General features: G+C 37.4%; 8 protein-coding genes and 1 long non-coding RNA gene across 22 annotated transcripts; 4 read left to right on the forward strand and 5 right to left on the reverse strand.

Moving 5' to 3' along the window:
• Positions 1–3,031: 3,031 nt before the first annotated feature.
• On the reverse strand, positions 3,032–23,236 carry scn3b (sodium channel, voltage-gated, type III, beta). 4 transcript variants are annotated; one of them, XM_046862790.1, is made up of 7 exons: positions 23,049–23,236; positions 14,324–14,403; positions 12,896–13,062; positions 10,658–10,883; positions 7,649–7,787; positions 5,060–5,151; positions 3,032–4,291 (listed from the first exon to the last, which is right to left on the reverse strand). In XM_046862790.1, exons 2-6 carry the CDS (start codon positions 14,379–14,381, stop codon positions 5,085–5,087), a joined length of 657 nt encoding a protein of 218 aa, XP_046718746.1. In that variant the 5' UTR covers positions 14,382–14,403; positions 23,049–23,236; the 3' UTR covers positions 3,032–4,291; positions 5,060–5,084. The 4 variants fall into 4 exon arrangements, with proteins under 4 accessions (XP_046718746.1, XP_046718745.1, XP_046718744.1 ...); XM_046862789.1 differs by lacking the exon at positions 23,049–23,236 and adding an exon at positions 14,811–15,161 and having other exon boundaries at positions 14,324–14,441; XM_046862788.1 differs by lacking the exon at positions 23,049–23,236 and adding an exon at positions 14,811–15,157.
• Positions 23,237–25,327: 2,091 nt separating this feature from the next.
• On the reverse strand, positions 25,328–51,468 carry si:ch211-286b4.4 (zonadhesin). 4 transcript variants are annotated; one of them, XM_046862741.1, is made up of 57 exons: positions 51,401–51,468; positions 50,846–50,966; positions 50,619–50,769; positions 50,388–50,527; positions 50,108–50,251; positions 48,880–49,005; positions 47,409–47,564; positions 46,346–46,462; positions 46,105–46,266; positions 45,801–46,019; positions 45,271–45,438; positions 45,054–45,143; positions 44,614–44,829; positions 44,283–44,461; positions 44,100–44,202; positions 43,498–43,656; positions 43,246–43,408; positions 42,016–42,119; positions 41,753–41,932; positions 41,394–41,600; positions 40,661–40,840; positions 40,339–40,530; positions 40,064–40,213; positions 39,851–39,954; positions 39,418–39,620; positions 38,737–38,957; positions 38,397–38,543; positions 38,087–38,251; positions 37,149–37,300; positions 36,899–37,067; positions 36,125–36,233; positions 35,903–36,042; positions 35,697–35,822; positions 35,400–35,579; positions 34,268–34,492; positions 34,055–34,181; positions 33,764–33,963; positions 33,447–33,677; positions 33,212–33,357; positions 32,536–32,663; positions 32,186–32,333; positions 31,910–32,042; positions 31,593–31,748; positions 31,375–31,501; positions 30,812–31,023; positions 30,089–30,251; positions 29,928–30,001; positions 29,659–29,819; positions 29,459–29,549; positions 29,240–29,376; positions 28,923–29,154; positions 28,229–28,564; positions 27,688–27,785; positions 27,507–27,613; positions 27,339–27,418; positions 27,210–27,244; positions 25,328–26,580 (listed from the first exon to the last, which is right to left on the reverse strand). In XM_046862741.1, exons 2-57 carry the CDS (start codon positions 50,898–50,900, stop codon positions 26,275–26,277), a joined length of 8,730 nt encoding a protein of 2,909 aa, XP_046718697.1. In that variant the 5' UTR covers positions 50,901–50,966; positions 51,401–51,468; the 3' UTR covers positions 25,328–26,274. The 4 variants fall into 4 exon arrangements, with proteins under 4 accessions (XP_046718697.1, XP_046718698.1, XP_046718696.1 ...); XM_046862742.1 differs by having other exon boundaries at positions 33,465–33,677; positions 50,102–50,251; XM_046862740.1 differs by having other exon boundaries at positions 50,102–50,251.
• Positions 51,385–63,453, reverse strand: LOC124394859 (multiple epidermal growth factor-like domains protein 6). Its single transcript, XM_046863341.1, has 19 exons — positions 63,330–63,453; positions 63,046–63,249; positions 62,805–62,954; positions 61,922–62,101; positions 61,500–61,616; positions 61,269–61,418; positions 60,684–60,836; positions 60,360–60,575; positions 58,760–58,864; positions 57,539–57,683; positions 57,198–57,409; positions 56,613–56,831; positions 55,919–56,025; positions 55,588–55,741; positions 55,386–55,485; positions 52,827–52,993; positions 51,739–51,972; positions 51,517–51,588; positions 51,385–51,422 (listed from the first exon to the last, which is right to left on the reverse strand). The coding sequence occupies exons 2-19, from the start codon at positions 63,188–63,190 to the stop codon at positions 51,385–51,387; spliced, it is 2,664 nt and encodes an 887-aa protein (XP_046719297.1). The 5' UTR covers positions 63,191–63,249; positions 63,330–63,453.
• Positions 63,454–63,483: 30 nt separating this feature from the next.
• LOC124394860 (multiple epidermal growth factor-like domains protein 6) lies at positions 63,484–78,360 on the reverse strand. The gene is made up of 26 exons (XM_046863343.1): positions 78,353–78,360; positions 77,899–77,986; positions 77,129–77,317; positions 76,899–77,004; positions 76,481–76,708; positions 76,261–76,362; positions 75,093–75,284; positions 74,446–74,556; positions 74,165–74,357; positions 73,948–74,084; positions 73,623–73,847; positions 73,142–73,242; positions 72,838–73,029; positions 72,574–72,711; positions 69,853–70,035; positions 69,570–69,764; positions 69,334–69,482; positions 68,182–68,350; positions 67,968–68,102; positions 67,716–67,868; positions 65,061–65,262; positions 64,420–64,560; positions 63,955–64,140; positions 63,790–63,861; positions 63,537–63,661; positions 63,484–63,492 (listed from the first exon to the last, which is right to left on the reverse strand). Exons 1-26 carry the CDS (start codon positions 78,358–78,360, stop codon positions 63,484–63,486), a joined length of 3,729 nt encoding a protein of 1,242 aa, XP_046719299.1.
• On the reverse strand, positions 73,165–73,684 carry LOC124394523. The gene is made up of 3 exons (XR_006927513.1): positions 73,623–73,684; positions 73,352–73,493; positions 73,165–73,265 (listed from the first exon to the last, which is right to left on the reverse strand). It is a non-coding gene; the product is annotated as an uncharacterized LOC124394523 (long non-coding RNA).
• A 1,501-nt stretch (positions 78,361–79,861) lies between the features above and the next one.
• Positions 79,862–84,032, forward strand: LOC124394985. 2 transcript variants are annotated; one of them, XM_046863514.1, is made up of 8 exons: positions 79,862–80,010; positions 80,113–80,421; positions 80,501–80,542; positions 80,630–80,941; positions 81,420–81,576; positions 83,294–83,340; positions 83,433–83,545; positions 83,655–84,032. In XM_046863514.1, the coding sequence occupies exons 1-8, from the start codon at positions 79,959–79,961 to the stop codon at positions 83,802–83,804; spliced, it is 1,182 nt and encodes a 393-aa protein (XP_046719470.1). In that variant the 5' UTR covers positions 79,862–79,958; the 3' UTR covers positions 83,805–84,032. The 2 variants fall into 2 exon arrangements, with proteins under 2 accessions (XP_046719470.1, XP_046719471.1); XM_046863515.1 differs by having other exon boundaries at positions 81,432–81,576.
• Positions 84,033–85,350: 1,318 nt separating this feature from the next.
• Positions 85,351–99,355, forward strand: spa17 (sperm autoantigenic protein 17). Of its 7 annotated transcripts, none has more exons than XM_046863507.1 (7): positions 85,351–85,418; positions 85,842–86,010; positions 87,014–87,084; positions 87,177–87,235; positions 87,677–89,159; positions 94,560–94,758; positions 98,465–99,355. In XM_046863507.1, the coding sequence occupies exons 2-7, from the start codon at positions 85,857–85,859 to the stop codon at positions 98,515–98,517; spliced, it is 2,019 nt and encodes a 672-aa protein (XP_046719463.1). In that variant the 5' UTR covers positions 85,351–85,418; positions 85,842–85,856; the 3' UTR covers positions 98,518–99,355. The 7 variants fall into 7 exon arrangements, with proteins under 7 accessions (XP_046719463.1, XP_046719462.1, XP_046719467.1 ...); XM_046863506.1 differs by lacking the exon at positions 85,351–85,418 and adding an exon at positions 85,437–85,530; XM_046863511.1 differs by lacking the exon at positions 85,351–85,418 and adding an exon at positions 85,437–85,530 and having other exon boundaries at positions 98,468–99,355.
• A 7,096-nt stretch (positions 99,356–106,451) lies between these two features.
• Positions 106,452–120,317, forward strand: hepacama (hepatic and glial cell adhesion molecule a). Its single transcript, XM_046863705.1, has 7 exons — positions 106,452–106,691; positions 111,202–111,540; positions 111,680–111,961; positions 113,242–113,335; positions 117,807–117,871; positions 118,472–118,548; positions 118,633–120,317. Exons 1-7 carry the CDS (start codon positions 106,604–106,606, stop codon positions 118,933–118,935), a joined length of 1,248 nt encoding a protein of 415 aa, XP_046719661.1. The 5' UTR covers positions 106,452–106,603; the 3' UTR covers positions 118,936–120,317.
• Positions 120,318–127,596: 7,279 nt separating this feature from the next.
• Positions 127,597–137,121, forward strand: pde9ac (phosphodiesterase 9ac). The gene is made up of 18 exons (XM_046863029.1): positions 127,597–127,753; positions 130,308–130,378; positions 130,923–131,000; positions 131,101–131,144; positions 131,305–131,359; positions 131,475–131,545; positions 131,651–131,738; positions 131,830–131,911; positions 131,990–132,064; positions 132,164–132,250; positions 132,378–132,482; positions 132,585–132,670; positions 132,766–132,922; positions 133,047–133,160; positions 134,098–134,202; positions 134,321–134,449; positions 134,576–134,671; positions 136,325–137,121. The coding sequence occupies exons 1-18, from the start codon at positions 127,685–127,687 to the stop codon at positions 136,364–136,366; spliced, it is 1,554 nt and encodes a 517-aa protein (XP_046718985.1). The 5' UTR covers positions 127,597–127,684; the 3' UTR covers positions 136,367–137,121.
• Positions 137,122–143,692: the final 6,571 nt, after the last annotated feature.

The raw sequence follows: 143,692 nt of genomic DNA on the forward strand, positions 1-143,692 counted from the left end.
CTGTAATAAATAGTACCTTGGGTAGTTTTGTACTTTTACTTAAGTAAAATTTTAAAAGGAGCATTTTTACTTTTACTGTAGTAATTTTATCTATTCTTCCTCAACTGCCAACGGCAATCAAAACAAGTTCAAAACCGAGCATGAGCTCGACCCTGATTGGTGACCAGTTACGTTTTTATTCACTCATAAATAAATAGCAACGACTGATTTCGCATATGTAAAGTTAAACGTAAGATATTAGATTTTAAAATGTAGGGAAGTTAAAGTAAAAGCCTCTCCGAACAGAAATATTTCAGTGAAGTATAGATATGCGAAAAAGCTACGTAACTACAGTACATTTAGTTTGTTAATGTTCACTGGCAATTAAAATAAAGTAGAGTAAAAAAAGAACATGTATTAATTAATTAAATGTAGTTGTGTAAAAGTTGTTTATATCTTTGACAATCAAGACAATATCCCGAAAATTACTTAAGTAAAGTAACAAAGTACATTTCCTTTACACCAAATACTTTACACCATTGGTACCATTTAGAAACCAGCTTTGGGCTGCAATTTTCTTATGAACAGTTCTACACACAAGTCTCTCACATCAATGAATAATGAATTTCCTAATCTTACAATTGTAATGTTTGACCATAAAGTGCACAGTTATAGAACAAAATTATTTGTAATTTGTGTAAAAATCATCTGGTCCTTAATAGTAAAAACCTTCAAAGAAACAAAATAATATTTCTTACATTTTTCATTTACATTTGTGGCATTTATCAGACGCCCTTGTCCTTGACGTACAATCGACGTACAAATGTGCTTTGAATCTCTATCAATGAATTAATCTACACTGGTACGCTAGATTACAACTTAAGATAAATCAGCCTACAACTCTTTAGAGGGTTTTTTATTTAATTAAATTTTTTTAACAAAGCAAACTTGGAAAAAGCTGGTTTAAGTGTTTAAGGAAGAGGTGGGGCTTTACCCTTCGCTTGAAGATCGCCTATGACTCCGCTGTTCATACATCTAGGGGAAGTTCATCCCACCACCCTGGTGCCAGAACAGAGAAGAGCATTGGAGTATACTTTCCTCTTACCCTGAGAGAAGGTGGTACCAGTCGTGCAGTGCTGGGGGATCTCAGGCAGCGTGTTGCAGTGCGAGGTGTGATGATGTCTCTAAAGTAAGAGGGTGCTGGTCCATTTTTGGCCAGTGGAAGGAGTGCAGCAGTGGGGTGGTGTGGGAGAACTTGGGCAGGTTGAACACAAGTGGTGCAGCTGCGTTTTGGATCATTTGCATTGGATGGATAGGAGAGTTAAACCTGCCAGCAGAGAGTTGCAGTAGTCCAGTTTGAAGATGACGAGACTGACAAGCACCTGAGCAGCCTGTGTGGACAGAAATTGTCGAATCCTTCTGAAGTAGAGAAAGAATCATCAAGAACAAGCCACATTAGCAACATGTGAGGAGAAGTACAGTTGTTTGTCCATCATTACTCCAAGGTTGCAAACAGTGACTAAAAGGGGAGAGCAGAGAGTTATGAAGAGTTATTCTGAGATCCTGAAATGGAGATAAATCACTAGGGGTGACCAGCAGTTCTGTTTTGCTGGGGTTGAGTTTTAGTTGATAAGCACTCATCCACGAAGATATGTCCACCGAGTTCTGAGCGTAAGATTTGGTATTTGAGAGAGAAAAAGAAAAGATAAGTTGAGTATCATCGACATGGTAAGAAAACCGATGGGAGGATATGAAAAGGAAAGTAGGGGACCAAGTACTGAGCCTTGAGGGACACCAGTGGAGAGTTTGCATGGGGCAGATGTGGACCCCCTCCATGTTACCTGGTATGAGTGACCTTCCAGGCAGAAAGCAAAATGTTCTTAAACTGCTCCGTGGATACCAAGGCTCCTAAAGGTAGACAAGAGAGTCTTGTGGTTGACTGTGTCGAATGCTGCTGAAAGGTCAAGGAGGATGAGTACAGATGACAGCTTGGCTGATAAAGCAGCATGTAGTTTCTCAGAGACAGCCTAAACTGCCGTCTCTGTGGAATGTGCCGCTCTGAAGCAAGACTGATTTGGATCATGGGGGTTTTTCTGTTTTATTATTTATTAATACTATAATCTAGTCATAATGAGGAATCCATGTGTGAAAAATTACATCTTATGATATATATATATAGCTTGTAAATCCATTACTTTTGCAGCAATATGAAGAGCAACATGAAGAGGATCCTTGTGGAGGATTATGGCTCACTCTTCTTTACAATGTTGCTTCAGTTCATTCTTAAGGTCCTGGTACAACATTTCTGTCAAGTTGAGGGCTGGACTTTGATAAGGGCAAAACGACACCTTGGTTCTTTTTCAGCCATTCTGCTAAGTAAATAAATATATAACTATAAAACCTCAACAACAAATAACCTTCCAGAGACAACAAAGTGATATAGTTGGAAATACATTTATCTTTTATTATACATTTATTTTTTAGCAGGTTTTACTTTTGTTATATAAAAATAAGTGTATGTGAGTGTAAAAAAATAAAAGTGGAATTAGAATTTTGCTAAATATATTTTTATTATTATTAACTGTAGTTTTTCAGGCTTTTTCATATACTTTTGTGACATAAACATGCATTTCAGGGTGGAGCCAGAGGAGGTGAGCAGTAAGGATCAAACACCTGTGAGCAAATTTACATTAAGTAGCGTTGAATAAGCTGGTTCTTTTTTTCTTTTCTTTTTGTGGAACCTTTAGCCTTTCTTTCAATTTAGGTCTGTGTTTTATGAGCAGGAAGGGGGAGACGCTATGCATTATGAACACAAGTGAATGTGTTGATTCTGTTTACAAACTGAGAATGTGGACCGATTAATCAAATCTACCTCACTGGATTCTAACTGGGCTCAATTTCAAAACGAAATATACTAAGTGTAATATAGCTGGTTAGATTACACACCGGATGATCAGGTGTGAGAAACAAAGTCATTTGGTGGGTGTGTCAGCCATTTGTGGTACTGTTCTGAACTTCTGTGATGAAAAAAAAAGACAAAAGGGCCGAGATCTGTCAGAATACACAGCTTTGCTTTAATTATAGATGGCAAGCTTTCACAAGAGAAATACAGATCCTTCTGGACAGGTCAAGAAAACGTGTCATGGTGTGTCCTCTTATCCTGACAGTGTATTAATATATATATTAAACAACGTCTAAAGGCATTATCAGCAGTTTCTGAAGGGTTAAAGTGCAGATACACAGTCATTTTTTTACATCGCCATAATTTCCAGAAGTAGTCTATAGGAACCAATGATGCATTCGCTAGCTAATTATGTCCACACAGTCATACTGATTGGCATTCATATATGGAGAGTTTGTTAATAGTTTACTTGGAATCCTCTTGTAAACATATGAGTGGAATTTCTTTTCCTTTATAATCTAAAAACACAGAACAATAAACAACTTGTCCACAGTAAGTGTAAGGTTAGTAGTGATTACAGAATAAAGGTTCCCAGAGTCAATACATTATGTTACTGAGCAATAATTAGCCAACGTGACTTTTAAACATTACCAGTAAACATGACCTCTGTTGATATAAAGGCTCTAAAGGGACATATGCATTTTTGTCACATACTTTATATTACATTTACACAGTCTCATCTTTAAAATCTCATGTCCTGAAAAGCCATGATCGGCGTGTAGGGTGTAAACACAGGTAACTTGTTATCACACACATGAGCATTATGTTACGTCTAAGCTATTGTATAAACTAAGCTGACTACACTGATTATCTCATACACTCTCAGAGGCTCAGATATGAACAGCAAAAAGAGCCTGCTCTAAAGCAACCCTGCAAGCTGGTATGAAATGCAATCATTTTTGTTATTTATTTCTTTTTTTTTTTTAAAGAATGGTTTAAACATTGATGCACATTTTTGAAAAAATCTATTTTGTTCTATCAAAATCAGTAAGAACAAGATTGTGACATTATAAATTTGCTGAGTATGCTGAACATCAAGCAAATACGATTTTTGTGATTAGGCAGTGTGCTAGCTTTATATTTTCTGATTGCTGTTCAGAATATTGAATCTTCTCTAAGGCAAAAAAAAAAAACATTTTTTTTGCTCTTTTGTTTTGCTCTCTAGTGTAATTGTCACCTTCGCTGTGAGAAAGACAATTAAGCAGTGAAGAATTTCATTTCTCGTTATGTGAGCAAAATGGCAGGGATTGTGTTTGGTCAGGTTCCTAGGTTGGGTCAGTGCTTATCGCACGCTGGCGGTGTCTCTGCAAAAGATCAGCCTCTTTTTAAGCCAGGAGGAATCGTCAGAACCTGAAAGAGAAAATGACATTATAATTAATATGCCTTAATAATTCATTTGGAATAATGCACATCCAGAACTGAACATTATATTATCTATTTAACACGATCCTGTAACTTCTATATACCCCAAAGAGGAAAGGGTAACTTCAGAGATATAATCGATAATAATAAAGCTCCACTGGGATAAATAAATTCTCCACAGAGCAATTTGGGTTCTGCAGAGACACAATCCGAGTTTCTAGACTGTTCCAGCGAAGGTATGTCTAATCACTTGGCTACAAATCTGATTAACAAATTTCTAAGCACTTCAAGTATCACTGATGAGACTCTTGATTTAAAAAGGTCTGATATTCTTCGCAAGTTTCTCCAAAGTCTAAGAGATGGAAACAACTCAATGTAGCTGTTCTGTACATCAGAAGAGGAGTAAGATCAGGTCCAGCTTCACCACCTGGACCTTTGGTTCAGCAGCAAGGATCTCATTTAAACAGACACAAACATTTGGCATCCTATCGTCTTTGCAATCACGACTGCTGTTATTGGACAGTGTTTCCTCTCACATTTACTACCTAATAGGAATGATTAGCATAAAGTTTCAGAAAGTAGATATCATTTGAGCGAACAGATATGAGAGGATATGAATGGTTTTTAGGACATAGACTTGTCAGAAAAGATCAGCCCTTAAGAAGACATGAGATAGAGGTAGAAAGGGTTAGCCACACACCATGAGTAGATGAGGGTTAGGTGATATGACTTGAGCGAGAGGTAAATTAAAAATACCGTATTGTGTGTGAGACAACCACTTTTATTCCGTTACTGCAGGACCCGGCGGGTTCTCTTTATTTTCAGAAGGAATGGCTAGGTAGTCTGTCCTGTAGACAAATGGGTACAAAAAAGAGGCAAAATCTAAGAGGGTGCAGCTTCACTGCACCAGAAATTGTAGGTTTTTATTGAGCAAAAGCCTACATCATCAGTGTAAATATTCAATGCAAAAATAAAATGGATGTTTTAGGTTCCCTAGTTTCCTTTGTTTTTCCTCCAGGATCCATGGATATAAAAGTAAAATAGAAAACAGTTATAGAAACACAAACATCAGGCAATGGCAGATGAAGCCTCTCAATAATGGAAAGAAAAGTGCTAGATGTGAATAAAGGTTTACAATGGTCTTGGATTGTGTCAAAAGGCAGCGGAAAGGGATAAATATTACAATCTGAATGTAACAGATAAGCCCAGTGAGGATCCAGCAATGATTCCTGTCTCAAATAAAGAGCTGATTTGATTAAGGTTCACTAATGCACATAGACCACTGTGGATCGATGCATTAGTGTTGGGAGTGTGGGCTGGTTTATGTGTGTTTTGTCCATAACGCAGTTTTTCACATTGAAACAGCTCATTACAAAGAATACACTGGAAAACTATCACCAATGACTGAATATACAAATTATTATTTGATTATTAATGTCATTTGCATAGGTATTTACTGCTAACTGTATATTTTATGCAACTGCAATAAACTAACAATTAAACCTTATTGAGAAAGTGTCCACTTTAGGGGTACACAACTATTACATTTACAGCATTTACATTTTGCAGCATTTGACAAACACTCTTATCCATTGCAACTTGTATTTATCTTATTTATACAATTGAGCAGGTTAGGGTTTAGGGCTTTGCTCAAGAGACCAGCAGTGGCAGCTTGGTGGAACTGGGATTTGAAATCATGACCTTCTGCTTAGAAGTCCAACATTTTACCCACTGAGGTACCACTTCGGAGTATTAATTAGAAAAATAATTACTAGTTAACTAGTTGTTTTTTTCTTGGTTAAAGCAAAAAATTTAATTATACTACACTATATAAAGATGTGCACAATTCTTTAAAAAAAAACCTGGTGGCTGAGCTTAATTTGCTGAGTCTGGAACTAAGACTGTACATATTAAAAACTCAACAAGACTCTGTTTAAAGCTCAATGACAGGTCTTTCCTGGAATTATTTTTTTTTTTAAATCATGTCCAAAGCCAACCTTAGTAGCATCTAAAAACATGTCCGAATTGACTTTTAGCAAGCATACATGGCTCTACAAATAGCTGAATGGATGGTGTAATGCAATCTGCAGAGCTCTTACACAGGTAAATCTGGTAAAGACAAAATTTATTCTGTAACCAAGGATTTTATTCAAATTATATTGAGCTTTAAAGCACAATGTAAATTAGTGGGAAATTCCAACTGGAATGTGTAAGGGCGAGTAAAAAAAAAAAAATGTCCTGTACAATCCTCTATACAAACTACACAACTAATTTCGAGACTAACCAAGCATAACACATCTGTCTGGTTTTCATTACAGTCTGTCTGTATTTCTTTTTCATCTACCCCCACCTCACTAATCAACAGCTCCCAACAGCAGCAACTACTGAAACAAAGATCAACTAATCTATTCAATCCTTTATTTACACTGTCATATTAGTGAACCACTCATCCTCATCCAATAGGTGACTGATTGTAGCAGTATTGGTATGTTCCATGTTGTGATTGGTACTGGCAGTATTTATGATACATGTATTTCAAATATAAAATAGTTTTTTGTCATTTGTATTTGATAGGGTTGATAAAAATGGTTCCATATTTTGTATTAAAATACTTAAATGTTTTGTATTTTTGTAGGTTGAAAATACTGTAAAATGTCTTTGTAAGAAGTGATGATGACATCATAAAAATGTGGCCTCTGATTGGTGCCTTTGCAGTAGTTTGCCCAGACTTGTTGAGATCAGAACAGAAAATGGATCCATATGGAAGAAGGTGGTGAAGGTAAGAAACGTGCAGGCTGCCAGTTTTTTAATAGGTGTCATATATAGCAATATTTGATTGCCTAAAATTATATCCTAATAGAAGTAGCTGTTTAGTAGGATCATGATTTTGCATAACATTGCATGAATGACTGCCTGACACCTAATATATTATTAATTTTATGATTAACAATCAAATGATACATTTGTTGGAAAGCTGTTGCTATAAATCCAAGTGCTAATCCAGGTGCCATCAGTCCTCTTCTTATGCATGACTTGTCATTGAGTCAGTGTTGCTGATGCAAAGCAGCACTTGGTCTTACCAAACACCAAGTAACTAAATTAGGATACAATTATAAGTCATTTGCAAGCTGGAAAACATGAAACTGTTGGTTTGTTTTAATACCTGGTGTGGCTGCTGCATTTTGTAGTTTATTTTTAAAACACTTAAATATTATTTAAGCTTATTTTATTTTAAAGTACATTTTGATGTATGTTTGTCCAACAATGGTCCTGATTTAAAAATTAGAATTAAGATCTGAATCTACTCCCAAACATGTAAAGAAATCCTCTTCTTTGGATACTCACGCACTGTCCTGTGCTTGCTCATCTGATTTGGAGATCTTTCTGTAGCAGTAGATCATCTCAACCAGCAGCCATAAGGTGAGGAACACCAGCAAAACGTACATCATAATCTCTGAATACAGTGCAGTGGGATCTTCACTTGCTAACACACACACACACAACATAAATTAACGCCAGATTAGTGGCTTTATATTACAGTAAACAGAACGAATGTTGAATGCATTTGAAATAATTAGATATATAGCTTAAAGTGTGGAATGTTTGCCATAAATTCTTTCAGGAAGTGTGTTGCATTAATTTTAAAGAAAGAGGAGAAAAGGAAAAAAAGTAGGTGAGTAAGCAACTATTTAAATAATAACATTAATAACAAAATACAGTGCCTGTCAAAAGTTTGGATACAGTTCATCTTTTTTATAATTTTAGACACACGTATGTTCCTTTTGTTTATATGCAACATACTGGATAAAAGGCAAAAACACACAAGATTTGAACAGTGAAACACTGGACAGAATAATCCGGATTTGACATTGTTTGGTCTAACAGAAAAACTTATGTAAGATGACGAACAGGAAAGAAGATGTTAAGCAGACTGCCTCCCACTCTGTGTTAAATGGAGGTGGAGTCTTAATGGTTTGGGGTTATTTTAGAGCAACGAAGGTTGGGGACTTATTCTGGTTGAAAGCAGAACCAACGTGGACTGTTCCATATTTCACCACCATGCAATCCAATCTGGACTTCAGCTAATTGGAACCAACTTCACCTTACACAAAACAATGACTGAAGCATAAGTCCAAGCATTATTTAGTGAGCAAACAGTTGGCTAGAATGGTATCTAACATGGAATATCCTGCCCAGTCACCGCATCAAAATCCTATTGAACTGCTCCCGGTAATGAAATGGATTGAAGTGAGAAAGAATAAACAACTAGTGAAGAACATCTCTGGCAAGTTTTACAAGAGGCAGGGCAAAGTATTTCAGATGAATGTTTGGAGAAATAAACTGTCTGGATGCCAAGAGTGTGTAAAGCTCATATTCATGCTAAAGGAAGGATCTAAAAATTAGATTAATACTCGTACTGTCTATATTGCCTCACATTGTCTGTATTGTCTCGTATAGTCTGTTTTATCTGGTTTTGTTTGTTTTGTCTTGTATAGTCCAAGCTAAATGTTTAGTGTTATGTCTGTATTTTTGAGAGTCACTAACAGCTGGAACCAAATTCCTTGTGTGTGTCAACACATTGGGCCAATAAACCTGATTCTGATTCTGATACCGTTGCATTACCTAGTTTGTTGCATATAAACTCAAGGAACATGCACATGTCCCTCAAAAATGATAAAAGACTAGGCGTTTCCAAATTTTTATCAGGCACGTTGCATAAAGTACATTTGAGAAAATGACTGATTTCACTGAAATTAAAAAGTATATTATTAGCTATGATGTTTGTCACATCTCAACAGGAATTAAAATTAATAGCATTCTTTTTGGTGCTAAAAATGTTAAATCGTTTAAAGGTTTCAGTCTAATTCCTGTTATATGCTGAATTATTTTACATTTCATTTTAATTTCATTTGAATATAATTTGAATAATAATTAATAATGCAGTTTAAGTATATTATTAGCTGTAATTGGAAAACCCCTTCAATGATCAATGTTGCAAAATAAAAAAGTAAAATTATGTATCATTTATTTGGACGAAATAAAATTTACTAAAATTTCACCGATCTGACTTGAATTTAAAAACAAGATGAATTACTTGAACATTACAAATTTTAATATTTTATATAATTCTATATGTCTAAACCAATTGGGGGAAAAAAAATCAAATGGCATGTGAGATATCAGCAAATATTTTCAAAGTAATATATAATTATATTTCTGTTTGCATTAGCTGTTGTCAGGATGCGATCATAAGCAACATTAGCTTGTTTTCTATATTGGGTTGATTTACACTGATACACGTTGTGATTCACATGCACACATTCCATGCTTAAATATGCTGTAGAAAATATCTTTGCAGGATACTGTAACACATGGAAATCAATGATATGGCAAATTCATCTTGGTTAAAATGAGCAAGAATTAGGTGCAGAGAGTGAATTAACATGACACCAGATTTCTCAGCTTTATCGTCTTCAGCAGAACTGACTAAACACACAATTTATATATGGAATTACATTGATCAGATGTTAAACGTTTAGCTGCTAGACAGAAAAAGTTGAGAACTGTTGGTTTGATGATGCATCACAAGCAGTGCAGTGCATGTAGAAAATCAAACTCTGGCTATATTCACCAAGAACTAATCAATTTTTAGGCCATTTGTTATTTTATATACTGTCATCCTCCTTTTTTATTCATCCATCCTTCATTTTAGATTGAAATGTGACAGCCATGTTGGCTTGTGCACTGCACTTAATGACACTGCATGCATGAAATGTGAAAGCTTTGTAGTCTTGTACAGTAAGTTCACAGTAGGTTTTTATTAACTTGTGTATGAAATACAAAACACCTAAATAAAAAGTTGTGAATTTCTATCTGTGTTCAAAAATCTGTGATCGAGGCACAGATAGAGATAATGCAGTCGTGGTCACATGAGCCAATAGAAACAAATATACATTGTGTAAAGTATATTCGACGTGTCAGATGCTGTGCATTCAGCAGTCTCAAGGCAGGCACCCACAGAACAGTATACAGTACAAGCCAGACTCTGTACATTACCCCTTAAAATAGAACCGGTAGTAACACCTTGGTTAGATAAAACTCATCTCCTGAAAACAACTGCCTTCCAATAAGCAGTAGGCATTCAGTAGTAAAAAACAGAAAAAAAAGCATACTATTATTTGAACAAACACAAAGACACAAAAGGGCAACTATATTTAATGAAATACTATTAAAGTAGTGACATTTTAGCGGGGACAAAATTACATGATAAATAATCAGCTTGTCATCATCAGATGATCAACACCACAGTGGTCAAAAATGGTCGTTCTACTGTAAAGCTGTAAACTTCCTTACCTTGCTCCCGTACCACCAGCTCAATTTCAATAGTTTTCTCAAACGAAGGCGTGTATGAGTTGAAGGAAAACTGGCGATGCACCACACACTCATACAAGCCGGTATCATTTAGCGTGACATTGGTAATGCTGATGGAGACATCCTGAAGGTCTTTGCTACCGTTCCATGCCAGACGACCCTTCCATGGCCCCTCCTGTTCCTGTGGCGCACCATCATATAGGTAGATCTAATGGATTAAGAGATGTCAATCTATACTATCTCACATGCATAGGGAGTATTTGTAGAATTACAAACCTTATAGAGTTGCAATAAGATTTGTTAAGACCCAGTTATATTACAAATGCACCAACTAACTGGCTGAAGGTTGGCAGATAAGTTTGAGTAATGAAAGGATTTAATCATCTTCACTGTGCAATGGTTTTGACTGATGTTTACTCTGATTATTTTATATTTCCAGACCTGTCAAGATTTATATTATTTGTGTTATTAATCCAAAATATGTTTAATGAGCAAAGTGAGCCTATAACACAGCATGAAGCTGGAATAGTTTGATTATCCACACACAAACACACAAATCGGCCATAACATTAAAACCACTGACAGGTGAAATGAATAATATCTTGCCACAATAGTACCTGTCAAGGGATTGAATTTATTAAGCAACAAAGTGTTGAATACCAGGTCTATATGAGGTCTGCTCAGTATGGAGGGGTTAGTATCTACCAAAAATGGTACAGTATAAAGGACCCAGTGAACAGGCGTAAGGGTAATAGACAACCAATGCTCAGTGATGTCTGTGTCAAGCAAAAGCTAGCTCAAATGTTTCAGGACTGACAGAAAGCTTGCGCTGTATGGGGCTATGTAGTTTCAGATGGGTCAGAGAGCACTACTTGACCCCTGTTTACCACTAAAAGCACCTGCAATGGGCTTGTAAGTGTCAGAACTGCACCAAGAAGCATAATCAGATTTTAATCCAATTGAGCATCTGTGGGATATACTGGACAAACAAGTCTGATCAATGAAAGCCCCACCTTATAGAGTCACTGCACAGTAGCATGTTTTTTTTTCACATTCTGACTGTATTTGCTACAGTATATTTAGGCTGCTAGGGAACTTAGCAACTTAGTCTTCATTTACCACTTAAAAAAATCACTGTATATTTCTTTCCAACTGAATGTCTATGGAACAATTAATTAAAAATAGAATTTTATGGAAATGTTCATGTAGCTGGAAATGTTTCGGGAAGTGAGTGGTAATGATCACATACTCCTTGCTGACTTGTACTTTTTAGTGAGCGGCAATCAAGACAAAAGTGGAAAGAGAAGAGAGACACAAAGATGACAGAGATAAGAGTGAAAAGAGAAGCGAGAGCACGAGAGAGAGAGAGAGAGAGAGAGAGAGAGACTGTGTGTGTGCCTAAAATTAAAAATGTACCTAAAAGTGTTACATAATAAAAAATACCTTTTTTATTTTAGTTGTTTTAAAGACCTGAAATGAACAGTGATCAATTCTGGCACAACAGCAATCTCTATTACTTTACTAACCAAACGTGAAATTCTAGACTTAAACAATGAGCTACATAGCCTATATTAGCGCTGCTTGTTTATCCGTCCTTGTCTCACAATGGCTTAGCAAGGCCAAATGTAGATATGTATATTTTGTGTAAAAAAATGAGACAAAAAGGAATGGAACAGATAGCATTATAAAATGAGTAAAATATATTAAAGGAAAATGTTTGAAGGAAAATAAGTTGATAACACAAAATCAAACAAGATTGAAACACAGTTGATGACACAAATTACATGATTTAATTAGTCTTTTTTTATATGACTGTAATATATTTATAGTTTCATTTGTATGAAAACTCATTTCTGCCATGTATAAGAAGAACTCAAACAGAATTATGTTCTTTGTTAACCTGCCTGACAGGCCGTTTGTGTTCCATGTTGTGATTCTCTGGTTGGTGATCTCGCTCTGCTGCCTGGTTTTGGATTTTGGATTAACCTTAATATATCGCTGTTTGCCAATTGTCTGACCTCTGCCTGTTTACTGTTGTCCTTAAATCACTTATCTGCACTTGTGTCAGTCAGACCACTCATAACGTGACATGAAATGACATCGCTCATACTCAGATAAGGCTAGTGGGAGCACTGGTAGACATGAGTAGCATTCAAATAGATGTTGTACAGTATACTTGTGACAGAGTTTTTTCTTCTTTTTGACACATGATGATCTTACCTCCTGGCGGACTGCATCCCGGTCAGGTTTGTAATACCAGTACACCTTAGTCAGAGCAGCGATCTCCTCTCTCTTCATACAAGAGATGCAAGTGAGCTTAATGCGTTTCCCCAACACTGCCTCTGTGTCTGAGGTTGCGTCCACGCACACCGATCTGCATTCCCGCACTGAATCCAGCAACAGAGAGTATTAGGAATGCCTCGAATGTATGATCAGACTTTCTTTTCATATTCTTAGAGTTCAGACTCAGGTGGGAAATCCCAGGATCCCATTTAAAGTCTGCTAAATATATTATGACATGTTTATTACATTTCATCTCAGTCAGTTTAACATTACACCCCAAATACAACGTATAGCCATAATAAAATGTAGCCTCTCCAGTTTCAAATCAGATTTCACCGAATGAGACTTTATTTTATTCTTTCCTTTGTCAAACATCCAGCTTTTTTTGAAAAGCAGGTCAATTAGTTTAGATTTAGACAGCTGCTAAGGGAGAACAGGAGCATTCATTATTATTTCAAATCTGTATCCCCAGAAATAGTGAAACTTAATTGAGTTCATCAGCTTTCACAGTGTCTGACCCAAGTCAGACATGAAAGTGTTCTCTTGGTTTCTTGTTTGAGATAGCAGCCATCTTACATAACCTACAGCCCCAAGCACATGCTGTTAACACGCATGACATTTTCTTGTTTCAAAGGTTTCGACAGACAAATAAAAACCAGAGTGATCCCAGAGCCAATGCATTTAAATTTTGCCACTTTTTACTTTTTAAAGCTTTAGTGAATTTATTTTATCCAAGATTTCAGGGCGTACATTATGTTCAAGTATTGGTTCATATTTTACACATTTTCTAATCCATTTATTTGAATGTAATGTAGGGATGTAATGGATAGACATTTTCAAGTAGTTTAGCTGCAGTAATTTTCATCTTTAGAACATTTCACATATTATTTATCTCCTTGATCTTCCAGGAGCGTTAAGATCTAGGTTTACATTTTTTACCCTCTGAATATTGTGTTTTAAAGATGCATTACAGAATAATATGAGCGTTTGAAGTGTTAAATACCTTAGCAATGATTTTAAGTGTAAAAAATAAGTCAGTACCAAAAATCAGGTAATATTCAGTTCTGATAGGGATACATTAAAGGTGGAGTTGAAGCAAATGTCTGGCAATGTGAAAATAGTTTAAACCTTTAAACAATATTGATCAATTTATCACAATATACTTAAATGCAGCTGCTTTTTAAACAAATCTACCTTTTTTTTTATTAAAGCGGACTCTGAAGTAGAAGCAATTTGATAATTAGAAACAAAAGAATCTACAAAATATTTCATGACATGTTTGATACTGACGTTTTTCCTGATCACAACTCACATTTATTACAACGTACGAGTAGTTTAGATCGCACATGGTCGCAGATAGCTTACCAGCAAATACGAGCAGCACAAGAAAACGCCAAAGAAGCGTCTTTTGAGTTGTCATCATGCTAATGGCAGGGCGGCGTCCCCTGTTCACCAGCAAACACACCAAGAAACAAACATCAAACTAATACAACGGGGGGAAAGACAAATGGCAAATTAGATTTGAATCAAACCTAGTCGACAGAATACCTGAAATCATAAATAAGGAGCGTGTCAGGACCATGGACAGCGAATTTGTAACTCTGGTTGCTAATAATAATAATAATAATAATAATAATAATAATAATAATAATAATAGCGCATGCGTCAAACCACCCCTCTGGATAACAAATGTTATTATTATTTTATTATAGTTTTCGACGCTTCTTTTGTTATTCATTGATCTAACAGGTGCTGTTTGAGCGCTAAGTAACGCTCAGCCTACATTTTTTTAAGTTTTGTATATCTATTTATTTGTTTATTTGTGGATTCAAAAGGAAAGTTTCAATCATACCGCGGGAGATAAACATTACATCCACAGCCCCGAAGACAGGACCCTCCACTCGTTACAACTGACGCTCCGATTGACGGCCGACGTTGCTCATCGCAGATGTTTAGAAGCACAGGACCAGAACCCTACGACTCGTTATGATCCTAAATAATTATTATTGTTTAAAAAGCATCCCTCGTCCTCGAAAAAAAGAGAAAGAGAGCTTTAAGGTTTCAGGCAGACAGAAGAAGAACCTCCCTTTCCATCCATTTGAGTATCAGTAATGATCCGCTGCCAGACAGACGCGCTACACTACACACACACACTCTCTCTCTCTCTCTCTCTCTCTCTCTCTCTCGTTCCCTCTGTCTTCATCTCTCTCTCTCTCTCTCTCTCTCTCTCTCTCTCTCTCTCTCTCTCTCTCTCTCTCTCTCTCTCTCTCTCTCTCTCTCTCTCTCCCTCTCTCTCTCTTTCTCTCTCTTCCCCGTTTTCCCCGTTTTCCCCGCTAAGTAGCCTGTTCATGAGTCTCTTTCATCTCCACTGCGCATGCGCGACAGTCTCACAATCAAACCTCTGACTCTGTTCCCAGACAGAGGAGGAAGTAGAGAAAGGAGCGAAACACGTTAGTCAGTCGCTACAAGTGGATCAGAATCCATTTTGCCCCAATGGCACACCTTCATTTATTTTTATTTCAAACATGAAAATGTTCCCTGATATGACCTGTGGACTGGAAGCTGGAAAGCTGCTCAGTACCATTTTGAGTAGATTTTATTTTCCTTTTTTACCACTTGAAAAAAAATCTTATTGTTGAATTAACTGCACACTCTGGTCAGCTATCAAAAGAATGCTTGGCACACAACGGCATGCTCCTCCTTCTAAGTAGAAGGTCAGGTCATTGCTGGTCAACAAATCAGTAATTTTATGAAAGACACCGTTATCTATATTTGTCTATATAATTTTATTTATACAACTGAGGAGTTGAGGGGTAAATCCTGCCTAAGGGTCCTGCCCTGGCAGCTTGGAATTGAAATTCAAAACCAAGTATTATCCACTGACCCACACAAAGTGTCACATGAGTATGCAGTCAGATATGAAGCTTGTGCACGAGTTGATGCATTTCTAATTGCTAGTTTGATTATAGTTTGATAAACAGCACAAACTGTCTACTAGTAAATTACTAAATTCACTGTAAGTATAGAGGAACAAAACCTGACAACTGTATGCTGCTATAAGACAATAATCCTCCACAAAAAAAAAACTTTAGTAATAACAATTGTGTTACAATTAGTGAATTAAGAGTTGCGGCTGATCAAAGTAATCATTGTGTTTCATCAAATAAAACTAAAACCTCAGCAGTTTTGTGCAAAAATACAGGAGTGTGTTTTAAAAAGTGGTGCCTCTGACACAAGGGAGTAACCTATATTGTGTTAGCAATCATGGGCATTTTACAACACTAGTAATGCACTGACCAATAACTGGATACTTAGAAAGCAACATGTAAATTACAATAGTTGATTCTTGTCTAAAATATCCGAGGAATTATGCAACAGCGTAAATGGAGTATGTGGTGTCAGAGCACATGTGTTAACTACATATTAGTGAAGCACTCATGGGCATCATTGGCTTTGCATGACAGTTTGCATGCACTCGTATACAGATCAGTGAAGCATTCATGGTCATCTTTGGCTTTGCATATCAGTTTGCATATTCAACATCCACATTATCCATGCTCTGATAAACAATATCCAGTCCCAGAACAGAGCAACAGTGGTGCAGCTACAGCATTTCATAGCCAGGCTTTAGCCAGTTTGTTCTGGAACAGAGGTTCATTTTTCCAGTGCTCAAACCCACACACACCTCTTAACCCAGGAGAGGCTTCACTGCAATTACAGCAATTACTTCATGAGTCACACTCAGTGCAAACACTAGGTGCCTTGAAATAGTACCCAGACTGAGATTGGAGGATAGTGGCAGCTGGAAAAAAGATGTGTGATCTACTACTTATCTTTATGCTGGATCTTTTCAATCATTTTATACCTTCCTGTACTGAATTTCCGAATCAGATTGGGTACAAGGTGTTTTTTTATTTTCTATAACAGCACCAATGACTATACTGCCTGCTGTATATTATATTATTTAAGGTTCAAGCTTATTTATGTTACACATACATAATACATATGTGATGTAATATAGTGAAATGGCTTATTTAAAAATACGCATATTGTGATTACTTAACACAATCTAAATGTAATAAAAATTCATAAAAAATGTTATTTTAAGAAACACCCTATAACCTGTCATCTTAAAAATGATGACTATGGTAAATTGGCCATCTTTAAATATTTTCTGCAACATTTTGCTGCACTTTTATTAATTGTAATTATAATTCATTAAAATTGATGTTTAAAAAATAAATAAATAACAAATGTTCAATTACAAATGTAGTATCAATGAATTCAAGAATTCAGGCAATCCTGTAAAAGTAAACCAAAAATATCTTATGGTTGTACCAGAATATCACAGAATATGTCAGGCCATATCAAAACACCTCATCATCGATTACTCTTCTATTACTCCACTCGCTGTCACATTTTATTTACACGTCTCTCTTTGTATTGTAATCTGAGATTGAGGATTGAAAAAATACACCATTATTCAAATGTTAGCGATCAACTACTAATCTTTTATAAGACAGTATCCTTTAGATTGCTTTTTTTTGGTGGGGATGAGAAAGATTGCTCTTTAGTCATGATTTGACAGACCAGAGACTTATCTCATACGATAGATAGATAGATAGATAGATAGATAGATAGATAGATAGATAGATAGATAGATAGATAGATAGATAGATAGATAGATAGATAGATAGACAGACAGACAGACAGACAGACAGACAGACAGACAAAGTTTGATTTATGTACTTTTTTAAAAACCTCACTATTCCATATTTAATCCATATTTGCTATTATATAATATTTTTACCTCCACTCTTCTGGGAAGATGTTCCACTAGATTTTGGAGTGTTCTTTCGGAGATTTGTGCTTATTCAGTCACTAGGGCCTGACTTTAGTAAAGTCAGGTACTGATTTAGGGTGAGGAGGCCTGAGGTGCAGTCAGTGTTTAATTTATCACAAATCTTCCACTCAAAATCTTCCAATCCAACCAATGCAAACCACATGTTTGTGGAGCTTGTTTTGCACATGGGGCATTGTCATGCTGAAGCAGGTTTGAGTCTCTAGTTTATGTGAAGGAAAACATGTAATGCTGTCACATCCCAAGACATCCTTTACAATTGGGTGCCTTCATTGTTGTAGTAACAGTTTAGGGACTAACCACATACACCAATCAGGCATAACATTATAGCCACCATTCAGGCATAACATTATGACCACCTGCCCAATATTGTGTTTGGCCCATTTTTCCTGCTTCTAACATGAACTTTGAGGACGAAATGCTGCCTAATATATCCCACACATTAACAGGTGCCATGATGAAGAGGCAATCAGCGCTATTTAATCACCGGTCATTATGTCATGCCTGGTGGGCATATGGCTGGGAAAAGCGGTGTTCGAATACTTTCGTCTATTTAGTTTAAATAGATTCTGGGCTTCAACAAAGGTTTGTTGTTCATTTTACAACCAGTGCTCACTCCAGTGTATTATATGGTTTATTGCAGAATACAATTGTTTTACTGAGAAATTGTATGTATCTAATAAAGAGTTTCCTGGTATAGACATGGTTAATGTAGTGCAATTGCATTAGCTATTTTGTGCTGCTGTGGGAGCAAATTGCTGGCAGTCGCCTGAGACTTGGCTCAGGCTAAAAATGGCAGTCCTGGTGGTTGCCATATCCACAAGATAGAGAAACCATGGTAACAGTGATGCAAAATGACAGCATGCTCCCAGCAGTCTAGAGTAGTGCACTCACACAGGAGCAAGGCATAAAACCTTGCTATTCTGTTAATCCCAAATGCTCCCTTTATATACTTAATATACCATGGGAGACGAAAAAAAATATTAGCAAAAAAAGCACTTTGATTAATGAAATGAGATGCAATTTCCTATTATTATTACTTTATCATTTATTTTAGCATCATAATATGAAAACGTATGATATATCGTATAAATAATGTGTTGTCTTTACAGTGCAATTACAAATAAATCACAGAAATATCAATAAAATGTCCACATTCACTAATAAAATACAACACGCTCATATGACCTATTCTCTAAGTGAGTAATCATGCATGCTGTTTGTTCCCTTAAGATTGTTACTCAACACACAAGAGCCGAGCTCAGCTGTCTGGCTTTTCCTTTCAGTTAATGCACACTGCACATTTCTTTTATTAGCTTCTCCAAATTTCAAGTTCTAATATTCAAGTTATATAAAATTACAACTATGCTGATTCAAACTTGACTTCCCATTGGATAGCGGTCATGTGACAGTATTAAACAATCGCCCTTGCTCTCCGTGCTTCTTCGTCTAGCCTGCACTTTGGTCTTTTATTCATTAAATAGGTTGGCAAGGCATCTTCAGGGAGGCTGAGATGTTTATTACAGTGCTTCATGGTGGTAAGTGCTCTTGCATATTCTCTAGGAAAAACATTTCATTTTAGGCTTATGGCATTATATAAATAATTTATTATTTTTTGTGCAATTTACAGCCAAACAAAGGAGTCTGTTCAACATCAATTGTAAAACTGTAGTCCTTCTAGACTGGATCAAAGTGAAGTGTGGATGTGAAAATGAAGGTAGGTGTCGGGGGCATGGCAAAGTTTTCTTAAGGGTGCCATATTTAACCTCTGTTTTTCTCGTATCGACTTTGTATGACATATAAGTTGTATGTTTTAAAACTGCATTTTATTGGCTCTGTACTTATACTCTGTACACTAATGATAAAGTTGAATCTCATCTAATCTCACATTCTTGTTATCTTTACCAGCTAAGATAGATTTGGCAAATTTGAATGGTCAAGTGATGAATTTGCCTCATCACCCATCTGCAGTTGCTTCCGATCTTCTAGGCCAGAGGGAGGAATACATTCTCATCAGCATAAAACGTAAGGAAATGGAAAATCTTTATAAAGACACATTAAATATGTACTTCATCCATGCTCACGTGTGGTCTTGTGAGGCCAGACGTAATCTATACTGCGAATGCATGTCTGGAGACTCAATGCCTCATGAAGTTGGAGGTCGGATTCGGGCTATGCAATAAATAAAAAAAAACACACACTTGTCTAATCAACAGTGAGTGGCCTATATGAATATTAAACAAGATGTCTGAAGCTAATACATCATTGTGTAGACATTCAAATCAAATAATTTATGACACAAAAAATTATTTGTCATAAATTAGTCCCTATAAGTTTATACCTAACAAGAGTGGCAGTGGCTTTCCTTGAAATATCAAGGAAAAAACTCTGAGATGCTATGAAGAAGAACCTTTGAGAGGAACCAGACTCAAAAGGGAACCCATCAACATCCTGAACATGCATTATTGTGCTTTGTGTGTAAAGAAGAAAACACATGTAGTACAACAGAGTTAGATATGCAACTTTGTAAGCATACAAGGTACTTATGCTCTATATATAATTAACCAAACTACAGCCAGACTGCTAATAGTTACACTACAAGCAACTCCTTCTTGTTAAACAAGCAATCAAAAATCGGCTGACATTTTCATGTTGTTGTGAATTTTATTGAATGTATTGAATATACACTGTGTTACATATATTTTGTATATTAAAATATATGTTTAGTTTTAATAGGATCCTTCATTATAAAATGTATTAAATTATTAATAATTTTAAAAATAGAATTAAATAAATAGATTAAAATTGAAACAGCTCTAGTACATGGAGATATTTTAGAAAATATCTAGTTAGCTAGTTTTTGTCCTGCCATGCTGCTACATAGAAAGCAAGTAGAAAGTAGTGGAAAAGTACCATTATTTAAAAAAACAGCTAATTTAATGACCCACAGCTAAAATGTTCAGTTATGCTAGGAGCATTAATGCTTGTAGCTATCCGTTTTCAAAAACAGAAAGTTCAAAACCTTCACTCAAACATAAAATATTGAGAACTTCAAAATACAGTACACTCGAATAAAATAGCTTGACTTGCATGAAAAGTGTTGGTGTAGCTTTGTTTTCACATCACTGCTTTAGAAAGACTATGCTTGTTAGACATCACATCTACCCCCATAAGACATGGCATATTGTTAATAAGGTGGTGTGGTTAATAAATTATATTTTCTCTCTCAAGGGACCAGTGATCCATCAAAGCTAGTACACACTTCATTGCTTAACAACTATGACCTGTGTGATCCTCAGTGCTTAGGTAAGTTACCTATACACTTGATTTAATGATTCACCATTGATTCACAGCATTGATTCTTGTATTTTGAAAGTGTTTTGTGCCCTTAGCTAAATTCCGCGAGGAAATAACTGAAAAAAAACCTTGCGAATCTGCTGAAGAAAATGGGCTGAGCAAAAAAAAGCTGATATCGTCACTGTCCACTGAAGGTAAGCTCTTCACTCTAATGCTTATAGTTCTTACAAACTCCTTACGCTTCTCTAATTATTGCCTAAAAAAATTTTTACTTAAAAATATTATGCTATATTTTCTCTGTTTCAGGCCAATCAAGACCACACAAACAAATACGCTTCTCAAGTGCTTCAACTATTCAGACGTATCCTGTGTAGAATTTTTGCTAGAATTATTTCTCTTAGGCCAGTATATGAGAAGCAGAATATTTATAATATAAACATATTTACAAATAAAAATATGACCAATATTAATAGCTGATAAAAAGCCAGTAAAAAGGTTGCTGTTCATGTGGTTCATATAAACTGGAGCAATAAAGATTCTTGATCTCAAAATTGTTTTTAAAGAGTAACCAGTATATACTTACTTGGGGAAAAAATGTGATTGTGGTTATTTTTAGCTAGGGCATGATTGATGGAATCAGGAATTTGAGTGTTTTAGAAACTGCTGATCTTCTGGGATTTTTTACATATAATAAACTCGAGTTTGCAAAGAATGGTGCAAAAAATAAAGCAACAAACATCCTATTAGTGAATGTATGTGGGCTGAAACAACTTGATATGAGACATCACAAGAGAATGACCAGACAGGTCTGAGCTATAAGCAGTCTTTACAATGGTCAAACTGTAGGTTTAAATGTGTTGATGGGCTCCACTCCTGAACAGTTAAGGACTGGAAAAAGTAATTATTTTTTTTGTTTCTTTTCAGTTGTCTGATTTCTGCCCATTGTAGCCTCAGCTTCATGATTTGTCTTAACAGGAGTGGAACCCAAATTGGTCTTCTGCTGTTATACACCACCCAGATCAAGATTTGATTCTTTGTACATGCTGAGATGCTTTTCTTTTTACCACTGTTGTAAAGAGCGAATATATGAGTTACTATCTCATTTATGGACGCTCAAGCCAATTTGGCTATTATCCTCGGACCGCTCATTCACAAAGCATTCTGATTAACAAATATAATTCTGTGTAACCTCTAAAATGTTGTATGTGAAATTCCCAGAAGATCAGCCGTTTCTGAAATCCTCGATCCTGCTCATCTGATACAAACATCCATGCCATGATCAAAATTTAATCAGAGCTCTTGACCATATCCGCACCACTTATTTGCATTCTGCTGCTGCCACATGATTAGATAACTGCATGAATATAGAAGTGGTTCTATTCAAATGGTTGGTGAGTGTTGTTTATTGCAATCGTTTGGCACAGGAATGAAGTTGTGTTTCAATTCAAACAGTGAAAGCAAGCATGTTGAGCAAAGGAAGAGATCAAAAAAAAAAATTTGGTAGGATTTCATGATGACTACATGATTTAAAAATAAGAAATTTGATCTAACTTGGTTTAAAGCAAAGGTCCACAATCTTTGCACAGCCAGTAACACTTACAAAAAGATGCTATATTAAAAGATTTGTCTTTTTATTTAAATATGATGAACAGTAATATGCTGGCTATTTAGAAAAACCAGGAAGCTTGTTATTCTTAAAATGATACACTCATGAAAACCATTTAAATTAAATTGCCATTGGTTTTAATTTAATATCCAATTCAGTTTGGCCTTACTTTAAAATGAATGGAACTATAACAGGTGCATAAAACCTACAGTTGTAAGATTTCACAATCACTGTGTCTGAGATTTTCAACTCTTAATTTGACCTCGTAATGCTTTAAAATCAATTTTAATGTATGTACATTTTGAATAATTAATGATCACACTTACTTCACGAGTGCTCCTCTTAACTGAGATATTACGCGTCCACCTAGTGTACTACTTCAAAATTCATGCAGCATAACGCTAGACTCTAATAAACCATTAACCTCCATGGCAAACACAGTCCCCTCGCAGAACTGAATCAGTGTGTTTAAGGTTATTCAAGCCCACGCTGTCAGGTTTTGCAGCTGTCTGTGTGTACTAGAGAGAGCCAGGACAGAAATAGGTATAATGACAAGCGGCCCTCCACCCCTGCTCTAGAAATACAGCCTGACAACGTGTTGACAAAAATGTAAGCAACTCCATCTCATAACAGGGAGAACAAAGGCACAACACCAGGCTTGACATTCACCACTGCAGCAGTAAGAGCAACTGAAAGGTATGCCGAGTGTCACAGGGACACTTCTCTGAATTAATCTAAGCGATAGAAATGAGGCAAAATGCTGCCAAGACAACTTAGCAGTGTACCAGCACTCATAAGGAATGAAAAAATACTCCAACTGGCCCTTTCCAATCTGTTCACACTCTGTCCTGGAGGAATACTCGCCTTACTCTGCCAGGCTCTGGGGATGAGTGCATTGATGACATGACACAGATAAGGCAGCAATCTGCAACCTGTGTGCTGTCAATCCAGGACTTTATAAAGATTATTCTGCAACTATATTCTTGGTTGAACGTAGGTTTTAATGCTTTTAATGCTAGGGTGTTAAAAGTATGACAATTTGAAGCAAGCATTAACTGTTCTATTATTTCATGTGAACGTGTTGATTAAATGCAACACAAGAACCACATGGGATTGGAACCACAAACAAAAGCACAGAAGCATGTTTTGATTTGTCAGGTGCTGTATTTCCTCAAGAGACAGGTTTATTATTAATGATGAGACCTAATAAAATAAATAAGAAAATTTGATTGTGGACAATTTTAGATCAGCAGTGAAATGCAGGATTGAAATTAAGTGCAGTGCAGGTTACAGTTTTTTATCATAAAAATCTTTAATGTGGATAAATCAGGACTGATTTGTGTCAGTCTACATAGTGACACACACACACACATATATATATATATATATATATATATATATATATATATATATATATATATATATATATATATATATATATATATATATATGTATACAGTGAGGAAAATAAGTATTTAAACACCCTGCTATTTTGCAAGTTCTTCCACTTAGAAATCATAGAGGGGTCTGAAATTGTCATCGTAGGTGCATGTCCACTGTGAGAGACATAATCTAAAAAAAAAATCCAGAAATCACAATGTATGATTTTGTATGGTACAGCTGCAAATAAGTATTTGAACACCTGAGAAAGTCAATGTTAATATTTGGTACAGTAGCCTTTGTTTGCAATTACAGAGGTCAAACGTTTCCTGTAGTTTGAAGAATTCTGCACAAAGGGACATGTTTACAAACACCTATTTAAATAATAACCATTATGTGTACAAATTCTTTAAATCTGACACTGTTGCACTTTGACACATCACACAATCTTTCTGTACTACTGTCATAACGCTGCTGTGTGTCTCGCACCTTTCAAATGCCTTTATACTCAGAACTTCAGTATGTTCACATATACTAGGATGTTAATTGTACCTTACACATTCAGATACAAAAGAATCCATAGCACTAGCATTAGCCGCTAGCCACTTCCTGGTTAGCGGATTCTTTAGTATTTTTATGCATGCGCAAAACAAATCGTATTTCCGGTACAGGGTGAGTAGCCACAGTGACACTGCTACTAACTCTATTTATTTTTATTAACCTGGCATTGTTGTGTAGGTTTTCAAGTTTAATAATAATTATTAAAATAAATAATAATAATAATAATAATAATAATAATAATAATAATAATAATGCTGCACTCAAAGTGCGAGGTGGAGACTAAACAAACTTACGGTCCACTACTTAATATGTTCCTGACGGGTACGAATAAAAAAATAATATTTATATATACATTTTAGTATCTATTTAGAGTATCTTTTCAAGGAAAAATACTAAAGAAATAAAAATTGGATATATTTTAGTCAATGTGCAGTCAATGTGTAGCGCAGTATAGATTTACTGTCCTCTAAATAATAACTTGCCATACAGCCGTTATTGTCAAAAAAGCTAACAAAAACAAAGTGATAACAGCTGTACGTCATTTACCCATGCAAAGCCACATGTCCTATTCATGTTCATGTTTTTGTCTGTTAGACAGGACCATACAAATTTGTGTATCTTGTATTAGATTTGTATTAAAATTAAATTAAATAAATTAATGCATTAATACATAAAAAAAAAAAAACCATAATATAACATTCTCCAATATAACAGAAACACATCCGCAAATGTTACAGGGAAAGACTAAAATACACACATTTTTATTTAAGTTCCTAATATGAAAGGTAAAAGCTTGCGATCCTACTACTGTACACATCTGTTCTTATTTATTAGATTTTCTGTCTTTCAGCAACATATATTCACCAGCATGCTGTGTAAATGTTATTTATTTATAATCACGCTTTGGCTTTTTGTCTGTGAAGATCACGGCGGGTAAATGCTGTTAGTCCACTTAAAGCTCTTGCTAGCAAAACACAATCTAATAAATGTCACACTTTGAACACTTTGTTGAGCAGTTGATAATCTAGAATGATTCTTCTAGAATAAAAAGTACACAAGAAACAATAAAGTGCTAATATTGAATTGCATATGACAAATTTATATCTGCAACAAACATGAACACAACTTAGGGAAAAGTCCACAGAGGTGGTAGAAAAGGAAAAAAATCAGCATGTAGTCAGACTCCAAGTGTGAAAAAGTTCTTTATATTCTTGAATGTCGGCACCATCCAAATCTTCAAAATGTTTTTGAAAATAACCAGACTACAAAACAGATGTCTGTTTTAAATATGTGTGAAAGAGAAACATTTAGGAAAGACATTTAGAAGTTTACAAACTGACAGTATATCAAAAAGTCTAAAAACGTATAATGCTTCCATTTAAAAATGGAAATAAAAGGAAATGTTCATTTTCTAAGTCACAGTATAAATTTTAGTCAATGTTTTAAACTGAACATTTCTTTGTGCAACGTTTTTCTGGTTTTACACAAACAAAGGATGGTGGTATAACTGTCATACAGTGTAATTGTAATTGCTTTGACATTTCAGGACAGAGGTAGAAAGTAAGATAGAAAATTAAATCGTCATCGCAGAATGTGTTATATCATAGTTCTCTAGGTCTTCTCTATGAAACCACCTGAAGCCACTGTGTCCCTTTCTTCAGCAGCTTGATCCATGTGTTTGCTGTGTTGTTTATTACTGGAGAAAGGCTCGATGAGCAGTCCCTGAATGTCAGCTGGTTTAATTGTGTGTTTGTTCATGGACTGGTCATCTGGACTTGTTAGTTCTGTATTTTGAGATGGGCTTTCTTCCTGACACACATTTCTCCTTGCAGCACTAGAGATAGACTGCCTGTCTCTCATTTCCTTCAGTCTCTGCATCACTGTGTCCTGCTGACACGTTAGCATTGATGCTTGCTCCTGCAATTAAAGTCAAGTAAACATTCACTAAACATGACAAAGTGAGCAGAGGGCAGACTTTAGACAGAGGCAAGTGAAGGGAAAGTAAAAGAAAGAACAAAAAGCTATGAGATACAGTATCTTGCCAATCATCAAAGCCAACTAGATGGTAGAGCCAAAAATAGCAAAGCACAACTGTAAGACTGAATGCTAACAGGGTGACTCAGCATAAAGGCACATGCACTACACATGAACAACATGAAGTGGAAGAGGCAGACTGTAGATTTTTTTTTTAATGAGTTTATGGAAGTAGTTTCTGGATCATTTTAAAACAAATTGTATTTGCAGTTAAAATGTATTTTTGAGAAGGCTGATGATGCCAGTAAATATAAATACACTTCCCCAGCACAGACTTACAGGCACAAATACAAATGATAATATACAATATGAATTTTCATTTGAACGGTGTCACAATTTGTACATCCATAAACAGAAATCCACCCGACTTGTTTTAAAAATAGTCGCGACTTCATTAAGCTGTCCTACTGTATATAACCAGCAAATCAGCCATATGTGGAAGAAGGAGCTTTATGAATGAAATATATCAATATAAAAGGTGCCAGTATGTACAGTACTAGTAAAAACCTCACCAGATCAACATCATAAGGGCTCTTTACATCAGGATCTGGAACAACAACAAAAAATGGATATCAAACCTGAGTTTGTTTTTAATTGGTTATCATGACACAATGCTTAATGTAGTGTTAATCAAATCCTACCTTCTGCAGATCTGTTTGCTGGAGTTAGGGTTTGTTCATGAAGCAAATGCTCAAGTTTGAAGTATTTATACTTCTGCAATCTATGTTCGGATCCAAAACATTAACATATAAATATTTGTTCATGATAATGCAATATATATTAGATAAGTAAGAATTAATAGAACAAACCTTTCAGCTAATAAAATTGGTGAGAATTGAGTTGCTGGTGGAATTTTAACACTGAGGAAATCCTCCACGATTGTTCCGAAGGAGACATGTGAGTTCTCCTCCTTAATCTGTAAGCATGCCGAGAATCATTACAAAGGTCTAGAGGTGTCTGGAGAATGTTGACAATGTTGAGTGATGTTACCATGAATTCTTGCTGAGTTAAAGAGAGCTGGAATAACTGCATACTCAGGGCAGATATAGCTGAGTGTAAAGCACCCAGGAAGTTTTGAGGAGCAGCAACTGGAATTACAAGCAGGATTTGTAAGTGTTTAAGCTGACAGTCAAGTTATTTATTATATATTATTTGCTGAAATGTTTGAATTATAAAGGTATTCATTTTAAAACAGTAAAAAGAAGGAAATTAAGATAAATTCAGTTTTTTAAGGTAATTTTAAGGTAAGATTGTAATTTTGAATATTTTGTAAATGTTTTGTTTTCGTCCCATAAATTATAATTACATTGTGAAAAACTGGGATCTTAAAATAATTTGTGTACTTGAAATAGTTTGGAAATTCACTGAAATTCTGGAGAAATTATGAATTATTTTAACCCGATTGTGAAATGAATGTAAAATTCCCAAACTCAAAATACTTCTATACTCTAGGCTTCAGTATCAGTATTGCTATTTGAAAGTGAACACACATATGCGATATCTGGTCATTTTGTGATCTCTTTGTACACACCTGTGCTAATGTAGGCCATAGAGTGTAAAAGAACCGAGATAAATTCGCCAGCATTTTGAAGCTTGTGCTTGAGGATATACAAGATCTGGTTAGATGTGTCGTAGTAAAATTCCTTGTTGAAGTAATCCAGCTGAGAATTGGTGCATGTGATTGGAAGAGCCTTAGCCAGTAACAGCATAACATTTGGGAATGAGCAGTCTCGGCTAAGCAACCGTACAACATGGCAGCCAAACAGGAACACTGCAAAGTGCCCTGGAGAGAGGTTGTCAAGGGCAAAAGGGATCAACTGCTCTGGTGCCAATTCTGCTTGGTCATCAGGAATTGGTGAAGGAGAACCTGGAAGATACGAAACAAAAAGTTTTACATTCTCCAGAACTTGTGAAATTAAAAAAAAAGAAAGTACACTATTTACAGGTGTCAACATTTCACATTGTGGTTCCCATGGCAACAGTGCTATTTTGTTTGTTTTAGCCCCAGTATTGTTATTGCATAAGTGGCTAATTAAAGAGTTTTTCTCACTTTTTCTAGCCCATATACACTGATTGTTATTGTACATTTAAAATAGCAGGGGAAAAAATTATAAAAAATGAGAAGATGTGGCCAAACATATAAGTATCTTACAAAATGATAAGATAGTTTGTAGTTTTGGAGTTAGCAAATACAATATTTTATTAAGTGATCACTTTAATCATACTTGTATCTTTCTGTGCTGTGGAACTTTGGCTGAGTTCCTGCAGAGACTGCTGTATGTCCTGCAAAGTTCTGGTGAGAGGTGTGAGCACCACCAGCTTGGCCAGATCCTCTTCACTCACACATGCTGCTGTGCTCAAAGGGAGCGCTGAAACACACTTTCTCCCACCGGGGCCTGAAAAATCTGCTTCTGTATCTGGCCGCGCTTTAAGTTCACTCATTTCAGTTGACGAGTTCTATGGGTCGCAGACAGACTGGTCAGAATCTAAAGCCTAATGCAAATCATAATGAATGGAAAATATTTTCCGCACTGTAGCTAACCTGGGTGTTACAGGTGTGGACTTGACTCTCTCTGCTTTCTCTGTGCTGCTGCCGCTGCCACGCCTCTCCATTCAGTCTAATCAACACAACCTCTAAAGACTTCAGCAAAGCCTCCATCAAGCCCAACGATGATTCCACTGTGACACGCACATGCACACAAATACTGACTCCTGACCTCTTACCAGTTCGCACATCAGTCATAAATCTTCAAAGACATACCAGGAATTGATTCCCTCTTGGTTTCTGCGTTACTGTCTATCAATTTCTTCCACTGGATCAGTTTTGATGGCTCCATGTTCTCCAAAATATCCTAAAACAAATCACAATGAAATTAAATTGCCATTGCACTGACATAACAACAACAAAAAAAAAACATTTTGATTGCATTCATATTGTGTAACTGAACGAATTGCTCTCACCCGCAGTGTGTCAGTCTGCTGACAGATATTCCTGTAAAACTCCTGTGTATCTTTGCGGTGCTTAGCCAGCTGTGATGCAAGATGCAAATTCTGGTCCTCTAATTTGTCATACAGTGTCTTCACATTGAACCCTTCCAGCTCCGTTAATATATTGCTGAATCCTTGAGGTGCCGTTTTAATACAGTTTGAAAAAAAGTCATAAGTATAAATCTTATTTGGATAATAGATTAGGGTTAATTAAATGAGTGGTGTACAGTAAGTCACGTCACCTTTGCAGACAGCAGGTTCTTCTTCTTCTGCACCCTCACCCACTCCCCTGAGACCCAGGAAAGTACTATCCATACTATTGGACAGGAACAACAAGAAAAATGCATTATTTAGTGTTCACAAATCAGTCGAGGCCATACAGTTACCTTGACAGAAGACTCACCACTCTCCATTATAAACGTACGCTACAGGAACAGTAGGTTCTCCCAAGCTGCGCCATTTAGGCTTAGGTGTGCCCTTCGCAATAAGGTTGGCATGATTAGGTCTCAGAAGCAGGGCAGACAGAGTCAAGATAACTATGAGTAGTACCATCAGTGCCAATACTCCTGTAGATAAAAATACCCGACAAATTCCACTGAGGATTACATCACTCTGTAGACAACACATACAGTACATTAAAAGGTTTTGATCCACTCTTGATAAATTTTTCATGTTAATGGTGAGGGTATTGTTTTTTAAAATATTTTTGTTTGGGCCAAAATATGTTATACACAAAGCCATAAACTCTGCTCAATTGTATTGTATCTATGAAAAGTGGTCCAAGGAAGGAACAGTGGTGAACCGGCGACAGGGTCATGAACGAAAACGGCGGCAAAGTTTTTTTTTTAACCTTCCAGCCAGCTGGTTGCGCTCTAGGTGACTGCCTAGTTTACATATGCATAGAAACGGTGCAGTAAGGACTTTCCATTACTTAAATACGCATATGTCATTGTTTTTCTAGAAACTTCTGTCACAAATTTCTTGTGTATGAAAAAAAAAGGTTTGACTCTGATTCTAAATTTAGAGTCTATATGTACCAAGGCTAAGGCTTTAAATGTAATTTTAATAAACCATGCACACACACACACACACACACACACACACACACACACACACACACACACACCTCCAATGGTACCCCAGTCAGGCAGCAGGTTAAGGCGCTGTTGTTTGACTATCCCGTGTCGCACCAACTGTGCTGGAGAGGTTGGTTGGAAGGCAGCTGTAGTTGGATCACACTCTGTGCCCTCCTTTTTTACCACAACAATCAGGCTCCAGTCTGGGACTGCATTGTCCAGGAACACATATTTTCCCGGCTCCATGAATACATGTGCAAATCTAAATAAAAATAAATAAATAATTGCAAGTAATTTAAACTGTTGAAGTCTACAAGACCAGTTTTAAAGTTAGACAGATGTCCAGTATGAGCATATTGGAAATTGAAGTCTTTATTAATACAGCAGCAGTTTTTAGAAGATGAAGAATTAAAAGGATTAAAGGCATAAACATAAAAAAAAAGCATCAGGATAAATAAGGCAGGTCTGGGGAAAACCCACAACATAGATATAAAGTTTGAAAATATGTATATGACCATAATCCTCATACTCAATAATTGACATGTTATAAAATAAAAAGAGATGCTCTTGACTTGAAAAGCAACATGAATAAAACAGGACAGTTTGATCATACCTGGTGGAATTAAATCGGGATTGTTTGACAAGGCGTTCTAGTTGTCTAAATGCACCAAAGTCCCAGGTTGGGTTACTGCTGAACAAATGGTTCTTTTGATAGACTGGAAAATGGCTGAAGAGGCGGTCTGGATTCATAATCAATAGAGTGACTTAACACAATATATACACAGTCCTTCATAAATACTTAAGAAGAACCTGTTTGTAAAAATACCCTACCTGTGTAATTGATGGTGATCTGAAAGATGAGCATGTCATTGGGTGAAAGACAGGCTATGGGGTTAGGAATGCGAGGTAAAGGTCCTGAGATTAGTAATTCCAGCTCATGGGTGTGTCGTCGTATCCTTGGCTTTCCTTCCACAATTTCAATTGGCTCTGTTAAGAGATATGATTGAGATATGAACTATCAGATAATGTATATTACTTATACCTACAAACAGATGAATGTGTTATTAGTGGTTGATAATACCATATTTACATTCAACGCAGATTTGGGAAGTAAGAAATACCAAAGTTAATTTTCTATTTGTGTGTACCAGATAAAAAGATGTCCATAAGCACAGGATCCTTTAAAATCCAACCAAACACACCATCTGGAGAAAACTGAACAAAATGGATCTTTCCAAAGTTGCTGATATGACTGTCAGGCCCCAGTACATTCATCATTTTCTAAAAAGAGAAATGACTTGAACCATACATCTGACAACGGCAGAAATGAATTTGGCCTCCAATATGTATTTGTAACTTGGCACTTTTAGGGAAAGATAAAAAGAATCTACACAACTATACACACATATACACACAGTACTCACTCTGCTCCAGATCCTACTTTCATCCATCGCTTTGATCCTGAGCACCAGCTGTCCATTTGGAGCCAGTCTGGCAGCAAGCACAGGCAGTTCAGACAAGCATGAGGAGTTACACAGCTCCTCCGCAGAGACGTACATCTCACAATGACATCTGCCAAGAAACAGACAAATCTCTTTTTGAATCTGCATACACACTGAAATATACTGTAAAGGCATATCATAAACCCATTCACCCCTGAAAACTCAATCAATTGTCTTGTAATTATGTTGATGATCATGCAATACATTGGTGTATTGTATTGTGCTATATTTAATCTAACCACATTCGTCTACAACTACTTTAGTGCACTCACATGCCCAGGCTTGCATCCAGACTCCCACCATGAGGTCCACAAGTAATGTTGCATGAGTGTTTAGAGGGACTAACACAGTCTTGTGTTGAAGCCAGTCTCACTTGCCCGGTTCCACAGCGTTTACTCACCTTTACAGACCACAAACTTTCATCATGACTTTTGATATTGATTTATAAAATAAGGCACTCATTCAGATGTTTTATAGCTTCTGGCTTACTATTCATCATATGTATCTAAAGCATACAGTATATTGCTTTAAGACACATCACATATACACTCATAGTCACTTATAAAGGATATATCTTATTATACAGTATGTTAACATGGGACACTATATTTTGCTCATATAAGTAAACCATAAAAACCCTGAAGATTAGTTTAAATCTAAAATTTATACACTGTGACCTATTTTACAAAAATCATAATCTTCAACAGTGCCATGATTGTGTAACAACAATCTGGTTATTTGCTGTCTTTCTGTGTCATGTCCCATTCATTTGGGTCAATTCTATCTGCCTCATGTTAAACTGACACTGTTGCATTTATAGGCGTTTGTTTCCTGGAAAAATTAAATTGTGTTGGTAGATCACATACACACAAAGCAAATCCTGTGTAAACTAAATGGACAGTGGCTGAACAATGATTACTAAACCTATCTAAGTGAGTAATTTTCTACCTCAGGTTGACAGTCTAGATCACTGTCAGCACTGGAACCTTTCAAGTCAAGTTCATCGTAGAAGACATATCCAGCTATACACACGCAGGAGCCATCAGAATTCTGGAATGCCCGATTTTTGCCTATGCACATGCATGAGGATGCCCCTAGACAAAAAAGAAACATATCCATAATTGTATATACGTACAATGGTGCTATTACAGAATTTGTCGTATGCTGTAGTGTCACACTTCACTAGTATTAATGAGGGGACCTTGTGATGAGATGGAAGAGCTGCCACAGGGGAAACAGGCTTTTTGAGCATAAAGGTGATTGTATGTGCCTGAAGGGCAAGGGAGGCATTCCTCAAGCAGCTCAGCCTTGGTGCTGTTGCCATAGCTGCCTGGTGGGCATGCAACAGGATTGTCTGATCCCCTTGGACAATAATAGCCAACTGGACATGGCTGACTACTGGGGTCGTCAGTACCTGAGGGGCAGGTCATTATAAGATGTTTGCTTTCATTATAGTTTAACTTTTACCTACATCTTATATACATGTTTACTAAAACTGACCTGGAGGACAGTGATAGCCTGAGGGGCATGCAAGGCACCGGAGGTGATGGGAACCACTAGGCCGGTATGTTCCTGCCTCACACATTATGCAGCTGATCTCCTGAGAAACTCTTAGACCGCTGGCATTATGGGGCATAAAACCACCACCACAAGACAGCATGGTTGAGGAGTTAGCTGGGCAGTAATAAGGGTATGTACACCTGATAACAAAATGAATTCAAAATGTGAATACAAAACGTTTTGTTTTTAACTCTTAGATGTTTCACTTTCTTACAGCATATTTTTGCATACATTCGCTGTGGTGTGTTGTAGGTGTGTGAGCCTTCAGGGCAGTGATATCCTGCAGGGCATGGAGTGGGCTCTCCAGTTTGTGGCCTGCAATATGAGCCTGCTCTGCACAAAACTTCCACCACTGATCCTGTTAGAAGACAAGTTTAATACACATATAGTGCCTCGAGATGTTATACTTTATATAAATTCAAAACAAAGAACATCGGTACACACCTATAGGGCACTGGTAAGAGGCTCTGCAAGGAATTCCTACAGTGTTTGGCTGACCTGTAAGGCGAGGGTCAGGGCAATATTTACCAGCTGCACAGAGTTGGCACTGGCTGGAAGCATTTGCCCCAGGTTGTGTTCTGAAGGTGCCTGCAGGGCAGAGAACTGGCAAGCCTGTGCCACTGCACCAATAGCCAGGGGGGCACGGAAAGTTGGTGAAATCAGTCAGACCTAAAAACAATGGACAGGTGAGTTCTGAGAAAGAAATTAGATTAGACTGACCTAACACAAGAGTTGTGCACTTAGGGAAAAGTTGGATTAAAAATATGCCATAGGTATGTGCACGTCTGACCTTATGCACATTGTTTTTGTGATATTGGTTTGAGAGCAGAACCTCAAAAAAATATCACTAATTGCTAAAGGCAGACCTAAGCATACATTTTGGGCTGCACTTTTTGCAAATAGCAATGAGACACTGCCTTATTTCCTAATAAAATTACTTACATCACATGCACACATTCTGATTTCATGACCTTTACTCCATGGCTTCATTAGGTTTTAGAGCTCAGTTATAAAAAAAAACAAAAAACAGAATGTGCTGTATTATATAAACCAAATAAATAAATAAATACCAAAAACAGAAACCTTATTGTTAAATCGAATAAAAACATCAAAAATGATAATAATTGCAATATATAATATGATATATGATATGATCATTACAACGTGCAATAACAGCATTTCATTTAATTGTGTTTCAATTTTGGATAAATCAGATTTAAATCTTTTATATAGTTATATACACCGATCAGACATAACATTATGATCTTATATCATTATGACCAGTGAAGTTAATAACATCTCTTCATCATGGCACCTGTTAGTGAGTGGGATTTATTAGGCAGCAAGTGCACATTTTGTCCTCAAATTTAAAATGTTCCTGGTCTGCAGTGGTCAGTATCTATCAAAAGTGGTCTAGGGAAGAAACAGTGGTGAACCGGCGACAGGGTCATGGGTGGCCAAGGTTTATCGATGCAGGTGGGGAGTGAAAGCTGAAGGTTGTTATGCCTGATTGGTGGTCATAAAGTTATGCCTGATCAGTGTATAGTAATAATACTGAGGAAATTGTATATCTGACCTGTAGCATTGCAGAAGGTTCCGGCAGGACACTGAAGACAGTCTCCTTTGCTTCCAGCACCAGAAGTAGGCCTGTAGGTAAACTGAGGACACTTTCTTGGCCCAGGTCTACCCTCAGACTCGTAATCAATTATACCATCACAGTAATGGCCCTCAGGACACATATACAGCTCAGGATCACCTAATATGGGAGTGATAGATTTTGAAAATTTATTCATATACATTTTAGTTGAATCCTTCTAGAAGGTAAGCTTCCAATACGTAATTAGCCATTAAACATTCTGAGATGTTTTTTTACCCTCTTTGCACCAGTGCCTGGGTGGGCAAGGGAGACAATCATGTATGCTGCCTCCTCCTGGGGTTTTCTTTATGGTATTAGCAGGGCAGGCTTGAGGTTTCTCTGTGCCCTTTGGGCAGTAGAATCCTGTCAGTACAAATATGTTTACATGGTTGATCATATTGAGTTCTCTTAGTTTAAGTTGCACTGTGTCTGGAATGACCTACCAGCAGGACAGGGTCCGGCGCACTGCACCCCCCATTTACACTGGCTTGTGTAAGACATGACTGTGCCCTGTGGGGTAAAATCTGAGCTGCCTGAGATACACAAAAACCCCACTGCACACAGTCCTCTTATCTGACCACCCCTATAAAAACAAAAGGCCTTTCTATTACATTTCTCTTCAAATGCTGCATAAAAGGATGCATTTTAATCTGTAAACACAGAACCTGCAAAATCTTCCTGGTGGGCAGGCCAAGCACTCTCTCTCATTCTGTAGACCTCCAACATCAGGGGGAGTGTAGGTGCCACTGGGGCATGGCTGAGGAACCATAGTGCCTGCATATATACATTTAAACCATTACAATACCACATGCATATAATCGGAATATTTAATCTGGTCCAGTATACATTTAAGAAGCTTTTAATTTTAAATCATTCATCTAAGATTTAAAGCAACTTAAAAGTTTTTACTTCCTGAAGACTCTGACTGAGAGAGATAAAGACTGGTAAAGAAAAATTAAATATAAAAGAATACTTTAATTGGATGGATCCTAAAGTTTTTCAGTGGATAACCTACAATTATTGAAGCCGTTATGGTGGATATGCAAGTTATTAAAAATGATTTAATCACATTTAGAATTTTTATGCAAAAAACTGACATATAAGATTTTTATCATTTACTATTTGACTATTTCTTTACATAATAATAATATTAATAATAATAATAGTAGTATAATAATAATAATACCCGTTGTTAGTGTTCTCTAATTAGTGTTGTTCATTTACAATCTTTTGTCTAGTCAAGCTTCTAAACTTTGCTTCAAATTTCCATTTATTTTTTTGTTTTTGTATTTTACATTTATATTCATGCCTGGACCTGCACTATTTGCTTTTACTATATTTATATTACATATAGAGTTAATCTATGTAGGAATCAGTTTGAGCTGAACAGTATAAAAGGTTATATTATTTACTTTATATTGTGTGTCTTTGACGTATACCTGCTGGGCAATAGGAGTGAGAGGGACAAGGTGAGGGGTCTCCTTCAATGGCTTCTTCACAGTAGTAGCCTGGGCGACATGGAAAGCAGGCCTCTGAGCCGGGGTTGGGCTGATATTGTCCTGTGGGACAAGGCAAGGCCACAGGAGAGCCCAGGGGACAGTAGTGACCCTGAAAGGATCCAGCTTGTCAGTGTATTTATTAAGCTCTGATTATTATGAGACAGGGACTAGATGAATTAACAGGTTTAACCTTGGGGCAGATGAAAGCATTGGGAGTAGTAGAGGAGAAATCCTCAGGGCAGTAGAAGCCAGCAGAACAGGGGCCACTGGGAGCACTAAGACCCCCACTGGAACAGTAGTGTCCTGCTGGACAGGGTAAACAGCTGTCTATGGAATAGCCTCCTATTGAAAGAAATATTTGCTTTAATTAATTTGTTTTTGGCTATTTGCTCAAATGATCCAGTTATTTGTTAAATCTATTTCTTTTATACTTGACTTCTAAAAAATTTTTCTGTCACACACATTTATAATATAGATTCAATAAAAACTTGGCATGCTTTAAAATAAAGCTACTCTTACATAAGTACACTAAATTAATTTACCGATTTTGGTTTCTAGGAGCATTTTTGAAGTTCTGCTTGTTCGTCTAAAAATTATTTAAATTATGCAAATGGACATCAAGAGTCTGACGATTTACACCTGCCTCCTGTTGACTTAGTTATCTTCACCAAATTACTGGTGAGTTTACAAAGAGATGTTTTTGCTGCTATTAGCCAGGTTTGTCCTGAGCAGTCAATTTTAATCTTTGTGTTGGGGTCCATTAAAAGATTCATAAAAAGATCTTCGTCTGCTGACATATTACATGAGATAAATGACAGTTACACAAAGAAACCTAAATAAAACACTCTAGTATGATCTAAAGTAGTAAAGGGTGTGTTCAATGACACTGCGCTATTTAAATATGTGCTTTGTTTTTACACTTTGGGAAACTCATCCTGATCATTGCTACCTGTAAATATATCAAAATAGCTGATCTTAATCCAGAAAATGCTCTATGTCCTTTATTGTTTTGATTTCATAAATGTTCAGGTTGCTAATAAGTAAGAAAACTCTAAAGAAATTGTACAACTGCTTTATCAAATCTCTAAAATTCCACTGAGGATACACTAGTGATGAGCTTTTACACACCAGTGAGATTGCGAATGGTGCCTGCAGGGCAGGGCAAAGGTCTGAGGGTTCCTGAAGGGCAGAAGTGTCCTTGTGGGCAGGGACCGTTTCTCGTCAGGCTGGAGGTGTTAAAGGGGGCTGGGTATGGAGAACCACTTTGGCAAAAATATCCTTCCTGGCACTGGCCTAAGGCATATAATAAAAACAAATTTCTAAAATAACATTTGGGAAATATTGTTTATATACAGTACAAATATTATCGAAGTAATGGATTTTAAAATATTTGAGGCAACAAGGTGTGAGAAATGTGGTGGTATGAGTGCAAGCAGACCTTGTGGCTCAGAGGATCCAGGTGTGCTGCAGTAGAGTCCAGGTGGACAGGGCACACAGGCAGATGCTGACTGAGCCCTGGTAACCTTGCCCAGAGTGCCTATAGGGCATGGCAGTGCCAAAGCAGTGCCAGTAGGACAGAAATGACCTAATGTAAAAAATAAAATAAAAACAATAAACATAAAACTGTATGAGCATAAACATTAGCCTATGAAACGCTCAAATAACCAAATCAAGTATTTGGCAATTCAATGGTTGGGTCATTTTATCCCTATTAGCAAAGAAAACGGTATGATAAGAATAATAGTCAAATGCACTATACCATAGAGTGCTCTAGATACCTTTAGGGCACAGGGTGGGTTCTTGAGTAGCTGAGTAAGGGCACATGGTACCAGATGGACAGGGAAGACAATTAGAAGCTCCAGAGGCACTACTGTAGGTGCCAGGCTCACATGGAATTTCCACTGGTGTACCGATGGGACAACTGTAGCCACTGGGGCAAATATAACCCTCCTGTTTATCAACTGGACGGGCACTCCGACTGCCCTTAAGGCATACATACCTGAGCATGAAAAAACATCTCTAACAAAATGTTTCTTACAAAATGGAAGATGAATTGTTAATCATTAATGAAAACAAAAGTCTATAAAACACATTAAAAAGTGCAAGTTGCTTTTCTCTACAAAAAGGTCATGTTATTTCACACATTCTATCATCAAACAAAAAAGCAGAGCCTGTACTGGTGAAGAATGCACTGCATTATAAAAGCAAATGCATTTTCATTTGGCATATGCATTGTATGTCTCGTGGTTATGCAAGCAATACATTTAAACTATACATGCTGCTTCCATTTCACATTGTAGAAGAGCAAAATAATGGCTGGAGAACTAAAGTGTAACACACCAACTCCCCCCCACATCCATTAGTATCAGAAAAGTGCATAGAGAATGTCAGACTTTAATGGATGTGGGTGTATTTTGGTCAGGTTTCCATTCACAGCTCATAGAATATTGGAATATTACCCAGCATCACAAAGCAAAGCATTAGAGGCATTGGCCATTGCAAGCTGTTCACAAAAGTAGCCTGGTGGGCAAGATTGGCAATCCTCCACTGTGCTTAAACCTGGCGAGCTTGAGTATGTGCCAGGTGGGCATGGAAGAGGGTAGCCAGTACCAGCAGGGCAGTAGTAACCAGTAGGGCACATGTTATTACCAGTGGAGTTCATCTGATAATGAAAGAAGCATGGAGTGAGCAAAAATGCTAATTAAAACTAGCTATATTATATATATTGTATACTATATATATTGCATACTACTATATAGTATACTACTACTAACGCTATACTAAAACTAGCCATATTAATATACTGTATATATATTGTTTACATTATTTTCTGAAATGAAAACATAACACATTATTACACAAACATAATATTTAATCTTGATTTGCCTCTACCTTGTATCCAGTAGCATTAGGAGTGATGGCTCCTGAAGAACAATAATAACCCTCCTGGCAGTGCCCTGTAGGCTCAGAAAGCCCAGGCAGGCTACAAAACATACCTATATAAAGATAAGGAGAGAGACTTATCTCTAAATACTAATCAAGGCAAATCTCTAAAATACTTATTATAAAGATACTAGAATAGAATATGAGTGGTGGATATGTAACCTGAAGGGCATAGTAAGCAATCCCCTTCATTTGAGGCTCCAATCTGAGGTTGCACTGTCCCTTGAGGACAGGGAAATTCTGTATCCATTGCAGTTCCAAGGGGACAATAAAATCCACGGGGACAAGGAATCGGCACCACTACTCCATTCCCTACATTATAAATACATATTTAATGTTGCTATAAGGATGCTGTATTATTAATTATTATTATTATTATTATTATTATTATTATTATTATTATTATTAAGGAACTAATAGAAATATGAACATCCCACCCTGACAGAAGTAGCCTGCTGGGCATGGTTCACAGTTATCTCTTTCACTGTTCCCCATGATTGAGCTAAATGTTCCTGGATCACAGGCTATGGGTTTGTCTGTGCCAGCTGGGCAATAAAAGCCTGCTGGGCAGAGTCTCTGCTCTGGGTTACTAGATCCCCAGTCACAGTAGTAGCCTGGAGAACAGTCACCTGGAAGGCACGGCAAAAAAATGTGTTCAATTTCTATTCATTCTGTCTTCACACATTCTCTTCAGAATATTCAATTCAGTACAATGCTATTATTGTTATGTGAAATGTGTTTGGAAGTTCTGAACAGTACCCTCCCTGACTCCTAGCTGGCAGTACACCCCCGGTGGACAAAGAGCTCCTGTGTTGTTGTCAGTGGGGTTGGGAACTGTGGCACCCAGAAAGCAGAGAAATCCAGGGACACAGGGGCCAGAGGGCTGAACAAGTGCATGTGCACCACAGAAATAGCCCACTGGACAGACTATGCACTCATCTAACCACAAAAACAGAATTCCAATGTCATAGCCAAGCCTAAATATCATCTAAATATCAATACCAGTCAACATAAAGGATCCATTTTTCTTTCATTACAAGCATAATCTGTTCGTACAGAAGTGGCATTTTGCTGATTTACTTAGACATTAGACATTTTTAGTTAGAAATAATAGTCACATAAATTTGTAATAAAAAAGCCGCTCAGTATTTTTAACCAGAGTGTAGACCTGAATTGTCATATTGTATAAAGAAATGAAAATCTTTCCACAGGCTTGTGCTGTGGACGTATGGTGAATAAAATATGAAGTCAACTTTACTGCAGTAACATCAAGTCATCTCTGATTATTTTATAAAGCATAATTTTTTAGGTAGAAATGGTTTAAAGTTAAAACCTTATTTATACAATTTAAATAAATCATTGTCTGAGGTACAACCTTATTCAAAAACCAAAACGATATTTCTTGAATTCAAATGCAGATTTAAAGTCCTAACCCAACCCATGTTTTTATGCTGAACCACTTCACCTTTATGCATCATCACCTTCTCTTTACCTGCTGATGTAAGGCCTTGAGTATTACTGTATGTGCCTCTGGGGCAAGGGACAGGCCTGCCCAGCTGTGATCCATTAGGACAGTAATAGCCCTCTGGACAGATCAATGGATTGCTGCTGACATTAGATTTGTGTGTGGAAGAGGGGCAGTGGAATCCAGGAAGACAGGGTTTACACACTCTCTGGCCTTTCTGATCCTGGTACATCCCTGTGGATGAATCATATACAGGAAAGTTTACACAAAAAATAAATCCCTAGAAGTTCAAGAATGATTAATGTCCTGCTTTTCAGCTCCAGTGGATGATTTCTTATAGCAGTGAAGTCTTAAGCTCAACCTGCAAAGTTATAATAAAGCATTACCTTCAGGGCAAGGCACACAGTCCTCTGCACCCTTTCCACCACTTTCGGAAAGATAAGTGCCCACTGGGCAAGGAGTGGGCACAGCGCTGCCAGTCTCACAGTAGAAACCTGGAGGACAAATATCTCCAAACACCGCAAACACAGGGGCTGCGGTAGGCGATCCGTCACTGCAGTAAAAACCTGCCAAAATCAACAAGGTCTTAGTATATTTAACGTCTGCAGCATAATTTAGGCAAGAAAAACAAACATTTCACAAATCAAACCTGGCAGGCAAGGCCCGCTAACTGCAGTCAGGCCTGCTTTTGAACAGAAGAACCCTGGAGAGCAACTCTGGCACTGCCCTAGTTCTGTCAAGCCACTCTGCACACTGCACACAAGCAAAATCAGATCATTATGGTTACAAAATTAGATTTGCTTCTGTTCTGCACTTTACATACATCGAGTATAATGCCAGAGGTTTTTACTTTCATGTAGACAATAGAAAATGGTCAGAAGCTCATGGGACAAAGAAAAATGACAGTGTGGCATAGCACAATGCATTCATTGATTCAGTCTTTACTCATCAGGGTCAGGTTTGTATCAGTTATGGGGAAAAAATGTTTAATAAAAATTTTATTCATTTTTGAGTGATAGAATGTAGTAATGTGAGCCATTCATCCCAAAACAAACAAAATAGTGGACAATCCAATTTGATAGCACTGGTAAAAAAAAAAAAAATATATATATATATATATATATATATATATATATATATATATATATATATATATATATATATATATATATATATATATATATATATGTTAATTGTACAAACCACACATTGTAAATAAATGGCGGATAGGATGCAGACCGAAATATTGTATGCGTGCACAATTAAGAGATACAAGTATTTTCTAAGTGTTATATTTAAGTGTGACCAAGCAATTTTTTGAAAAATTTGAAAATGTCGGTGAAGAAAGAGAGCATTTTAAAACATGAATGCATTTTCAGAACCATCCGGATTAATGTAGACGTACCTGATTATAGATACATTTAGACACTACAGTTAAGCGCAATAGTTTAAAACAATTTAGACACAATGAAGTAAAAAAAATTTTGCATTTGTTCCAAAATAAATTTCTTATTGAAATATCTGAATTTACCCTTATAACTTATTTAAAACTATTTGCATATCCTCTATAACTTTATGAAATTTAAGTTTGTTATTTTCCTTCCAAAGATTATTTGAACCCTTACATTTGCATAATCTTAGTCCATTTTTCTTGATATATTTGTTATGGCTGCCAAATTCAGACAGTGACTTCTTTAAATCTCCTTCAAGTCAACTTCTGTTGATTTTAGCTTCAGTATGAAACTGCTGTCCAGTTGCATTTAGGATACATAGAATACACATTTGCATTTTATTCGTGTTGTCGAGGTAATCCCCAAAGTATGAAAACTTTTACAAACAACTGTGTCTACATTTTCTGTCATTTTATACAAGCATGTACCTGAATGTGCCTTTGGGGCAGGGTGTTGCAGTTAAGCTTCCAGTAAGACAGTAGAATCCAGGTGGACATTGCATTCCTGTCACATTGTCTACAGGAGATGGCAGAGATGCTCCTCCAAAACACAAAAAGCCAGCCACACATAGACCAGTGGGTGAAATGTTACCTACGAAGACACAAATGCATAAAACCTTTTAACAGATGACTCGGATGACCTTAACATGCTGGATAAATAGAACATACATTATTTTCTACCTGCTCCTAAACAGTATGCGCCTGGATCACAGAAAGTACACTCAGATGATTCAGTTAAGCCAGACTGGTTTCCATACGTCCCTGCTGGGCATGGTTGCTCAATAGTAGACCACAGAGGACAATAAAACCCAGGCTTGCATGGGACTGGGTATGTCATACCTATACATACAATCACACACAGTCATAATCTCTTCACAAACTGTTACATGTGTAACAATGCTCCTCCACACATACATTCTATGGACAAAAATACCCGTAAAATCTACATCATACAAAGTCTGTATCATTCTATGGACAAAAATACCTGTAAAATCTACATTAGAATAATTCTAGAATGGTTGTCCAGATAAAACATTCCAAACAACCTTCAAAAACCTCAAAACCTCAAACATTTCAAAAATGTTGCAAAAATTGTGTACATTTTTGTTTTACATCTTATGTTGAAAGTGAGGAAATGTACCATTTTTGCAATTTCAGATTTAATGGCTGCAACACGTCACAAAAAAGTTAAGACAGGCAACAAATTGCTGGAAAAGTGATTGTTACAAAGCTGGAGCAACATGTTCCAACTAATGATCTTCTGTTCATGGATTTCCACTTACCTTCATGAGGGCAGAAAAAACCAGCAGGGCACATCTCACACCTCTGTTGGCCCCCCATGCGCTGGTAGCTACCGACAGGGCATGCTCTGCCAGTGACACTTCCCTAAAATTGGTAAATTACTAATGGTAATGAATACCATAAAAATATCCTGCACCTTTTCAGACTTTGTAATATTTTTTCACCTCTTCACAGTAGTAACCTGCTGTGCATTTATGCTCTGCAGGCTGTGATGAGTTCTGCCCTACAGGACAGTAATATCCCTCAGAACACAATCCACTGGGTTTAGTTAGACCTTTTTGAGCACAGAAATGTCCAGATGGGCAGAATAGACAGTCCTCTATGCTAACTCCTCCAGCAGAGTCTAATATATAAACACAAAATAAAATGTATGAAAACCACAAAGAGGTCTATTAAATAACACAAGAGTGCTGCCACTGACATAATATAGCATTTAAGTGTTAAAATAGATTGCAAATATCACTGAAAATCACACGTTCAAAAGCATTAGCTTACCTCTGAATGTGCCTGGCAAGCATGGCAGGGGTAAGTCTGTGCCTCGGGGACAGTAATGTCCAGGAGGACAGGTTGTAGCATAAGGATCTGAGGAGCCTTTAGGGCAGTAGAAACCAGCAGGACAAAAGCCAACAGGTTCATGAAGGCTGGTCTGATTACAGTGAGAGCCCGCATTACAGAGCTGGGGTAAAAATGACCCTACAGGGCAATAAAAACCTGCAGAGGACATTCATTACATTTTAGTAAAAACAGAAGTGCCTTACATGAATTCTCTAAGGTCATTGTTATATTTCAAACTACAGGGACATACACAGTGTATTTATATACATACATATGTGTGTTTATATATAGTTATATATATAGTGTGTGTGTGTGTGTGTGTGTGTGTGTGTGTGTGTGTGTGTGTGTGTGTGTGTGTGTGTGTGTGTCAGTGTCATTACCTATAGGGCAAATATCTCCTGTGAAGTCACTGCATACAGCTTGTGTGTCTTCTAGAGCTGATTCTGAATTAAGTTCACTCAGCACTAAATCTGAGAAAAGCCTTGGATTCAAACTCATGCAGTTTCTTATACCATTTTTGGCAAAAAGTAAACAAGCAATTTGGTTATATTTCAACTACAACACATGATTTTGACTGTTTTGGGCATAATATTATACCTTTACTATTAGATGTGCAGGCAGTGTTGTGTCTCTGAGCACAGAGACGATACTCTCTGCGGCTGGACTCTGGCAAGAGGTTACAGAAGCATGCCAGCTGAACAGCTTTGGCATTCGGTTTTGCAGAATCTGCACCACCTGTGCAGTAGTGCCCAGGAGAGCAAAAACCTAAAACCAATCAAACTAACCTTATTCTTACTTTCTATTTTGTATCACAGAGAATGTATATCGTGTGTATCAATAGACCAGGTTATTTTATGCAATGTTCATTAAGGGTACAGTTTGTAATGTGCCTAGATCTATAGTAAGAACAACTCCAGAATTATTGACATTCATAATAAAAATAATCAGAAAATAACATAGAACATTATTTTGCAAACCTATTGCAAGCCCCTAAATCCCCAGGAAGCGCTAGTCTTCATAATTATGTCTAACTGTTTAGTTTGCAATTAATAACTGTTTCATAGTAGTTAACATTAATAAAAATACCACTGAAGAATAGCGTGTACATTTCTTTAAAATATGCCTACCTGATGGTTGAATAGAGCCCAGTGCAGGGCAGTACATGCCTGGAGGACATAGGGAGCAGGCCATATAAGAAGATGCTCCTTTATCTTGCTGGAAGTAGCCAGCAGGACAGGGTAAAGGAGCACTGCTCTTTTTAGGGCAATAATACCCTGCTGGGCAGATATCTCCATATATCTGAGAGACTGGCCTAGGCTCTGTGGCTCCAGATAAACAGAAGTAGCCTTTGGGAAAATGGATCAGAAAGCAATTTGTGGCAACAAGCTCTGACCGAGAAAAACAATACAATTAACAGCAAGAGACACTGACCAGCAGAACAGGGTCCCGAGGGAGTGGTGAGTGCACTAATATTGCAGTAAAAGCCTGGAGAGCAGGGGGAGCAGTCCAGCAATGACTGCAATCCTTCAACTTGACTCACTGTCCCTGCTGGACAGGGCTTAGGAGAAGATGTACCTTCCAGACAGTAAAATCCTGAAATAGGACAGAAAAGCTGTTATGACACATTCGGAAGGTATACATGCTTCTGAAGGATAACAACATCGATGTTCACCTTTTGGACATGTCTGGCAGGACGGCTGAGCCGGTTGAGACTGATAGGTACCAGGGGGACAAATGGCAGGCTTAGGACTACCATATGGACATGCATGACCAAGAGGACACTGTTGACCTGAACACACAACATAATAAAGAGCAAGCCTACACTCTCTCTTTAATTTAGGAAGAAATACATCAAAATAAGGGTCACTTTTTATATTCACATTTTCTTGCTGTTAATGGCTTAAAGTCAATTTTCTTTAACTTTTGCGCAACAACAGCATCACCAACAACCAAATACAGACAATTGTATTAAGTAGAGGATGAAACTAATAACTTTCCAGTCCAGACTACAAGTTTACTAATCGCTAATAATCCTGTTTCATGTGACTTCAATTTCTCATTTAAACGTTTCCAGAGTTTTGGTGAAGAAACCAAAGTAAATAGAGTAGGAAAACACTGTGCAGTGTCAAAGTTCAATTTACCCAGTGGAATAAATGCATGATTTGGAAATGAACCATAATGATTACAAACATGTATTAAAAAAATACTATTTACAGTGTTGCATAGAATAACTCTGACGCATTTTATAACTTTTCTCATTTTCCTAAGACTCTTTCTAGGCCTGTACACTACTCCAGTGGTTCCCAACCACCAGGCCATGGACCGGTACTGGGCAGTGGATCATTTTGGTAACCATCTGTACAGAAAGAATACTTTTATTTATTTTTTTTTATTTCCATTTGATTGACTTTCATGGTCTGCGGTTTCAAATCGATAAATTACGTTTACACTGATTCTGCATGATGGCAAGTTTTGTGATTTACATTATTTATATAGTTTTCATTTTATATATAAAATTCAATTAATGATTGAATCAAAAAATATGTATAATAGTAAAATAATATGCATGTTATTGTGTGTAATTATGTGTGACACCAAGCTCCCCAAGGTCCGTGTAAAAATTGCCTTGTGTGAAACTGGTTCGGGGTGCAAAAAAAAGTTAGGGAGCACTGCACTAGCCTGTACATTTTCCTAGCCATGTGAAACTAATACTCAGCATTGTCAATACAACCTACCAGGCTTATGTCCGAATGCAGAGCCTGCAGGACAAAACCAGCCTTTTGGGCAGAGAAGCTCCACAGAGCTCTGACCCCAGTCAGGGCAGAAATATCCAGGCACACATGGGTTACAATCAGACTCGGAAACAGCACCATACCGGCCCAGGAACGTTCCTATAAACAATCGTGTACATGTTAATGCCATCATAGTGATCTGTATTTAAGCATTATACAGTTTAAGCAACTTTTAAAAACATGCACTGGTGTGTATATAACAGTGTTTACAATTTTACTATGTGTTTGATTGACCACTTTTTTCCTGTCCAACTTTTGACTTATGCATATCTTTAATATCATATAATCAAAGTATGCATTCATAACCACAAATGAGGATATTTCTCGGAAAAAATATTCAGAAAATGCAACATTAGTACATTTTCCTAATTAGCTTTATTGCAGCATTATGGTTTGCTCATTCCTCTTGGTTAATAGTCTTCAATTCCCCAAGGTTGAATAAATCCCGCTGATGGACTTGCAAAATCCTGTATACATTTTCAACGTCAGTTTAGATTTTCATCTACCATGAAATCACTTGTTACATGGAATATTTCATGTCTTTATTATAGATATATTGCAGAAAAGCTATTGCCAGACAATCTGCAACAGCCTCTAAGAACTCTGTCTTAGAGGCTGTTTGTACATCACTAATTATTCACACCTATAAGCATTCAGTACTCACCGTCTGTGTTTATATAGAAAACACAATCATATCTGTCCTTTTCAAAGTAATGCTCAGAGCTCTATGCTAATTTACTAAACCCTTTCTACGGTCTGATGATCAGGTTTTGATCTGACTGTTACATTTTTTTGATTCCTCAGTTTTACATAGTTCATGTTTTTGCAGCTCAGCTGAACCTTGCTTGTTTCTTTACTACAATTTTAGCATTTTTTCCTTAGATCTGTCTGCCAGTACATTTTTAAGTTCTCTCCTTGCATTTCTATCTGTCTCAACCTCACCTGTTGTGATAATTATAGTTATATTCAATTTTATTCAATGACATCAGGTAAAATTTGCAAGAAAGGAATGTCTAGGTTTCCTTTTTTTTTTTTTTTTTTGATTACCTTTACATGTGAGTTTTATTATAATTTTATTATAATACTTAATTCTATTCAATGACAACTTTTTTCCATTTAAATGTGTAGTGAATATGTATAATTATATTAAATAAGAAAATGCGTTTGAATACTTATTACTTTTCACTTTAATCTAATTGTGCATGATTTTTATTTAAATAGCCTAATTGTATGCTCTACTCCAGACCCTGACTAATAAACCCTGATTTATCAAACCTAAGGGTTTGATAAGATTATGTCTATATTTTAAAGCTAGATTTAGATTAATTTACCTTCATGACAGAGTAAAAAGTTGTAAGTATGGGTCAGTACTACTTGCTCTTTGCTTATCTTGGCTGTGTGCTTACATCTCTACCTGGTGGGCATTTTAATGGCTGGACACTCCCAATGGGGCAGTAGTGTCCCTGAGGACAGAAGTTCCCTGTGATCCGAGCCAAATCATCGAGTTCATCTTCATCATTTGGCCCATGTACTGTATCTGCTGAAAGGCGCAATTACAATAATAAAATTAATATTTGATATACTGTAAAAATCATACTCTATATTTTTCTATATTTGTATATACTGCACTTGGGAATGTACTCTTGATTTATATTTTTAACTGATAAAAAATACAATGTAAACTACATTGAGGACAGTGAGTATAAGCCTGCAGGTGATATTTATTTTTGCTTAACATATTTGGTTGGAAAAGCTTTCATTCTATCAGATATACTGTGCCCCAGTTTCAGCCTGATTGTGCATGGAGACCACAAGACCTCAAGGGAAAAATGCTTGAAACTGGTTAAAACTGCATAAGAACAGCTTCGATAAGACACACTATGTATTTTAATTCTTGTCCTAACTAAATTCTGGGGACCTCTAACTACAGAACACTCTAAAATATATCGATCAACCACAAAACCTCAAGACACTATCATGTTATGTCTCATCCAATAAATCTAATTATTATTAATAATAATAATAATAATAATAATAATAATAATAATAATAATATATTATTAGTAGTAGTAAAGTTGTACTTCACTATAAAAAGGAGAAAATTCTGACTTAATGAAATTGTACATGTGCTACAAATGCATAGTAGTATGCAGGAAAATTTGGAAGATTGTAAGTTTGAATCCTGAGCCACAGAAGTTTGCAGCTGAGAGCCAACGATGCAAAATGAACATGATCTTTGTACCCCTGTGAAGAATGGCATATCAATCACAGTGAGACTAGCCAATTGCTGGCTTATGCATGCCAAAGAGGGCTCTTTTCTCCAAGTGTAGTATGTATGTCACTCTGATTAGCAAAAGTTTGGAAAAAGTGTTGTTTACTGGCTTCACATGTCCCAGAAGAAGCATATGAGCCTAATGTATACTTTTTATTTATGTCTGTACTTTGAGAGTCACTAACAGCTGGAACCAAATTTCTTGTGTTTGTCAACACACTTGGCCAATAAACCTGATTCTGATTCCCCGTATTGGTGGCTGTAATATAATATTCAAGAGCTGGCTGATGGTTAAAAATGTGTATTTAATGTGTGGAGGAAAAACAAAATATTCCTTCAAACTTTCATGTGTGAATGCAGTTACCGTAACTTCGGTTATGATGAGGTGTAGGGGACACTGATTTGAGACTGCAGTAATATCCTGGGTTGCAGGGGCCAGACGGTGAAGTCAACCCATAGTCTGCACAGTACCGACCAGGTGGACATGACTGACACTCCAAAATGGATGCTGCCCCTATTCATGTGCACATGTTGCAGTATGAATTACACGTTGCATCTTTAATTATACATAAACATACATTATTTCCTAATAGGACTTTAACTGCTACACAGCAAGTAAAATATGAGCTTAAGGAAAAAGTTGGTGAGACCTTTTAATGAACTGAATGTTCCTGGAGGGCAGGAATGCATATAACTAGTGCCTGCTGGGCAAAAGAAACCTGCTGGGCATTTTCTTCCTGTGGCATCATCAGGTGGCTGTGGCTGAGAGGCACCCTGGATACACACATATCTATCAAAAAATAAGAAAAGTACAGGTTAGCAAACAGTCATTTGTGCCACCTGATGTAGTAGTGTGCGTTATGGACTGTGGGCATTCTCACCCTGGTGAACATTCACCAGTGGGTGTTGACAGGCCAGAGGAGCCACAGTAAAGTCCACTGGGGCAGGGAATACACTGTCCAACACTGGACATACCAAACTCATTGCTGTATGTCCCAGCTGGACAGGGAAACTCATGCCCAGACTTAGTACCTGATGGAATAGAAACTTCTATAAGGTTAAAAAAAACATACAATTTTGTTAGCATATTCCAGGGAATTTAGTTTACCTGCTGGACAGTAATGCCCCACAGGACATGGGACAGGTGTGGTAGTCCCACTCATGATCCCTGTTTCAGGATCAACTGAGCCTGCACAGAAATATCCAGGCAGACAGAGCAAACACTCTGCCTGCACAAAAAATCACTGTACTGCCAGTTCAGCAAAGTGTAGTCTTAGAATTATTGCTTATCATTAAGTAATATTATAGGGCCTAAAAGATATCTGCATAATAATGCTAACAGCTGATGCATGTAGATTTAGTTGCTAAATACATACAAAAGTAAAAACAAAATCTTTTTTTTTTTTTTTTTTTTTTTTTTTTTTACATTCTAGATTTTTCCAGAAATCAAATGGAATGAATACATCAGCTTCACATAGATAACACCCTCAAATGTCTTTAGACGGTAAAACATAATCAATGGTAACGACATTATGTATTAAATATCATCAGTATTGATTGTGTTCCAACATTAGAGTGGATCAGGTGAGCTTATGCAAGGGAATCTTAAAACTTGGGTCAGAAAATTTCTGATGCAGAAATAATGCTTTAAACCTCTGCTAACCTGTGTGTGTAGGCTTTGATAGCTACCAGGAACACAGGGAATCTGAGTAGTACTGCCTGGGGGGCACATATGGCCAGGTGTACACATATATTGAACAGGCCGACTGGAGTTCTGACCTTGTGGGCAGTAATAGCCAGCTTGGCAGACATGAGAAGGAGCAGAGAGCCCCCTGCTGGAGCATGCAAATCCTACAAGAAAGACAGTATCCAGCCAATATAAAAAAGGTTGTGCAAATAATGGTTTATAAAAAGTGGCAAAATTGTACAAAAGTGTCACTACAGTAAAAGTTTTCTGCAGTTGGTTTGTTCTGATTAGTTTGGGCTCATCTATGCTCTCACCAGCAGGGCATGGCAAACAGGCTGAGAGCTCTGTGTTCTTGCTGCTGTTGCTGTAGTGGCCAGATGGACAGGGCAGTGGAACAGAGGAGCCCACAAGACAGTAATGACCGTGAGGACATTGGTCCCCAGTCACTCCATCTTCAGGTGTTGGGGACACAGCCCCAGATAGGCAAAAATGTCCTGCTCCACATGGTCCAAATGGGGCACTCTGACCCAGAGCTTTGCAGAAAAAGCCTGTATTAAAGAGAATGTTTCAAATATATTTTATTAAATAACTGAAAAAACATTTGTAGTGTTTTTAAATTCATTTCTATCCTTCACGTGTAAATTATTATTAGTGTCTCTGTCTAACACAAATGTATAACTTTTGGAATTATAGGGGTTGTGTTAACCGCAAATTTGTTGTAATTAACTGAATTTTAAAAGCATCTTTTTACAGCAACAAAATCCATTTAATTTGCCTTCCACCCTACATTTAGAACACATAAAGTGGCTCTGTGCTATTGACCAGGGCGAGGGTGAGCATTTTAGGGGCCTGTAGCTGGCATTTTGCAGTGACAAATCAAAAGATTATATTAAGTTCCACTTCCTGGCAACTCAAACCAGTATGGAAATTTTCCTCTGATCTCTTTCATTATCAAGATGTTTCAAAAACCAAATCCTTTGAACTTTTTTTGTTTGTCGTAAACATTAACCAGTAATCTTTTCTTTTAAAAGATCTCTTTTCTTGGAAAAGCCTAATTATGCAGATTGATAACTAGTTTACCTAATTTAGTTTCACGGACTCTAAAGTGTTCTACAAAATAAATTTCAGCTTTTCTTTTCTTTTTAAGGAAAATGTAATAAAACTGGAATTAATTTCCATGCAAACAGCATAAGCATTACAGCTTTAGTAGATACAGCAGGAGTATCCAGTCACAAAAGAGTGGTTGTGGGTGCAGGGTCTCATTCAACCCACCATGCAAAAGACTAATAAACTAATAGTCTATTGAAAGTTAAGATCAGGTGATTAAAGATACAACCGTGAACCAAGATATAAATTCTGTTTAGTTGTTATTTTAATTAGGGAAGATAATGAAGTATTGTACCTGGAGTGCATGGTAAACAGTCATCTGCACTGTCCATTCTTGTATAAGGATTAATCGTCCCTGCAGGACAGGGATACTGATTTTTTAGGGATGTGCCTGGTGGACAGTAATGACCCACTGGGCAGTCTCTGGCTTCAGTGAGAGAGTCATGAGCCAGGCAGTAGTAGCTATATTAAAGATAGAAATAAAAAACATGAAATTCAGTTAAATATAACTAAATTGTAGGTTATAACTTTTTTTTTGTAATCCTACCCAAGCGAGCCATGAATTTCACAAATCTTTCTCTTTGTGAAAATAAAATAAATTAAAATAAAGTGTCCCATAAAACGGTGCATCTGTGTAACCGTGCTATTCATGTGAGCGTATGGGGGCTACTTCCAATAATGGCAAAGTTTATTTAGAGTTTAAGTACAAGTAAAGTATATATATATATATATATATATATATATATATATATATATATATATATATATATATATATATATATATATAAAGTTTTGTAGACAAGGTGAGGGAGGTGTGATTGAGATGGTTTGGACATGTGCAGAGGAGGGACATGGGGTATATCGGTAGGAGAATGCTGAATGCTGAGGATGGAGCTACCAGCGAGGAGGAAAAGACAAAGGCAAAGGAGGAGGGTTATGGATGTGGTGAGGGAAGACATGCAGGTCGTTGGGTTGAAAGAGGCAGATGTAGAGGACAGGTGGGTATGGAGACTGATGATCCGCTGTGGCGACCCCTAATAGAAGAAAGCCAAAGAAAAGAATATATATATATATATATATATATATATATATATATATATATATATATATATATATATATATATATACAGTGAGGAAAATAAGTATTTGAACACCCTGCTATTTTGCAAGTTCTCCCACTTAGAAATCATGGAGGGGTCTGAAATTGTCATCGTAGGTGCATGTCCACTGTGAGTATTTGAACACCTGAGAAAGTCAATGTTAATATTTGGTACAGTCGCCTTTGTTTGCAATTACAGAGGTCAAACGTTTCCTATAGTTTTTCACCAGGTTTGCACACACTGCAGGAGGGATTTTGGCCCACTCTTCCACACAGATCTTCTCTAGATCAGTCAGGTTTCTGGCCTGTCGCTGAGAAACACGGAGTTTAAGCTCCCTCCAAAGATTCTCTATTGGGTTTAGGTCTGGAGACTGGCTAGGCCACACCAGAACCTTGATATGCTTCTTACAGAGCCACTCCTTGGCTATCCTGGCTGTGTGCTTCGGGTCATTGTCATGTTGGAAGACCCAGCCTCGACCCATCTTTAATGCTCTAAATGAGGGAAGGAGGTTGTTCCCCAAAATCTCGTAATACATGGCCCCGGTCATCCTCTCCTTAATACAGTGCAGTCGCCCTGTCCGATGTGCAGAAAAACACCCCCAAAGCATGATGCTACCACCCCATGCTTCACAGTAGGGATGGTGTTCTTGGATGGTACTCATCATTCTTCTTCCTCCAAACACGTTTAGTGGAATTATGACCCAAAAGTTCTATTTTGGTCTCATCTGACCACATGACTTTCTCCCATGGCTCCTCTGGATCATCCAAATGGTCATTGGCAAACTTAAGACGTGCCTGGACATGTGCTGGTTTAAGCAGGGGAACCTTCCGTGCCATGCATGATTTCAAACCATGACGTCTTAGTATATTACCAACAGTAACCTTGGAAACGGTGGTCCCAGCTCTTTTCAGGTCATTGACCAGCTCCTCCTGTGTAGTTCTGGGCTGATTTCTCACCTTCCTTAGGATCATTGAGACCCCACGAGGTGAGATCTTGCATGGAGCCCCAGTCCGAGGGAGATTGACAGTCATGTTTAGCTTCTTCCATTTTCTAATGATTGCTCCAACAGTGGACGTTTTTTCACCAAGCTGCTTGGCAATTTCCCCGTAGCCCTTTCCAGCCTTGTGGAGGTGTACAATTTTGTCTCTAGTGTCTTTGGACAGCTCTTTGGTCTTGGCCATGTTAGTAGTTGGATTTTTACTGATTGGGGTGGACAGGTGTCTTTATGCAGCTAACGACCTCAAACAGGTGCATCTAATTTAGGATAATAAATGTAGTGGAGGTGGACATTTTAAAGGCAGACTAACAGGTCTTTGAGGGTCAGAATTCTAGCTGATAGACAGGTGTTCAAATACTAGTTTGCAGCTGTATCATACAAATAAATAGTTTAAAAATCATATATTGTGATTTCTGGATTTTTTTTTTTTTAGATTATGTCTCTCACAGTGGACATGCACCTACGATGACAATTTCAGACCCCTCCATGATTTCTAATGGGAGAACTTGCAAAATAGCAGGGTGTTCAAATACTTCTTTTCCTCACTGTATATATATATATATATATATATATATATATATATATATATATATATATATATATATATATATATATATATATCTTTCTTTTTCCCCCCTCAATGTCTTCAACGTAATTAGTAGACAGTTACGTGATTAAAGGGATTACCTATACCTGTTTTAATATAATAAACACTGCTTGGCACATTTAATATGTTTACGCATAAAACCAAGTGTACCCCTGGGGACAGAGGTTACAGGTGGCTTGTCCTTCACTGTTGCTTATGAATCCTTGTGGACAGGACTGGGGAACACTGGATCCTCTAGGACAAAAATAGCCTGTGGCATGAAAAAAAACACATCACAGTTAACATTTGAAGGCAGGCTTTTACAGTGAAAAAAGTTTCATTCATTCAATGCGAAAAGTAAAGACTAAACAACCTGCAGGACATGGCCCTCCTCTGTGGTCTCTGATTACTGAATTGGGCAGCAAGGCTCCTTGGCTGCAGTAGAAACCCTCCCAACATTCCCCTTTGGGAGCAGTGAGCCCCGGTGTGTCACAGTAATGACCAGGAGAGCAGGGAATACACTGGTCCTGCAGGGGAAAGTTGTGTCTTTTTAACTTTTCTCATTTATAATAAAACTAAAAGAAGATCATACTTGCGGACACACTTTTTGAAGATAAATAAATCATTAATCAACAATGTGACCTTGAAATAAGTATATAGTGTTCTAAACATTTTGTTTTATATTTTAAGAATTGTTGTCATACCTCTGAAGTTAATTTGGTCCTATTACTAAAAGTCCCCACTGGACAAGGCTGGGGGTCAGAAGTTCCTTCTAGACAGAAATGACCTGCAGGACAGGGTCCACCATCTCCTAGGAAAACAACAGATTCTTTGTTCTGATTACAAAGCAGGAATAGGGACTAATTTCTAGGTCTTGAGTAGCTCTTTAAGACAAGATCTTTATAATAGAAACTGAAAGTGTAGGGGTTACACATTAAATTATGCATTTGGACAGTGCATTTAGATTTTTACATTACTGTTTTCTTATTCAAAGCCTAGGATCATACTGAGATGGCAGCAGTGCTTTTTGAGTATTTTTCTTTTTTATCTATAATAAACATTTTCTTTGTGTCTTTTTAATACCTAAAATTGCATTATTTAAATACAACATTGTACTAAACTATCAATCAAATAATGTAAATCAAAATTTTAACATACTGGAAATTATTATTTTTTTTTTTTTACCTACATTATATAATTTCTTCAGCCTGCATTCATAGGTATTCTTAAATTAATACAAATAATTTTATAAAAATTAACAAACAACAAACAACTCAAAATCAACTATATTTATTCAGTTATCAAAAGCAGCTCAGTTATTCTCTTTAATTGAGTCAGGCAATCAACTAATTCCATTTAGAACCGCATCATTCATTTTCATTGTGATTTTCATTATACCTGTGGACAAGGTGAGCGGCTGTGGTGAGGTGTTTCCACGTGTGCAGTAATATCCAGCAGAGCACTGTCCAGAGACAGCGGTGGAATTCTGATAAGAGCAATAGTGTCCTCCATCACATTTCCTACACTGGGAGAGATCACTTAGGCCAGAGACTGGACTGTACGTTCCCAGTGGACAAGCTCTCCACTCATACGCTGTCTCCTCTGGACAGTAAAAACCTAAAGGTAAATAGGCAAGTTTCAGGGACTGGTTTAGAACCATAAGTCACATACAGTATATCCACACAGTGTGGCGCTGTTTGCTTTCTTATTGTTTTTTTCGTCCCAGTTCTTTGTTTGGAGCAGATGGTGCCTAGTAACATGAGAAAATCAATTTCACAAGTATGGCAGCTTCATTTTCGAGAAAAAAAAGATAGACAAATGTTCATCTTCTTCAAGTCACACTATGGTTTTGTAACAATTGTATAGTTTAAATGTCTTACTTGTGTCCTTTGTCTTCATTATTTTAGCAAATCAGCTGGACTTATTCTAAGTGACATACATAAGATGTTAATAGATGTCTGTGTGTGTGAAAATCATCCTAACCTTGTGGACATGGTAACCGAGCCCCATTAACACAGTACCAGCCAGCAGTGCAGGGCCAGCACTGAGAGGCCTGTGTTGAAGTCATAAATGTCCCTAGATCGCATGGCACAGGTCGAGCAGTTCCAATCGGACAGTAATGGCCCTGTGGGCACACGTTTCCTAAGGTCCCATCAGTAGGCATGGAGGTTGTTGCGTTCTCAATGCAATAAAATCTTTCGGGGGAAAAAAACATTAATTATGATTTTTTTATTTTTATTATTATTTTTTCGATTAAACTACCATCTCTAATTAAGTACTATATAAGACTTTTAGAATGGTTTAATAGGTTTAATTGCACCTACCCTGCAGAGCAGTATCCAGTGGGCAGCGACAGGGCAGTGCTGGCACAGTAAAATCCTCCAGGGCATGGCTGGCACTCATGTTCACTCTTCTGACCGGTGATGTTTGACAGGGTGCCTAATGGACATGGCACTGGGTTGGTTGTACCTAAAATGCATAGTGTTGTAACTGAATTAAAAGAAAATCTCACGGTATGGCCTACCATATTACCTAGAATCATAGTTTCATTCCATGCACTCTTAGAAAAAAGAGTTCTTATTAGTTAAGGGTTCTTATTCTATCATGTAAGAAAACACATTTTTTACAAAAGTATACAGAGTAACCCTTAAAAAAGAATTGCTAAGCATGTTAACACTTTTTTATTCCTTTTTTTTTCATCCATAATTTTAGTTTTGGCCAATTTCCACCCATAAGGCATCCTGCCGCTATCTCAAGACAGTTCCCAGCCATTTAGGGCAAAGGCCATGTTTCCTCCAAGGCAGGCAAAGCCAGCCAACTGTATCTTTTTAAACTACTGCTCATGCAACATCAGGGGGCAGTATAACATGCTCAGAGGAAAGCACTGTCCGCCCACCTCCACATGTGTGAGCTCAAAGACGCCCATGATCGTCTAGTGTCAGTGTGATTTATCACGCTTAGATTTCCAGCCATGGATGGCTGTGGCATCATCAGAATTCAATCTCCAAATTGTGGGGTGAATGCTTTTCCAATGAATATTTTCTATTCACAGATAAAGCTGCTAATAAGTTAATATATGCTAGAAATTAAAGTCATTTGCTAAAAAGATGTATTTTGTATTATTTACTTGTCAAGATTTTAGTTCTCTGAATAAAATCCTTCTAAGGGGTGTATATTTAGCCTGTATTTTTACTGCCATGTTTGTCTAGAGCTTAGCAGTGTCCAATACTTGATTATATTTATTTTTAAATATTACATCAGCTTAGCATCAAAAAATGAATTGTGAAAAAACTACAAGAATATGCATTATAGAGTTACAATCTACAACAATAGAGCTGTACATTAGTAAAATACACCTAAAGATTCCTTCAGCATAATCATGTAATAAGTCTGCTGAAGGAATCTTTAGGTGTATTTTACTAATGTAAAGCTCTATTGTTGAAGATTGTAAATCTATAATGCATATTCTTGTAGTTTTTTCACAATTAATTTTTATGACAATATGCTAAATATGACAATATGTAAAATTTTGACGGATGTATCACCTTTAGGACAGAAGTATCCAACTGGACAAAGTGATCCTGAGGATCCAGCAGAAGGACTGGCCGAGTGGGATCCCTCTTTGCACCAGTATCCAGACATGCACAATCCTATAATTTAGTCATATTTCTAAGACACAGTCTGACCAATCTAGCTGAGCTAAAAATCAATGATTATAATACATTAACAGAATTGTATATATACAGTATCTCACAAAAGAGAGTACACCCCTCACATTGTAGAAACCATTTTATCTGTATATAGATTAATGTACAAAAAACAAACGTGGGTACACCCTAAGTAAAAAAGTCAAAACCTTGTCCAAAGTGTCAATATTTCGTGTAAGCACCACTGTTATCTAGCACTGCCTTAATCCTCCTAGGCATGGAATTAACCAGAGCTGCACAGGTTGTTGCTGGGATCCTCTTCCACTCCTCCATAATGACATCTTGCTGGATTTTAGATACATGCCGCTTCTCCACCTTCCCCTCGAAGATGCTCCACAGGGGTTTGACAGGTTTCAGGTCTGGAGACATACTTAGCCACTCCATCACCTTCACCTTTCTCAGCAAGGCAGTTGTCATCTTGGCGGAGTGTTTTGAGTCGTTATTATGTTGGAAAACTGCCGTTCGGCCCAGATTCTGAAGGGAGGGCATCATGTCCTGCTTTAGAATGTCACAGTACATGTTGGAATCCAAATTCCCTTGAACCGCTGCTCCCCAGTACCAGCAGCACTCATGCAGCCCCAGACCATGATGCTACCACCACCATGCTTGACTAGATGCAAGACACAATTTACTTGGCACTTCTCTCTAGGGCATCATCAAACATGGTGGACACCATCTGAGCTAAACAAGTTTAACTTAGTCTCATCAAAACAAAGGACTCAGTTCCAGTAATTCATGCTCTTGGACATTTTGTCTTCAGCAAACTGTTTGTGGGATTTCTTGTGAGCCAGCTTCAGAAGAGTCACGCAAACCAACTCGTTGCAATGTGCGGCATATGGTCTGCAACCTCTAATGGTGGCAGCACTCATCCGTCTATTTTTTAAAGCAGCTTCTGCACCTGACGCACAACACGAGGACTCAACTTCTTTAATTGACCCTTGCAAGGCCTGTTCCAAGTGGAACCCATTTTGGAAAATCTCTGTATGACCCTGGCCACGCGTTACCCATCTTCTTACAACCTAGGCCATCTTTGTGGAAAGCAACAATGGCCATGTTGAACATGGTCAGTATGAGAGAATTGTACTCAAAGCACCAAATTTTACTGCTCTAATACAAGAGACACAAATTTGCATGGTCCTGTCAAGCAGGCAAAAACATGAACATGATGAATAGGACATGTGGCTTTGCATAGTTAAGTGACGTACAACTGTTATCACTTAGGGTGTACTCACTTTTGTTTTGACAATAATAGCTGTATGTTTAGTTATTTTCAGAGGACAGTAAATGTGTACTGCTCTACAAGCTGCACACTGACTACTCTAAAATATATCCAAGCTTTATTTCTATAGTATTGTTCCTTCAGAAGATATACTGAAATGGTTGCTGAAATATCAGGGGTGTACACACTGTTGTGAGACACTGTATGTCCCATTGGTACCTGCAGGCTCTGCTAAGCCTTCAAATGGGCAAAAGTGTCCTACTGGGCACAGAAGACAGCTGAGAAGGCTGTTCATGCCATATTTTGGGTTGTAGGTTCCAGCAGGACAAGGAAACTGAGTGGCATAGCGGGTTCCTGTAGGGCAGTAATATCCTTTTGGGCATAACTGCCGGACAGATACATTATTGACTCTGAAGCTCTCATCACAGTAAAAACCTAAAAAAAAAAAAGAAATTATATAGTGACAATGAATTAAGAAATGAGATGAAATTGAATTCATATTCAGCACGTAATTTAGTTCATAACAAGATGTTTATATCTTGCCCTCTTCACAGACTGTGCAGTTGGCCTGCTTCTGCTTGTCCTGGTAAGTCCCAGAGGGGCAGATAACTGGGACAGGGCTTCCTGAGGGACATTGATGACCGAGCGGACAAGGTAGAGCTAGGTCGTCAGTCTGACCAAGGGGACACCAATAACCTGTCATACAGAGGACAAGGACAGATAGACATAGCCTCAAAACATGACTATATGGATTGTGAGGTTCTATAAATAGGCGTTTGAACTTAAATTATTCTCTATTTCGGGGAGATTTATAGCTTGTGTGTGTCAAATAGAATCGTCTTGAGTTTCATTTGACGGATGTTAATAAAGTTCTGGACAGGTATACAAATCTTTCCTAATTCAATGCTTAAACATTAATCTACCTGCATAATTAGGTGCACGGGCATTAGCATTAATAAAATCCAATACACGCTCTCCCAAGATAGTAATCCCTAAATGAAACATCGATGGTGATAATAATTACTGATGTCAAAAATAATTACTGGGCAAAACTAGTGATTTAATCCCACATGAACAAGACTTTACTTTCAGTGCTGTGTGATACAAAGAGTGTTCTGCTATATTTACCCTGACTGCAAGGTGCAGTAGGAGCTCTCAGGCCTCGCGTACTGCAGTAGTATCCGGCTCTGCATGACTGACACTGAGAACGATGTTTTAAACCTGCCACTGCAGAGAATGTTCCAGCTGGACATGGCTCTGGTCCTCTAGAGCCTTCATCTGATTAAGAGTAAGAGAATAATGAATTGTCAGGTGTCTTGTCAGCATATACATCAAGGTTGACCAGTGAGCAGTAGTTACCACAATAGGAGCCAGGAGGACAAATATCACCAGTGATGCCATCTGTTGGTTTAGACTGAGTTGCTTCCCCAGCGCAATAATAACCTGCAGCACAGGGACCACTAGGCAAAGCCAAACCTGTTGAAGAAATAAACTGTTTTATTCTAATTTAGTCAAACACATTTTCTGCATCTCACCACTGAAAAAAAACAACAAAAGGAAATAAAGACAATTATTCAGTCTGTTGTTTATGCAGAACCATAGATTATGCTTCAGTGTGTACCACAAGGTATTCCCTGTTACAAAGTGACACAAGAAAGTATCAATCTTTCCCTATCCTTTAACTAATTACTGTAAACCACATGCGTAGCATAGCCTTCAGTTACTCAGACCTTAATTATTTACTACTTCAAGAAAATAATTAAAAAAAATATCTAATCCACCTGTGGCATTACAGAAGGCTCCAGGAGAGCAGGGTAATGGCTCGGAGCTGCCTGCTGGGCAGAAAAACCCTGTCTGACATCTTCCCCCAGTGGAGGAGGCTGGACACAGACAGTTAGCACTGGTGTAGTTGTCCAGATCAAAGGGTTGAGGGTTCCAGGCTGCGGAGACACAAAACCAGCCTGGAGGAGAAAGAGAAAAACAAAACCTGAGGGTCCATTATTGATCAAAGTTGAGCAGAAAACACATTCTCTTTGTTTTGTTTTAATATTATTAATATCAGAATCACCTGAAGGAAGAAATTTTGACAAAACAGCAATGCAGACTTCTAACAAAAAATTGCTAGAACATGTGCATATATGGTGTGTTCTGTGGTTGAAATATAATTATTCCCTCAGGAAATATGTGATAATATTCACATGAATAATCTGGCTATGTGTTTACTGGTGTTCTGTTATTGTAGTCTGCTATCTACTTCAGGTTTTGACATGTGCATTCTGAGATGTTTTTCTGTTCACCACCATTGTACAGAGTGGTCATCTGACTTAATATAGCTTTTATGTTAGCTTAAATCAGTTAGGCCATTCTCCATTGACCTCTCTTATCCACAAGATGTTTCTGTCCGTAGTGCTGCCACTCACTGGATGTTTTTCAATGATAGTTTCAGGAGACCAAGAAGTATGTCACAATTGTCCCCAATCCGATGGTTAATGTAAACATTGGATTGTCTCTGATTGTCTAATTGGATAATTGCATGGATGTGTAGAAAGTGTTCTTAATAAAATGTGCATTGAGTGTATATTACATCACTATAAATCTATATATTTTTATTTATAAATACTATATACTGTATATTCCAACAGTACAGTATATTGAGCAACTAACCAGCTTTGCATTTCCCAGACACAGCTGTTAGTCTTTCCTTCTCACAGTAGTGGCCTGGCAAGCAGGGCAGGCAACTGTCCAAGCTCTGGGTCATAGGCTCAGGATTATAGTAGCCTCTTGGGCATGGGAACTGGGTGGCATGCCTTGTGCCTGTATAAAAGTTTCAATGCATTATGCCACTGAGCACTTTTGTATGATAAACAAGCAAATAGACTAGAAACAGGATTTTTTCATGCTATACCTTCAGGACAGTAGAATCCAGGAGGGCATGGGAACTTTGTGTAGTTGCTGGTACTCTCTGGGCAGTAGTATCCAGCATGGCAGACACTACATTTAATTTGTCCAGTAAGGTTAGTGTAGGTACCAGCTGGACATGGAAGAGGCATAACACTGCCTAGTGGGCAGTAGTGTGCTTGGGGACAGAGTCCACCCTCTGTGCCAGCACCTGTGTACATGTTAATTAGCCACATTAGTGACACTAATGAGATCATCATGATTGCAGAAGGATAATTTAATTGCTCATACCTGTATAGGAAATAGCACCGCCAGGACAATAGAATCCCTCCTGGCATGGCCCTGATGGCCTGCTTAGCCCAACAGTTCCACAGAACTGCCCTGGTGGGCACAAACTACAGCCTGAGATCTCTGTGATATAAAGGCTATGAGAAGAAAAAAACAGTTATTTATCCTTCTCTCCGTTTGATTAAACATTTTAAGGGTTGTGAGTGTTACCTGTGAAAAGGTCCCAAGTGGGCAGGGAACAGGTTGGCTGGACCCTTCAGGACAGTAATGACCTTGAGGACATGCCCCCCCTACTCCTGTGCTGAAGTTTCCATCAGGGTTTTTAAAATTTATGCCTGGAAGAAGAAGGTCAAGTATGAAGTCTTGACTCCTTCTGATAACACAATCAAGGATGAGACTCTAATAGAGTGATGTGGGGAAATAAAGTGTTTAGAAAGAGGCAGATGAAACTAACTTGGCATACCTGCTAGACAAAAATACCCTGACTGGCAGGGACCAGTTGGTTCCACTAGTCCCCAATCCTCACAGTACATTCCTTAAAATGATAGGTGGGTGTGATAAATACAATACCCGATGAATGCAATTAACACTTCCAAAGAAGTAAGCATAGCAGGGGCACTGTTCTCACCAGCTGAGCACAGTGAACACTGCTCTACTTGTCTCTGTCCTGCTTTGGGGTTGTATGTGCCTGGAGGGCATGGGAGGACATCCTCCACTGTGCCCCCCAGGCAGTAATGTCCTTTTGGACACAGCTGGGCCTCTTCTCCTTTAAGACAGAGCCATCCAGGAGGACAGTCACTGCACTTAGCAGCACCTGTACATACAGCAGACAACTTAATAACAATAACAACAATAATATAATAATTATATAACAATTATATCAATTTGTTATAGAAAAAAAGAATATATAACCATAATAAAATACATAATTATAAATAGAAATAATAATCCACAGTTTTTTTCACATATATATATTTCCTGCATGTGCTTATATAACATTACATTAGAAAATACACAATACACAATGTAAAAATGCTGTAGTTAAGTAAAAGCAGCCACCATGCAACACAATGTGAGAAAAAATCGTGCATACCTGTAGTGTTGGAGTAGGTACCATCAGGGCAGAGTTGAGGTGAAGTGCATCCTTGGGGGCAGTAATATCTTGCTGGGCATCTGTTGCCAGTAAGTCCGTCTTCAGGTGAGGGGGTCTTAGCACCACTAATACAAAAAAATCCTGTTTGCGAAAATGCAATGGGCAAATCACTATTCCGGAAGCCTGTACAAGCAGATCTGATCTATCTGACTATATGAGCAACAGTATGGGGACATCTGACCATTACACTTTTGTTGAACATCTAATTTCAAATTTAGTCCCCTTTAACTAACTTTAACTTTATAATAAAATGTACTCTCCAATTAAATATTCCACTAGACGTTTTAGACTTTTGCCCATCATCAGGAAGGTGCAGTCAACATTTTAGTTCATCCTAAAGGTATTCATTGGGGCGAGGCCAAGGGGGAAAGTACTGAGCATATCTTTTTTGAAAAAATAAAAATATACAATGACAAAGAAAAAAATACTCTGAAAGCACAGTGAAACTGAAACTGAGTGGCAAATGTTTATCACTGTAACCGAATAAACAAAAAAAAAATTATGGGATAAACTTAATGGTCATTTACTCTCAAATATTCTCTTAAATGGTACCTGGTGGGTAAGCTAATGAATCTATGTACCTGCAGAGCACACTCCTGTAGGCTGAGTGAGTCCAGTCTTGTTGCAGAAAAATCCTGCAGGGCAAGGAGAGCATGAGGACAGGTTCTGAGCTCCCACCACACTGCTCCATGTTCCAGTGGGACATGGGTACTGAAATGGATGTCTGGTGCCTTCAGGGCAATAATAACCCGCAGGGCAAACATCTCCGGACCTGAAGTTCACCTATGACATTCACATTCTTGTTGAGCGCATGGGGAATCAATAAACACAGTTAAATTCTTAATTTATTCACATTCATCTGTACGTATGCCTGGTTGTTTTCTTTCTCCTCATCCTACCTCTGTCAGTAAAAACAAAATGACACCCAAACAGATTTTGTTTGTTTATCTGTGCATGGTGGGTGTAATCATTCATACAGTATGTGTCATTGCCAAAGGCCCTTTATCTGGTCTTGATTTACACAATCACACATTTCATGTACAGTCAATCAACACATCTACGTGAGGGGGTGAGCAGAGAGATTCAAAAACTAGGTCAATAAACTTATCTAACCACATTAATATATATACTGTATATATACTGTACTGTAAGATATGCACTGACAGAGGACAGCTGGGCTTGGTTTCAGCTTAGCTGTAAATGCTCTTTTAAATGAAATGTTTTTAATAAAACAATGAAGAAAGCTAGCCCTGACCCAAACAAGGCAGTCGTGCGTCTTTGAAATATGGCATAATTTTTGTTTTTATGTGCTGCATTTTCCATGTACACTCCAATGTATAAACCTTCACATCTCTACCCACCACATCACTACAGAGCATTTAAACCCTCTATAGAGGTAGGAATAGAAAACCTTTTGCACAACAGACCATAATCATGGATGTATAACCAAAGATGTTAAATGTTCATTAATAAATATTTGAAATACATGATTTTATTTTATACACAAAAAGAACAGGGCAGATACCTGCAAAAGGTATGTTTTCCACAGCGGATTATTTGCTGTACACAATAATTATTTTGAACTTTTTAGAACTGCATATACATATTGTGATTTGTGGTGGAAGTAGTGAGCAGGTTGAGAAGAGCCTGGAGAGGTGGAGGTATGCGCTGGGGAGAAGGGGAATGAAAGTCAGTAGGAGTAAGACAGAGTACATGTGTGTGAATGAGAGGGAGGGTAGTGGAGGGGTGCGGTTACAGGGAGAAGAGGTGAAGAAGGTGGTGGAGTTCAGGTACCTGGGGTCAACAGTGCAAAGTAATGGAGAGTGTGTTAGAGAAGTGAAGAAAAGAGTGCAGGCAGGGTGGAGTGGGTGGAGAAAAGTGACAGAAGTGATTTGTGATAGTGGGGTATCTGTAAGAATGAAAGGGAAAGTTTATGGGACTGTGGTGAGACCTGCGATGTTGTATGGATTAGAGACAGTGGCATTAAGCAAAAGACAGGAGGTGGAGCTGGAGGTAGCAGAGCTGAAGATGTTAAGGTTTTCGTTGGGTGTGACGAAGATGGACAAGATTAGAAATTAGTTTATTAGAGTGACAGCGCATGTAGGACGTTTTGGTGACAAGGTGAGGGAGATGAGATTTAGATGGTTTGGACATGTGCATAGGAGGGACATGGGGTATATCGGTAGAAGAATGCTGAGGATGGAGCCACCAGGAAGGAGGAAAAGAGGAAGGCCAAGGAGGAGGTTCATGGATGTGGTGAGGGAAGACATGCAGGTAGTTGGTGTGAAAGAGGCAGATGTAGAGTACAGGGTGGTATGGAGACGGATGATCCGCTGTGGCGACCCCTAATGGGAGCAGCCGAAAGAAGAAGAAGATATACATATACTGCACATCAGTGGTGGGCTGTCAGGGCCAGCAAGGCCTTCTCTGCTGGCCTAAACACTATCAGAAGCACTGATCTACATTTACAACCTAAATTCTAATATTTGTTCCATGAAGTTGTATTAATTTATTCACAAGAGTTTATTCTGTTCATTTCGTAGCGTTTCTCTTGGCTGCAATGCTTTCAGATGTAAAGATGTTAGATTTTTTGTCTAATCAGATTTCAGCCTCAGTAGTGCAGGCCAATGTACCTTAGAACATTTTAGCAATGGGTCTGTTACTTTAACCAATCAGATTTCAAATTTGCCTCACAGGGTAGCTAGCTGGCCCAGAATAGCGTCAGCATTTTTCCATCCTCTGATTGGTTGGTTAACGGGAAACTGCTACCGCCAAGTTCGAATAGAATAACACGTCTGCACACATTAATACATCTGAGTTAGACTTTTTAACACCCACAATGGCTGATGGAGGAAGAGAAATCTCCTTCTCCCATGCATCATAACCATCCAGCAATAAACCTAACTTTATCCATAAGTGAATTCAAAATTACATACATTACTCATTTTTTTTTTTACAAAAAAAACCCAGTCTTGACTAAACAGGTTTTTGTTGGCATTGACTGCACAATTGCCCATATGTAAAAAAAATGTGGTAGAGATTTCTCACTTAAAATCCATCTTTCTTTACTATGTGAATACACTGAGTGACGGACTGGATTATAAATCATTAAAACTCAACAATACTAGTTTTTTGTTTTCTTTCTGGCATAAGCTACTTTCAATGCCTAGACATACAACATGTAGGCAATAAAAAGTACTCTAGTGATTATATTGTGTAATGTATGCTATAGTTACTGGAGTGGCAGTGTTGGCTCCTCCGGTGCAGTAGAACCCAGACTCACAAGGACCCTGAGGTCTTGACAGACCAGGAGCATGGCAGTACTGACCAGCATCACATGGACCACAGTGCTGCACTTTCTCTGCTCCTGGATTAGCCATGTAGGTTCCCTTTGTCGGGAGAAGAACACACACATAGCAGTATAAAAGAAAGACAATCTAAAGTCGTTAAAAACATTATAGACCATATTTTTAATTCTTAATACTGACAGGGGGACATGGATGTGCAATAGAGGTTCCAGCTGTACAGTAGTGTCCTGGAGGGCAAAGAGGCTGATAGGACAAACGTGTCACGTTACACAATCGTCCTGGCTTGCACTGTATGCATGCACTTTGTCCTCTTTCCTAATTCAGATAACAAAGAAATTAGAGTCAAAAACAGTGTTTGGTTTCTCATTTGCATGCTGGAGAGGATTTGACTTACTGGTTGAAAAGTGCCCAAAGAGCAGGGCTCAGGCTTCACAGCTCCCTCTACAGAGTAGTGGCCTTCTTCAACTTCATACTGAACAGGAGAAGCAGAACCACCAGTGCAGTAATATCCTACAGAGCATGGGCCAGTTGGTGAAGTGGAGCCTAAACCTAAACAGTAATATCTAACAAAAGAAAAATAGTCTTATAAGACTTTATTAGCACCATATTACTTATTAGTGTATTTGACAAAGGCAATCTGTAATTCCGTGTCATATGTATTACATTTTTAATTTCTGACGCATCATTATAAGCTTCATCCTCTTCTTATTATTATTGTTTTTAATATTTTTTTATTATTTAAAGTAATGAAATATACATTTAGAGCACAACAAGTTCTACAGTATAAATTAATAGGAGGTTAATTATGTTAATATTTGACTGTTTATTACTAATCAATTACACCATTTCAATAAGTGACAAAGTATGGTATTAAGTGTATCTGCATTACACACAATGGAGCAAGTCTTCAAAATTCCCCTAAATCTAATCTTCAGCTCAAGTTACACTGCAAAGCTAAGTAGATTAAGCATATTGCATAGAGTTAATGCCTAGTTAATATTTAATGTTGATGTTATCTGATGTTAGCTACAATATTAATATTTTTTTGTGCTGCTGTGTGTTTAGTACAATCCTGTAAAAATACTGAAAATCCTGCTTCAAACAATCATTTTAATACCCATTAGAAATGTTACAAATCCATATTTTCTTTCACCTTCTGTTCACCATACTGATATCTTGCTTTTGAGTTCCAATATACTGGGGTCTTTTTAACAAACATAGTGTGGGGATTTTACAATCTATGTAGAATTATCCACTAGTGATGATGTGATGGTGGGGTAAAATCTAAAATAAAATAAAATAATAAAATATCTTATAATACTGAATTAATACTGCAATGCGTACTTTTTCTTCCCTTATTGTATTTATACATTGTACTGTGTATATACTGTATATTATAGTATGTGTACATTCTTTTATATTTTTTTATTTATTTTTATTTCTTTCCTTTGCTGCTGTAACAAAGAAATTTCCCCACTGTGGGACGAATAAAGGTATATCTTATCTTATCTTAATGCATTGTGAAAGATATTACAGTATATCATACCCCGGAGGACACTTAACACACTGCTGGACATGTTTAAGTCCTGTGCTGTTGCTGAATGTGCCTGAGGGACAGGGCTGTGGGTGAGCTGAACCTGGAGAGCAAAAACTGCCAGCTGGACACAGGCCACCATTCGGTCCATCATAAGGAGTCTGTGTTGGGATAAGAAGGCATCTGTCTGTTTACCTAATCTTAACGAGTGTAGTAAATAAATGTCCAGATTCATTAAAAGCACTTACAGCACTAATAGATTGCTGTCTACAATAGTATCCTCCCTCACAGTTTCCTGAAGGTTTTATCTTGCCAACACCGATGCAGTACTTTCCCCCATCGCAAAGTGTACACTCGGGCGCCTCACGTAAACCTGGCCGAGAGCTGTAAGTGCCTTCTACACACGGCTCTGGAGCAGAACTTCCCTCAGGACAGAAAAAGCCCTGACAAAAAGCAGAGTCAGGGGTTTCTTTATCCTGATGCATTGAATACTTTTAAACCATGACTCAAACAGCACGTTTAATGGTTTACCTCTGGGCATATTGATGGTGTGTGTGTCGCAACACTCGCACAATAATATCTTGCTGGGCATTTCACGCAGGCACCTCCACTATGTCCATGAGATTCATTCCTGAAGAATCCTGATTCACACGGGAATGAAAGAGGATGTCCAGTGCCCAAAGGACAGAAATATCCATCAGGACAGCCTCCAGTCTAAAAGCAAAATCATTTAACAGTAACACTATACAGAAACATTACATAACACTAGGGATAAACCATATACAGTAAGTATTGTTTATAGACAAAGTTAGTAAATGCTCCCAGATCTGTCTATAGTTGACATTTTCAAATCATATAATAATATGTTAAAGGTAATTATGAAAAGCTGTGAATTATAATGCTGTCTACAATGCAATTTATTTAACAGGCTGCTTCATTTCATGCTATAATTTCAATTATTTCAAAAAATTCACACATACTACCATAGAGGAAGTGTAGTTGTATTGGGGCAAGGCTTAAGTCCCATGTTAAAATATATCTGACACAAACACACAATTCAATCTTAAGCTCATGAAAAGTCAATGAAAACTGCATAATATTTTGTTCAGGTAGTGAATTTTTATCAGCAGTCTATGAACAAAGGACAAAAAACATCAGAGAAAACTATTTGTTTTAATGGATGCTTATTTTGTTTTTCTAAATGCACAGAATACATAAAACTAGTTCAATTTGTTCTAAAACTAATTTCTAATGATTTCTCACGCCAAAGTATATATATATATATATATATATATATATATATATATATATATATATATATATATATATATATATATATATATATGTATATACACTCACCAGCCACTTTATTAGGTACAACCTTACTAGTACCGGGTTGGACCCCCTTTTGCCTTCAGAACTGCCTTAATCCTTCGTGGCATAGATTCAACAAGGCGCTGGAAACATTTCTCAGAGATTTTGGTCCATACTGACATGATAGCATCACGCAGTTGCTGCAGATTTGTTGGCTGCACATTCTTGATGCAAATCTTCCGTTCCACCACATCCCAAAGGTGCTCTATTGGATTGGGATCTGGTGACTGTTGAGGCCATTTGAGTACAGTGAACTCATTGTCATGTTCAAGAAACCAGTCTGAGATGATTCGCACTTTATGACATGGCACGCTATCCTGCTGGAAGTAGCCATCAGAAGATGGGTACACTGTGGTCATAAAGTGATGGACATGGTCAGCAACAATACTCAGGTAGGCTGTGGCGTTGACACGATGCTCAAATGGTACTAATGGGCCCAAAATGTGCCAAGAAAATATTCCCCACACCACCACCAGCCTGAACCATTGACACAAGGCAGGATGGATCCATGCTTTCATGTTGTTGATGCCAAATTCTGACCCTACCATCCGAATGTCGCAGCAGAAATCGAGACTCATCACACCAGGCAACGTTTTTCCAATCTTCTATTGTACAAAATTGGTGAGCCTGTGCGAATTGTAGCCTCAGTTTCCTGTTCTTAGCTCTCAGGAGTGGCACCCGGTGTGGTCTGCTGTAACCCATCCGCCTCAAGGTTCGACGTGTTGTGCGTTCAGAGATGCTCTTCTGCATACCTCGGTTGTAACGAGTGGTTATTTGAGTTACTGTTTCCTATCTATCAGCTCAAACCAGTCTGACCATTTTCCTCTGACCTCTGGCATCAACAAGGCATTTGCACCCACAGAACTGCTGCTCACTGGATATTTTCTCTTTTTCAGACCATTCTCTGTAAACCCTAGAGATGGTTGTGCGTTAAAATCCCAGTTGATAAGCAGTTTCTGAAATACTCAGACCAGCCCGTCTGGCACCAACAACTATGCCACGTTCAAAGTCACTTAAATCACCTTTCTTTCCCATTCTGACGCTCGGTTTGAACTGCAGCAGATCGTCTTGACCATGTCTACATGCCTAAATGCATTGAGTTGCTGCCATGTGATTGGCTGATTAGAAATTTGCGTTAACGAGCAGTTGGACAGGTGTACCTAATAAAGTGGCTGGTGAGTGTGTATATATATATATATATATATATATATATATATATATATATATATATATATATATATATATATATGAAAATGTTCTTTGAACAGTAAGGTTTTAAATGACATAAACTGGCATCACTATTGCATAATATCAAATCAAGTTGATTAGCTAGACCAAACAATCTTTGTGTGTGCAAAATAATTAATTAATTAATAAAGGAGCATTTATTCAACCCATTAATTAAAAATATGTTCACATTTAGTATTGCAAGTAGAGCAAAAACTCAGACTTGAGAGAGATAACAGATAACTGCCAAAGATTATTGGCCTTAAGTTTTGTCGAGGGCAGAAACACAATATCCTTTCTAAAGTCGAGCTGAGTTCTTGGGAATTAAAGAACAGTCAGTTCTGTCTAGACTTTGAGCTGTGAAAATAAGCAAAATAACATCAAGTAAATAATATGGAGCATCTTTCAATGATATAAGGCCGTCTCAGTGATTATATAAGCTTGTTTAGTGGTTAGTGACAAAGGAGGATTTTGAACATAAGAGCATGTTGGTAAAAAAAAAGGCTCCTGGATTTACTTTTTAAATTCAACTCAAATGGCATACCTAGTTTGAACAGGAATAGTGGGGTTAATTGGGAGGAAAAGCTGATGCAATGTTTTTTCAAATTTCAGTTTAAGTGGGATCAAAATATTATATACATAAAGACTCACTGGTTCAGTAATTGGATGTTCCTGGGGTTGCTGAGAGAAACAGTACATTCCCACAGGACACAAAGTACAGTCTGAAGGGTCCCGCAGTCCTGGTTTCCGACTGTAGGTGCCATTGGGACACGGTATAGGATTTGGATTCTGTACAATGAATTCATACATTTTTCCTATGAATTCATTGAAAACTATGTACAATATTTATTTTGTACAGCAATATTTATAATAAGGATGTTTAATTTTTTTTGTTGCTCTTTAGAGATCACTTACTACACCACCCCCAGGGCAGTAGAAGCCTATAGGGCATAGAACAGCTGAGCGCTGGGGATCCCGATCCAAGCCTTTGGAACACAGGAAACCAGGTGGGCACACCATCACTCTGAGCATGGCCTCTTCACTGGTGGTCTCATCACTGCAATAGTGACCAGGTAGGCATGGCAGACACTCCTCTGAACCCTCATCCTGAAAGAGGAGAAAGTCAAATTGGAGTAATAGCAGTAACAAAGAACACTTTGGCCACAGTGAGAGTATTTTACAAGCTACAAAATATATTTGTAGTTTAATCTGTGCTTACAGAGTAACTGCCTGTGCCACACACTCTGGGGTAAACTGTGGCTGAGTGGGGACAGAAGTAGCCAGCTGGACACACAGTGCAATCCTCCGGCCTTTGGCCTCCTTTAAATTGGCGAAATGTTGTTCTAGACACATAGACAACAAACTTCATCTGGTCCCAGCTCACATTTGTCATAACGCTTAAGGAAGGTTGACTGGTTCTTTTACTTACGGAGGGCAGGGTACGGGTTTAGATGAACCTTCCTTGCAGTAATAGCCTTCAGGGCATACAACACAATCCTCCTTTCCACCATTACCCATTTTAATGCTGTAGGTTCCCCTAGGGCAAGGAAATTGGGTACCATACATTGTTCCTGATGGGAGGAATTATTTCAGTTTGGGGTAAGAAAAGAAAAACAGTATCGATGTAAATTTGCTGCAGGTTAAGATTCATTAAGATGTGAGTAAAAAAAAAATGCTTATAACAAAGTGTCTCGTGCTACCTTCAGGGCAGTAGTATCCTGAACTGCATCTTCCAGAAGGAACGCCTACACCAGCTAGACAGTACCAGCCTCGTGGGCATGGTCGGCACTCGCTTTCAGACTCCAGACCACTGCGCTCATTCCATGTGCCTGCTGGACATTTGTGTTGGGTGGGGAACATGGTGCCAACTGGGCAGTAATGCCCAGCAAAGCAGGAGAGTGGAGGTCTCTGAATGCCACCAGTGCCTAGTGAGTGGGAGATAAGAATAAATGACTAATAAAAGACAGATAAAATATTGAATCATGGCTCTTATAAAATGAATTAACCCAGAGGGTAGACTGGCACCTCGCAGACAGGCATATCGTGCTGGACACAGCTGGCACTGAGAGCGATCAGTCAGATCAGTTCGATTGCTCAGGGTTCCAGGTGGACAAGCATTGGCAGGGTCATTGGGTCGTGCCGAGCCAGGTGGGCATACAAAGCTGAAATGTAATTAAAATATTTTTTACAGGTCTTTTACACTAATTAAAATTGTACCTGACTCACTCAGCATAAGACTTACCCTGGCATACACTCAACGTCAGGAGCTTTCAGAGCCACCTGTGTACAAGCCTTGCCCGGGTAACACGGTCTACAATCTGTCAATGCATCCTGCCCCTCCAATGGGTTAAAAGTGCCAGGCTGACAAGGTAAAGAGTCACTTGTGCCTTCTGGGCAGTAGAAACCTGCAGGGCACTTCAGACAATCCTTCACACCTACAGAATTTGTAAAATGCATATGATTGAATGATCATTAGAACAGCTTTAAGAGGTACAAATTGGTAAGAATTACAAATGCTCTCACTCAGAGCGCCTTGATGTGGGGTGAAGGTGCCTCGTGGACATAGAACTTCTATGACTGTCCCTGCTGGGCAGTATCTGCCTCTGGCACAGAGCAAACCTGGACCTGCAGAGCCTTATTCATCCAGTAAAGAAACCACTGAAATTAGGCACTGAGACTTTAAACAGCAAGTGTAAATAGTTACAACATACATACCTTATAAATAAATTACAACACTATCTCAGTTGTTCAAAACAATTAATATTTATGAGTAAAACTAAGCTAAAGCAGTAGTAGGTGACAGTTGAAACAGGAACAGTAACATAGGAACTTAGAACAGGGAAGTTTTCCATCTCCTCAGTAGCCTGACCCACATCACACACACACACACACTCACACACACACACACACACACACACACACACACACACACACACACACACACACACACACACACTACAGATAAGAGGCAAGGAAACAGTTGAGGGCAGGAAACATGAGCTCCTATAAATATAGTTCATGTGGGTTTAAAAGTAAGTCATTTACGATTGCTGGTGGTATGACAATTTATACTTTAACGGTAACACAAGATATTTAGAAAACATTGTTCATGAAGCAAACATATTTATGTGGATGTTTGTACAACTGAATGTATTAGTATATGACTTTACCTGTGGGACAGTAGCGACCCTCAGCACACCTCTTGCAAGCTGCCCTACTTGTCTGACCCAGTTGTCCTCCTGCGGTACCAACTGGGCAAGGTGACCCGTGTGGCACAGCGGTGCCCTCTTCACAGTAATAACCTTGGGGGCATAGAAACTGAGAACTGGGCCTCCGGGAAGTGCCTTCTAAGCAGTAAAACCCTTGGGGAAATCACATTCATTTAAGCAGTGCAATCAAATTTTATAGCATATCTTTTTACATCACACTTAGCTGTACATCTCAATCTGGTTTAAGAATCCAATTCTCACAACATTTTCAGTTATTTAATTATAAATCTTTCCACATTACGTTACTGAAATTAGGACTATTACCAATTGAATTACACAATATACAAAACACAAATATGTTGAAAATGCATATTTTATTATGACACATAGGTACATATTAGAACCACGTTTGACTGCATTTACAGCATCATACATTATTCTTGAGTCTCTTTCCTTAACCCTGATCAGCTGACAAGCATAGCCAACACATGATGCTACCACCACCATGCTTCACTGTGAGAAAGGTGTTCTCAGGATGATAAAATGTGCTGCCTCTTTGGGCAATGATCAAACTTGGCCATGTTATAACAAAAAGTCAGAAAGTTTCTTGCCAATAATGTCACAGCAATATTTGCAGATGGTTGGGTTTTATGGTTTCATTGGGTGTTAAAAACCTTAAAGAACCTTGTACTTAACTTGTTTTGCTAGATGGATTTCATGATCAGTTTGTTTGGTTATTTTCTATCTATCTATCTATCTATCTATCTATCTATCTATCTATCTATCTATCTATCTATCTATCTATCTATCTATCTATCTATCTATCTATCTATCTATCTACATACATATTTATTGATATTTATGTATAGAACATGTAAATTTATGTATATTTTTTATGAATACTTTTGATAAAAAACTGTATATGTTATGAAGCTTTTGTAAATGTGTAAGCATTTGTGAGATTTGTAAGATTTTCTAACTGTAACCGCTGTGTTCTAATAATATAGTAAGAATATTTTTTTTAATGTTAAAGTTAACCTTTTACTAACCTACAGTACTAACCTTCTTATCATTGTCAGATTCTTTAATAAATGTTCTTATAATAATCTTTGTTATCCAGAATTCATACCTGCAGGGCAAATAGTACAGTCTTTCTCTCTCTGCAGACCCTCTTTTGGTCCATATGTTCCAGCTGGGCATTGTATAGCAACACTTCCTACACAATAATGTCCTAGAAGTAAATCAGAATTGTTGGATAGGGGCAAGAACATGAATTTAAATATTCGTTCAATAATGATATGAAGTAACAACTGTGTATCAATGATATATTTGAGAATTTTTAAACCCACCAAAAGGACAAATATTACAGCCAGGTCCCTCTCCATGTCTATGTGTGCCAGGTGGACAGGAGACAGACATTCTGTTCCTCTCGCTATGCTGCCATTCATTCCTGGCCATGGATGCACAGGCTACACTACTATTACAGATTTTACATGAGCTCTGGCCTGCTACATCTGTGTACTGCCCCATTGGACATGGTAGTGGCTGAGACATTCCATTGTGAGGACAATAACTACCTATGGGAGGAGAAATAAATAAAACATTTTGTTCAGAAAGATAGTTCGGAGGTTGGGTGAAACCAGGTGAAAGTAGGTGATCAAATGCACTAAAGTGATCAGATGCACAGGTTTCTCTATTTGGTGAAACAGGGTGAAAGTGATCAAATGGACCTAAATTAATGATAAAGCAAAGATCTTCCCATTTTACCGGCTGGGCACCGCTCGCACTGGGCACTGCACAGAGTGGAGTAGTAGCCTTTAAGACATTCTGTGCAGTCCGTTCGGTTTAGGTCAGGCTCCTTTCCAAGGCCACACTACAAGAGTACATCCACAAACACAATCATATTATTCTTTATTGATCCATTTCGAGAGCCAAAGGTAAGAAACACCATTGCCTCGTAAAGCTACCAGGTTTGGTAGCTTATGATTTAAACATACCTTCTTTTGTAATCCATCCTTGCAAACAAAACCAAAGGGACAGGGGAGACACTGGGTGTGGCCCTCTGGTGAATAATCTCCATTCGGACATGCTAAGAGAGTGCCTGATGCTCTGTCGCAGGAATATCCAGCAGGGCAGAGCCTGCAATCTACACCGTCCTCTGTACTAATCAAACCTGGAGCACAAGGCTGTAATGGATGGAAAATTAAGATCTCAGAGCATTAGAATGTCAGAAGAGATATGCAACATTTATTTATATGGGTGCTCAGGATAAGTTTGTTTTTGGACTGTTTGTTCAACATATTTCACACATTTTATGTGAGAACATGATTAGAACTTTGCCAGAAAAGGATAATAATCATATTCTAATTTGCTGCATTCATATTAATATTATTGTTATTATAAAATTATAATAATAATATTGTAATGAATATATCCCACATATTTTGTTTTCCACACATCCTGCACTAATATAATTGTATATATATTTGCATATGTACATTACATGCTTTACATATATTTACATATTTATCTGCATGTGTATATTTGCACAATTGCAGAATTTACACTTCTGGTAGACTGCATTTCACTGCATAAATAAATATATAAATATATATATATATATATATATATATATATATATATATATATATATATATATATATATATATATATATATATATATATATATAGGTTCTAATCCTATCCAAACTGGCACTACTGCATATTTTGATTTATTATGTATAGATTTTGTAGATTAGTTTGATACCTGACAATCCTGAATGCTGCTTCTCCCAGGGTAGAGATTGTATGTGCCTGATGGGCATTTTCTAGGTGCAGATACATTGCCGAAGCAGCTAATACAGCATAGATAACAGTCTTAACATTAATTTGGATTTAACATTTTGACATTAATATATATTTTGCATTTATATTGTAGAAGAACATTTCCTACGTACTATTGCCCTGCAGGACATTCAAAGCAAATCCCTGATGAGAAGTAAGATCCCTCAGGACACAATGTGACTTCAGTAAGATTACAGTGCCTAATACAGTTCAGAGTATCAGCCCTTATGTCTGTTCCTGTACCAAAAAAAAATTATACCCCGTTGGAACATCTAATATGCATGCTCAATATTAAACAAGTCTTTGGAAGTATTGTTCAGTGCCATGCTGCTCTTGCCTACCTGACACAAGGATATTGTGTATCCTCAGGTGGTTACTTGGCCATACTTGGCAGATGAGAAAGACAGCAAACCACCGGTACATGGTGAACCACATCCAAACACCTTGTTCATTGCTTGTACCATCTGGACATTTTCTGCTGCATGAACCAGTAGACCCACTGGGTTTATCAGAAAACACAGAGGCCTCAATAATTGAAAGTGAAATACAAACCAAGTAACTCAATTCCTCCAGTAGCCATTCAGGCACTCGCTGGGTGTGGAGGTTGACAGGGGCACATCTAGAATTACTGCCTTTTCAGTCTCAGAGGAAGGATGCTACAGTATCTAATCTATTTGTTTATAATAATAACCAGGTTTTATATTTCTACAGATTCATTAGTTGCTTTAGCAAATGCATAAAATATGCTACAATGTGAAAAGAAAAAAATGTACAATTAAACAATGAGTCAGAAAAAAAACTAAGCAGATATTCTGTGGAAATTGTTTAAGTTAAATGTTCTGTTGATGCACAAAAGAAATAAAGAAACAATGATAAGAAGTGAATTGCTTGAATGGGAGCTTGTTTTGTGGTTAAAGTATAGGTAGGATGTTTCCTGTTTGCATTCTTCTTTTTTTTCACACCCACTAACAGATGGCAATGCAAGGTATCATGGTGCAGCTTGGCTCGTCTGTGCTTCTGCAAACTGCACCAACCCAAGTTTCTACTCCAATGACCATGTACAGTCAGAAAAATAATTAGCAATCTTCTGAAGACGAAGATGTTGATTAGTCATGAAAAAGACAACAGGGTATAATTATGTAGGAAAAATACTGTAACAAATTCATGGCTTGTGCTACTAAGTCTCTTTTAAGTATATATTCATGATCTATTTCTTTATTTGTTTGTTTGATCTGGAAAAGTATAATTATATTTTATATACGTAATCACATGACCAAAAAAAATAAATGGGCCTCATATATATAAAAGATTACTACTGGATTATTTAAATAATAACAATGATGATAATAATAATAATAATAATATTTTTTACATTTTAATGTATTTAATATATTTAATACCTTAACACATTTATTAATTTATATATCTGTGCATTAGATCAAGTCACAATTCTTGACTTCTTGACTTGAATTCATTCAACAGAAATGACACATATACCCAAATTCTTCACTCAAATACACACCAGTGAAAATACACTTGTAAATAAATAATCTGGTTATATTCTGGGTGTAGCAATTTGTTGTTTAGGTGAACTCTGATATTTGATGATATTTCACTTCCAACAAATATGTAAGTACAGAGAAATTTAGTGAGATTGTGTTTAAAATTGAAAACAAAAAATAAAGAGAAAGTTAAAGATGTATGAGGTTTTTGTATTATGTGTAACCTGGCTTAATAATAATGGTTTTAAGTAAGAATGAAACATATACAGTGGAAAAACGTGACAGTCAGACATAAAGATTTTTTTCTTCCCACCTCTGAGAACCGCAGTTTTTTCAGCTGCTGTTGTTTCCTGGAGGTAGTTTTAACGAAATTGTTCAACCTCAAAAGGAGGAGCACAACAAAGCTTTCCAAAGTTTCATTTCTTTTTGTCACAAAAAAGATTTGAGCTTTTTACAGAAACAGAATATATCAATAGTTACCATGCTGCTGTTTCTGTCTCATGGGACTTTGCTGCTCTATTTTGGAATCAAAGGTATTTTCTTACTGTAGTCTCTTCTAGTAAGTAGTAAATCAAGATGTAATTATTTGACTGTATTATTCACTGCCTGCTAATGTATTTATCGTTCTTTCTTAGATGGTGTGTGCCAAGAGACTGAAATTATTCAAGCTAGATTAGGAGAACAGCTTACTTTAGACTGCATGTATAACTGTTCCTCTGGGTTCGTCCGTGGATCTTGGGAACGGGAAGGCGGGCTGGCATGTAGCACTTGTTTTTGGACTTCATCTGAAAAAAACATGAGTGAAGACCTTTGCAATGTAAATTTGCAAATTCTTAATCTGACCCTGGAATACACCCTGTACAACTACTCATGTTTTTCTGTGAAGAATGATCATCCCGATCTCCCTCGTACCCTTGAGCGGCACATATCACTTCAAATTCAAGGTAGGAGCTTGTAAGACCATGGCTTCAGATCATTTCTGTGGTGTTTATTTGGTCTTTATTCATAATCTTGTTATAATAGATGAGATCACAGTAGCAGTCATCCCTACTAAACCGGCTTTAGGTAAGTCAAGAAAAATGCGTTACTCATTTAACATAGACTCTAAACATTGCGAAATGACTCAGCTACGCTTTCGCGTTTGTTTTTCAGATGTAGTCATGAAAGTGATGATTTACCAAAATCAGAATGAGTTAAAGCTCAACGATTTAGTCAAAGGTCTATCTTCACATTCCATCCGAGTGCCAGTGGGAGACAAACTAAAACTGGAATGTCTTTCTACCAGCCAACAGTGTGACGGCCAGTGGATGAGGAATGATGCAAATCTCACAGAAATTGCCATCACTGGCATGCTGGTAGAATGGAATAATATTGCAGAAGAAGATGAAGGAACATACATATGCTACACAAACAAGCGTTGTACAAGCCAGAAGATTAGTGTTGTGATCAATGTCATTAAAAATGGTGAGTTGTCGTTAGCTAAAGAATGGTTATATATTATTGTTAGATTTTTATCATACCCAAACAAAACATAATTCTTGGAGAGGTTTTCCACACGATCTACGATGCCCGTGGTGTCTTTTCTGATCAGGGATGAATTACACAGCACACAGAATGGTGCATATGTTCTTCTTCAGTTTAATACAGATAACAGACAAGTATATATACACACACTGGAAAAAACCTGAGCTAAAATTGTTCCTGTTTGGATTAGAAGGCATAGTAACCAGAGATGTGTGAGCCCAGAGAAATACTTTCCGTGTACCTTACATACTCATCTTAAAGATCCTATAGACACTAAACAGACAACATAGAAATGTGTTTAAGGAACCAGTGTGAGGCCCATCTTAATACTAACAATTATATATATTGCTTAATAGTATGTTTTAAGGTGCATGTATGCTCATTATATTATTTTTTTTCTGTAAATAAATAACTTTAGTGCAATTTTCAGATGAATTTGGATGGATCAGGCCATTCGCAGCAACCACACTGTCTGTAGCAGTCATTCTGTTAGTTCTGCTGATATATCTATGCTACAAAAAGAGTGGGAATACTTTGCTGGATGCAGAGGAATCAACAGACGCCATTTATGAGAAGTAAGATGAACAATTAAATGCTGGAAGGCATTAATGGAATTTTATTGCTTTTACTCTCTCTTTTCTCTCACTCATTTGCTTGCGTTCACTCTCATTTTCTCTAAAGTATTGTTTCTCTCAAAACTAAAACGTGATTTTAACACCTACCCATCCACCCACCCATGACCTGTCCCCTATATACAAGTGGAAAGTCATGAGTTGTTGTAGCCTAGTTTAAAAAAAGGTATTCAAATTTGAAAGGCTGAAAAATATATTTTCTGCTAATATTATTCGAAATATTTACTAAAATGTAATTACACATCTTTTTAGCAAAACAAGATATGACTATTTTATTTGGGCTATATGAGAAATGGTGGTACCCAGAAACTCGAATGACTCCACTGTTGTTACTGGGCTGTTCATGATGGTGAGTGGGGGAGTGCTGATTGGGGTGGGCATGAAGATCTGGGTCAGTTTGGCTGAGAGAAGATCAGGAATTATGGTATTAGAGGCCGAACTGTACACACAGCTCCAGTGATCTATTGAAGATCTAAGTGAAGATGGGGCCAGTTGGTCAACACAGACTTTTAGACAGGCAGGTGAAACACCATCTGGACCTGAAGCTTTCCTAGTCGTCTGTCTTCTGAAGACTCGTTTCACATCCACAAGCGCAGGTTGAATGGAGTGGGAGGAAGGAAGGGGGTTGCAGACAGGGTAGGTGAATGTGTGAAGTGCGGATCAGAGGGAGTGGCGGGTGCTAGAATGGCCTTTTCAAACCTGCAGTAAAACACATTCAGATTTTCAGCCAGTTGTTGATTTTCCACAGACTGAGGGGGTGGTGTCTTGTACTTGGTGATGTTCCAGTCCATACTGATGCTGGGTCATTTGGCTGAGATTGTTTTTTTTTTTTTTTCCAGCTTTTTAGAGTAGGTTTTTTCAGCCAAGCTGATCTTTTTTGGTAAAGATCATCTTTTTTTTTTTTTATTTTTTAATATAACCATCAGCGTAAACATGCCTGAAACCTAAACCAAGCTTCATTTTCTCTCACGGTGAATGCCAGGCTTTGATTGCTGTTGAACATTTATCTGCTGTAGATTAGAAACAGATAATGACTTTCACATTGTCTGTAGTGCTCCTGCACCATTACATCAGCATCAAAACTGAGAATGGAGAGACTTTTTTTTATTTCATAAATAATACATAGACTTCAATAAAGAGAATTTTAGACAACAGAACAGAACTGACTGAATGAATCAGTAAATATTTCCACACTGGTTCCACACTGGTGAACAAACAGCTCATTCCAGTTATGAGATGTTAAAAAATTTCAATCTGACTGACTTTTACCTCAGGTTATGAGATATAAACTGATGCTGATAAACAAAAGTGTCCTATTTTCAATTACAACCTTATAGTTCCTTTAAATTAGCAAGTATTGATGTTTTTCTTTCTTTTTATAAGTGGATTACATTATAAATGTAGATGAAGATAGTATGTAGATATAGAAAGTGTGCCTTTTATTGAAAATATAAATAAAATATGAAATTTGTGATTTTCACTTTTGAGGTTGATAGATTTAAAAATAATATGACTGCACTCAATGCTGTAATATAAGAAAAAAAAACATTTTATGTTAAGAAATATGTAAACTTTATATGTGCAAATTTGACCATTGGAAATAGTTTTCAGACGACCACACATTAACCTTCTAACTACGTTTATCTTATTTTTCAAAAAGCACAAGAATTAAGAATAGAGGAACAATCCTCAAACCCATAGCACAAGGTGAGTTGTATTTGAAATTGCCATTAAATAGTAAAATCTAACAAACTTAGCCATGAAACAAATAGCTTATAATTATAATCGTTTTCTTTTAGACTGCCAGAGTGATCATGAAGTCCCTTACGCTGACATTGTGATCTCTGTGAGAGGCTCCAGCATTCCAGAACTCACAGGACTCCATGGACAAACTCCAAGAGATCACCGACTTGTAAGAGCAGCATTTTTATTTGCAGTATAGACGCAGTAACATGTACTATGACTCACCACAGACATTAAGGCATGAAAAGTAAAAAGCTATTCTGTTCCTGTGTGTGCAGAGATGGAAGGAAGAGGCCACAGGTGTATCTCATCTACAAGCTTGTCGCTCTGCAGACAGACTACACGTGCACCCCAGAGAGGTCAGCAGGAAATTAAGCACAACCTCCGAATATGCCGTCATCACATACTCCACAGATGCACTTAATTAGTCTACTTTAATGCATAAGCAATAAAATAATATCAGTATTATGGTAGCCATTAGAAGTGTGAAAGTTTTATTATAATTGTAGTGCTTGTAGATGAAAAATATGACATGCTTTATTATTTCTTGCTTTTTTTTTTTTTTTTTTTACTTTTGCATGGGATATGATATATGATATGAATGTATGATATGTTCAAGTTACATTACATTAGTTTGTGTAATAAGTGATGTTTTTAATAAAATATTTAGTACCTATTACAAGGCTTTATCATTATTATGTCCAGCTTTTATTAAAAATAATTTTATTAATGCAGTTTTTTTTTGTGCATTATATAAACCCATATACATTTTTGCCAAATGTTTGTGGACACCTGATATATCCACTTTGCAGGTATAAGAACCTTAAGTCATTTTTTTTAATTTAGCTGCAAAATTATTAGATCAGGATCCAATGATGGGCAAGAAGAAGGACTGATGTGTGGTTTGTGTTCAAGTTCACCCCAATGGTGTTTAGGGCTCTGTGAAGGACACTTGAGCTCTTCTGCTGCTACTTTGGCAAACAATGTCTTCAAAAGATGCTTTGTCAACATAGTCTATGATACAATTCTCCTACCATAGTAGGTATGATAGTCCTATTGTCTAATAATTTAATAGCCATGAATGCTCAAAAGCTCATTGTGGATTTTCTGAAATTTCAAATAAGATGACACTTTCTGTCTCTTTATGCAATCCCAGACAGTCTAGATGATGTTGAGATCAAATTTCCAACTCCATTTGCAAAAATGCTGCCCCAAACATGCATGGAACCTCCACAATACATAACTGATGCCTGTAGACACTCATGATTGCATCCCTTTGGCAAACAACTTTCCTCCAGAGTGCCCGCTGCCAGTTTTCTTCACCCCATTTTCTATGTTTTTGTGCATATTTTAGTCAATTGGCCTTGTTTCCACATCAGAGTTATGGCTTTCTAGCCGCTTTCTTCCATTATGACTAGTTCTGCATGGCAGTTTCTAACCGTTCTTTGTTCTATATTAGGGCTTTCAAATGATACAAATATTTAATCGCGATTAATCACATGATATATGTAATGGGGTATACATAAAATTCACTGTTCGGTATGTACCTCAGTTTTGAAGGGAATTTAGATTGTAACTATGTTCTACACATAAAAAATATTTGCATTCAGTACGAATACATGTACCGTTTTATATATATATATAAATACTTAAATATATATATATATATATATATATATATATATATATATATATATATATATATATATATATATATATATATTTAGGGGTGACCTGAATAGTCAAAGATTAGGAGAAGCCTGAATCGATTGCCAATGTCACAGTATAAAACAAGGATCATGCCATTTTGGCCATTTTTCTCCCAGCAAGTTAATATTCAGTATATTAAGGATAATGCTTTAAATAAAATAGTGGAAAAAAAATATTTTTACAGATTTGTTCCGACTTGTATCGATAGATAGATAGATAGATAGATAGATAGATACAACGCCAATATACCTTTTGGCCCTCTTTGCTTTCCGTAGTTGCTGCTGGTTGCGTAGCAACTCCCGACACCAAATAGAAGTTTTGGAAACGGAACGGTAAGGATTTCACACATATGAAGTCCTTATGACATGCTGAGCAAAAGTTTATAACACAATAACACTTTCATTTGTAGGAGATCGTTAGCTATCAAACGCTGTCAGCTTGCAGGTATTCCGGACAGCTGTTATACTTCTACTGCACAAAGAGTCGCATTTCATGTGCTACATATGGGACTGCACGGTGTAATAGATTAATGCATTGTGTATAGTAGAAAAAAAACAGTCTTGTGTTCTTACCTGACTTCCTTTAAGCATCACAGGACACGTTCTATACTAGTTAAGATGATGCAGGCATGTTGTAGGAATGTTCTCAATAATTAATCTATTTTATATACAATGTATATTTGATATTAAAGTTGGCTATAAAGTTTTCCTGTGTTTTATGCCTGTTCTCATACTGTTCCTTTCCTATTTTGGAAGCCTTTTAGTTAAGAAATGGCTGTGTCATTCTCCAACGCCACCGTGAGAGTCCCTGGTGGGTTTGCAAACCTTCTAGAGGGACTGGCCAGAGAGGTACTGAGAGATCAACCTGAGGACATCCCTGCCTTTGCTGCACAATACTTTACAACACTTCTCAAGAGACGAGAAGGTAATTTACTCCAGTAGTGTGTCACTTGGCTGTTCAGTGTTATACATGTCATCATGGCATTCTGTGTATATATATATATATATATATATATATATACACTCCCTATTTCTGTATGGGTTTTCTCCAGGTTTGTTGTTTTTACCCATCTCCCAAAACATGCATGTAGGTGGACTGGCTACTTAATGTAACTGACCCTAACGCTCCCCTCGTATCCCATCCAGGATGTGCTTTCTGCTCAGTGTTTCCCAAATAGTCCAAGATAAAGCATAACTGACAATGTACTATTTCGAATATATATATATATATATATATATATATATATATATATATATATATATATATATATATATATATATCAGCAGATATAAAATGCATTTTAATGTTTTACAATTAATTCATTTCATTAAAATGAATGCTATTGATTAAACTGATTTCAATGAATCAATCTATTATTGATGTGACACACTCCAAGAGAATGAGCAGAAAGGAAAACAAGGAAAAATCTCACTAGTCCATTATAGAAAGTTCAAAATATATAGGCAAATTCATACAGTCCTACACACCCCAGACAATTTAGCATAGCCAATCCAATATGGCATGTTTAGGAGGAGGTGTTAGCTCAGTGCTTAAGGCATTGGTATCCGAAAGGTCACAATTTGTAATGCTAGCACCACCAAGCTGCCACTGCTGGGCCCTTGAGCAAGGCCCTTAACCCTTATCTACTCAGTTGTAAATTGCTTGGGATAAGGGTGTCAAATGCCATAACAATGTGAAGGCAAAATAAATGTTTTTAAGAGGTTGGAAGAAACCAGAGAACCCTGAGAAAGCCTGTTGTATAGGTATGTACTGAACCAATACAATGCCTTAAAAATGATTTCATCCTATTCAGGGGAAATACTTTCTTTCAAAGGAAATAAGAACTATAATTTGTACTGCTATAAAAAAAAATCATTTTTTAATTTATTTGCACCAGAAATGTATTATTTGCAAATTTCTTTTCCAGAAAGCGGCATGGATCCAGTGAAATGGGGTGAAATGATGGAGCACAGGTTTTCCAACAATGATGCATTTAAGGTGGTTTGAAGAGATTTTGCAGTATTCTCAAGCGACTAGTTATCTTTCATTATTTAGCAATGTTCTCGGTTTGTCTTATTATTTCTGAACAGAATGCACCGAAGCAGGAAAACTGCAGCCCAGTCCAAGAAACCAGGAGCTCTGTCAATGAGTGAGTCTGAATTCTCCCTGACTTGACAAGAAAGGCAGCATCGATCAGTTCAGATCAACTTTCTCTTGATGAAACAATAAAAGAAAGGCAAAATGTAGGAAATAAAATGTGAATTAGCTCCAGGTTGTACATTTTATTTGGTTTTTCTGTATTTCTTAACTTTATCTGAAGTGTTCTATATTTACCTTTGAGGGCATTATGAACCACAGATGTTACGTTTACCGACAGGATCATGACAGGATTTCAGTGGTATGGTAGTAAATTTGCTGGTTCAATAGACAGTAACAGAACAGACATCCACACCTACTGTCCAGGATCAGTAATAAATTGTGATCATTGTGTTGCTTGTTTGGATCCCTGCTTTATCCGAGCCTTCATTGTGAATCAAACACATTATAATTGCTACTTAACTTGTGCTTTTATTTAAATGTCACCTTTCAGAGACAGAGACCCTCCCTTTGATTTGTCTGAAAACAATGAGGACAAATTAACCAAATCAAATCCGAACTCCTCCGCTTCACCCGAGACCCTTGAGGCCTTTAAAGACATTGTAGAGCCGGAACCACAGCCAAACGATGAGCTAAATAAATCCGAGGACGATTCAGGAGAGACAGATTCCGAACTTGATCCGGAGTATTCATACAGTGGAACTGCAGATGTTGACATCTGCACTGAAGAGCTAAATAAAATGGTTGAAGAAGTCGAGGGGCATGCGGTAGAAAACGTACTGGAGTTCAGTGCTGATGATAATGAAGAGAATGAGACAGAAGAAAAAGAACTGGAGCAAGTAACCCTTTCATCATACGGTGGTCTCGCAAATGTAGACGTGTGCTCGGAAGAACTGCAGACTACTTTGCAGGAAGAGGAGCACTTCGGGGGCAGCGGAGACATCCCTGTGACTGATGCACATTTTATTCCTTCTTCAGAAAGCCCAGACCCTGTACTAGTCGAGCAAGATGTCCCAGATACCCAAGATGAATTCATTCCATCTGGTGCGGAGACTTCAGTATATGTCGAACAGGATGCAGATGAAGAATTAAATAGTATCTCTGATGATGAAAAGACAATAATTTTTCCTGTTAAAGAAGACCAAATAGGAGAAACCGGTCATCTTTCAGATGATGTTGCAGAAATGACTAGTGATTTGTTTGATGATGCAGGGCCAGAAATTCCTATTGTGGAGCATTTAGACTTAAATGAAGGAAGTGAAAGTATCAGTGTGTCAGAAGTGGCAAAAACTTTTGATGACTCAAATCCAGATGAAATACCACTGGGGGTTGAAAACCAGCAAGCAACTGACATTTTGGCAGCTAAAGATATGAGTGAATCATCATTTATTCTGGAAAAAGGCAGTCTAGCAGACAGGAGCAACGAAGATAAGACAGGAATGGAGGATTTTCCGAAAGTTGAGGTGGAAAATAACGATTGTGACAGTAACACTGATGTCACTGATGCCTCAGATGAAAGCGATTTCCTGACTGATATGCAAGAAGATAATACAAACGATGACCCCCAAGATATGTCTGAAATGATTCCTGTGGAAGCTATGGAAGGCCTGGTGGACAGTGACCTCATTTCCACTGGCTTTTCAGCTGAAGATGTGCACACAGATGATGCTAGAACATTTCAACAAGATGTGTATAAAGTTGAGAATACCAGTGAAACTGATCAAGAAAATAACGGTGGGAATGCACTGGAGGACACACAGGAGGACAATTTGTTTTACAGCACATTTACTCATGAATCTAAACGCCCTCTTCCTGTTCCTACATCTGTGGAAAATGAGCAGGATTCCACCTATAAACAATATGCTAGAGATTCGCAAGAGCACGCAGAGGAACCTGAGATAAATGATCAACAAGATTATGAAGACATGGTCCATGAGAATGTGCTTGAAAGTGGGAATAAGGATGTAGACCAACAGGTAAGATGTTTTTTTGTTTTCATTTGGTAAATTTGGGATCATTTTTTTATTGGTGGGGGGGGACAGCAGACGGAGGGGGCAAACAGAGAATCCAGGATAAGTGATGACCTTATCCTGGATTTAGACTGTTCCAATTTTTGTCCCAGGCTGAAATTTAAAAATAAAAACCTCACGGACACGTCTGATCAACAGCCAGGTGCCTCTGTTCTGGTCTCGAGAGATAGGTGATTGAAGATGCCCCTGAAATAGTTTGGTTTCTGGGTAACCAACTGCATCATTCAGACACACTGTTCCAATCACTCAATGCTACAATGCTGTCAGTAGACATATGAATCACAGCAGAGAGGATCGGCACAGTGATTTCAGAAGCTAAAAACTCTAAAATTCTATACGATTCTTGGTGTATTTTAGTAGGAAGTTTGGTGGACAAGGATTTATAGGTGTTGCCATGGAAACATGGTACCAGCCATTTCTCCTCTAACTAGATATAGATGCTCTTTTCTTTTTCACTCTTTTTTTTAAAAATACATTAATACCTCTTCCGATCTGATATGGAAGCCCAACTAGATATTTAGTGAGTGAACTCCTACTGAGGGTAATTAGATCTGTGCAGTGTTTCTGTCTCATTTCCACTTTTCCACTTTTAGGTCACCTAATCTAATCTATATCACACCAGCTACTTTTTTCCTTTCAGGCACGGTAGTTATGGATCTCTTTGTCCTGCCGTTGTTGTCGTTTTCTGCAAAATTCCACACACAAAAAAAGTTCATATTTAACACATACAACACAGAAGGCTTTTTTTTTTTTTTTAAGTTAATCGAGTTCGAGCATGGCATTAGGTGAAATGTGTAAAGTTTAAGGAGGAAAAATTGATGCTGCATCTTGGCAGAATGCAAATGGGTCAAAGGCGGAATATCTTCTGTGGGTCTAGACATGCAGGCCAGGCTTTTAGCATGCTAGGAGCTTTTTTTAAATGCGAAGTGTTCCTAGCAGAAGCAAAGCTGGAAGATATGCAATTTCTTACTGCCTCTAGGCAATGGACAGCGAGCCGAGAATCTTATCTGGGAATTAGGTTTGTTTGCGTAGGCTTTGTTAATGGATAAATCTAGACTGATGCTGGCACAAGACCTATAGTAATGTTTTCCCGTCCCGTTTTGCAGCGGTAATACTACAATGTCACAAGGTTACTAATACATGCTTAGAGAAATGCTTCTATGCATCACCATGGAACAAATTATGTGTCTCCGATTTTCACAGCGGGTCCCGAATCAACCTGCAGCCCAGGACCTGAGAATTTGACAGCTGAGAGCAAATATGATTACTATATATAGAACAAAAATAACGTAGCATAAGAATATACACTGTAAGGAACGACATAGACCAATAGTGACTGAGGTTTTTATTGAGGATCCAGAGAGATTTATTTTCTGGCACGAACCCGCACCAGCAGGATCTGACTAACAAACCATATGTAAAAGCAGGATGCAGCTAATGCTGCTGCCACTGATCTCTATTTTCGACAGATATTTCTCAGTATTTCTTTGCAACACATTGCTAGTGGCAACTGAGAAAGCGCATGTTAATTACCTTCATGGTTGTAATGTACACTCCAAATCGATTTTGTATCACATACAACATAAGTAGATGGATTAAGCATACACCGCTCAGCCCTAATAGTTTCGCTGTTGTGTTATTTATAGACATTACATTTGATTCCTTCCATCTAATATCTGATATCATAACCAGTCAGAGTGGCATAACGATCAAATCATTTTCTTTCCGCATAAATAGAGCAGGCATGTATTTTTTTTTCCAAAGACGAGATTTGCTGCTCTCAGTAACCCAATTGCTACACACTGTAGTTTCTTACGTTACTAATCCAGAGCTGCGAAGCTATAAACAGAAACATGTCCGAGTTTCTTTGTTGTAAATGCTTCACAAAAAAAAAAAAAACTACTCTACATTTGAACGCACTACAGTCATCTTATTAGACTTCCTCAATATTTATCCTCAGATCTGCAAACTCCACAGCAGGGTTGTACGATGAGTGAAAAAAATAAATAAATAAATAAATGAAAGAAAAAACACTCCAGGGGTGTTATGTACATTAGATTAGTGCTTTGCATCAGTGACACTCGGTCCTTTTTATTTACTCACTCATTGCCATTCCAAGACTCTTATCGAAGACCGTCCATCACATATCTGTAATCTGACTGCCATTGCACAACCACCACCCTTCATTTAGCAGCTGGTTGGCCTACAGCGGTTCGACGTCTCCATATCCTCAGATAACTTTTCTGCATAAGAGACAACCGTGATCACATGGCACATTATTTTGTACACCATTTTTGAACATTCCACATTTTGTAGTGGTTGAAAACAATTTCGACCCTTACCCTCGCTTTACCTTACCATTGGTTGGCTCATGATGGCTCTACGTTCCCATATTTAAATCCGACCAGGTTATCTACATGGGCTGGTCACTGGATGCTTATCCACAAACCTGGCACTCTATGATCCTAATCCAAGATTTTTTTACTTTTCTTAGAGGTCACTATAGTTACCACTGGTGACCCTAGTGAATCTTTCAGACATAACCCTGAGGTTCTCAGACTTACACAAACCCTTTTATAATATGAAATCTTTTTAAGTGTTTGGGTATGTCCATTTTAGATTTGAATTACCATTCTCCCCATGTGAAAGTGATCATTTCACACTGAAAAGTCAGAGTGACAATAGATGGGACAATATAGTGATAGTGATTGTGGGAGATCTCTCTCTCTCTCTCTCTCTCTCTCTCTCTCTCTCTCTCTATTTATTTCTCTTTCTCTCTCTCTCTCCTTGATTTCCCTCCCTCTCTCTCTCCCCCCGCTCCTTCTTTCCACCCACTTCAGCTCAGCTTGAGAATAATAAGCAGAGCTGGGTGAAAGGCGCGCGCGATCCGATCTCTGTCATCATCATTCTTATCTATTAGTCCAGTAAAGAACACATTTCTCAGCATGGACTGCCACTGCGTAAGTAAATGCCTGTTTAATTTTTTCATTAATATTTATAATTGATCTGTAACACTGCATTTATGTAACTTATTAGAGTTTTTTTTTCTTTACAAGAATGCGAGGTCCAAAGTGCAATGCGATCGCATGCACTTGCACTTGTATATTATTAGGTGCAACTTCTCAGGCGAATGCACTTCAGCTTTTGACATGGAAAACATCTATCGACATCCTGCTCGTGCGCGTATGCGCGTCATACTATAAGATGTTCCTTTCATTAGAAATGACGCAATAGAAAGCGGGGTATTTTGCATATACAGTAGTGTCTGAAAACAAGTGTATTTTACAGGTTTAATTTGATGTTCCTGAATTTGCTTCCACACTCGTCCTCCAGAGGGCGCTGTAGAACTCTGTTATTGCATATTGCATTTTCAGTTGATTTTCTTTTATCTTTTTTGTGTACTAATAGAACTGAAGAACGTCTTGGAGGATTTTATTCAATGCCTAATGTTTTTTTCTTTTTTAAATTTGCATTATAGTGACATCTAGCGTTCAGACAGTTCCAGATCACTGATATACCACAGATTCTGAAATCTTTATAAAATATTGTTTAATAAAAAAAAGATATAAAGTGATCCTGATTTTTTTTTTTTGGATTGATGCATGAAATTGATGTGTGGATCGAAAAAAACACACAAACACTAACTGTGGCATGTGGGTTTACAGGTTTATGACCTAAGACACACTCCAGGAATAATTTTTAGGTGCCTTGATCTGTGTCCGACCCTGGACCCCACAATGAAAGACTTGTAAACTTTCAGTAAAAAATTAGACATGGGTCTTCAGAGTAAAACATTTAGATTTCAGCTCACCAGAAAGTACCATATAATTGTCATTTCAGGGATTCTGACGTTTTTGTAATGAAACGTTACGTGACAAAAATTGTCACGTAATGATTGTCCTGTTAGTGATGCACAGTGTAAACTCAAATTGTTCGCAATGCTGTTTTCTTTATAATATTTAATATTCCTCGATATTAAAAATAAAACACACCTTGTTTTTTGTGTTTTCTGAACCCTGACTTCAGGGCATAAGGGAGTTTGCAAATCATAGCATTAGCTTAACAAATAAATGAATTTTTAAAATATAGGTTAATACATGAATAAATAGTTAAATAGTTAAAAACTATGAGCAAATAGGGTCACAGGTTTTCCAGTGGTACTGTAATGTAATGCACGTTTGCAAGGATTATATACCCTATAAAATAAATTTGCGTGTTTTGGGTGAAAATATATTAAATTCATATCACCATTCTATGGGCAAAGTGTTTGACTTAAGAATGATGCAATCGAGATGGTACTTTGGAACAGAGTTTTAGATCGAATTATTTAGAGTCCAATATTTTAAGGTGAACATTAGTAGTTTGTGAAAATATCGCAATGAGTTATATTTCAGAGATTGATAAATTTTAGTTCATCAAAATTCAGTTTTTCAAACTATTTTTTGACACAGTCGATCCTGCTTTCCCCCAAAAAGTGCAAATCCAGTTTACATTGGATAGCAAATACTGTCTTTGATTGCAAACAAGACCATATACATGGATTATTTTGAACTATTATCTCTAGTTACACTTTATTTAACTTGAATTTTTTTTTTCAAATACCCTTAAAAAATATAATAATTTGGAAAGACTGAGGAGGATTACATGATCACTGGCAGAAAACACAAATGTTTATTTAAAGATTTCAAGGATGAATTACACCCCTGTCTGTGTGCATGAGGTGGGATAAACATGTCAAAATGTTCAACAAAATGAAAAGGAGCTGATTAATTTTTAGTTTAGTGGGTGGCTTCATGGTTCACCCACCCAGAGGCTGTTTCTGCCCTGTCACTCATCCTCTGCTCACAGCCTTTACAGATGCTTGGTGAGAGAATTCATGGAATCAAATGCAGCCAAAATAAACATTTAATGTACAGTATAGCCAAATCCCACCAACACATCGTCCGCATTTGTAGAGAATTATATCCTGTGTGACATGTTTTTAACTCTGGAAAGGTTAAGTAATTATCATCTTCTTTCGGTAAATGATGAAATGTTTAGGAATTACTTAGGAGTTTAGGAGTTCTTTTCAAAGTTTCAAAATTAGAACCTCTTTTTACTGTCTATTGGTATCTTTTTCTCCAAGTGAAAAATGAGACCGTTACAAATTTGCTCTATATTGGGTTCAGTGCATACTGCATGGAGTCACTTTAAAGAGGATTAAGACGACTGGTGATCAGACTAAGCCCACTAATCTGTGGTGGCCACATTTGTAGAGAATATTTTTAAAGGTACGAAAATGCACCCAAAAATCATCTGAAATGCCATGGTTACTAACCCTGTCCTACTTGATTATTGTGGTAACAGGAGGAGAGCAGCCAGCCTCAGGAAGAAGAAGACATCATGGACATCCCACTGGATGACCCGGAGGCCAACAAGGCAGCCGCCAAGATCCAGGCAGGTTTTCGTGGCCACATGACCCGGAAGAAGTTGAAACCCGGTGACAAGCCCGGGGAGGAGGTGAGCAGCACTGGTGAGACGCTCAACGGCAGCCAGGGGGACGCAGGTCAGTGACTGTCCCCGGTCTCTGTAGAGTGTAGACTACGGGCCCAGGAGTAGTTCTGTAGTTCACATCTTCTTTGCCCAAAGACACATGCCAGCACTTGAGTCCAGCACTAAATAAGACCAGCTTTTCCAATTGAAGTGACGTCAAAAGTGAACTCATATGGATTTGTGAAGTATATACAGTTCTGTTTCATTTCTGGTGAGGGTATGGTGCCATAGAGATACAAGGGATAAAACCACTAGCCAGGTAGGCTCACCCATGACTCACCTCACTGAGGCATGTCATCCGCTAGGATATAATGGTTCAGCAGATACACTGTCAAACCTCTTCTCACAAAAAATGATATTCAGTCCAAATTCAGCATGAGCAGATGCCCAGGTCTGAAACTAGCCTCAGTTATACACTTTTTTCCCCACTAACGCAGATTCCTTTTACATTATGCAGAGTAAACTAAGCTACACTGTCCTCACAATTGGTCCTGTGATGGCTGGCAAGACGTGTTGCTTTCAGTGTTTTTTGTTAAGGAGAATTTGTGTCCCAGTTGGATCATGAAATTTTATCACCATCAGCCTGGTGAATTATAAAGTATCTAAGCGGGCTTGGCCCATCAGACTGATTCACCATTCAAGCACTATGCACATTCCCAGCAGTCCAGGAAATACTTTTGAAAGCAAGAGCCCCTGTTATACAGTGCAAGCCAGATCACCATGGAATGACCTAGTCGTTGAATCTGGTTTTCCATTGTTCCATTGTTACATCAGCCATCTTTGATTCAAGTGTGCACCCAACAATTGACCTTGTAGTCTTCACTGAAGCTGATCCTGCAGAATATTCCCTGCTGTGCCTGGTGCATGCCCTGTGGGATTATTTAGACCAGATTGTCGGCATCTAATCCTCAGACCAACTGTTCATTTGCAATAGAGGAACTTTGGAAACCCCTAGTCTACTAGGTGTACTAAATGTACAAGCTGCCCGGTCGGTACTTTGACAGTTCACTTTTCAAAGTTTCGTCTCATGGGCATTGTTTAGAAAAAAATAAGTTGCAGATGTTTGGATATCAGTGAGCTGTTTCTCTATATTCGAAAAGGTGAGCATAAAAAAATATAATGGTTATGAACATATCAGAAGATCTTTGAAGGGACTGTTCTTCATTGCATTCTTTGCATACATTACAAATCCAGATGTTTTAAATTGCTTCTGGTAGAAACAGTATCATTGGCGAAATAGAAGTTTTATAAAATCTGGATAACCACTGAGCCACCTTGTCATTTGGATCTGGCATCAGCTTGGCAAGGGAACTATGGTTGTCAGATGGGGTATTTTTTTAATGCACATTTTGCACATACTGTACTCTGTCATATCACAAAGTGACTTGTTGGAAGGTTTTGGCATGCATGCACACATGTCCTAGCAGTTACACAGAGTTTATTTAGAGTCTATTACCGTCTTTTAAGTCTGCAGTTTTTATTCAGTAACTAATAAGAATAATGTAGTCACTACTGTGACACATTTATGTGGATATGGGTGCAAGGAATTAAATTCCAGACACACCGAGAATTGCTTGACATTTGCAGGGATAATAATCTTGGACAGACTTTGTAATGATTTAAAATAGTTGCACTCGCTGATGGTCTTTATTACCACGATCAGATAATTAATGCTTCCGTGTGAAGCAACATTCCGGCAATCCTGGCAATGAAAATGTCATCCGTGGACAAAAGCCTAGGGAGCAAATTGGCTGTCTGTCTCGCTGGGAAGAACATCATTATTTACTCTCTCATGGCAATAAAAGTGACTCTAGTGACAATCATGTGCATCTGCATGTGTGTGGAAGAGGGTTGATAGCACTTCTCTTCATGCTCCCCTGATTTTAGCTGTTATGTGATTAGAGAGCTGCCTGGTTGGTGGAAGAGGTGGGGTTTGGGGGGTTTGGGAGGTAAGTAAATTCAGTGGATCGACAGAGAGAAATCTCACACTTGCAACATGGTAATCCTGTCCTAGTTTTTAAGACCTAAATCTAATCATGGTTGTGGGTGTCTGAAACGTCTGCAGTTGTTCTATAACTGGGTGTGAAAATATTTCAAACAAATGTTCTCTTTTCTGATCCAATCTTAAATCCTACTCACCATAGAATCAGAGTTTTAAAACAATGCTGTAGCCTTATGAATGCGACGCACCACTGTCTGCTCGATTGTTCTAAACTACCTAAACTCTTCATAGGGTGCGAATATCATTAGTACCCCATTTTCACAAATTTTAAAACAGTCCTCTGTCTGACCCCATGTCACTTGAATAGAAATAAAAAAATGTAACTTTAATTCAGCAGGAAAGACAGCACAGATAAAAAAAACAATAATAATTGTTCTTCAAGCTTTTGTTCTACATTTATGAAGCCCTGAACTTAAAATTAAACTTGAGAAGAATCGAAGAAAAACTAGTCATTCAGGATGGAAAGTGGGGCAGGTATCGAGTGTGAGCGTGTCCTTCTCACATCACCAGGCCTAGATTTCTCTCCTTCAGCTCTGCTGGTCCTCTGTACCCCATCTATAAAGAGAACTGGGGGGAATTTAGTCCTTTTTCTGTCAAGCAACATCAACCCAGTTCTTGGTTGCTAAGCATTTTATAAATGGAGCTGTTATTTTTATCCTCAGGTGCATCTGCACCACAGTGATCAAGCTGAGAAACTGGGTTCAGTTTTAACTGGTCTGGACAAAAAAAAACTGCATCTGGCTGTTAGGTGTAAATGTAGTAATACTTTTGGACCATACTGTGTAAAATTTTCGAACTTCATAAATGATAGATTATTTATAATGCATGTGAAAATGACGTTACTTTCCATGTACGCTAATACACAATAGAGATGGAGCAGACCAGTGCAAGTATGGAAGTAGTTTTAGACACCACTGTTGATTATATGTTCATATGCACAGGGTGGTGCAGGGAAACAGGAAATTTTGGAACTAGGAGTTGGCGACCCTGGGATGGTTGTTTGGAACCAGTGCAACCTCGTTTAGAACTCCATGGCGTTAGTTAGAATGGAGGAGGGGAGCAATGTGCAACAAGGGTTCGCTGTAAAAGCCTTTTATACGAATGCGCAAAGGGAATTTCGCCATCATTACCAGTTAGGACATCGTGATTGTGTCCCGTCTGCTCATTTCGAGGAAACAGGTTCAGGCTTAAAAAAAGAAGTCCCCAGGTGGTGTACACATGTCCCGCACACCAGAGAACATCGAGGATCATTACTGTGTTTAGCTGTTTCTTTGAAATTACCGACCAAGTTATAATCGTAAGAGCAGACGGGACACAATTAAGGCTTTCTAACTGATTATGATGCTGAAATTCCCTTTGTGCAGCACTTACACTATCAACATTCTTCTAAACAAGGAGTTTTAAACGAGTCGCACTGATTCCAAACAATTGCCGAATCACCAGAATTACCCGTTTTCCTGCGCCATGATAATCTTAATTATTTATACCTCCATCCACCCTTCTGCATGTTATTGGAGATATTGAGAATATTATAGTAAACACATTGGAAAATCCACTGTTAAATCTGTTGCATTAGTAGCAATATTTGAGCTGATTACTACGAAGTGTGAAAACAATATCTCACACTTTTTACAGATAAGAACTCACAATGTAACTGTCTCCAATATTGTCAGCAGAGCATTCGAAACCTGTTAAATCTGTTGTGTGTTCTGGACAGCAGGAGGATCAGAAGGAGTAGAGACAGATGAGACATCCGTGCCAGAGCAGTGAGGATTCTTCACTCTGGGGACAACAGTTCCTGGAGACGTTCCTTTTTATTTAGAGACATGCTGTAGTTGTAGGTTGGATCTCTGATCTGAAATATGATCGCTCATTCTTTATCATTTCAGCCTCTCTCTTTCTACCTGTTTCTCTTTCTTTTTTCTTTTGTTTCCTGCTTCTTATCCAGTCTAAGGGGAATAACAGTCCCAAACCAGCATGCATTTGCATCTCACTGGGCATGAACTTGGTGCACTTGTACCCTTCCTCTGTGTGCTCGTCCAAATGTTGGTGTGAAAGGCAACAAGAATGCTTGGTTTTAACACGTACTGCTCGACTCGAAACTATTTTAGACTTGAAATTACACACAGCTGTTTTTGTATTTGCTGTTTGCTTGAGAGTTTGCCTTATTGTGGTGGTTATTAGAATGCATTGTGTTTAAATACTTTAGGATTGATGTGAGTGTGTGTGCGTGTGTGTATAATTTATTGAATGCTATTCTCTATTTATTGCTCCTATAAATCTGCTTTAACCTATGATAATCTGTTAAATGTTTGCTTTGCTCCCTTTAATATTTATCATCTCAGTCTGTAGAAACGGAGAAAAAAGAAATCAGAGCTTCCGAAACAGCAGTTAGCATGGCTAGCCTTCTGTTCTTTCTTCCTCTTTTTTTTTTTTTTTTTTTTGGTTATTATTTTATTTAGTAATCAAAGTTGCTGTATTTTAATGAGATTAAGCATTTTGATTTGACTAGGAATGTATGTTTTATTAATGGTTATAAAGATCACCTTGCATGTACACAATGGAATGAAGCATCAGCACTAAACTGAATAAAAAGCTCTGAAATGTCTCCTGTGTAGATGATTTTTGCTGTTTGCTTAAGACCATTGTTTTTTTATAATTTTTTTTTATGGCTTTTTACGAGAGATGCTGATGCTTTAAAAGCAAACACAACATATTAGGCATGAGGCCTAAAGTATTAATCTACACCTTTTAGAGTTCTCCCAGTTGGAAACTAATCCAATAAGCCCGGCCAATCATTTATTAGGACCACATGAACCACATAATACCTGGCTCCAGTTCATCTCCTAATGTAACACTACCCAGGAGCAAGTCTTAGGAAATGATCTGAACCTGCCTTCGAGCACAGGGAAGATGTCCGTGCATCGAAGTAAACATCATCCATTTAAAGTCCAGTGTAAACATTGTTCTTTGTTTTAGTCCTTTTTGGAACCTGAAGAATCGTATGTGTAGGTCCAGCAAACATGCAGTTGAGTAGTGATAGTGAAATTTGTGTCTGTATATAAATATTTAATGTAAAGCACTGCAATTAATGGCACACCAGGGTCAATGAAACAAAATAAAATAAAAAATCCTATTTGCTGTTAGCAGTTTTCATTAACCTGTGTCCACTATAGCATCAGATTCCTATTCTAGGTTGAAACCAGTGCAAGTTTGAGCTGCATCAGGATTCAGGATTGCTGTTCTTCTTTTTTTTTCGGCTTCTCCCATTAGGAGTCTCCACAGCGGATCATCCGTCTCCATACCCCCTGTCCTCTACATCTGCCTCTGCCTTTTTCAAACCAGCTACGACTGCTGTTCTGCTGAGTGCTTATTCGAGTTACCTAAAGCTTCCTGTCAGGTCAAACCAGTATAGCCATTCTTCTGTGCTCTCTCTCATCAATAAGACATTTCCACCTGCAGAACTGTTGCATATTGGATTATCTTCTAAAGCTTCTTGAGTAGACCATTTGGCATTGTCGAAGTTACTGAGATTCTCGCATTCTTCTCCATTCTGAAGTTTAATGCAAACTGAAGATTTTACCCATTTTGCTAATCTATCTTTAATATGGATCATGATAAAATGCATATATTACTTGATTCCTTCATTCATTGATTTGCTTTTACTAACCATTTTATTCTGATCAGGCTACTATGGGCATATAGATCACTACAAGGTTGGAAGCACCAGTGCATCTCACGACACCGTACACACATTCACTTCTTGAAGCAACTAGACCCCCTTCATATTGAAGGTGGGAGGAAACCGGAGAGCAAAACCTACACAGACACGGTGAGAACATGCGAAACTCTGCGCAGACAGCAGCCTGAGCACAGAGGCAGCAACGCTACCACTTCATTATTTCTGAATGACAGATCTGGACCTGCTGGTGCACTGTAGACACCAGTCCTGTCACATTGCACCACACTCATCGAAATCACACTTCCTGAGAAGATGAATACTGTTGTGTGCTGTTTGTGATCAGGTCTGACTCTGGAGTACGGTTTCAACTTTCCATTACAAACTTGCCTACAGTAGGGGCATGAAAATACATCAGTATAGTAGTAGGCTGTGATAATCTGAATTATTTATACCACTATAGTGCTTAAGGAACATAAGCCGTGGCAGATTTTTTCACAGCACCCTATTGTCTGAGGTATCTCACAGCATAAAACCTGAGTTTTCTCACTCAAGACAGCCCATGAGAGACCCTCAGAGTAATTGTCATGTTTGTCATGTTTATGGCTGAAGCAGGCTTCTTCCCTAGGTGCAAAAATGAGCAGTGGAACTAGCTGGCCACCCACACTGCCTCCCACACGCATGGGGCCCAGGCAGATAGCAGCGTTTCCTCACAATGAATCCTGTCACCGGCTACAGGAGTTAGAGCCTGCCATCAGCATTATCGCCGGTTGCCAATGGCAACCCAAAGCCTGCAAGACAGTTCTTTCTTCTCTTGTTCTTACACTCTTTCTGAAGCTGTTATGGGGATTGCGCTGCTCACCGAAAGACTGCTGTTGACACCTCTGTCTGACACTGAACCTGTTCAGCTCAGAAACACAATGTATTTATAGATGCTGAGATCACATGTAATCCCTGCACAGAACAGATTCATGATACACAGCATGGACTGCAATGTAATGAATAGTGAATCTATATTTTTAATTGGTATGTACTGTATTAACGACTCAAATCTTTTTAAGTGAGTTTGGTGTTAATGCTGTCAGTGGAACAGTATTGCCTGTGTCGCACGAGTCATTTCAGAATAGGGCCTCTTTTTATTTAGTCTTTCACCTTCTAGTGGACATCATGGTGATTACCATAACTAGACTAGTGTAGATTTTCCTGAAGTACCAAAAGGATTTTCAAACACTGATAAAATCAGTAAATGAATAATTTCAGTCTATTAATAATCAGAATATTTAAGCAAGATATCATTATTGGCTATTATTATTATATTATTATTATTATCAGCAGCATATTATCATATATTATCATTATGTATATTGAGATATGAGACCCTCTACATGTAAACATTAAGGTGACACTTTGAATAATCATGCACTAATACCTCAATGCATTCTTTATTATAAACTATAAAAATCATTTGTTTATAACTTCAGTATAAACAAATGATAATTTAAGGCATGGATTAACCACAAAATAATGAAGAAATAAAGTTAACTTCAATGTGAGATTATGTAGATGATTGTTAGTCAATGTAACACATGGGGATAGACAAATCAAACTTTCTATATAAGAAAAAATATAAATTAAAAACATAATCTCCATTTTCTCTTCTTTCCTCCAAACCACCAATATTTTTGCTAGGGGTCTCAGTGATTAAGGCCCAGTGCACTGCTCCTTCATCTACAAGTGTGAAATTAGTAACAATTATTCATGTAGAATTGTTTATTGTACACGAGAATGTGCATTACAATTATTTGCTGGGGTTAAAGTCTTAAATGTTGCTCTGTTTATTTTGACTACTTTACTAATGCCTTTCAGTAATGCAGTTAAATATGTGTTAAATAATGTTAACTTTATTAGTTTGTGCTTAGTCCATCCCTTAACTCATCATTAGTTTATAGTTTCCTAATTCCAGAAAAAGTTGTGAAAAATGTCAAATAAAAACAGAATGCACTGATTTGCACATTTTATTCACAATAGAACATACAAATCATCTAAAAAATGTCAACATAATACAAATAACAAAATAATTTTAAGTGGTAAAAGGACTCTTCATCTGGATGGATGCATTTGTTGCTCTAAAAACTATATATATATATATATATATATATATATATATATATATATATATATATATATATATATATATATATATATATACAGTACAGACCAAAATTTTGGACACACCTTCTCATTCAATGAGTTTTCTTTATTTTCATACCAATGGTTTAGTTTCTAACCAATGCAGTGATTTCCATTACAGAAAGATACCTGTTTTAATGCAGTACTGCCTGAGGGCCAATAGATCACACTCATACAATATTGATTGTCCCTTGAGATTTCTCCAGATTCTTGGAATCTTTAAATGTTAGTATGTACTGCAGATGATGAAATATTTAAAGTCTTTGCATTTTCGCACAGCGAAGTCCATCCTCATTGTCAAGTTTGTTGACAAAACGACAGTAGAGGGCCTCATCAGCAATGAAACAACATACGGAGAGGAGGTGGAACAACTGGTGAACTGGTGTCACAACAACAACTTGTCTATTAATGTAGACAAAACAAAGAAGATCGTTGTTTGGCTTCAGGCTAAGGTCGGGTGTCTACCCTCCCTGCTCATCAGTCGCTCAGCAGTGGAGCAATTCAGCAGTACAAAGTTTCTTGGTGTCCACATCTCTGACGACCTTACCTGGACTACCAACACCAACTCCACTGTGAAGAAGGCCCAACAGCATCTTCACTTCCTAAAAAGTTTGAAGAGAGCCAGCCTCTCACCACCCATACTTACCACCTTTTACAGAGGAACTGTGCAGAGCGTCCTGTCCAACTGCATCACAGTGTGGTTTGGAAACCTCAGAACGCAAGACCCTACAGGGCATAGTGACGACAGCTAAGAGGATCATAGGGGTCTTCCTCCCCTCTATTCAGGACATCTTTAATACGCGCTGCATACGCAGAGACTCTGCCATTGTGAAGGATCCCTCTCACCCCTCTCACAGACTGGCAAGACCCTGCCATCAGGCAGGAGGTTCTGATGCATCAGAACACGCACTACAAGGTTCTGCAGCTTCTTCCCCCAAGCTGTCAGAGCCCTAAACACCCTGGTGCCACCTATGACCTTGCTTTCTCCTCCTTAATTGTGCACTATGGGTATTAATGGACATTAATGCTCTCACATTCAGCATTAAAAATGCACATTGGACACTCTAGCACATCTGCAGACATCTGCACACTGGACATTGCACAGACTTGTGCATTGTTTACACTTGTACATTCTATACACTGGAAATCGCACACACTTGCACACGGTCACTCTGACTGTGCACTCTAACTTTACTTACTCTGTTCTTACATTACCTACATTCCAGCCTCTTTTTTTTTTTACATCTACCTCATATGTATTGCACCTTAACTCTGCTCTGTCTGATGTTAACTCTTTATTTATGTTTAATGTTACCCTTGCTGTTTCACTCTCTATGCACCTCGGTTCATAGTAACTTAATTTCCTTCTTTTTTTATACTTTTTTTTAAGCTTGAGTTGAGATGAGTTGAAAATTTTCTCGTTAAGAAACATTATTCTGAAATTGTTCCACAAGTTTTTTTTGATTGGTGAATCTCTGTCCATCTTTAATTCTAAGAGAAACTCTGCCCATCAAAGATACCGTATTTTTCGGACTATAAGCCGCTACTTTTTCCCACATTTTGAACCCCGCGGCTTAAACAACGAAGCAGCTAATTTATGGATTTTTCCTGGGTTTTTCCCGGTTTCACAAACTTCAAGCCAAAAGACTGAACCCCATAACATTAGACCAATGACATTTCCGAACGGAAACGAAAAAACACACCTGTGTTCTGAGCTGCACGGCATCGGGAGAAATAACTTTTTTTTAAACGCACGACGATGCCAAAAGATAAACTCCAGAGAGAAATAGTTGTGAAAGGAAGAAGGAAGACAGTGAATAATGACTTTCTTGGTAGGCTACTGTTTAGATACAAGCCGTTGTAGCGTGTTGAGTCTGGGTGAAGGGAGAGCTCGCTAACTCCAGTTACAACAGAAATCATATAAGCACAGACAGGTTTCCAAAACTCGTGCTTTTTTATTTTTCTTGGCAACAGCGTTACGGGTTAGTCAAAGAAACTTAGAAATGAGCATCAGAAAATAATAAGGACATATTCCTTGTCTTGCACACATGCAGTAATACCGGAAAAAATGCAGCGGCAGGCTATTCCCAAAATACCACTATGCTCCTAAAGGAAGCGCATCATATTTCACCCGTTACACCGTGTAACAAGCACTGTCTTTAATTAGGGCCTGTGTAAAGTTCATTAGTGTCAGTGTAGACACCTGCTTATAGACAGGTGCAGCTTATTTATGTTCAAAATAAAAATCGGCTTATATAAGGGTGCGCTTTATAGTCCGGAAATTACGGTACTCTATTCATACCCAATCATCTTACTGAACTGTTGCTAATGAAAACAATGATTGGATCAATTAAACCAAAATAAAACTTTTGATGTGATTTCTATGTTCTGTTGTGAATAAAATATGGGTTTATGAGATTTGCATATAATTGCATTCTGTTCTAATTCACAGTTTACTCAGCTTTAATTTTTTAGAATTAAAGTTCATTTTGTGATGAACTTGAAATCACTGATCTTTGTTGAGATCTAAGCTGAAGATCACCCTCAGAGTGTTTGGACTCAAGTTTTTATTCTCTTTCCATTCTATTTAATGGAAATAGGGGAAACTACAAAAGAAAGAAAGAAATTATCCTAAACAGCCCATATTATAGACTGTAGCTTTATATGTTCTAGGAAGCCCCTCCATTTTTCTTATGCTCCACTCCCTTTCTATTCTATGCATCCTTATGATTTTTGTTTGATTGAGATCTTCAGAAGAGACTTTGATGATTCTCAGAAGACTACAAAAGCGAAAGCCGTCAGTATTACAGGGCACTCTTTATAGATCCTCATAAAAGCTTTGATTATCTCAAACAGAAGACTCATGCAACAGAAAAGGGGAATTACTGGCATGGCTATTTGTCTCTCTAATCTCATTCTTTACTAAAATACACAGGCTTGTGTTCACATAGTATTCGAAAATGTCATTACATGAGATGCCGCAAATTGTCAGAGCTGTTATTCAAATTATTTCTAACTCTCTAACCAAACAAACATTTTTAGCCAGGGACAATGATTGCAGCACAGTGACATCATCTTTCAGTCAGTGCCTGCAAGGATTGTTAGTCACGTGTCATGTTGGGTGAAAAAAATGTGCACCGTGCTGTCATTAAAAAATTGGAATTCGGCTTTATCCGAAGCTTGGGTTTTATGTAGAGCAAGAACATGCTAAAAGACATTTTCTAAATTGTATGAAATTATTTATTCCCCCTCTTCCTTGAAGCTTTAAGAAGTTAGACATGTAATGCTCATTAACAAAAAAAAAAACCAAAGCATCTTCTCTGTGCCCATTTTAACGGGTTTGAGCAGTGTTTTGGTAGACTGTCGAGGAAGGGGCTCGGTTGGAGGGTGACTGTTTTTTTCAGCAACAGCAGGTCTATTCATTCTGTGCTCTTGTTCTGACCAGCTCACATGTGAACTCAAGAGTTTTCTTTCATGTTCTGCAAGAGGGACCAAGTTCCTGCCCTGTAGAATCTAATAAAGGACCTTATTTACGAGAAAGACTGTAAATCAGCTTCATGACATTTATTTTTGCAAAGAAATGAAAAAATTCTATCAGCTATATTGGTACTAAGAACTGAACCATTAAAAGTCATAACAGCAATGTAAAGCCTGTTTTAGAGAGTGAGGAGGCAGTGATGAGAGTTCAACCTGTCACAGAAGGGTGACTTATGAGGAAAAGACAAACACCACAGCATACAATGGACACCACTGGATAAGAACACAGAAACTGGGCAGAATCACAGGGACAGAGAGAGAGAGAGAGAGAGAGAGAGAGAGAGAGAGAGAGAGAGAAACAGAGAGCTGTTCACTCTTGGGGTCCTTGGAGTGGGGTTCAGAGCAGGCAGCATCCAGTCTGGCAAGAAGCGTTGTGTGTTCTCTGAGACGTGCCTGGAGTGGCCAAACCATGCTGAGTGTGGAGGAGAGAAACCCAACGCTACTCCCAAGATGAAGGCGGAGAGGCAGGTTTCCTCCAAAGAGTCTGGGTTTTTTTTACTTTTCCAAAAACTGTGCATCCTCACCTTTTTCCTGGCAGGTAAGTATTGAAATACCTGTTCTGTGATGTGAACAGGGTCAAAACTTCAGCAAAGAAAAGACAAAAAAAAAAAAAAAAAGGCGCAAGAAGTTGGTTTACAACTGGTGTGTGATGCTGCTTGCTTCATTTGAGGTTTTTTTTGTTTCTTTTTATGCTTTTCTTTTCTTTCCTTTTTATTTATTTATTTTGTTACACATTTTAAAATACTCAATTGAACCTCTTAACAGATTAATTCAATCTTTTCGGGATTAAATTAAAGGAGTTCCTAGGCTTTAGCTGAAGAATATCCCATGTCAGGAAATGTGTGGAGTTTGCACTTCACCAAAACACTTTGCTTCGAAACAATGTTCTGTAAATATTTATATAACTTCCTCCAAATTTATATCAGTTGCTGAAGCTTTTTTATGATGATAAATATATTAGTTTGAGTGTTTTGTGAAAGGGTTTGTTTAGATGAGCATGCTGAGACTGTGTAACGATGTGTTTTGATGATACCATGGAGAAAGGCATTAAAGGAGTTAAGAAGGCAGTTTCATGCAGCAGAACATGTCGAAGCCTGGCTCCAAGCACTACTTTTGTGTCATTGTGCTGTGTGTTGATTAGCAAAATCACTGAGCTGCCACTGTCTGCTAGCCACCAATCACATAAGAGCATGGCTTTCACCCAGCTGGCCCTCACTGGATGAGGACAGGCCTACAATCCTGGCCTTTGTTAGCTCGTCTTGGCAAACCGTGAACGCCGAGGCCTGTTACCAAGGTGATGAAGACATGCCATGCTGACTTGCACTGCATAATCCTGCTGTGGCCTAGTAGAGGAAAAGCCTTTAAAATTAATGCTATACTCAGACGTCTTTGCTACAATTTAGCAGTGGTGGGCCGTCAGGGCCAACAAAGCTTTCTTTGCTGCCCTAAACCCTATCAGAAGCGTTCCTACATTTACAACCTAAATTCTAATATTTGTTCAATGAAATTGTATTAATTTATTTCCAACAGTTTATTCTCCTCATTTCGTAGCGTTTCTCTTGGCTGCACTGCTTTCAGTATGTGTATGTGGATGTTAGATATTTTGTCCAATCAGATTACAGGCTCTATGTGCTGCCATGTCAATCTAATCTGCTCAGGGCCTCCAAAGTCAATACTGCTGGCCTTTTTACCATAGTCTCTATTAGAAATTAGTCTGTTTTGATTGACCAATCAGATTTCAAAGTTTTACCTCACAGGGCAGCTAGCTGGCTCAGAATAGCATCAGCATTTTTCCATTCTCTGATTGGTTGATGAGAGGGAAACTGTTACAACCAAGTTCGACTAGCATTACACGTCTGTGGCGCGCTGCACACATTAATACATCTGAGTTATGCTTTTTTGGCTACGGAGGAAGAGAAATTGATTTGGTCTCGGACATACTTAAAAATATATTTTGAAGAAAAGCTAGACATGGTGAGGAGAGTTCAGCCAATCCTGAAGCTAGCTAGCTTGTCTCAGCCTGGGAAAGGGTTTGTTCACCACTTCCAGACCAGTGAATATGAGCAGTACCACTGACTTACAGCCTCTGAGGAGCGGTGCAAATTATGAGTCTGCATCTCTGGTGAGTAGGTTGGATTTTATTTACATTTTTGTTTTTGTCATGTTATTAGACATTGATTCTGAACTGCTCCAGATGATGTAGGTGGAACAGTTGCGGTTATAGTGTAGAGGTTTAAAGCTTGCTCCATATGCAAAATGCCTTTCTCTCTGTAATGCCACGCGTTGTTATATTGCATTTTTGTATAGTATTGATGTTTTTTATAATTTTGACATGATAGTGGTTGTATTAAGAGGTGGATTAAGTCGGGTAAGACTTCCTCACTGAAGGCCCAAATTTCATTTTAAATGAAATAAACTAATATTGCATACATTATGAGTCCAGTATGTTTTTTAACCACATTTTTCAGGGTTTGGCTGAATTCAGCCTTAGACTACATTACCCATCAGCATTTGCATGTCACATGACTTTGTCAAACATCACTGATCACTCACACCTGTTCCTTGTTACCCCTTGATAGCACCCCTGTTCAAGTTGGAGTTTTGTGTGTCATTATCAAGCGTTTGATGATTTTATGTTTGTGTTATTATACGTGTCTCAGTCTTGGTTAAGCCTTTGTGTTTTCATGCTTTGTATCCATGGTTTATGTTTATTGTGTTATTCAGTTCGCACTTGGTAAAATAATCTGCACTTGCCTCAGCTTCAATTATGTGGCACAGTCCTGGGAAAAACATGAGACAAGCCCAACATGACATAATATTAATCTTTTCAATGGTTTGGAAATATAGTATATCGAAACCTGTATAAGATATATGTATGCTGATTTTGCATAACATTTTAATTATATTAGATTTTGTTGTTCACTGCAGCAAAATTTAATGAGCAAATGGTGACACAGGAAGCCTCAGAAGTGCAATGGTTTCATCTTTAAACCACTGGTTTGATATTAAGACCACTAAAAGCTTAATATTTGCCATTTTGTGCTCAGCTTTCTTCTAAGGAGAGTACACTCTTATAAACAAGTATTTTTTTCATTAATTCAAAGTTGAATCTAAGGAATTTATTGATTACCTCTATGTTTGGGTTCCTGTGGGTAATTCCAATTGATTATTTTGTGCCTCACTTATTCCTACAATACAGTGTGTTTGCAATACATTCCTGCATGACCATACCTCATCCTAAAGGGCAGTGTTATTTCACATTAATAAATAATATAGTGTTGTTAGAGTTTTATACTGCCCCCTAGCTGCTTGAGGGTAATAAAGCTTCTCTATCACCACACATGACATTAAGACGTGGATTTTGGCATACCTAGTTTATAACTACTTTACTATTTGTATCTTTGTGGCAATCTTTTGTTTTAGTGAACCTTTACTGAATTAAACCTATTAATTATTTTATATACCTCTGTTTTATTTTGAGATGAATGCTATTAGACAGAAGTGCAAGCAGACTGGGCTTGATGATGGCGAGTAGCTTTTTAACATGTTTACTCTTTTTCATCCTTCTATCCAAAAACACTAGAGCAACTATTACAGATTTTCTTCTTTAACATGGCCTACAGTTCATTCCTTTAGAGTTTTCTGTTGTCTTTTTTGTTATAATTTTTTTATTATCATCCAACACTGTTATGTTATTGTGCTATATGGAGAGTTTTCCCCTTGTCTTGTTTAAAGCCTACAAAATCAACAGACCTCCCTATCACATGTGGGGTTTTATTATGGTTATAAGCATTGCTGAGTGGAGTTTGACTGTGTATGCAAAAGATTAAATGTCAGAAAGAGAAACAGCCATTCCAGCAGAAATACTTGAACTGTAATCAATGGTGTACGAAGTACACAAACAATGTACTTGAGTTAAAGTAGAACTAGAACTAGAAATATAACTCCAGCAAGTAAAAGTACAAAACTCTTTGCCCTTAAATGTACTTATGTATCCAAAGTGCTATGATTTATTATGGCTATAATGTTCCTATTATTATTTTTGTCACTTTGTTTAATCAATTCAGTTTATGTGAAAAGACTCTTAACACTCTTACTCTTAGCACACCAATCAATTAATAGAAGTATATTAATTAATCAAACACTGATCAATATCTATTTATGATCATGAGCCCAAAGCCTTTTATTCCAATACTTAAGAAAATATGCAAATAAGGCCACGGGTGTTGTGAGAAGTTATAGTTCATTTCTTCCATCATTTATTTTTTCAAAATGTTCAGCTTGCTGTTTAACTGATGCTGAACTTTATGTTCATGCTAAATAAATACCACCAAGTGGCATTACTGTGTGCTTGAACTGTTATGATTTTATCCACTCAAATATAAAGGAACGACTGATTTAGCAAAATGCGGTTAAGTAAAATTAAGAAATTTGACTTTGAAATGTAGTAAAGTTAAAGTAAAAGTCTCCCCAAATAGAAATAATGAACAGATACGTGAAAAGCGACAAAAATACAATAAGGAATTACATTTACTGACTGCAATACACAGGCAATGTTAATTTCCATCTGTAAAAAAACTGTAAAAACACTAAACATTGCAGTGTTGTTCATAAATCAGCAAAATTAAATGCAAAATGTCTAAAATGAAAATAATTCCTTGATGCATTGCATTTAATTCACATGATTGATGCATTGGTGCATTTTAATTTTTCTCATTCTTAATTATGCATCTTAAAAGTATTTAAAATGAGTATGACAGGACATTTTTGAATTGGTGTATTAATAATTGTCTAATAAGCCTTAACAATCCTCAGTACAGTTTTCAGATCATATCTTATATTCAGATCATATCTCTATACTGTCAGTATATTTGCATGATTAAGGCGCTATTGGTAAAGTCAATATACAATTTCTGCCTGTAGTTGCTGCTTGACGCTTATGTAGCTGTTTATCATCTGGAGATTATAGAGAATAGAAGTTTATAATTATACACAGCTTATGAATATCGTAATGTCACCTATATGTCTTGTTTTGTGTTTGCATTAAGTTGTCAGTGGAGTGAATATCACCTGCCCATCCTCTATCATAAGAGGCACCCTAGGCAGCTCGGCCCTGCTTTCTGTCAGCTATACCAGCTCCAGCTCAGACAGGCCCGTCATCAAGTGGCAGCTGAAGAGGGACAAACCCGTTACTGTGGTGCAGTCTATTGGCACTGACATTATTGGGAACTTGCGGAGTGAGTACCGAGGCCGCATCATGCTTTTCGAAAACGGCTCACTGCTGCTCAACTACCTGCAGCTGTCAGATGAGGGCACCTACGAAGTGGAGATCTCAATCACTGATGACACCTTTACCGGGGAGAAACACATGAACCTCACTGTAGATGGTAGGCAGGAAACTCAAATAAGCTCCTCCACATTATTCCTGTTTACAAACTTTAAGATAAGGCTCAACCATGTTAAATGCAACATTGTGCAACAGAGCAACTGCACAGCGTGAATATTTTTTGTGTCTTTCCCTGTCAGTTCCTGTGTCCAGGCCATTGGTGCACTTGGTGGCTTCCTCTGTGCTGGAGCTTACTGATCACTTCACACTGAACTGCACTCATGAAAGGGGCACAAAGCCTATTTATGGCTGGCTGAAGGGTGGGAAGCCTCTGATCAATGACTCACGTCTGCTTCTGTCACAAGACCAGAAAATTCTGACTATCTCCAGGGTGCTGATGTCAGACGATGATGTCTACATCTGCACTGTGGAGAACCCCATCAGCAGCATGAAGAGCATGCCTGTCAGACTCACAGTCTACCGTAGGTGCAAAGATTGCTTCTTACTTCATAGTAGAGATATTTACAGGAAAAATGAATAGTTCTTACAAATTTCCGTGCATCAAACAAATGTAAGCTTACTGTTGATCCAAAACTCATCTTCGATAGATGGCTAATTGGAGCTTTTGAACTATTTCATGTTTACTCTAAAGATTCTGAGATGTTTTATAACGCTGTATTTCTGAATTACATTTGTTGTTTCTGATATGTGAATACGAATTGAAATCTTTATGGAAGGGTCATTCAGACTATGAAGGCAAGAATTAGAACTTGAAAATTAATATGGATACATTTATATAATTTAGCTAATCATGAGCATCTGTGAGATCATGTATGTAGAACAGGGTAGACAGTGCCTTCCTCTGAATGTTTCATGCTGCCTTTCTGCTCTTTTGCAGAAGTTTGAAAAGATTCACTTTGCAGGGATTTATTTGTCTTAGACAACGTAGCATGTGTTAGCCTTAACACTCCGTGTTTGGTGGTTGTTTTTATGATAAGGTAGTAATGGCTAGTGAATAGGATTAGACCAAGACCAAGGATGGAAATAGGGAGAAAATATTTTAATACATGTTCACATGAAAAGTAGACATATCATCAAAAGCATGCCAGGGCTGAGGCGATCAAAAAACTACAAGTAATTAAATAAAAATCATAATGGCAATTGTCCAGAGAGTGACATAATAGTTCAGGTGATGGAGTAGAGATTTTTGGGAGATGGAGTTTGGAATGGGAGATTGGGTTGACATGATATTTATTTGATAAATTCAGTGAAATGTGTAAAATGATATCGTTTTACACTATTGTGAAGCAGAGCATCCTGTTGGTGTTGGTTGGTGAAGGTTTTTGTCCCAAAGAAGCTTGGCTTACCAACTATTGTTCTACTTTTACCACTCCATCTTCCTCCTCCTCATAAACTACTACATGTTTAAGACATAGCAATAACCCAGTGGGGTACTTGCATTCTTGCTCTACCCACTGCCCTTTAAAAAACCCCAAGCACCACTATTCATTCAAGCTCTAACAAAACCTGTAAACAAAGCCAAGTTTGAGCTCAGTGTGAGCTTTTAGCCTTATCTACGCTCTCGTTTCTTTGGAGCACAATTTAAAGAGTTCACACTTTGAGAGGTAAAATCACTTTACAGTAGTGCTGCATGCATGTATTAGGAAAGAGACAGATGAAAAGTGGCACATGTTTTTCAGCACAAGTTAAAAGCACCATGACAACACTGGCCTTCCTGTTAATTTCTTTTTTTTTTCTGCAGGACGAAGTTCTCTCTATATCATCCTTTCCACTGGTGGCATTTTTTTGCTCATAACCCTGGTGACGGTGTGTGCCTGCTGGAAGCCATCCAAAAAGTAATCTTACCTTAAATATTACTTTTTCTGTGTCACATAAAACAATACTGTTGTTATAATAAGGCTGCTGTGATTAATGTGTAGACATGAATAACCACAGTAGACACCTTTTTGTAGGTTAAATAGGGTTAATAAAGATTAACATTATGTAGGATGTTTGTGGAACAATGAATGCAAACCCAAATGTATTTCTACCCTTTCTAATTTGAAATGTAAAACATTACATAGAATATAGTAAAATAAAATATATATACAAATGATATTCGTAAAAGGATCATCCATTAGGGGTCGCCACAGTGGATCATCCGTCTCCATACTGCTCTGTCCTCACATCTGCCTCTTTCAAACCAACTACCTGCATGTTTTCCTCACCACAACCATAAACCTCCTCCTTGGCCTTCCTCTTTTCCTCCTTCCTGGTGGCTCCATCCTCCGCATTCTCTTACCAATATACCCCATGTCCCTCCTCTGCACATGTCCAAACCATTTCAATCGTGTCTCTCTCACTTTGTCCCTCTAATAAACAAATTTCTAATCCTGTCTATCTTTGTCACTCCCAATGAAAATCTCATCATCTTCAGCTCTGCTACCTCAAGCTCCACCTCCTGTCTCCTGCCACTGTCTCTAAACTATACAACATCGCAGGTCACACCACAGTCCTATAAATTTTCCCTTTCACTCTTGCAGATACTCTTCTATCACAAATCACTCCTGCTATCACTCTTCCCCACCCACTCCACCCTGCCTACACTCTTTTCTTCACTTCTCTAACACACTCTTCATTTCTTTGCACTGTTGACCCCAGGTACCTCAACTCCTCCACCTTCTCCACCTCCTCTCCCTGCAACCACACCACTCCACTGCCCTCCCTCTAATTCATACACATGTACTCTGTCTTACTCCTACTGACTTTCATTCCCCTCCTCTCCAGCACATACCTCCACCTCTCCAGGTTTTTCTCAACCTGCTACCTACTTTTATCACAAATCACAATATCATCCGCAAACATCATAGTCAACGGAGACTCCTGTCTGACCTCGTCCGTCAACCTGTCCATCACCACTGCAAACAAGAAAGGGCTCAAAGTCAATCTTGATGCAGTCCAACCTCCACCTTGAACCAGTCTGTTGTTCCTACTGCACACTTCACTGCTGTCACACTGTCCTCATACAATACCACGACTTCTCTCTCGGCAGAGTCTTCAACTCCTTCTGACCTTCTCTATACTTCTCTATCAACATGTCAAAGCAAATATTTGCATCTGTAGTGCTCATACTGTTGCTCACAGATGGTCACCTTTTCTCTCAGCCTGGCTTCCACTTCTCTTTCCCATAACTTCATGGTGTGACTGATCAACTTTATTCCCCTGTAATTACTGCAGGTCTGCACTTCTCCCTGATTCTTAAAGATAGGTAACAGCACACTGCTGCTCCATTCTTCATGCATCCTCTCGCCTTCCAATATCTTGTTGAACAATCTGGTTAAAAACTCCATTGCCATCTCTCCTAAACATCTCCATGCTTCTTCTGGTATGTCATCTGGTCTAACTGACTTTCCACTCTTCATCCTCTTAATAGCTGCTCTCACTTCCTGCTTACTAATCCTGTCCACTTCCTGCTTCACATCTCCACATCATCCAACCTTCTCTCTTTCTCGTTTTCCTCATTCATCAGCTGCTCAAAATACTCCCTCCATTTTCTCTACACATTCTCCTCACTATTCAACACACTTTCATCTGCATCACTTATTGCTCTAAATTGTAGCACATCCTACAAATCATTTTCTTCTTCCTTGGTGTCCAACTTCTCATTCAGATTCTAATATGTCTTTTCCTTGGTTTTCGCCACATCCCTCTTCACCTGCTGCCGCATCTCCTTGTACTCCTGCCTACTTTTCTCATCACTCTATCGATCCCAATTCTGTTTTGCCAACCTCTTTCTCCTTATGCTCTCCTGAACTTCCTCATTCCACCACCATGTCTCTTTGTCTTTCTTTCTACAACCCCTGGCAAAAAGTATGGAATCACCCCTCTCAGAAGATGTTCATTCAAATGTTTAATTGTGTAGAAAAAAAAAAAACAAGCACATATATGCCACAAAACAATTTTCACTCAACAATCCAAACTTCTGGCTGTATAAAACACTTAAAAAAAAAAAACAAAGAAAGATAACTATAGTCAATTACAACTGTTTTTACGGATTAAACAGAGGAAAAAATATGGAATCACACAAATCTGGGGAAAATTATATGGAATCACCAAATAAAAACACTACTAGTACTTTGTTGCACCACCTCTGGCTATTAGAACAGCTTAGATTCTCTGAGGCATGGATTTAACTAATGACAAACAGTATACTTCATCAAACTGTCTCCAGCTTTGTCTTATTGCAGTTGCCAGATCAGACTTGCAGGTTGGAGCCTTTTTGCGGACCATTTTCTTTAATTTCCACCATAGATTTTCAATTGGATTGAGGTCCAGGCTATTTGCTGGCCATGCCATTAACTTTATATGTCTTTCCTGTAGGAATGTTTTCACAGATTTTGCCCTATGGCACGATGCATTATCATCCTGAAAAATGATGCTACCATCACCAAACATCCTTTCAATTGATGGAATAAGAAAAGTGTCCAAAATCTCAACATAAACTTGTGTATTTATAGAAGATGTAATGACTGTCATCTCTCCCATACCTTTACCTGACATACAACCCCATATCATTAATGATTGTGGAAATTTGCATGTTTTCTTCAGGCAGTTGTCTTTATAAATTTCATTGGAACGGCACCAAACAAAAGTTCCAGCATCATCACCCTGCCCAATGCAGATTCGTGATTCATCACTGAATATAACTTTCATCCAGTCATCCACAGTCCAAGATTGTCTTTCTTTAGCCCACTGAAACCTTGTTTTTTTCTGTTTAGATGTTAATGATGGTTTTCGTTTGGCTTTTCTGTATGTAAATCCCATTTCTTTTAGGCGATTTCTTACAGTCCGGTCACAGACATTGACTTTGTTTTGTTGTGCATTTTCTGTTTTCAAGGCATATTGCTTTAAGTTTTCTGTCTTGGCGCTTTGATGTCTTTCTTGGTCTACCAGTACGCTTCCCTTTTACAACCTTTCCATTTGATTTGTACTTGGTCCAGATTTTAGACACAGCTGACTGGGAACAACCAACATCTTTTGCAACATGCCGTGAAGATTTACCTTCTTCGAGAAGTTTGATAATCCACTCCTTTGTTTCAACTGACCTCTCTTGTGTTGGAGCCATGAGTTATGTCAATCATCTTGGTTCAACACATCACTAATTGTGGAAGCACTCTTTTTTAACTGCAGACTAATTAGCAGTTGTAATCAGATACAGGTGTTTGTTTTAGAAATGCAAAGTGCATGGTGATTCCATATATTTTTCCTCAGATTTGTGTGATTCCATATTTTTTTCCTCTGTTTGATCTGTAAAAACAGTTGTAATTGACTATAGTTATCTTTCTTTGTTTTTTTTAAGTGTTTTATACAGCCAGAAGTTTGGATTGTTGAGTGAAAATTGTTTTGTGGCATAAATGTGCTTGTTTTTTTTTCTACACAATTAAACATTTGAATGAACATCTTCTGAGAGGGGTGATTCCATACTTTTTGCCAGGGGTTGTATTTCCAGATGTCACACCAAGTAATTTTCTAGCTGTCTCCCTTATCACTTCTGCAGTAGTTTCCCAATCATCCAGCACCTCTTCACCACCACCGAGCCCCTGTCTGACCGATCGAATTGTGAATTTGAACTTAATAGCATATCATTTGGGTTTGCCTACTGTTCTGCCAATATTATTTTTTACTACTGGAAGTCATACTATTAATAGGCAGAACCAGTTAACAATAACTTGACAATTTCAAGATTTTTTTTCAAAGAACATGTATGATGGTTAAGGTCAGTTAAGGTCCTATTATTTTATAATACAGATCAAATTGACCACAAACTTTTTTATAATTAAAAAATGAAAAAATAAAAAACATTAATAACCTTAACCTTCATATTATACCTATATGTTCCAGGTAGCTTTATGTAGACAACACTACCTATAACAATTAAATCGAATAAGATATTAATTTATATGATTATTTCAATCATTATTACAACTAATAATGAAATTATTAGTTATTAATATATTACATATGTCTCACTATGTCACAGTAAAGGTTGTTATAAATAATGACACATATATAAATGTATAAACAATTTACAAGTGTTTAATTTGAGCTTTATTATATATTTTTTATAAATAACGTAACTGTAATTAACCTGTTATATATGTGAGCACTGAAATGAAGTGTTAGCATAATATTTGTCGACCTTATAGTAATGTGTTGTCAAGTAAAACCTGCTGAAATGCTGAAAGGTTACTGGTTTTAATTCAACCCTGCTGTGATCTATTTGCTTACTGTACTTGCTATTAACAATCTGTTAATCTGATTTTGTAGAAAAAGGCAACAGCCTCTCATGCAGAACAGGCTAATTGCAGAGCAGAGCAATGGCAATCATGAAGGTAACATCTAAAGACTTAATTGTTTGGAAATAATTATTTTTTATAAACAAATGAATTCTAAATATCATGCATGCTGTAAGATATATTACTTCAGGAACAATGCATTTATGTGTATATATTTATTCATTAATTAGATAAGCAACACTTGATAATAATTACAATAATAGTGTTTACAGGGTTACGCGTTTCCTACATACACTAGTTGGACAAATGTTTGTGGACATCTGTCTGTAAGATTCGTTTGTGTTTTTTGATCTTCCCATTCCACATTCAGGTCTCATTTGCAGTTATAATAATTTCCACTCTTATGGGAAGATGTTCCACTAGATTTTGGAGTGTGTATCTGGAGATTTGTTTTTGTTGAGCCACAAAGGCGCTAGTAAAGTTGCTAACTACTGTTTTTTACATTCCTGTTGCTTATTGAAAAAGCCCATAATTTGCGTCAGAGTCTTTCATACTGTTGGTAAATTTAGAAGTTTATAATTTTTTTATTTAAACTTTACAAATCTGAATTGCAAAGCAGCCTGGTTGTGTCATTGTTCCTTAACTCATGTTTACCCTACTTTTGAAACTATATACAATACATATCCATACTTGCAGTTGCAGTTGATATTGTTCCAGGAAGAGGCTACCATAATCGTAAAGGCCCAGGTGGTTTATATGTCTTGAAGGAAACAGTAAGTACAAATTAAAAAATAAGATTAGCTTCATCATTCTCTTGTGGGTTCATTGTATTCAAATCTTTTCTTCTAAAACTGTAGGATTTTGCTGAAGAACAAGATGAAGAGCCGTGTAGCTATATCCATCCTTTGGATCCACACAGTCCACCTTGCTATCCCAGCACTTTCTCCTCTCCAGATGCATATATATACTCAGGAAGAAGATACCCTCGCACCCCTGTTCCCTCTCCTCCTGCAACCCCGACCACCACCATGGCCCCGGTGTCATCACCACATATGCGAAGTTTAACACGAAAGCCTCACCCTTCGGCTGCCAGCCCCACCCCGTCACACACGGAGGAACAGTCAACTGTACATGAAACTAGCCTTCACAGCCGCATTTAACTGAGTCAAAGCACACAATTAGAGACAGAAAGAAAGGGTTTTGGGATGTTAATGTGTAGAACGTGCATGTTAGTGGTCTGGGAAAACCGTTCACACTTTGAAATTTAATATATTTAATATCTGAAAACTATAGACGTTTCTGAACTGAAATGCAGTTCTTTTTTTTTTCATGTATGACCACCAAAAGATTTAACATTGTAAATCTGGCTAGCCTTAAAAGAGAAAACTGAGAAAATCATATTTTAATTATTCCATTCAGACTCAAATGCAGACATTCTGACAGTCAGTATAAATATAATGTCATCCCTTTAAAATCTTCAAAACAGCTGCTTTTGCATAGAGGGGAATGGAAAGTATAGCATCTTTAATAAAAGAGAAAAAAAAAAGAAAGAAAGCTACTGTTCAAAAATCTCTTGGACACTTCTAATCTGGATGAATACAATTTGGCCAGCTATCTTACTCAAATTGTGCTGTTTGAGCGTTCTGGTTCAGATTTAGTTTTAAATTTGCTGCTCCGTTCGTCTCCACTCTGATATTCAGGATTTGTGATCATTCATCCACAAGAGTATTAGTAAGATCAGGTACACGTCATATGAACAGGCCTGGGGTGTTTAGTCGGGTTGTATTCATTTTGTTTTATTGACTCCACATACCATGAATGCATAGAGTTCGATTTGTGCACAAGGTCATTGTCATGCTGGAACAGGTTTTGATTTCCTATGTAAAGTGAAGGAAAATTTGAATGCTACAACATACAGTCGTTTTGTGCAACTGTGTGCTTTTAACTTTGTGGCAACCCCACGCAAGGATAGAATGGTCAGGTGCCCACATACTGTTGGCAATAAGTGTATGAGCAGATGATTTTTATAAAGTGAATACCACACCAAGTAAAGGTAGCTGTGCACAAAGTCTAAAAAGGTGTTTGAAATGTATTTTACCTTAATAAGGATATCATACTTAAATAGTATGACTAGGCAGAATAACTGTTTATTACAGCTGTGTTTGTAAAAATTAGCTATTTACCCAATGTGATGAAAGAAGCTAACGCCACAAACTCAGTCACATGTTTCTTCAGGCTGCCACACATACTGTTTATTGTTGGTTTAAAAATGTAATTAAGTTAAATGTCTCACTGAAGTTAAACATATCACATTACATTTGGTGAGTAAAATAAAAAATAATGGAAGTACCACATAAAACTGGGAAAGTTACGAAGTGGCTTTATGTCACTTTAAAATCTACATACCTGAGCTTCTTGTTCATTTATTGCTATGAAGCACATTCACTTTTCATTTCTTAAAGCAATATCAGGCACCTAACATAGCAATAAACAGTGAATAGTAAAATGGACAGTCTTTAAATAAAACATGAAATGTTTATGATGTTTTTGTCTGCTCTAAGTGTCTGCTCGAAAACTTCATTTGGACAAAGCTCATATTTTTTTTCGCACTTTGAAAACAACCTCTATCTAAAACACAGCCTTATATAATGACTGCAAACTTTTGGTAAAGGAAAGTAATATTGTCTTGTGAGTCATCCTATATCTGGATGGGTTTCAGTTTTTACAGTACCTGCCCTCAGCAATTCCACATGACAGTATGTTCTTCAAGTGTGGTGTATTTTTGCACTAGAAATTGCTCAGAAAGTGTTTGCATTGCTGCCCTGAAAAACAACCGACAGCCCAATTCTCATTTCCATGTTGTTTGAGATAGAAAATCCAGCATTGGGCTTTAGTAAAAAGTTCAATTGTTAAAAAGAAAAACAAACAAACAACAACAACAAAAAAATAATAATAATAATAATAATAATAATTAAAGCCTAAGTATAGTTGTGCAAATGTGTTCATAGGACATGCAAAAAACAATCCTGTCAGAAAACACATATCCAGCTTGATAGATGAGGCCTTGGCCTATTTGATTAAAATTATGTGTATAAACTGACTTATAATTACTTATTATTTGATTATAGTTTTTTATATTTATTATAACATATTATATAATGTATTATCATTATCATTTATTTATTTATTTTTAAAGTAGTAGTAAAATGTGATGTTTTATTATTATTATTATTATTATTATTATTATTATTATTATTATATGTTGTAGTAGTAACAAAAGAAGAAGGATTACTAATAGTAATTAATATAGGAAGTATTTGTAGTAGTAGAAAAGAAGAAGAAGAAGAAGAAGAAGAAGAAGGATTGATAGTAATAGTAGTAGAAGAACTAAAAGTAGTTGTTGAAGTAATACTACTGTTTTTCTCAGTTGCTTTGGAGTGTTTGTCAGAACAGAAATGAAATTCTTAAAACTACTTGTTTAACCTCCACATCATTTAGTCATTCGTGCTCATCATAAGAACATTTTTGTTGTTTTGGTCAAATTGCGAACGCTTTTGTACATTCATTTAATCGATTGTCTACCATTGTCTGCTGTTTCCTACATTATCAGTTGTTTATGTCGTGTTGATCAAAATTCATTATACTGGTTTCACCTAAATAGTACATGACTAAACATTTTGATGATTTTGTTTGTGAACAATGACAAAGGGACTTTTTATTCTGATGGCGATGAGATGTTCATTGACACGAATACTTACTTTTGAGAGATGAACTAAGGATTTTGAGAAAAGTGCACTTACTGGTTTGCAAATTTTAAGGATGATTGGAGAAATGTTTCGAAGCAACTAAGAAAAACTGTAATAGCAGAAGCAGTAGTATTAGAAGAAGTATTATTAAAAGTAAAAGTATTAGTAGTACTAACAGTAGTAGTAGAAGTATAAGAAGAAGAATTTGCAGTAATTGTAGTAGTAGAGAAACAGAAGTGTTAGTAGTAGCAGCAGGGATGGATGGATGGATGGATGGATGGATGGATGGATGGATGGATGGATGGATAGATAGATAGATAGATAGATAGATAGATAGATAGATAGATAGATAGATAGATAGATAGATAGATAGATAGATAGATAGATAGATAGAACCGGAGTGTTAAGGTGAATAATATACAGGGTGAAGTATCGTTCGGAACAGTAACTAATGTCAGCACCGACTTTTCCCCCGAGTGGAATTAAAGGGCAAGGGAAAGGAACGATTTTCTCAGTCTGTCAGTGGAGCAGGACACTGACAGCAGCCTGTCACTGTAGCTGCTCCTCTGCCTGGAGATGATGCTGTGTGGTGGATGCAATGGATTGTCCATGATTGACAGGAGCCATGATTTTGAACCCACAACAAAGCCCGCCATCCACACCAGCTTGTCCATCTGTGAGACATCTCTCTTCTTAATTCTGCCTCCCCAGCACACCGCTGCATAGAAGAGGTCACTAGCCTCAACAGTCTGATAGAACATCTGCAGTAGCGTTTTGCAACTTTTTAAGGATGCCAGCCTTCTGAGGAAGTACAACCGGCTCTGTCTTCTTCTGCACAGAGTGTGTGTGTTAGCAGTCCAGTCCAGTTTATCATCCAGCTGCACTCCCAGGTATTTTGTAGGTCTTTACAAACTTCACACAGTCACCGTTAATAGTCACAGGCCCTGGTTGAGGCCTGGGCCTCCTGAAGTCCACCTGAAGATCCTCCTGGATCAGTTTCCCATTCTCCTTCTCCTGTCCACTCCTGATACAGCCTACGATAGCAGTGTCATCTGTGAACATTTGCACATGGCAGGAAGTTATATTAAGTTAGTAATGTAGTACGTCCGACATGTACATGGTGAACAACACATACTGAAGTCTGCCTGTCAGGTAGTCGGTGATCCACGTCACCAGGTGTGAGCCCACTCCCATCTCTGTTAGTTTATCTCTGAGGAGAAGTGGCTGGATGGTGTTAAAAGGAAAAGAATGGAAAAGTCCCAAAATGTAATACTAACAGCCCTACTGTCCAGGTACGAGAAAGATGGGTGTAGGATGTAGATAATGGCATCCTCCCACTTTCCCCTGGTATGCACACTGCAGAGGGTCAAGGGCTTTGCAGACTCCATGGTCTTCATTATGTGAGACATCAGGTCGACTGGCCTGAAGTCATTCAGCTCTCTAGGGCGTGGGTTTTTCAGAACTGGTATGATGCAGGATGTTTTCCACAGCTGAAGGAACATCTCCTGCTCCAGGCTCAGGTTAAAGATGCAAAGTAGCTGTAGAGGGTCTTCCAGCTCCAGCATGCAGGCCTTGAGTAGTCATGGAGATACTCCATCTGAGCCAGCTACTTTGCAGTGATGAAACCTCTATTGTTCTCCGCACACCTGCGTGATTGTGGGAATAGTAGTAGTGTACACGAGAAAACACAACAGTCAAAGTAGTAACTAAAACGTATTTTTAAAATACAATTAGAATATAATAAATGTATCAAACTTTTTTTATAATTAAAAAGTGGAAAAAGCAATGAACTGATAGTAAACTTAGCAAAGAGTAGATTCAAAAACACAATAATCAATTTCTAAAGTGAAAGGGTTTTTTTTTTACTAGTACTAATGTAGTAACAAAAAAAATCCAGTGAAATTAGTCTTATTTATTTTTGTCGTTTACCACATTACATTGAATCGATTTTTTATATTACACTATGACCAGCAGATGGCGAAAGTGTGCTCTTAATATGAATTTCATTTAAAAAAAAAAAAGCTAAATTTTTTTCAAGTGTGGAATCTAAAACCTAAACAAATAAAATAAAATAACATATTAGTTAAATGAACAAACAAATGAATGAATTAATAATTTATCTAATATGTTAAACTTTTTTTATCTGGGTGTAATATAATTAATATAAATGGTTGTGGTTACAGTTAGGTTTTTTTTAGTAATAACAGATATTAATGTAAAATATACACGCTTTGTGTGATATCTGTAACTAAAAATAAAATAAAAATTAGGACTTAAAACCATTATTATAAAATAAAATGTATGACTTTTTTTACAGAAACACATTCAAATATTAAATATTAAAATGTTTGTTTAAAGATCAAGCATTTACACACCACAATAAACAATAAATTAAGGACTTTAATGTGTTTAACTGTGTTTTTGCTGGTGTTTTTACTTTCACACATTTAAAAATATGTAACAATAAACATCAACCACAGCACAACTAATAATTTTGTTTATTTGTTTGTTTGTTTGTTTGTTTGTTTGTTTGTTTGTTTGGTTGGTTGGTTGATTGTTTGGTTTTAAATGTCTGGTACAAATGCCAGATGCGAGCACAAGGTACAGGTCTTCCATAAACGTGTAAAACCAATGCTAGTCATAGGTTATTGCCAACTAAGATAATAATGATAATGGATAAACATATGAAATGCAAATAAAACATTTACAGTATTCCACATTTAGTCCCCATTTGCTGTTATAATAACCTTCACTCTTTTGGAAAGATGTTCCACTAGATTTTGGGGTCTGGTCAGCATTTCAATTTATCCCAAAGGGGTTCAATAGCAGGCTACTTAAGATCTTCACTTTACCACATGTAAATTATAGCTTCATGGAGCTCACTTTCGGCAATATCTTCGTTCTATAACATCCAAAAACATTCCAAATGAACCGCATTTGGCTGGAAAAGTCAATTGTCCCGGGTTCGATCCCCGGTCAGGGAACCAACCCCAGACACTCTCAGTGCTGGTCCCAAGCCCGGATAAATGGGGAGGGTTGCGTTAGGAAGGGCATCCAGCAAAAACATGTGCCAAATCAAACATGCGGATGATCCGCTGTGGCGACCCCTAATGGGAGAAGCCGAAAGAAAGTTGTTGTTGTTTACTCTTGTTCTTACATTACTTACATTTCAAACTCGTATTTATCGCACCTTAGCCCATATGTTTAATGTTTACTCTTAATTTATGTTTAAAGCTTACTTTTACTGTTTCACAGTTTATGCACCTTGGTCCGCTAGTAATGACATTTCGTTCTTTTGTATACTATGTATACTATAAGAATGACAATAAAGCCTGAGTTGAGATAAGTTGAGTTAAAAGATTGTATTATTAAAAAAACAACGATACAAATGTATGTCATTGTTTTAACTGTAGATAAAATGCACCACTACAGGATGTTTGCTACATGACTTACAGTGATTTTTACTTGTCAGTCCATATGAATTAATTTATTTTGATTCAGTTCCATTATCCTCAGTAAAAAGCACATTTCCCTGTGTTAAAGTACTCGAAATAATGAAACAATATTTTTCCTCAGTCTACTTTTGGACGACAGCCATATTTGATTATATTTAACTCTGATGGGTCTCAAAAGGCTTGAGGTTATTTATAGGTTAAGATCTCTTTGTAGGAGCGTATTTAAAGCTTACTCAAGGGCCCTAAATGCTGCTTTAGATTGTTAAAAATAGCTCTAATCAGGCTCCATGGACAGAAAATAGATATTTTGATCCAATCCATTGAACGTTGGAGTATTTGAGTATAAACATAGAGCCAAATCATCTTCCATTGCCTATGCAGCCTGTTCATATGATTAATTTCACTGAGCAGATATCAGGTTTGTATTTAAATAACCACAAATAAGTGGTGCTAATAATGAATCAGTTTTTGGATATGTCTTTTGAATTCTGTTTTATTAGCCATCTATAAGATCGTTTTAAAAACTTTCATGTAAAACAAGAAGTGCCTTCATCCTCCTTGTTAATGAGATCACATTTACAGTACAAAGCCATGTATGTTAACAATCTACGTTTAGTAAATACATTTTCAAGGCAAGGCTTTCAAGCTGTACACGTGTGGTGAAGATTTAAAAAAATGATCAGAGATAGGAGGAGATAAAAGGAGCCCATGAGATTAGTTTTTCATATTCCAAGCTTCATATGAATCACACACATAGGAAATCTAGCTAAATCTCCATTACCAAGACAATGTCTTTCTCTCAGATCTCCACCTGAACACCTCTTGTCATTCAAATGTGACTGGACGCCTTTGTCTCCTAATTAAATGCAGCCCGTCTCCTCCTTGATTACCCAAAGTCTGAATGTTTAATGTGGTGGATTGCATAAGCTTTTCCAGATTTTCTATATTCTCTCTCTCTCTCTCTCTCTCTCTCTCTCTCTCTCTCTCTCTCTCTCTGTCTCTCTCTCTCTCTTTCTCTCAGTACCTCCTTCTTTCTGTATCTCTCTATCTCTCAATTGTATACTGCGTAAAGAGATCCATGAAGATATGGTTTACATGGGTTGGAGTGGAAGATCTTGAGTGGCCTGCTATGGAGTTCTGACCTCAAGTCTATTGAACACCTTTGGGATAATTTGGAATGCTGACTGCATCCCAGCCTCTTCAACCTACATCAGTACCTGTTTTTAATAATGCTCTTGTGACTAAAAGAGCACAGATCTCCACAAATGCACTCAAAAAGCTGAACATCTTCCCAGAAGAGCAAAGGTTATTTAAAAAAAAGCAAATGGGGAATAAATGTGGAATTGGATTTGAAAAAAAGTACATACCAATCTTGGTGAGGGTGGTGAGAGTTTCACAAACTGTCTGTATAGTTCATGTATGTATATTAATGTATGAATGTAATATATATATATATATATATATATATATATATATATATATATATATATATATATATATATATATATATATATATGTGCATTAGACTCTGGTCCCCTATGTCTTTTCTGTTTTCCTCTCCTAGTGCAGTCTGAAACAGCAGACAGTTATATATGGGTGTGTTATCTGTGGTTTAGGAAGAAGCAACGTGGATTTGGTGAATGTAGGTGTGAGAAGTGTATGTGACCCCATAGGGAGGAGAATAATTAGAGTCCGGCTGTTGGGCAGGCTCACTCTTGCCTCCATTGCTGACACTCACCAATAAAAGCAAGTGTTAATGATTCAGTGTTAACGATTCAGCGACATGCATCTACAGCTTTACTCTCTCATATAAGCACTATAAGGCATATGTATTTGATTGATGAGTTTATAAATTATAGTTTAAATTGTAAAACAGCTTCTTGTTTATTTGGATCTGACAAAACCATCTGGCACTGCTTAATGAATGTAGATTCTATTTGATCATATAAAATATAATCAGTGATATGTAAAGTGAATGAAAATGTACATATAAAAAATGAAATATAGTGTGTAGATTATAATCATTATCTGCTTCTTCTTCTTTTGGCTTCTCCTATTAGGGGTCGCCACAGCGGATCATCCGTCTCCATACCCCCCTGTCCTCTACATCTGCCTCTTTTAACCCAACTACCTGCATGTCTTCCTTCACCACATCCATAAACCTCCTCCTTGGTCTTCCTCTTTTCCTCCTTCCTGGCGGCTCCATCCTCAGCATTCTCCCACTGATATACCCATGTCAATCATTAAAATAACCCTTATAATAATTTACCCCATTTTTCATTTCACAAAGTGAAATATAGACATTTTGGCTAATGGTAATGATTAAAATAACAAAACAAAAAAACAAAAGGGTTTTCATCACAACCCTAAAACATTCATAAACAATTTGTCAGTGCTTTTCCACATGAGCCAAAAAACACACATCCAGCACAATTGCTAAATCTGCTGACATCATACGTAGCTACGTACAAGTATAAATAAACGAATGCAACTGAAGATATCTGAGTGAGACAAGAGCAGCCCACTTGCTCTGTGTAGTAACAGTCCCCTGGCAACGCTGAAGAGCTGCAATTACCTTAAAAATCCTACAATCCCTCCACGTCTCCCCTTTTCACTTTCCCCTACATGCATAAGACCTGAAAGAGTGAGGCACTGCAAACACCTAGGGAGAAGAACGGTACAGCTTGAACACATCCTGTACTGCCAGCATGGGATCAGGCTCTTCATCCTACGCCCCAAAAACCATCTACCTGGATGTGGATGGAAAAGTACAGAAGGTCAGTAAATGCATTCCGGTGCCTGCTATAGCTCAGATACCACTAATGCTGACATGAGTATTTGAATTCATTGGGGACCCATGCACTATTTTACAAATTAATCCTGGTTATTTCACAGATACAGATTAATTTGATATCTATAACTGCAAAATTAATAAAATGTATTTAATAAGTATGCAATATTGTACCATTAAGCCTGTTTCTAGATTAAAATAGCTCTAATATACTGTCAAATCATTGTGGTCCTTAGTTGATGTAAACAGTTAAAGATGTAATAATAATAATATAAGGTTGAAATGAGTAAAACAATATCTAGAAATAGACTTTAACAGGCTTATTGCTTTCTGGAAAAACAATGTACTAAGAGGATTGATTCTAATTCATATTTAAGATCAGCTGGTAAAATTGAACATGATTTAGAAAGCTACACTATGATTTTCTGAAGTTTGACTCCCTTTTACTGTTAAAACGTATAGTTTATTAATGGAAACGAGATATTATTAGCAGTCTATTTTTATTGCTTACATTATTAAAATCCATTATCAAAGACTTGTACCCATTTACAGTAAAAGCAGATCACACAGAAGAGGATAGGTTATTTATTTAGGAAACAGAGTTTCCCTTTTCTTTCTAATGCCATCAAAAGTATTTCACTTAATACAATTACATCTGGCTTGCTCATTGGAGGCATTAGAGATATCAGTCTATAGCCTGCTTTCTGGAAGGTTACTTTGGGACAACATTCATTGTAAAATGTACTCTACATATAGAACATTTATTTAGTGCTGTGCAATAAAAACAGGTTGAGTTTTTTTCAATTTGGTTTAAAACATTTATTCATTTATAAAAATGGGCAAGAGATTAAGATTTTTATATTAAAACTGCAACTTAAATTTGAATGAACTAAATATTCTGTGAACTATTTGGCCACATGAGTGATTATGAGCTGTGAGTCAAAAATCCCAGGATCACCTGGGTGTGACTGGCCTTCAGCAAAGCACTGGACTCTGAGATATCTAGTAGTAATAGTTCAGTGGTGAACTACTTGTAGGTTTAAATCCCTTTGAGTACTTGAGCAAGGCCCTTTACCATCATCTGCTCAGTTGTACAAATATGATAAATGTAAATCACACTGGATAAAGGTGTCTGTCAAATGCTATAAATGTAAATGCAAATCTAACCTATATGAATGCCGGGCATGTGTTTTGCATCTTAATAACAGAAGAAATATGTCCACATATATATAAGATGATTTAATAAATATGATCTGATAAATATGATAAGTTATCATCAGGTAAATGGTGAGTAGTAGTCATGAGCATACGCAGAAATAGCAGTGAGTTGATGTTAAAAATAAAGATGAAGTTAAAGGCCCACAGGTGTCAGTGGCATAATAAGCTGCAGTGACACCTGCAACTAGCATGCTCAGCCTGCACTGCCAACGTCAGCATTTCTCAGGTGCATTTTCTCATAGGAAAGATCTCAATAGAAGTCAATTGTAGTAATGAATTGAGGGCACAATTTACACTACTGTTCCACAGGGACATCTAAATCTCAGTATTGCATGAGCTCTAATGCAGGGGTGTTGCCACTGAAACATGTGCATGTAACTGTAATTGTGTTTAGATTCTATAATGCTTGAAGCACTGTAAAATATTGAGAGAAATAATGGTCATGCGAAGCGTGCTTAGTTTTTCTGTGAGGCATAAGTTGCAGAAGGGCCAAGTGGAACCTGGACATGACATGTGTCCACTTTAGATTAGGAAGTGTTGGAGACTGGAGCTAAGTGAGCTGTCTCATACATCTGTAGGCCATTACTCCAAGCTAGTGTCATGAACCAATATGAAATGTTTATCTTCAATGAATTATATTTATTTATATACAGTACAGACCAAAAGTTTGGACACACATTGTGTGTCCAAACTTTTGGTCTGTATATATATATATATATACAGTACAGACCAAAAGTTTATATATATTATATATACAGTACAGACCAAAATTTTGGACACACCTGCTCATTCAAAGAGTTTTCTTTATTTTCATGACTATGAAAATTGTAGAGTCACACTGAAGGCATCAAAACTATGAATTAACACATGTGGAATTATATACATAACAAAAAAGTGAACTGAAAATATGTCATATTGTAGGTTCTTCAAAGTAGGCATCAAGAGAATGCCAAGAGTGTGCAAAGCAGTAATCTAAGCAAAAGGTGGCTACTTTGAAGAACCTACAATATGACATATTTTCAGTTGTTTCACACTTTTTTGTTATGTATATAATTCCACGTGTTAATTCATAGTTTTGATGCCTTCAGTGTGACTCTACAATTTTCATAGTCGTGAAAATAAAGAAAACTCTTTGAATGAGAAGGTGTGTCCAAACTTTTGGTCTGTACTGTACTTATTAATCATCCTCTATGCAATTATTTTATTTGCCTAATTAGCTTATGTCTTCCTACATAATATAATCTCATTCCTAAGAATCACAGTCTATATCTGATGAGGTGTTACCGCTGTACATTTTGAAACACAGTTTTGTTTTTTTCTAGGTTTTGTTCAGTCGTCATTGCAGTCCATGTGACATTAAAGAGCTTTTGTGTTCTTCTTCCAACATCTCCAGGTCAGTAGATTGTAGTTTTATTATTATTACAGTGACATAGCATTAAGACCCATGTTGTAAATCATAGCCAGTGCTCAAGCCTTTGGATACATAAAACAATTTTTTTCTTCTTGTGTCAGAATGAATTTTCATTTAATTTGTTTTGTTCATATTTATTTTCATATTTTATTCAGATTGTAATACAAATTCTGGTATTAGATTTTACAGTTGTTCAATTTTTATACAATATAGACATATTTTGTGAAGCACTACATAAAATAATTAAATATTAAGCTACATTTTACACAATATTGTTGTCAAATTGTTATTTGCAATTTCAAGGGTTATCTTATATAAGCAGCTATTGTTAAATGATTGAAAGCAAAATGAATGAATGCAAGAGGTTTTAATAATAAAAATTGAAAGGTGAATAAAGGGCACAAGTGACATCCTATATATTTAATATTAAAAACAGAGTTTTGTATAGAGCCCCCTGGTGGCTTAAGAGTGCTTAAGCAACTTCTTATATACTAGAACCAGTTCTGGTCAAATCGTTTTTCCACAGGACCACAGCTGTAATGTTGGTGAACCCTGAGGGAGCTCTGGTATCCATCGATCCCACCATGCCCACCAACTCACCCAAGTAACTCACTTATTTACCACATCAATACTTCATTATAATTCATTAACCAGCCATGTTTCTTTTAATAGCTAATTATTTCACATAATTTCTTTCCATCCAGTTCTCTATATAAAGTTGTTCCCTTATCCACGGGTCAGTTGGGAGGTAACATGCACTAAAACACATTGTACTTCCCAATGCTGTTATGACTGTTCCCATTTTAAACTGTGACATTTATAATGACTGATTATTGTTTCCTCAGTCTATATTTTGCAGGTAATTTAAGTTTGCGTGTGATTTACAGTCTGTATTCTTCTCTGCACAGAAAAAGAAGACATGTTCCAGAACGTGTTATCACAGGTGGCGGAGCAGTTCAGCAGGTAGTGCCAGTGTTTGTTTTCCCAGAGACCCAAAGCGACACTATTTCCTATTTCAGATGCAGCGCACTGACATTTTCCTTGGGCTGTGTGTCTGAAAAGAGTTTCCCTTCTTTAGAGCCTTCAAGATCAATGAACTGAAAACTGAAGTGACCAATAGGCTGGCTATGTTGGAGAAGAGGGTGGAGTGTACGTGTCTTATGCATACTAAGATGTCTATGTATGAGTATTAGGAGTAAGGTGTAGTTCTTTTTGCTATTTATAATCTAGTTTTGCTTCTTTTTGAACTCTTAGTGGAGGGCCTGAAGGTTGTGGAGATTGAAAAGTGCAAGAACGATTTAAAGAAGCTGAGAGATGAGATGACTTCCAGAGGAGGAGGAAGGTAAGCAGTTAGAGAGCAAATAAAATTAATGCAATTTATTTAATCAAACCAAAATGTTCAGAAAATTTAACACCAGGTTTTTCTTTATTAGAGTGAATTGCCCTTGTAAGTACAACTTCTCGGACGATGGAAAGAAGTTAACTCCCAGAAGGGATGTGCCCAGCTATCCAAAGGTGCATCTAGCAAAATGTTTGGAATGCATTTTAGAAGAGGAAAAAAAAATCACACTTTTTTTTTTCCTTTTTCCTCAGTACACACTCTCTCAGGAGACTATTGAAGCTCTGAAGAAGCCAACGTTTGATGTCTGGCACTGGGAACATAATGAAGTACGTGTGTCTCGGAGGAATGTAAATATTTAGATGTAGCAAGACTTCCTTGTCACAATGCATCTTTTGATAGTGGTTTGAGTTCGCTTTGTGTTCCAGATGCTCAGTTGCTTGGAATACATGTACCATGATTTAGGCTTGGTAAAGGAGTTTAACATGAACCCCATTACTCTCAAACGTTGGCTGGTAAGAGGAAGCTTTTAATCCTTGTTGAGGCCATTTTTTTTTTATTCTAGTAATTAGGCTTATAAATTTAAATAAAGACATATTCATTTGTAGCCTCCATAATGAGTTAATGTTCATGTTTTCCCAGCTTGGTATTCAAGAGAATTATCGTAGCAATCCGTTCCATAACTTCCGCCATTGCTTCTGTGTGAGCCAGATGATGTACGGAATGATTCACCTCTGTAACCTTCAGGTAAGAACTAAAATTGCTTACTGAAAGAATGATGGCTGCCCAGTGATCGAAGCACTTAACAGAAGTGTGTGTATGGGTGCATGCCTGTGCGTTTTTGGTCAGCAGGAAAAGCTCACACTGACAGACCTGGGCATTTTAATGACTGCTGCAGTATGTCACGACTTGGACCATCCAGGCTACAATAACACGTAATTATGTTTAAACTTCATTACAAATACTTACTAGGTTACTGTTAATAAATACGGCAAGTCAGTGGGGTATAAACTATTCAATATTCATTCAGGTACCAGATAAATGCACGCACTGAGCTAGCTGTACGTTACAACGACATCTCTCCTCTGGAGAACCACCACTGTGCTGTGGCCTTTCAGATCCTCGCTTTGCCCGAGTGTAACATCTTTGCCAACGTGGACTCTGAAGCATTCAAACAGATCCGTCAGGTTGGTTCATGCAGGTGTCTGAACTCTAAAACTCGATAAGAACCTTCAAATCATTGATTTAAAATGGGGACTTATTCAGTGTAATGTGCTGTTGCAATATAACGGCTTAACCTTTCACCCACAGGCGATCATCACACTGATTTTGGCTACTGATATGGCCAGGCATGGAGAGATCCTGGACTCTTTCAAGCACAAAGTGGACAATTTTGACTTTACCAATGAGGAACATGTAACCTGTGTATGTACTTAATTTCACAGAGTGTAAACCCATTCTAATAACATTGGGCCACATTTGGAGTTGGTGAATAAAGTTCTCTATTTAAGCCCCATAGCTACATATTCTGAAAAGATATAAATACGATATGCCTGTTTTGGGGCAATTCTGACCATTTGATAAAGCAATGTAACTTTTGCGTATCTGAATTTTACTAAAGTGTTTCTATTTTGGGAAGACTTTTACTTTAACTTCACTTAATTTCAAATAACTTGTTCCCTTTTATTTATGAGTGGATAAAATCATGCAACAAGCCACCAATCAGAGTAGAGCAAAAGCTCTGTTTTGAACTTGTTTTGATTGGCATCTACTTTAGTGGGATCTACTTAGCAGAACAGTTTGAGAGTAATTAGGGATGAAAGAAACTCCTGACTCTAACTTACCACAACACCCATGGCCTTACTTGCACAAACATTTTAAAGTAGTTAAAAAAAAAGAGTTTGGGCTCATAATTTTAATAGATATCAATCAGTGTTTGACTCATTAATATCATTCTATTAATAGATTGGTGAGTTAAGAGTGTCATTGGAGTCTTTTTACATAAACCGAGTTGATTAAGCAAGAATCTTGTGACAAAAATGATCATTGTAAATATAAATGCAAATAGTTTTGTAATTTTACTCAAGTATAAGTTTAAAGTAAGCACTTTTACTGGAGTAATGTTTTACCTAGTGTATCTCTACATGGTTTGTGTACTTCCTCCACCACTGCAATGATAAGATCATTCTGAGCCTGACAGTAAATTCCAGTATTAGTTTCTCACGATGCACTGAACTCTGAATATGGCGAAATATGAAGAGTGCCTTTTTTGTCTTTCTTACACGGCACCTGTTGAAAGATATGGATATAATGCCATAGATCACAAAAGTCCTCTTTGTTTCTCTCTTCTGTGTGTGTTTAGCTGAAGATGGTCTTGATCAAATGCTGTGACATTTCCAATGAAGTCAGGCCCACAGACGTTGCTGAGCCATGGGTGGACTGTCTTCTGGAAGAGTACTTCATGCAGGTTGAACATGCAGTGTATTTTGTGCAGTACTACACGTAGTGGTCTAGTCTTCTCTGTGCTGCTCTATTGGTCAGGTTGCTGTGCAGATAAAGTTACACACATGCATATTTCTTTGCAGAGTGACAGAGAGAAGTCTGAGGGGCTACCTGTCGCTCCATTTATGGACAGAGACAAAGTAACCAAGCCTACAGCTCAGATTGGCTTCATTAAGTTTGTCCTCATCCCCATGTTTGAAACCGTAATGAAGGTATGGACTTATTGGTGTAACTTATATTTAGATGTGGTACTGCTATTAGAAATATTTGGTCATCAACAGATATGGCACAAAAGAATGCTTGATATTTGCTTACTGACTCTATGTTCCTGCCTTTAGCTTTTTCCACAGATCGAGGAGATCATGGTACAACCTCTAAGAGACTCCAGAGATCATTATGAGGAGCTCAAGCAGATTGACGATGCCATGACTGAGGTAAACTTTACACTGCTTCCTCCAATTATATATAGTATCAATTTTATATATGTTTTTTTCATTTTTTATTAATCATGTATAATCAAATGACTGATGTATCTGAAAGGTAGTTTGTGTTTTTGTGATTTAGAAATTCAAATATATTTTTGCATTATGCACACATGCATATGTTTACAATAGCAAGCAATAATGCAACAAGTGTCCATTCACGTTATTTGTATGTGCTGACATTGTGCCATGATTTCTTTTCAGCACAAGAAGTCATGTTTTAATTGAATTTTTTTCAGTTCTTTCCTTGGGATAGGACTATAGTCCATGTCATGTGAGATTTCTGAGATTTCAGAGAACTCATAGCTTAAGTTATGACCATCATTTAGTCTTTATTTACTAAATAAATGCATTTAGAGACATAAAAAAGCTAATAATAGAAAAAACATTTGAAAGGAACTAGCAGACATTGTTGGTGAAAGTGTAAATAGTATGCACTGTTGACAATCTGTCAATGATGCTACTACAATTCAATCAGGTAACATGTAAATCAAACAACCAAATGTACACTAACTTGCTACCATTTCTGTAGAATGTAAAAAATAATGCTGGAGTGTTCATGCCAAGTGATAAATTACAACGGCACAAACAGCTTGTTGCTTGCTAGTGTGAAATTAGCATTGCACTGGAAATATCCTGTATATGCTGTAATATGCTGTAACATTTGCTTTGTAGCTGGCCCTCACTAGTTTAGCTTCCTGATGCAATTTTTGTTCAGCTAACATAAAAGTATGTTTGTTTGTTCAATGAGGCACAGAAGAAAAAAACAGAAAATATGTCATTAGGAGGAAAGAAGAAATAAGCTTTGGGGCAAACTCAGTGATACTGTGTAAGTAGAATTGCGTGCTGAGTGTTTTTCAATTCCTCTCTAGCTGAGCTCTCAGGCAAAGCGCTCAATTTGCTCAGCATATACCACTAGTACCTTGTGATAGCGTACAGCTTTTAATTGCAACCTTTGCAACAACAACAACAAAAAAAAGCTTACCCTGCTGAAAAAAACAATAGAAACTCCTTATAGCATTTGTCATGGTTTTAATGGTTATAATAGGATTTTTATTGGAACCTGCAATGTTCTTATTGATCTATATGGGTAATTTGTTGCCTTCCATTGATTGCATTTTATGGCAAGTTAATACCAATAACATACCAACAGAACACCTTTGGCAACTAGTAGATTACGTAATGGTATCCACTGGACAACAATGACAGATTAAGCATTCACATTGTACTAGTTATCTACAATTGTTTCTTTTGATAATAATGATTGAACAGGAACATTATGTGATGGAAACCATTAAAACCATAGAAATGATTAACAAATGGTTTGTAATGGTAGTTGAAGCAGAAACCATTAGAAATTCTGTAAAGGTTTCTATTGTTTTTTTTTTCTTTCAGGGTAATTGTTGTATACAAATCTGCTCTTTTTATGTACTCTGAACTAGCTGTGTCTACTTCTCTGCTTCAGCTATACTAACACTTCACCTAACTTTTCCCCTTTTCCTAAGGACTGGCTTTTGGCCATTGTGCCAATCGTCAGAGCAATTTGCAGAGCTGAAAATCGTGTGGGAACAAGGATGTTTTACTGTATATTACTTTTTTCTCCAGGGATCTTGTTTCCTGGCCCGTTTTCACAGAGCACTGGTCTGAAGCTTTGATAAGACTCTCCATTCATTGGACTACCCTAAAGCTGAAGTGGTGTTCAAGATGGTTCCTCACTGTGCTGAATCCCAAAGAGCGATCTTAACTACTCAGGCTTGTGGAACTGGGAGAAAGTTTCTCTCAACATAGCTGCAAACAGATAGTCTGGTAGCCTGTGGGTTTGCTAGGTTTTCCTGATCTTCCTTCTTTTTGTGCGATCTTGGCTTTTTAGTGTTACACTGGGATGCCCGTTAGAGGATACAAATAGCATTAATTATATTGTATTATGACATTGCTGATTAATGTTACAAGAATACAAGACCAGATTGAATAGCAAGATAGACCAAAAAACTTATAGAGAATTGTTGAGTTTTATGTTGAAATAATGATATTTATTAATAAAAATCTAATTATTAATTATAAAATTAAGTGAAATGTTAATACAGCACAGTACTGTATACATAAAATAGTTTTGGAATGTAACCACCGTGATAAATGGGGGATTACTGTAATCCACAAAGGTTTTTCATTATTAGCAATTATCAATGAAAAATATTAATAAAAAGGCATTGATTGATGGATAAACTTGCGCATTATGATAGATGAGTTTGCAATGTGTGATTTACATTGATTTAGATTGTAACTCACTTGTTTACATCAAAACAATAATTAATATTTTTCCCTTAAATTATTTACTGTTGTCATTTCCATCTTTTAAAAAAAAATCACTATTCTGTGTAGCACAATAAAGTCTTCACTAATGTGTTGTTTCTTCAGTTCTACTTGAGCAAGTTGCTAATCTCACTAATGTACGCATTTCCACATGAGTCTACAGTAGGCTGGATCAAAGACACACTAACACGATTGGCCCCCTTCACTGTTGGCCCTGACTCAGGAGTAAATCACTGGATACATCATAGGCCAGTGTTGATTTTAAGCCCTATGTCTCTATCCATTCTACCTGCCCAAATACCTATCTGAAATAATCATTCATAAGATTTTATATACATATACATTATTTTTATCTATCTATCTATCTATCTATCTATCTATCTATCTATCTATCTATCTATATATATATATATATATATATATATATATATATATATACAATGAACAAAATTATAAACGTAACACTTTTGTTTTTTCCCCCATTTTTCATGAGCTGAACTCAAAGATTTAAGACTTTTTCATTGTACACAAAAGGCCTATTTCTCTTAAATATTGTTCACAAATTTGTCTAAATCTGTGTTAGTGAGCACGTCTCCTTTGCTGAGATAATCCATCCACCTCACAGGTGTGGCATATCAAGATGCAGATTAGACAGCATGATTATTGCACAGATGTGCCTTAGCCTCAAGTTTTGAGGGAGTGTGCAATTGGCATGCCGACTGCAGGAATGTCCACCAGAGCTGTTGCCCATGAATTGAATGTTCATTTCTCTACCATAAGCCGTCCCCAAAGGCGTTTCAGAGAATTTGGCAGTACATTCAACCGGCCTTACAACCGCAGACCACGTGTAACCACACCAGCCCAGAACCTCCACATCCAGCATCTTGGCAGACAGTGTGTATGGCGACGTGTGGGTAAGTGGTTTGCTGATGTCAATGTTGTGGATCGAGTGGCCCATGGTAGCGGTGGAGTTATAGTATAGGCAGGCGTATGTTATGAACAACAAACACAGGTGCATTTTATTGATGGCATTTTGAATGCACAGAGATACCATGATGAGATCCTGAGGCCCATTGCTGTGCCATTTATCCACGACCATGATAATGCTGCAGCCCCATGTTGCAAGGATCTGTACACAAATCCTAAAAGCTCCCAGTTCTTGCATGGCCAATATACTCACCGGACATGTCACCCATTTAGCATGTTTGGGATGCTCTGGATCGGTTTTCCAGTTCCTGCCAATATTTAGCAACTCTGCACAGCCACTGAAGAGGAGTGGACCAACATTCCACAGGCCACAATGAACAATCTGATCAACTCTATGTGAAGGAGATGTGTTGCACTGCGTGAGGCAAATGGTGCTCACACCAGATACTGACTGGTTGTCGGACATTTACATTTATGCCCTTATCCAGAGCGACTTACAACTGAACAGGTGAGGGTTAAGGGCCCTGCTCAAGGCAGTGGAAGCTCGGTGGTGGGATATGAACCTGTGACCTTCCGATTCAAAGTCCAATGCCTTAACAACTGAGCTACCACCTTCCAGACTGAGCTACCACCCCTCCGAGCCCCAGTACAGTAAAACTGCACATTTTAGAGTGGCCTTTTATTGTGGCCAACCTAAGGCACATCTGCACAATAATCATGCTGTCTAATTAGCACTGTGATATGCCACACCTGTGAGGTGGGTGGATTATCCCAGCAAAGGAGAAGTGCTCACTAACACAAATTTAGACAGATTTGTGAACAAGAGAAATTTTGTTTACATTGAAAAAGTCTAAGATCTTTGAGTTTAGCTTATGAAGAATGGGGCAAAAACAAAAGTTTTGTGTTTATAATTTTGTTTAGTGTATATATACAAAATCTTATCTTAAGCATGTATATATACGTATATGGTGACATGCACCGGGTGCCAATTATTGCAGTGAATTGGTGTTGCAGTGAAATGCAGTGAAATTTGCATCATGTGATTCTTTTCTGTGTGTGTGTGTGTGTGTGTGTGTGTGTGTGTGTGTGTGTGTGTGTGTGTGTGTGTGTGTTTTTCTGTGGTGGAGCATCCATAGATGCCATCATATACACCAACCAGCAAGTTGTTGGGCCAAATTGTGATGTCTAGATGACTGGGTCAGAGCATCTCCAAAACTGCAGCTCATGTGGGGTGTTCCTGCAGTGGTCAGTATCTATCAAAAATGGTCCAAGGAAGGAACAGTGGTGAACCGGCGACAGGGTCATGAGCGGCCAAGGCTCATTGATGCACGTGAACCCGTGTGGTCCAATCCAACAGAGGAGCTCCAGTATCTTAAATTGCTGAAGAAGATAATGTTGTCAATGCGTGACGTATCAGGACTTTTTTAGCAGCAAAAGGGGGACCAACACAATATTAGGCAGGTGGTCATAATGTTATACCTGAATAGTGGCCATTAAGTTATGCCTGGTTGATTTATATTAGCTAAATAAAACTTCTTTAAGATCTATTTAATTCTCGGCCCCCCTTTGCTTTGCTTTTGGCAATATGTACTGCAAACTTGTGCATAGTACTAGCCACCACAAAGTGCATGAGTTTCTGTGTTTATGTTTTCATGTGCTTTTATTTTGGTCTGTGTCTCACAAGACACGTCTGAGCCTGAGATGACCTCCCAAGACACATCTAAGCCCGAGTTCGAAGAGGTGAGCTCTCAAACCTGACCACAGGGGTTATGTCGAGGTCTTTTTCTCAAGATCTGCTCAAACTGATATTTTTGTGTGTGTGTGGTGTATATATAATATACTTATATATTTTGTTTTTGCAAATTTACTTATGTAGTGAGTGTTCTACTACAATGACCAAGCCATTTTATTTTTTGTTCTTGCTTAAGGTTCACACAATTTTGATCTTGCTTACATTTTTCCGTTCTCATTCACTGTTTTGTCTACGTATTGTTTGCTAATCACCTCACCATTGCCCTGTTCCACGCTTCCATTTTTGCCTGCTGCTTTGGATTAATTGTCTATTAATTATAATATGCTCTTTCCCGGCACTTACATTCATGCATTGTAATAGACAGCTTTTTATATGTTTTAGAATTTAGGGCAGCTCACACACTAATTTACGATAGCTACATAGAGCTACTATTAAACCTAATGGTCAGGAATTTGAACTGCTAATAAAAATCCAGTGGGGCGCGAATCATGCTGCCCCATACTCACTCTATGAACATTTCAGTGGAGGAGCAGCAGACAGGATTGGTATTTCCCTGGGTAGTAGTTTTACACTAAATATGGCTAGTTTTACCCCTTATACTCTGTTCAGAAATCTGTCCAGGTGCACCAATAATACAAAAAAAAGTATGTAAACCTTTAAAATAATGACAAAATGATCACCAAGGAACTCAATATATCTGTGATTTGTGATACTGGTTATGGGCTTAATCCTAATCTTATATACTGACACACCTTGTTGCATCATACCATATAAGAAAAAGGTCAGTGGATTGAGGAAGTTTTATTTTGGCAACACTATTATTTTGATCAGCCTCAACACCACAGAACTGTGAGACTAGCTGTGTGCCAAGATGCATTGCCAGTCACCCAAGGGCATGTTTAGCTAACAAATAACATGCACCTTAATAAGTGCTTATATGTAATATAGTGTGTTTATTTAATTATATGTGTGGTGTGAGGCGATGAGAATAAGAAACCTGTTAACTGGTACAGAAAGCTATATTATTATTATGTAATGAGAATGCTATTAAGGATGAAGGGTATAAATCAGTTTATTGAATTAGCTTGACAGATAAACATTATTATAAGAAGTTGGATTAGATTTGTTGCGCGGATGGTTAAAGCTGTAATTTTATGTTCCACAGGGTGGCAACATTTCTCCAAGGCCACCACATTAGGTGACTTCTGAATAGGAGACACATTTACAGAACACTGATCAGCCCTAACAATAAAACTACCAGCTTAATATTGGGTAGGTCTCCCTCATGGTCCCCCCAGGCCTGGACTCCATTATGACCTCTCTATTTGTGCTGTGGCATTCTGCACCAGGACAAATGGGGGTAAAATCTTAAAATCCTGTAAGTTGCTTAATGGGGCCTCCATGGATATGTTTTGTTTGTCTAGCACATCCCACAGATGCTCGATTGGATTGAGATCTTGGGAATTTGGAGGCAAATTCAACAATTTGGACTCTTTGTTATGCTCCTCAAACTATTCCTGAACAATTTTGTGTTGCAGGGTGCTCTTTCTTGTTGAAAGAAAGCCCTTTCAATACTTTTAGGTAATACTCTTTAAAGCACTGGTTCCCAACACGGGGGTCGCGAAATCCGCTAGGGGTCGCTAAAAACATTTCTAAGGGTCGCCAAGCGCACTCTTGTTTTTTTTTTTTTCTTTCAATTAATTCATTTATTTCACTTATAACAGCACGATAAAAAAAATTTAACAGCACCATAAATAAATATTGCTGTGTATAAATAGTTATCGTTGTGTTTTAACGGATGTATTTCTTAGTTTTTAAAATAAAAAACAAAAAATAAAATATTAGATTAATTCTCTTATTAAATGATTATTAATTCATGTTAATAAATAGAATAGTTTGTTCCTGTTGTTTGTTTATCAGTTAAATATCAGAGCCTGAAAAGAAAAGTCTGTCCTTTTGAACCCTTGCATGTTGTTACACATTTTTTAAGGTAATAAGTGAAATGGGTAGTTTGCTAGTTTGTTTAAAAAGGGTGGGGGGGAAGTGGTCTTTAATGGGGGTCTTTACAAATTTTCTATGTCAAAATAGGGGTCTCCTGAAAAAACAAGGTTGGAAACCACTGCTTTACAGGGTTGTACTTGGTCTGCAAGAATGTAAGGTAAGGGGTTCATGACAAAGTGTCATCCACAAGAATGCCAGGACCCAAGGTTTTCCAGCTGTTTCTGTAGTGCATCCTAGTGCCATCTTTCCCATGGGTAAGTAGCACACATGCACCCAGATCTACATGAAAAAAAAAAAACTTATTTTATCAGACCAGGCCACCTTTTTCCATTGCTTAATAGGCCAGTTCTGATGGATAATGTGGCGATTGTAGGGGGTTTTGGTGGTAAAATGCAACTATGCAGCTCAATTCGCAACAAACTGAGATGCGCTGTGTGTTCGGACAACTTTCTGTGCTACAGTAGCTCTTCTGTGAGATTGAACCAACTGGGCTGTTGCTTATTATCTATCATTCATTAATATACCCCACCCTTTCACAGGTTCCATTATATTAAGATAATTAATGTATTTCAGTGTAACTGTCAGTAGTCTATATGTTATGGCATTGTTCTATTCACAAATTTGTATCACTTCTTCAGTTAAAACAGCACTTAGTGTGCCATTTTATAGTGCGTATCATATCCTGACTTCCCCCTCCTGTCTGCTTTGACACATTTGCCCGATTAAGAACCAGTAATCTAGGACAATGTAGTAACCACATATCAATTATAATCTTGCTTGCTTTTGACTCATCAAAAGAATCAATTAGTCTGTGTCTTTAAGTAGTAGGCCCTAACCGCAGAGTGTGGGAGATATGGGCCGTTTGGTAATCTGATCCTGCTAAACCTTTCCCTAGTCTCTTATCACAGCTTATCTGGCCAACGTCTTGCCTGTGAAAGTTCACTGGAATGCAATTTAAAACAGATCAAATCTGCAAATGTCGCTGTAGAGCAAGCGATAGAGGCAAATTAAAACTAGAAATGGCATATAGAAATGCCTGACTACAAAATCAGTGAAATGCTTTGCAAATTGCTTTGCAAACAAAATGTTTGCCAAAAATTGTTTGTCAAACAACTAACTGGTCGGTATAACAAGACAGCACAAACATGTTCAAATCAAATTTTCAACTTATTTTATTTACATTTCATATTTATATTGATATTGGTCTATAGTAAGATAAATGTAAGTTGCTCTGGATAAGGGCATCTGACAAATGCCATAACTGTAATATCTAGTAATAAAGGTATTTCACATTTAGAAATAAGTTCATATCTTTTTTATCATTAGATTTTTTTCAAGACAGAAGTCTTTGCACTTTCTCATAACATGACAACTTTTAAATTATCTTATGAACTTCAAGAAAGAGTAGGGGAAAGGGGGGTGCTGGTGAAGGAATGACTGTTTATAGCTGCTAGAAAGTATGAGATAACAGGAAACCTTGTGTCTCATAGACATTCCATAGCTTTAAATACAACTATAAATGGTTAAGAAGCATGACATGGCAATTAGAAATCATTTCCCATTTGTGGCAGGCTAAGTCATACCATGCATTCATAGATTATTTTCCTTTAACGCCCATGTCATTGGATTTTTTATTCTTACTTAATTAGGGACTTTTCCAGTGATTCATTTTGCTTGTAGTGTTGCTTAGTGCTATAAACCTCATTCTCACTATGAGACCACAACTCATTGACACCCCGATGTTGTTAAGATTCTGAGAACTTTCTCAGTCTGCTCTTGGTCTGTTTTCTAACAGCAGGTCAGTGTTTAGGGTCATTGTGTGGGATGAACCCAGCTTAACTTCTCCCTAGATTCTTGGCCCTCCTTGGTTGGGTGAGTCATCTCCTCCAAACATCCCTTTTTAATTTCCCCTTATAAATGACAACTAATCTCTTAAACATTTAAATTGTTTATGTTCTCATATTATTATTTCAGGCGAGGAC

This window comes from Silurus meridionalis, chromosome 12, assembly GCF_014805685.1.
Source record: "Silurus meridionalis isolate SWU-2019-XX chromosome 12, ASM1480568v1, whole genome shotgun sequence".
NCBI lineage: Eukaryota > Metazoa > Chordata > Actinopteri > Siluriformes > Siluridae > Silurus > Silurus meridionalis.

Excerpts from the sequence above, each read along its gene's own strand:
- scn3b (XM_046862790.1), bottom strand. The coding sequence starts at position 14,381 with ATGATGACAACTCAAAAGACGCTTCTTTGGCGTTTTCTTGTGCTGCTC. Across the intron at positions 13,063-14,323 it reads TGTGCTGCTCGTATTTGCTG|TGCGGGAATGCAGATCGGTG; the intron begins GTAAGCTATCTG and ends TGCTGGATTCAG. Across the intron at positions 10,884-12,895 it reads GGGATGCAGTCCGCCAGGAG|ATCTACCTATATGATGGTGC; the intron begins GTAAGATCATCA and ends TTAATCCATTAG.
- si:ch211-286b4.4 (XM_046862740.1), bottom strand. The coding sequence starts at position 50,900 with ATGAGTGGGACTACCACACCTGTCCCATGTCCTGTGGGGCATTACTGT. Across the intron at positions 44,462-44,613 it reads CTTGCCAGGCACATTCAGAG|ACTCTGCTGGAGGAGTTAGC; the intron begins GTAAGCTAATGC and ends TTTATATATTAG. Across the intron at positions 29,155-29,239 it reads TCCACACCTGTAACACCCAG|AACTCGTCAACTGAAATGAG; the intron begins GTTAGCTACAGT and ends TGCGACCCATAG.
- LOC124394859 (XM_046863341.1), bottom strand. The coding sequence starts at position 63,190 with ATGCCTCTTCCATGTCCAGCTGGTACCTACACTAACCTTACTGGACAA. Across the intron at positions 62,102-62,804 it reads GTCTGGGAAATGCAAAGCTG|GCTGGTTTTGTGTCTCCGCA; the intron begins GTTAGTTGCTCA and ends TTTCTCCTCCAG. Across the intron at positions 61,617-61,921 it reads AGCCTTCTGTAATGCCACAG|GTTTGGCTTTGCCTAGTGGT; the intron begins GTGGATTAGATA and ends TTTCTTCAACAG.
- LOC124394860 (XM_046863343.1), bottom strand. Across the intron at positions 76,709-76,898 it reads GTGCGAGCGGTGCCCAGCCG|GTAGTTATTGTCCTCACAAT; the intron begins GTAAAATGGGAA and ends CTCCTCCCATAG. Across the intron at positions 72,712-72,837 it reads ACTGCCCTGGGGGTGGTGTA|AATCCAAATCCTATACCGTG; the intron begins GTAAGTGATCTC and ends TTCATTGTACAG.
- LOC124394985 (XM_046863514.1), top strand. The coding sequence starts at position 79,959 with ATGCTGCTGTTTCTGTCTCATGGGACTTTGCTGCTCTATTTTGGAATC. Across the intron at positions 80,422-80,500 it reads CATATCACTTCAAATTCAAG|ATGAGATCACAGTAGCAGTC; the intron begins GTAGGAGCTTGT and ends TTGTTATAATAG. Across the intron at positions 80,543-80,629 it reads CCCTACTAAACCGGCTTTAG|ATGTAGTCATGAAAGTGATG; the intron begins GTAAGTCAAGAA and ends TTTGTTTTTCAG.
- spa17 (XM_046863507.1), top strand. The coding sequence starts at position 85,857 with ATGGCTGTGTCATTCTCCAACGCCACCGTGAGAGTCCCTGGTGGGTTT. Across the intron at positions 86,011-87,013 it reads ACTTCTCAAGAGACGAGAAG|AAAGCGGCATGGATCCAGTG; the intron begins GTAATTTACTCC and ends TTTCTTTTCCAG. Across the intron at positions 87,085-87,176 it reads CCAACAATGATGCATTTAAG|AATGCACCGAAGCAGGAAAA; the intron begins GTGGTTTGAAGA and ends ATTTCTGAACAG.
- hepacama (XM_046863705.1), top strand. The coding sequence starts at position 106,604 with ATGAAGGCGGAGAGGCAGGTTTCCTCCAAAGAGTCTGGGTTTTTTTTA. Across the intron at positions 111,541-111,679 it reads CATGAACCTCACTGTAGATG|TTCCTGTGTCCAGGCCATTG; the intron begins GTAGGCAGGAAA and ends TTTCCCTGTCAG. Across the intron at positions 113,336-117,806 it reads TGCTGGAAGCCATCCAAAAA|AAAAAGGCAACAGCCTCTCA; the intron begins GTAATCTTACCT and ends CTGATTTTGTAG.
- pde9ac (XM_046863029.1), top strand. The coding sequence starts at position 127,685 with ATGGGATCAGGCTCTTCATCCTACGCCCCAAAAACCATCTACCTGGAT. Across the intron at positions 130,379-130,922 it reads TCTTCTTCCAACATCTCCAG|GACCACAGCTGTAATGTTGG; the intron begins GTCAGTAGATTG and ends GTTTTTCCACAG. Across the intron at positions 133,161-134,097 it reads ATGAGGAACATGTAACCTGT|CTGAAGATGGTCTTGATCAA; the intron begins GTATGTACTTAA and ends GTGTGTGTTTAG.